Here is a 144,179-nt window from a genome sequence, read left to right on the forward strand (position 1 = left end):
ATCTCTCCACCATGACCCACCCGTCTTGGGTTGCCCAACGGACATGGCTTAGTTTCATTGAGTTAGACAAGGCTGTGGTCCTAGTGTGATTAGATTGACTAGTTTTCTGTGAGCATGATTTCAGTGTGTTTGCCCTCTGATGCCCTCTTGCAACACCTACCGTCTTACTTAGGTTTCTCTTACCTTGCGAGTGGGGTATCTCTTCACGGCTGCTCCAGCAAAGCTCAGCCATTGCTCCTTACCTTGGACGAGGGATATCTCCTCACTGCCGCCCTTCCTGACCTTCAATGTAGGATAGCTCTTCTAGGCCCTCCTGCGAGTGCTTCCCTTATTGGAAAATCTGGTCCACAGAGGTGGACTATCAATAGCCATATTTGTGTTAAATGCCTGTCCCCAGTCATATTTGATTGCCCTAAATCCAGACCAGATTGAACCAATCAGCTTCTTTCCCTATCTACTCCCATGTTTGCAATTAGAAATGAGGTTTATGAACTTGACATCTGTGGAGTGTCATCTTCTGCCATGAAGAGCAACAGAGAACTGAACCATGCTAAAGAGTGAGAGAGATGAAGCAGACCCTCAGGGGAAAAAAAAATCAGAGGCAAGAAATGGAGGGAGACGCCTAGCAGGCTGTTCATGAATTATTATTGTTGAACTCTACTGGGGATATGCCTGTCCCTAACCCTAATCTGTCTATTGTTCCTACTGTGTCCTCAGTGACAGCTTCCTGCTGACTTAGCTGAAACTGGGCAGGTTGCTGTATTGAATTGTATTTAGATATAGTTGATGGTGAATTTGTACATATATACTTTGATCTCTGCATTTTTAAAGGAAATGTACTTTTTCTTTTACACAGACATACTTCAGAGATAGATCACATCTGCTATCACCTCTCTAAAGATTTTACTCCTATCTTCAGAGCTATCAAACTGGTTGAAATGCCAGGTCTGTCATTTGCCAGTTTTGCAGATATAGGAAAAATAATCAACCTCTCTTGCCTCTGTTTCTTCTTCTATAAAATGGGTTTAACAATTGTACCCAATAAGTAAATTGTTGAAGTTCCAATGATTTAACATGTGATAAGTATTGTAGAAGAACTCTTAGATATTAGACTAGCATTGTGGGTGAATTCTTTACCAGCTGAGCCACAAGGGAAGCCCAAGAATATTGGAGTGGGTAGCCTATCCTTTCTTCACTGGATCTTTCTGACCCAGGAATCTCACTGGGGTCTCCTGCACTGCTGGCAGATTCTTTACCAACTGAGCTATCAGGGAAGCCCTGATAGCTTCTCTATTTATGTATTTAGTATTTATGGAGATATTCTATTCTTTTGCACTGTCTGATAAATTAGAATATTCTTACAGGATAAAAGCTCCCCTTAGCTATTCCATAAATTCCTTAAGGACAGGAAGTGTATCTGTGTTATTTGCTTCCCCTAACAGCCATTTTTAACTAACTATGTTTTATATTTAACTCACGTTTTCTCACTCTTCACTTATCTTAATTAAAAATACATATATTATTCTGAAGTATATATTTTAGACATCATCATCATTATGTTACTGTAATTTCTTAAAGTGAAGTGAAGTGAAATGAAGTCGCTTCGGTTGTGTCCGACTCTTTGGGACCCAGTGGAGTGTAGCCCACCATGATGGTCTGTACATGGGATTTTCCAGGCAAGAGTACTGGAGTGGGTTGCCATTTCCTTCTCTGGAGTATCTTCCCTGCCCAGGGGTCGAACCCAGGTCTCTTGCATTGTAAGCAAGATGCTTTACCATCTGAGCCACGTATATCAAATATACTTATATATTTGATATATAAGTATATATATATATACTTATTTGTTTGGATATACTTATTTGTTTGGACCTTTTATTCTTTATTTAGAGTGTACTTATATTTTAAAAATACCACTTCAGAGATTTTAATCAGTTTTTTATCTTCATTGTGGTATTCTTTTAACTGGACTCGGTTTTATTGTATGTAATTAAAACTGTAGCAATAGTTTTATTGTATGTAATTAAAACCTAAAGGTTAGATCAGAGTGACAGGAAAATGTAACCGATGGGGTTCATAGTCTTGTAAGTACATATTTTCTTAAAAAGTGTAATCTATACTTATTTTCTTATTAACAATCTTTATTATTAATTAATTTTGATTTTTTTCAACTCCAAAATCACTGCAGATGGTGATTGCAGCCATGAAATTAAAAGACGCTTGCTCCTTGGAAGAAAAACTATGACCAACCTAGACAACATATTAAAAAGCAGAGACATTACATTGCTGACAAAGGTCCATCTAGTCAAAGCTATGGTTTTTCCAGTGATCATGCATGGATGTGAGAATTGGACTATAAAGAAAGGTGAGCACCAAATAATTGATGCTTTTGAACTGTGCTGTTGGAGAAGACTCTTGAGAGCCCCTTGGACTACAAGGAGATAAAACCAGTGAATCCTAAAGGAAATTAGTCTTGAATGTTCATTGGAAGGCTGAGCAGGGGAGTTTTCTTGTCCCTACATGATCAAGCTAGGGCCACAAATTACTGTTTCTTATGTGTGCAGAGAGCATGTCCTCGGATCACTAACTGCTGAGCTCACTGGACAGGAGGTGGGTCTCACGTCCCATTGTTTCATTGTCTGGGGCGTGCTCTGTGCTTCTGTTGCTGGTTTTGTTGCTAACCAAGCCTGCTCTTCACTTCATGGTTAAGTAAACCTACTTTCTTGAGTAATCACTAACTTAAAAAAAAAAAAAAAAAAAGAACTGATGCTGAAGCTGAAACTCCAGTACTTTGGCCACCTGATGGGAAGAACTGATTCCTTGGGAAAGACCCTGATGCTGGGAAAGATTGAAGGCAAGAGGAGAAGGGGACGACACAGGATGAGATGGATGGATGGCATCACCGACTCGACAGACATGAGTTTGAGCAAGCTCTGAAAGTTGGGGATGGAGAGGGAAGCCTGGCGTGCTGCAGTCCATGGGATCACGAAGAGTCAGACACGACTGAGTGACTGAACTGAACTGACTGATAGTTATACATCTATCCCAACTAAATACTTCTTTTTAAAACACAATTTTTTAAGCTAAAATTTGTTGGCCCAGTGTCAGGCCTCACAGTACTTTCTAGCTTTTTGTTCTAAAAGAATTTATAGTGAATTTAGTTATTAAATCCCTATAGATGTGGCCTAATATTACGTTAATAAAGTGTTTCTTCCCTGATAAAAGTGGCTAGTACTTTAAAGACTATTTGCTCTTTTAAACTTAATAAATTCTTCAAGTGGTAGAAAAGATAATCTTTTACTATCCTTGCTTTCTTGATGAAATTATGACTCTGAAGGGATTTTTGCAAATGGATAATTAATTTATCAAAAATAATTTCCTCATGTATTAGTTCTAAAAATTTGGAGGTACATATAAATTTGTTCTGTTTTGAAGTTTATTCTGATATTATCTTAGGAGTAATTGTCTACATCACTACATTCTATTCTTTGCCTCATATCATTATAAACTTCTTAAGAATTTTAGATAAATTTAAAGTAATTTTTCTTACATGATAGAAAAAGAGAGATCTTTCATATTCAAGCAATAACCTTAATTAGTGTTTAGTCGGAACACTACCTAGTCACCCAGAATTGTACATCATTATTCTTTCCATTTTGCTTTTTAGGCATTTCTTTTTCCTGGGGATGGTCTTGATACTTGTCTCCATAATGTTATGAACCTCTGTCCATGGTTCATCAGGCACTCTGTCTATCAGATCTAGTCCCATAAATCTGTTTCTCACTTGCACGATATAATCATAAGGGATTTGATTTAGGTCATACTTGAATGGGCTAGTGGTTTTCCCCACTTTCTTCTCCGAGAAAAGAAGAGAAGCAAAAAGCAACAAAGAAAAAGAAAGATATACCCATTTGAATGCAGAGTTCCAAAGAATAGCAAGGAGTGATAAGAAGGCTTCCTCAGAGATCAATGCAAAGAAATAGAGGAAAACAACAGAATGGGAAAGACTACAGATCCCTTCAAGAAAATTAGAGATACCAAGGGAACATTTCATTCAAAGATGGGCTCAAAAGGGATAGAAAAGGTATGGACCTAACAGAAGCAGAAGATATTAAGAGGATATGGCAAGAATACACAGAATAACTATTTAAAAAAGATCTTCATGGCCCAGATAATCACAATGGTGTGATAACTCACCTAGAGCCAAACATGGTGGAATGTGAAGTCAAGTGGGCCTTAGGAACTATCACTACGAACAAAGCTAGTGGAGGTGATGGTATTCCAGTTGAGCTATTTCAAATGCTAAAAGATGATTCTGTGACAGTGTTGCACTCAATACGCCAGGAAATTTGGAAAACTCAGCAATGGCCACAGGACTGGAAAAGGTCAGTTTTCATTCCAATCCCAAAGAAAGGCAATGCCAAAGAATGCTTAAGCTACCACACAATTGCACTCATCTCACACACTAATAAAGTAATGCTCAAAATTCTCCAAGCCAGGCTTCAGCAATATGTGAACCGTGAACTTCCAGATGTTCAAGCTGGTTTTAGAAAAGGCAGAGGAACCAGAGATTAAATTGCCAACATTTGCTGGATCATCGAAAAAGCAAGAGAGTTCCAGAAAAACATCTATTTCTGCTATATTGACTATGCCAAAGCCTTTGACTGTGTGGATAACAATAAACTGTGGAAAATTCTTCAAGAGATGGGAATAGCAAACCACCTGACCTGTCTCTTGAGAAACCTGTATGCAGGTCAGCAAGCAACAATTAAAACTGGACATGGAACAACAGACTGGTTCCAAATAGGAAAAGGAGTATGTCAAGGCTGTATATTGTCACCCTGCTTATTTAACTTATATGCAGAGTACATCATGAGAAATGCTGGTCTGGAAGAAGCACAAGCTGGAATCAAGATTGCCAGGTGAAATATCAATAACTTCAGATATGCAGATGACAGCACCCTTATGGCAGAAAGTGAAGAGGAACTAAAGAGCCTCTTGATGAAAGTGAAAGAGGAGAGTGAAAAAGTTGGCTTAAATCTGAACATTCAGAAAACGAAGATCATGGCATCCGGTCCCATCACTTCATGTCAAATAGATGAGGAACCAATGGAAACAGTGGCTGACTGTGTTTCTGGGGACTCCAAAATCACTGCACATGGTGATTGCAGCCATGAAGTTAAAAGACACTTACTCCTTGGAAGAAAAGTTATGACCAACCTTGATAGCATATTAAAAAGCAGAGACATTACTTTGTCAACAAACGTCCATCTAGTTAAGGCTATGGTTTTTCCAGTAGTCATGTATGGATGTGAGAGTTGTACTATAAAGAGGGCTGAGTGCAGAAGTATCGAAGCTTTTGAACTGTGCTGTTGGAGAAGACTCTTGAGAGTCCCTTGGACTGCACAGAGATCAAACCAGTCCATCCTAGGGGAAATTGGCCCTGGTTTTTCATTGGAACACTGATGTTAAAGCTGAAACTCCAGTATTTTGGCCACCTGATGTGAAGAGGTGACTCATTTGCAAAGACCCTGATGTTGCAAAAGATTGAGGGCAAGAGGAGAAAGAGATGACAGAGGATGAGATGGTTGGATGGCATCACCGACTCAGTGGACATGAGTTTGGATAAACTCTGGGAGTTGGTGGTGGAGAGGGAAGCCTGGCATGCTGCAGTTCATGGGGTTGCAAAGAGTTGGACTCGACTGAGCAACTGAACTGAACTGATTCTTTCCATACTAAGTCTAGATGTTCGGGCTATACTTTTATCAACCATCTGTCATTTAAACACCATAAATATACAATAATTTTACCTAATATATTATCCTAAATAAATATCATTGCAATACTTTTCTAATACATCTTAAAACTCTACTCTCATTTTCTATTTTTCCCATGGATTTTAATTTAATGATTTAACCTATAAACTCCAAGCATAACAATAATGTGATTCAAAAGAGTTCCTTGAATGTACAGAGTATCTGTATAGTGTGTACCTAAGTGTTAAGTATTCTGAAATGTTCATTTTCATCTTGTGTGGCCATATTTCTGAAAGACTAGACATACTTTCTAATGTAAATGTTTCATGTAATATCGTGGAGATAGAGAAACTTTTATTTAATAGATGGGGGATATAGATTGAAGTCTTTCTTGGAAACAACAATGTGCATCAGGACTCTTGGAAATTTATCTAGGAATTTATTTTTAGGAAATAATTATGAATGTGTAACAAACTTTATACAAGGATATCAGTTGCAATATTGTCTACAAAATAAAAACCTGGAAATAGGTCAAATGTTGGAAAGCTATACAACATGCCAATAATGATTATCTCTGGTAGCTGAGATTTGGAGTACATTTTATTTTCTTCCTTTTGCTTTTTTATCTTATTAATATTGTCCAATGTATGTTTATCATTTTGTAATCAGAAATAGAAATAGTCAGTCAAATTCATGCTGTGGTAGCTTTTCTGCTCTTGAGTCCTGGTTGAAATGCCCTTGGCATAAGATGATTTAATAGGTATAAGTCCTGATTTCTAATTCTTAACTCACAATAATGTAAGGAATGTGGGGGAGGGAGAGAGACCTTGAAAAAATCCCTGAGCCTCATTGCCTTATCAATAAAGTTGGCTTAGTAATAACTTATATGCCTATATGTAAACACCTAAACCATATCTTGATGTCTCTTCTAGTTGTAAAATCTTCAATCAGTTCAGTCACTCTGTTGTATCCAACTCTTTATGACCCCATGGACTGCAGCATGCCAGGCTTCCCTGCTCATCACCAACTCCTGGAGCTTACTTAAACTCATGTCCATCGAGTTGGCGATGCCATCCAACCATCTCACCCTCTGTCATCCCCTTCTACTGCCTTCAATCTTTCCTAGCATCAGGGTCTTTTGTAAAATCTTAGATCTTATGAAATCATAAAAAAATCATAATTCAAGGAATGTGAGGAAAATATTTTTAGCATTAACATAACACATCTGACTGTTTAAGAGTAAATCCGTATTCATCATTTAAAGTAACTTTTTTGTTGTCAGACTCAGAGGCTGATTTACCTCATGCGAAGAGTTGACTCATTGGAAAAGACTCTGATGCTGGGAGGAATTGGGGGTCAGAGGAGAAGGGGACGACAGAGGATGAGATGGCTGGATGACATCACTGATTCAATGGACATGAGTCTGAGTGAACTCCGGGAGTTGGTGATGGACAGGGCGGCCTGGCCTGCTGTGATTCATGGGGTCACAAAGAGTCGGACACGACTGAGCGACTGATCTGATATGATCTGATAATTTACACTAAGATAGGCCCTAATGCATTCACATGGATTTAGGTATATGAAAATTTGAACACAATGAACCACAATTTATTATGATGACTTTTTCCACTCCAACTGTCCTTCACATGTCCCCTTCTATCAGGTGGTACTAGAGCAGCTGTGCATTTGTGGGATATAACTGAGGGGAAGTTGAATTTGAAATATGAAATTTTAACTGCTGTGTCTAAAGATAATTTGAAATATTTCAATAAAACTCATGAGAAATTACAGACTCTTGACCTAGACACATAAAAGATACCATTTTATTATCTTAAAATGCATGTACTAAAGAAAATTCAAATAAAAAATAAGATAATAGAATTACAACCTAATAGAAAATTTCTTGCTGATTTTATGTGAATTTCTGACATTGATAAAAGTAACTAAAACCTCAAAATCCATTAGTAAAACAAGGTAATTGGTGACAAATTGGATAATGAGTGCTGTCGATTCTAAGATTACTTCAAAGTTGTCATTGCACAAGAAAACTTAAAATGCCCTTGAAATCTTAAATCTTACATATGAAAAATATTTGATAAGTGTTTCTAAAATTTGACAACAGTCCTAAAATTTATATGACATTACCAATGGTGAATTATAAAACTTAAAGGAATTTTTTGAGATCATCAAAAATTTTAAAACAGGAACTAACCAAACTATGATAATGGTTAATCTCCTTACTCTATGTATATAAAGTATTGCAAAATAATTTTCATATGTGCAGATCACTGACTATGCAGCCAAAAAGCATAAGTCAAAAATATTACATAAGTATATAGGATAGGTAATTAATAAAAAATATTCTGACTTTTTTCTGAATTTTGTTATATTTCTAATTAATGTATTTTCTGAAGTGTGTAATTTATTGCCAAGTTATTTTATCATTCTGAGTAGTTATTAGCTTTTGTGCTTGTGTGTGTGTGTATGCAAGTGCCCAGTCATGTCTGAGTCTTTTCGACCCCATGGACTGTAGCCCACTAGGCTCCTCTGTCCATGGGACTCTCCAGGCAAGAATACTGAAATGGGTTGCCGTTTCCTCCTCCAGAGAATCTTCCCAATCCGGGGATCAAACCTGTGTCTCTTGTGTCTTCTGCATTAAAGGCAGATTCTATAACTATTTAATTGTAATTGATTCTTTTTTCTTAAAGAATGTCCCTCAAATTATTTAAGCTTTGTTCTCATTCTTCAGTAGCTCAGTCCTGTCTGACTCTTTGCGACCCCATGGACTGCAGCACACCAGGCTTACCTGTCCTTCACTATCTCCTGAGTTTGATCCAACTCATGTCCATTGAATCAATGATGCCACCCAACCTTCTCATCCTCTGTCATCCCCTTTTCCTCCTGCCCTCAATCTTTCCCAGCATCAGGATCTTTTCCAATGATCCAGTTCTTTTCATTAGGTGGCCAAAGTATTGGAGCTTCAGCTTCAGCATCAGTCCTTCCAATGAATATTCAAGACTGATTTCCTTTAGGATTGGCTGGTTTGATCTCCATGCTGCCCAAGGGATTCTCAAGAGTCTTCTCCAGCACCACAGTTAGAAAGTATCAGTTCTTTGGAGCTCAGTGTTTTTTATTGTCCACATCTCACAACCGTATATGACTACTGGAAAAATCATAACTTTGACAATTCGGAACTTTGTCTGCAAAGTGATATCTTTGCTTTTTAATATCCTGTCTTTTCAAGCTTCAGGTCTCAAAAATCTGGATCTACTCATCATCATACAACCTTATTATCTGTCATTAATTCTTTAGTTTGAAACAGAAAAATGTGGAGAGTATATGATCACATTGTTGACTAAATCAAGGTAAAAGTACCAAAAAAAGGGAAGAATCATGTACTACATTAGTGACTTCCCCATTTAGTCTTGCTAATTCTCTTTTTCCAAAAAAAAAAAAAAAAAAACAGTAAAGACAAATTGTTGAAACTGTTGATGCATCTTTGCACTTAAAATCCTGTAAACAAAAAATTACTGAGTCAAAACTATTATTATTTATGTTTTCCATTTAAAGATGACCAAAGCTGCTTAGAGTGCAAAGCTACTTAGCATCAGGGATTTATTTTGCAATAAATTATATATAAAATGAGAAGTGTGAATGCTAAAAATTTTCATGGTAACTGAGGTATATGAAATAGTGCTATTAATACATGTTAATAAAAACAAATTCTGTTTGTTCATTAAAATTGATTAAACATTGTAACTTTGGAACATGCATTGGTGTTTAGTCCAAGCAGTTGCATTCTTTATGACATATGATTTCTTTCAGCAGAACACTTTGGTTTCTTTTATAAGTGTGATTTTCAACCACTGCTTCAAATATACATTCTATTTCTCCAGAAGTGATTACTGCATTAAAAAAAAAAAAAAGAACAGAAAATTGATTCTCTATGTATTCCAACACTTATAGGAGAGTAGCTCAAGGTTTGACAGTTATAAAGTCTTAGATTCCTTTAGAAAGTCCTAGAGGAATATAAACAGGAAAGGAAAAATGCCTTGAAAAATACTTTGGATTTGTGTTTTGGTTTTCAGGTAATTTATTTTATGAAGCCTTTAAATTTCTATATGCATATGTGCAGACATTTTCTTCTGCTACATTAGAAAAGATTATTCTGTAATAGAGCAATGACTTTGCTACAAATCTTTGGAATTCAAGTGGATGAACATTTTAGTTCTTTGACAAGTACACATATCTTCACTTAAAGCGTGACTTCATTTGAATATTTAATAACCTTACTAGGTAACTATTATATGTGGACCCACCTCTAACACTTGTGGGGTCTGGATTAAGACTATAAATAAAGGCTCATATACCTTATGTGTAAATATATTTACAATTTATAAATCAATCTAGCAAATACATCATCATAATGACAAAATTTTAAAATGCATAGAGTGAAATGTATGACTGAAAGTGGGCAAAATATCAAAGCTGACGATATTTATCATTATCATGAGTTGGGTCAGGTATGTTCAGATTAACAAAATACATGCATAATACATAGATTATATGTTATTTCATAAAATGTGTTTTTCTTATTTCAGTATAGTCACTACATTGTAATTAAGTTTTCACATAATTTGTTGACTGTTGAAACTCATGATCTGAAGAATTAAAAATAAAATGTTATTGTTTTTATAGAGTGCAAATTTTGGTTGTATTGTATCAAAATATAAATAAGTAAATGTATAAAATAAAGAGTTAAATGTTTTCATATATAATTGCAACAAACTATTCTTCATGTAAAAATTCAAAATATTTACTGTATTTGAATGACAATACAATTTATATTTAATAAGTAGTAAAAATTTGAATCAAACATATATGAATAAAGCTGAAATTTTATAGCTTTGTGAATTGAATGTTTTATTACCTATCTCTGTAAGTAAAACTATTCACAATTCCACTAGACAGTGGAAATTGACTAATACATTTAATGTATGTTATATATATATTGGAAGGAGTTATGCTGAAGTTGAAGCTCCAGTACTTTGGCCACCTGAAGTGAAGAGCTGACTCATTGGAAAAGACGCTGATGCTGGAAAAGCTTGAGGGCAGGAGTAGGAGGGAGCAACAGAGGATGTGATGATTGGATAGCATCATCAACTCAATGGACATGAGTTTGAGCAAGCTTCAGGAGACAGTGAAGGACAGGGAGGCCTGGTGTGCTGCAGTCCATGGGGTCTCAGGGAATTGGACATGACTTAGTGACTGAACAACAGCGATATATATTTACATAACTACAAACTTAATAATTATGCCAATTTTATTTAATATTACAAAATAGTCCTCAACTGTCATATGCGAATGTCATGTTAATATGTGAATATCCCCAAAACTATAAATTTGAACATGCACTAAAGCAATAAAATGGATGTTCAGAAATACTGGAAATTCATGCTCAGTTTGTAAAAATATATTATGTTTATGACATTTGAGAAGAAGGATTTTATTGAATTTATTCAAATAAAAACACCACCAAGATCCTAATAGATATGTTAGACATAGGCTAAGGATATGAAAAGACATTTTACCCAAAAATATATATGCAAGGCAAATAACAGTATGGACATTTTTTCATTTGACTAGTAATAAAAGTAGTAATCCTTACAATAAAAGCAAACTGTTATTCTACTATTAAACTTTTTAGATAATATTTTGTAAAAGCCTGTTAATGGGAGACTATGTAAAAAAATTGGCATATTCACACTTTTCTGGTGGTGGGGTAAATTAGGACAATTATTCTGGATGGCGATTTGAAATTTTCAGCATTTCAAGAGAACACAAAATTGCTCATATCCTATCTTCTGATAATCTTATCTTAAGGAATTATCTAAGAAATCTATTCAAAAGAGAAGACAAAAATCCTCATATATAAAGATTTATATATCTTTGTATTAGAATGTTGGAGACAATAATAATGGTCCCACATAGGGGAAATAATAAGCAATTTCCTACGTCAAATGTATAAAACATCTAATAAAATGGTAAATAAAAACTGTAACAAATGAAAGAAGTATTTTTAAGTGAAGATATAGCACAAAAGTGAAGGCACAGTATGCTCAAATATTGTAAAATATTCATACATATGGCTAAACACTTGCCAGGCAACATAGGCTTAAAAATAGCTCTAAGAACATGTGCATTTTCTTTTCTAACTTTCTTGACAATATAAATAATTTCATTTTAACTTGCTTTTATGTAAACCAAAGAATTGATGCTTTTGAACTGTTGTGTTGCAGAAGACTCTTGAGAGTCCCCTGGACTGCAAGGAGATCAAACTAGTCAATCCTAAAGGAAATCAATCCTGAATATTTTGGCTACATGATGAGAAGAGCCGATTCATTAGAAAAAATCTGTGATACTGGGAAAGATTGAAGGCAGGAGGAGAAGGGGATAACAGAGGACGAGATGGTTGGATGGCATCACCAACTCAATGCATGAGTTTGAGCAAGCTCTTGGAGATGGTGAAGGACAGGAAAGCCTGGTGTGCTGCAGTCCATGGGGTTGCAAAGAGTGGGACATAACTGAACAACAACAAATGCAAACCTAGTTTACATAGCATTACTTATCATTTCAATATGCCTAGTGACAACTCAGAAAACATCCTGTTCCCCTATCTTCTTTTCATAACTCTCCATCAAAAATCTCAAAACTGGATCAAACCAAATATCCATTATCTTTGCATCTACACACAGCTGATAGTATCAGAAGAAACAATACGACAAGGATTTTAGTAGGACTCTAAATTAATCACCACCAAACCTGGAATTGTCCTCCAAGCACTCTGGTCATTTTAATAATGCATCCTTCTTCCCCTCAGATGGCCCTCCCATACCCTACTGTGGTTATTTCTAAATTAGCTCCATTGACTTCAAATGATGACCTCTTCTCCTTTTCACTCATTTTTAGCGGATTTTTTTCCAGGAAAAATACAAGCCATCTAATAGAAATTGTCTCAATTTCTGTACACCACAGTTAAAAGCCTACCCGAGTTTAAGATATAGCATGAAATGATGGTTATGAACATAAGCTTAGAAACCAAACCTAATGTGTCTTAAGCTTAGTATTATCACTTATTAGCTGTGTAATTTTGGGAAAGCTGGACTTCCCTGGTGGCTCACATGGTGAAGAATCTGCCAACAATGTGAGAGACACAGGTTTAATTCCAGGGTCAGGAAGATCCCCTGAAGAAAGGAATGGCAAACCACTCCAGTATTCTTGCCTGGAGAATTCCATGGAGCCTGATGGGCTACAGTCCAAGGGGTCGCAAATAGTTGGACACAACTGAGTGACTAACACTTTGGGAAAAAGCTATGAAACCTCTCTCCAGTTCTGTCTCCTCACCAGTAAGTAAGAATAATAGTAATCCTATATAAGACTATTACAAAACTATTTCAAGAATGTTTCCTTATGAATATGTTAGAATGGTATCTAGCACATAATACTGATTGAATAAACATTAGCTATTATTATTTGAACTCCTCCTTTCAAGCTTTCATTTTTATTACAATGCATAAACACCCCTCTACTTTGAAATGTGATTGAATTCCATCATCTCATAGCTGTTCAAAAACAGCACAGCTAGGAATTTCTTTTTCATTACTATATTTTCAACCATTTCTTCCATACAGACTTTTTTCCCATTGGTATTTAAATATACTTAGACATCTTCCCTTCACAACTAAATTTCTCAAAATAATTTTTACCAGTAGTTCTCAAACTTTACTATATATTGTAATCAACTAGAGGGCTTGTTAAAACAGATTTATGGGTCCACTCCCATTCTGTGTGGTTTGTCTGCCGCTGGTACAGAGTCCACACTATGGGAATGCAGTCTATATACTCACCACCCACAAACTCTTACATCTCACAGATTTCACTTCACCATATCATTAGAACTGTTCATGTGAGATCAGCAATGACTAGAATTGGTCTACATATGGTCAAAGATTGCCTGAAATAATTTTTTAAAGTCCCAGTATCCATTGGTCATACTTTGAAAATCACAAGGGTTGTCCTAAATAAAAGTGTATCCATATGTATATTCAATTCATCAAACACAATTTACTAAAATGATCCTTCCTTTCTTCATTGTACTACCCTATCATCTTTGTCATAGATAAGTTGACAGTGTATGTGTGAGTCTGTTTCTTAGTTCTTTTCTCTGATCAATTAGTCAGTTTGTGTCATATAACACTGTCTCAATTTCTATTTCTTTATAATATGGCTTGATATCTAATAGTTCATCTCCTCAAGCTTTATTTAATATTCCAAGATACCCTTAGCTATTCTTGGTCCTGTGCATTTCTGTTTGAGCTTTGGAATCAGTTCAATCCTTTTCTGTGAAAGTGATACACTCAATATGCCAGCAAATTTGGAAAACTGAGCAGTGGCCACAGGACTGGAAAAGGTCAGTTTTCATTCCAATCCCAAAGAAAGGCAATGCCAAAGAATACTCAAACTACTGCACAATTGCACTCATCTCACACGCTAGTAAAGTAATGCTCAGAATTCTCTAAGCCAGGCTTCAGCAATATGTGAACCATGAACTTCCAGATGTTCAAGCTGGTTTTAGAAAAGGCAGAGGAACCAGAGATCAAATTGCCAACATCTGCTGGATCATGGAAAAACCAAGTAGTTCCAGAAAAGCATCTATTTCTGCTATATTGACTATGCCAAAGCCTTTGACTGTGTGGATCACAATAAACTGTGGAAAATTCTGAAAGAGATGGGAATACCAGACTACCTGACCTGCCTCTTAAGAAATTTGTATGCAAGTCAGGAAGCAACAGTTAGAACTGGACATGGAACAACAGACTGGTTCCAAATAGGAAAAGGAGTATGTCAAGGCTGTATATTGTCACCCTGTTTATTTAACTTATATGCAGAGTACATCATGAGAAACGCTGGACTGGAAGAAACACAAGCTGGAATCAAGATTGCCGGGAGAAATATCAATAACCTCAGATATGCAGATGACACCACCCTTATGGCAGAAAGGGAAGAGAAACTAAAAAGCCTCTTGATGAAGGTGAAAGTGGAGAGTCAAACAGCTGGCTTAAAGCTCAACATTCAGAAAATGAAGATCATGGCATCCAGCCCCATCACTTCATGGCAAATAGATGGGGAAACAGTGGAGACAGTGTCAGATTTTATTTTTCTGGGCTCCGAAATCACTGCAAATGGTGACTGCAGCCATGAAATTAAAAGATGCTTACTCCTTGGAAGGAAAGTTATGACCAACCTAGATAGCATATTCAAAAGCAGAGACATTACTTTGCCAACAAAGGTTCGTCTAGTCAAGGCTATGGTTTTTCCTGTGGTCATGTATGGATGTAAGAGTTGGACTGTGAAGAAGGCTAAGTGCTGAAGAATTGATGCTTTTGAACTGTGGTGTTGGAGCAGGCTCTTGAGAGTCCCTTGGACTGCAAGAAGATCCAACCAGTCCATTCTGAAGGAGATCAGCCCTGGATTTCTTTGGAAGGAATGATGCTAAAGCTGAAACTCCAGTACTTTGGCCACCTCATGCGAAGAATTGATTCATTGGAAAAGACTCTGATGCTGGGAGGGATTGGGGGCAGGAGGAGAAGGGGATGACAGAGGATGAGATGGCTGGATGGCACTACTGACTCAATGGACATGAGTCAGAGTGAACTCCGGGAGTTGGTGATGGACAGGGAGGCCTGGCGTGCTGCGATTCATGGGGTCACAAAGAGTTGGACACGACTTAGTGACTGAACTGAACTGAACTGAATCATTTCCTCAAAAGAAAAAAAGAAGAACGGTTAACATTTTATTGTGATTTCATTGAATTTTCAGAATAATTTGGAAGAACGGATACATTTACAGTACATAATTTTCCAATCTAATGTGATATAGTTGTGTAAATATTTTAAAATTATTTTCCATAATATGTTCTCAGATTTCAGTGTAGAAGTCTTGTACATCTTTCATTTGCTGATATCCTAGATATATGATTTTTTATGTTTTGGAGTACAATCATTTTATTTTTTAAAGTTTTTTAAATTGTGCTAAAATGCACATAATATAAAACTCAACAACTTAACTGTTTTTAAGTGTACAGTTCTGTGGTATTAAGAATATTCTCAATACTTGTTGTGTAATTAGTGCTCTGAACTGTTTCATTTTGCAGAACTCTGCACACACTAAGCAATTAGTCCCCATGAGCCCGTCTCACAAGCTCCTGGTAACCTCTATTCTACTTTGTGTTTCGGAATTTGATTGTTCTACATAACTCATATTAGTGGATTTATGCAATATCTGTCCTTTCATGTCATTTAGTATAATGCCTTCAAGGTTCTTTCATGCTGTAGCTTATATCAGAATTCCATTCCTTTTTATGACTGAATAATATCCCATTGTATGAATCAACCATCCTTTTTTTATACACTTATCTACTGATGGACACTTGCATTATTTCTACACTTTAGCTATTGTGAATAATACTGCTCTAACATTGGTATGAAAGTATCTGGTTTCCTGCCTTTAACTCTTTGGGGGTACATACCTAAGAATGGAATTTCTGAATCACAAAGTAATTATAATGTTTAATTTTTTGAGGTTCACAGTGGCTTCATCATTTGACATTCACACAAGCAAAGTTGTATGGTAGAAGGCGGTCCTAAGATGGCAGAGGAATAGGATGGGGAGACCAGTTTCTCCCCCACAAATTCATCAAAAGAACTTCTAAACGCTGAATAAATTCCATAAAAAACAACTTCTGAATGCCGGCAGAGGACATCAGGCACCCAGAAAAGCAGCCCATTGTCTTCAAAAGGGGTAGGAAAAATATAAAAGACAAAAAAAAAGAGACAAAAGAGGTAGGGGATGGAGCTCCGTCCTGGGAAGGGAGTCTTAAAAAGAGAAAAGTTTCCAAACACCAGGAAACATTCTCACTGCCGAGTCTGTGGCAAGCCTTGGAAGCACAGAGGGCGACATAATAGGGAGGAAAAAATAAGTAAATAATTAAAACCCACGGATTATGAGCCCAATGGTAACTCCCCCAGCGGAGAAGCAGCGCAGATGCCTGCACCCGCCACTATCAAGTGGGGCCTGGGAAGGGAGGTGTGGGCTGCATTGCTTAGAGTAAGGATCAGGCCTGAATGTCCCCAAGGGTAATCAGAGAGAACTAATTTGCGCTAGCAAACCAGACTGTGGGATAGCTACCACGCAAAAAGCCCTAAGACACCGCCAGGCCCGCGCACAGAACAAAGGGCTGAACAGAACTAGCCTGCTGCAGACCATCCCCCTCTGGTGACAGGCAGCCAGAGCCAGAAGTGGTCAATCGCAGTCCCAGAGAGACATTATCTACCTAACTGCAAGCAGGCTTCTTTGCTAACTAACACTTCTTGGGGTTCTGGACAGTCATCCGCCTGAGAAGGTGTGCCAGTTGTACACCTAGGAAACCGAGTAGCAGGGATGGGGGAGGCGTTAAGTCGCAGTGACCACACTCACCAAACACCTCATCATCAGAGCTGCTCCGAGCTGGGAAGGGCACAAAACGCAGGCCCAATGGAATCTGCGCCTCTGAGGACAACCTGAGTGCCTGAACCTGAGCAGCTTAGACCTGGGAGGTGCATGCAGCCCAGGGCTGGCCTCAGTCGGTCCCGCTGGAACAACCTAGAGCCTGAGCTGTGTGGGCATGGAGGGTGCATATGCCGTGAGCAGGGGCAGGCCCAGTGTGCTGAGACACTACGAGCACACGCCAGTGTTATTTGTCTGCAGTGTCCCTCCCTCCCCACAGTGCAACTGAACAAATGACCCCCTCCCCCCCCCGCCAAAAAAAAAAGTGTTCACCACCGCCCCCCTTGTGTCAGGGCTGAAATCAGACACTGAAGAGACCAGCAAACAGAAGAAGCTAAAACAGAAGGAACCGCCTTGGAAGTGACAGGTGCAAAAGATTAAAACCCTGTAGTTAGTAACGACTACATAGGAAGGGGCCTATAGATCTTGAGAAATATAAGCTGGACCAAGGAACTATCCGAAAATGAAATGACCCCACACTACCCACAACAACAGCAGAAAAAGTCCTAGATATATTTTTACTATTTTTACAATCATTCTTTTCTTTTCTTTTTAGCTTTTCTTAAAATTTTTAAGTTTCTATTACTCCTTTAATTTTCATTTTTATAATCTACTATTACTTTTCAAAAAAAAGACTATTTTTAAAGCAAACTTCATATATATATATATATATATATTTTAATAACTTCTGTGACTTTGTTTTTTTTTTCTTTTTTTTCTTTTCTTTAATATTGTATTTTTGAAAATTCAACCTCTACTCTAGAATTTTAATCTTTGCTGTTTGGTATTTGTTACCAATTTTGTACCTTTAAGAACACAATCTTCCATACCAATTTTACTTGAGAGTGAGATTACTGGCTTGACTGCTCTCTCTCCCTTTGGACTCTCCTTCTCCACCAGGTCGGCTCTGTCTCCTCCCTCCCCCTTCTCTTCTCTACCCAACTCTGTGAATTCCTGTGTGTTCCAGACAGTGGAGAACACTTAGGGAACTGATTACTGGCTGGATCTGTCTCTCTCCTTTTCATTTCCCCCTTTTATCCTCCTGGCCACCTCTGTCTCCTTCCTCCCTCTTCTCTTCTCTGTATAACTCCATGAACATCTCTGAGTGGCCCAGACTGTGGAGCACACATAAGGAAGTGATTACTGGCTAGCTTGCTCTCTCCTCTTTTGATCTCCTCATCTCATTCGGGTCACCTCTAACTCCCTCCCCTCTCTTCTCTTCTCCAAGTAACTCTGTGAACCTCTCTGGGTGTCCCTCACTGTGGAGAAACTTTTCATCTTTAACCTAGACGTTTTATCATCAGTGCTGTATAGATGGAGAAGTCTTGAGATTACTGTAAAAATAAGACTGAAAACCAGAAGCAGGAGGCTTAAGTCCAAATCCTGAGAACATCAAAGAACACCTGACTCCAGGGAACATTAAGTGATAGGAGCTCATCAAACACCTCCATACCTACCCTGAAACCAAGCACCACCCAAGGGCTAACAAGTTCCAGAGCATGACATACCACACAAATTCTCCAGCAACACAGGAACACAGCCCTGAGCTTCAATATACAGGCTGCCCAAAGTTACTCCAAATCCACTGACATCTCAGAACTCGTTACTAGACACTTCATTGCACTCCAGAGAGAAGAAATCCAGCTCCATCCACCAGAACACAGACATAAGCTTCCCTAACCAGGAAACCTTGACAAGCGACTGATACAACCCCACCCACAGCAAGAAAACTTCATAATAAAGAGAACTCCACAAATTGCCAGAATACAGAAAGGCCACCCCAAACTCAGCAATATAAACAAGATGAAGAGACAGAGGAATACCCAGCAGGTAAAGGAACAGGATAAATGCCCACCAAACCAAACAAAAGAGGAAGAGATAGGGAATCTACCTGATAAAGAATCCAAATAATGATAGTGAAAATGATCCAAAATCTTGAAATCAAAATGGAATCACAGATAAATAGCCTGGAGACAAGGATTGAGAAAATGCAAGAAAAGTTTAACAAGGACCTAGAAGAAATAAAAAAGAATCAATATATAATGAATAATGCAATAAATGAGATCAAAAACACTCTGGAGGCAACAAATAGTAGAATAACGAAGGCAGAAGATAGGATTAGTGAAATAGAAGATAGAATGGTAGAAATAAATGAGTCAGAGAGGACAAAAGAAAAACTAATTAAAAGAAATGAGGATAATCTCAGAGACCTCCAGGACAATATTAAATGCTCGAACATTCGAATCATAGGACTCCCAGAAGAAGAAGGCAAAAAGAAAATACTTGAGGAGATAATAGTTGAAAAGTTCGCTAAAATGGGGAAGGAAATAATCACCCAAGTCCAAGAAACCCAGAGAGTCCGAAACAGGATAAACCCAAGGCGAAACACCCCAAGACACATATTAATTAAATTAACAAAGATCAAACACAAAGAACAAGTATTAAAGGCAGCAAAGGAAAAACAACAAATAACTCACAAGGGAATTCCCATAAGGATAACAGCTGATCTTTCAATAGAAATCCTTCAGGCCAGGAGGGAATGGCAAGACATACTTAAAGTGATGAAAGAAAATAACTTACAGCCCAGATTACTGTACCCAGCAAGGATCTCATTGAAATATGAAGGAGAAATAAAAAGCTTTACAGACAAGCAAAAGCTGAGAGAATTTGGCACCACCAAACCAGCTCTCCAACAAATGCTAAAGGATATTCTCTAGACAGGAGACACAAAAATGGTGTATAAACTCAAACCCAAAACAATGAAGTAAATGGCAACAGGATCATACTTATCAATAATTACCTTAAACATAAATTGGTTGAATTCCCCAACCAAAAGACAAACTGGCTGAATGGATACAAAAACAAGACCCCTACATATGTTGTCTACAAGAGACCCACCTCAAAACAAGGGACACATACAGACTGAAAGTGAAGGGCTAGAAAAAGATATTCCACGCAAATAGAGACAAAAGAAAGCAGGAGTAGCAATACTCATATCAGATAAAATAGACTTTAAAACAAAGGCTGTGAAAAGAGAAAAAGAAGAACACTACATAATGATCAAAGGATCAATCCAAGAAGAAGATAGAACAATTATAAACATATATGCACCCAACATAGGAGCACTACAATATGTAAGACATATTAACAAGTATGAAAGGGGAAATTAACAATAGCACAGTAATAGTGGGGGACTTTAATACCCCATTCACACCTATGGATAGATCAACTAAACAGAAAATTAACACAGAAACACAAACTTTAAATGATACAATAGACCAGTTAGTAGACCAGTTAGAGCTAATTGATATCTATAGGACATTTCACCTCAAAACAATGACTTTCACCTTTTTCTCAAGTGCACATGGAACCTTTTCCAAGATAGATTACATTCTGGGCCATAAATCTAGCCTTGGTAAATTTTTAAAAAAATTGAAATCATTCCAAGCATCTTTTCTGACAACAATGAGATAAGATTAGATCTCAGTTAGAGGAGGAAAACTGTTAAAAATTCCAACATATGGAGGCTGAACAACACACTGCTGAATAACCAACAAATCACAGAAGACATCAAAAAATAAATAAAAATATGCATAGAAATGAATGAAAATGAAAACACAACAACCCAAAACCTATGGGACACTGTAAAGGCAATGCTAAGTTCATAGCAATACTGGCATAGCTAAAGAAACAAGAAAAAAGTAAAATAAATAGCCTAATTCTACACCTAAAGCAACTAGAAAAGGAAGAAATGAATAACTCCAGGGCTAGTAGAAGGAAAGAAATCTTAAAAATTAGGGCAGAAATAAATGCAAAAGAAACAAAAGAGACCATAGCAAAAATCTTTAAAGCCAAAAGCTGATTCTTTGAAAGGATAAATAAAATTGACAAACCATTAACCAGACTCATCAAGAAACAAAGGGAGAAAAAAATCAAATCAATAAAATTAGAAGTGAAAATGGAGAGATCAAAAAAGACAACACAGAAATACAAAGGATCATAAGAGACTACTAACAACAATTATATGCCAATAAAATGGACAATGTGGAATAAATGGGCAAATTCTTAGAAAAGAACAACTTTCCAAAACTGAACCAGGAAGAAATAGAAAATCTTAACAGACCCATCACAAGCATGGAAATTAAAACTGTAATCAGAAATCTTCCAGCAAACAAAAGCCCAGGTCCAGATGGCTTGACAGCTGAATTCCACCAAAAATTTGGAGAAGAGCTAACACCTATTATACTCAAACTCTTCCAGAAAATTGCAGAGGAAGGTAAACTTCCAAACTCATTCTATGAGGCCACCATCACCCTAATACCAAAACCTGACTAAGATGCCACAAAAAAAGAGAAAACTACAGGCCAATATCACTGATGAACATAGATGCAAAAATCCTTAACAAAATTTTAGTAATCAGAATCCAATAATACATTAAAAAGATCATACACCATGACCAAGTGGGCTTTATCCCAGGGATGCAAGCATTCTTCAATATTCTCAAATCAATCAGTGCAATACACCATATTAACAAATTGAAAAATAAAAGCCATATGATTATCTCAATAGATGCAGAGAAAACCTTTGACAAAATTCAACATCCATTTATGATAAAAACTCTCCAGAAAGCAGGAATAGAAGGAACATATCTCAACATAATAAAAGTTATATATGACAAACCCACAGCAAACATTATCCTCAATGGTGAAAAATTGAAAGCATTTCCCTTAAAGTCAGGAACAAGACAAGGGTGCCCACTCTCACCACTACTATTCAACATAGTTTTGGTGTTTTGGCCACAGCAATCAGAGCAGAGAAAGAAATAAAAGGAATCCAAATTGGAAAAGAAGAAATAAAACTCTCACTGTTTATAGATGACATGATCCTCTACATAGAAAACCCTAAAGACTCCACCAGAAAATTACTAGAGCTAATCAATGAATATAGTAAAGTTGCAGGATATAAAACCAACACACATAAATCCCTTGCATTCCTATACACTAATAGTGAGAAAATAGAAAGAGAAATTAAGGAAACAATCTCATTCACCATTTCAATGAAAGAATAAAATACTTAGGAATATATCTACTTAAAGAAACTAAAGACCTATATATAGAAAACTATAAAACACTGATGAAAGAAATCAAAGAGGACACTAATAGATGGAGAAATATACCATGTTCATGGATTGGAAGAATCAATATAGTAAAATGAGTATACTACCCAAAGCAACCTATAGATTCAATGTAATCCCTATCAAGCTACCAATGGTTTTTTTCACAGAGCTAGAACAAATAATTTCACAATTTGTATTGAAATACAAAAAATTTGAATAGCCAAAGCAATCTTGAGAAAGAAGAATAGAACTGGAGGAATCAACCTGCCTGACTTCAAGCTCTACTACAAAGCCACAGTCATCAAAACAGCATGGTACTGGCACAAAGAAAGAATTATAGATCAATGGAATAAAATAGAAAGCTCAGAGATAAACCCATGCACCTATGGACACCTTATCTTTGACAAAGGAGGCAAGAATATACAATGGAGAAAAGACAAACTCTTTAACAAGTGGTGCTGGGAAAACTGGTCAACCACTTGTAAAAGAATGAAACTAGAACACTTTCTAACACCATACATAAAAATAAACTCAAAATGGATTAAATATCTAAACCTAAGACCAGAAACTATAAAACTCCTAGAGGAGAACATAGACAAAACACTCTCTGACTTAAATCACAGCAGGATCCTCTATGACCCACCTCCCAGAATATTGGGAATAAAACCAAAAATAAACAAATGGGGCCTAATTAAAATTAAAAGCTTCTGCACAACAACAACAACAACAAAAAAAACTATAAGCAAGGTGAAAAGACAGCCTTGAGAATGGGAGAAAATAATAGCAAATGAAGCAACTGACAAAGAATTAATCTCAAAAATATACAAGCAACTCCTGCAGCTCAATTCAGAAAAATAAACGACCCAATCAAAAAATGGGTCAAAGAACTAAATAGACATTTCTCTAAAGAAGACATATAGATGGCTAACAAACACATGAAAAGATGCTCAACATCACTCAATATCAGAGAAATGCAAATCAAAACCACAATGAGGTACCATTTCACACCAGTCAGAATGGCTGCTATCCAAAAGTCTACAAGCAATAAATGCTGGAGAGGGTGTGGAGAAAAGGGAACCAACCCTTTTACACTGTTGGTGGGAATGCAAACTAGTACAGCCACTATGGAGAACAGTGTGGAGATTCCTTAAAAAACTGGAAATAGAACTGCCTCATGACCCAGCAATCCCACTGCTGGGCATACACACCTAGGAAACCAGAAGGGAAAGAGACATGTGTACCCCAATGTTCATTGCAGCACTGTTTAGAATAGCCAGGACATGGAAGCAACCTAGATGTCCATCAGCAGATGAATGGATAAGAAAGCAGTGGTACATATACACAATGGAGTATTACTCAGCCATTAAAAAGAATACATTTGAATGAGTTCTAACGAGGAGGATGAAACTGGAGCTGATTATACAAAGTGAAGTAAGCCAGAAAGAAAAACACCAATACAGTATACTAACGCATATATATGGAATTGAGAAAGATGGTAACGATAACCCTGTATGCCAGACAGCAAAAGAGACACTGATGTATAGAACAGTCTTTCGGACTCTCTGGAAAAGGGAGGAGGGGATGATTTGGGAGAATGGCATTGAAACATGTATAATATCATATAAGAAACGAATTGCCAGTCCAGCTTTGAAGCAGGATACAGGAAGCTTGGGGCTGGGGCACTGGGATGACCCAGAGGGATGGTATGGGGAGGGAGGTGGGAGGGGGTTCAGGATTTGGAACACGTGTACACCCATAGTGGATACATGCTGATGCATGCCAAAACCAATACAGTATTGTAAAGTAATTAGGCTCTAAGTAAAATAAATAAATTTAAATTAAAAAAAAAAAAGTTGTATGGTACTTTTTCAAGAAATATATTTCAACTTGTATGATAATGATACATAGTCTGTTTTGGATTTTCTAGGTACATAATTATGTTGCCTACAAGTAATTAGTGTTTTATTATTTGCTTTCCAAACCTTACACCTTTTATTTTTCTTCCCTCTTTAGATTGGCTCTTATAGCAGAGTACTGAATAAAAATTGGTAATAGTGGCCAGTTTTGTCTCATTCCTGAGTTCAGTGGAAAAGTTTCCAATATTTTCTGATTGAGTATCACATGCACTATAAAGTTTCTGTAAGTACCTTATGGTGAACAGTATGTTCCCCCCATAATGTCTGTGCCTTATCTCTTAGATTTGTGAATACTGTATATTGGATTATATGGCAAAAGGACTTAGCAGATGTAATTAAGACCACAGGTCTTAAATAGTGAGATATACATGGACATCACCAGATGCTCAACACCGAAATCAGATTGATTATATTCTTTGCAGCCAAAGATGGAGAAGCTCTATACAGTCAGCAAAAACAAGACCAGGAGCTGACTGTGGCTCAGACCATGAACTCCTTATTGCCAAATTCAGATTTAAATTGAAGAAAGTAGGGAAAACCACAAGACCATTCAGGTATGACCTAAATCAAATCCCTTATGATTATACAGTGGAAGTGAGAAATAGATTTAAGGGCCTAGATCTGATAGATAGAGTGCCTGATGAACTATGGAGGGAGGTTCGTGACATTGTACAGGAGACAGGGATCAAGACCATCCCCATAGAAAAGAAATGCAAAAAAGCAAAATGGCCGTCTGGGGAGGCCTTACAAATAGCTGTGAAAAGAAGAGAAGTGAAAAGCAAAGGAGAAAAGGAAAGATATAAACATCTGTATACAGAGTTCCAAAGAATAGCAAGAAGAGGTAAGAAAGCGTTCTTCAGCAACCAATGCAAAGAAATAGAGGAAAACAACAGAATGGGAAAGACTAGGGATCTCTTAAAGAAAATCTGAGATACCAAAGGAACATTTCAGGCAAAGATGGGCTTGATAAAGGACAGAAATGTTATGGACCTAATAGAAGCAGAACATATTAAGAAGACGTGGCAAGAATACACAGAAGAACTGTACAAAAAAGATCTTCATGACCCAGATAATCACGATGGTGTGATCACTGACCTAGAGCCAGACATCCTGGAATGTGAAGTCAAGTGGGCCTTAGAAAGCATCAGCACGAACAAAGCTAGTGGAGGTGATGGAAATCCAGTTGAGCTGTTCCAAATCCTGAAAGATGATGCTGGACTACAAGGAGATCCAACCATTCCATCCTAAAGGAAATCAGTCCTAAATATTCATTGGAAGGAGTAATGTTGAAGCTGAAACTCCAATACTTTGGCCACCTGATGGGAAGAACTGGTTCATTGGAAAAGACCCTGATGGTAGGTAAGATTGAAGGCGGGAGGAGAAGGGGACAATAGAGGATGAGATTGTTGGATGTCATCACCGACTCAATGGATGTGAGTTTGAGCAAGCTCTGGGAGTTGGTGAAGGACAAGGAAGCCTGGCATGCTGCAGTCCATGGGGTCACAAAGAGTCAGACATAACTGAGCCACTGAACTGAACTTAACTGATGTAAGTAAATATGAGGAATTTTATCTCTTATAATCAGTGTGTTTCTTCACCCTTACTTTTGTCTCCCTTATAATTTATTTGCATAAGAACATGAACTATTAAAATTTTAGACTATCCCACAGTCTAGATTCTGTTGATTGAAAACACATGATGTTGTCCAAAATTTTCTGATACTTGACAACTATATCACACTCAGGTTCAAACTCTTCAGCAAGAATAGAGGTAATGCTGTAGTTTTATCAGGAGTCACACAACACCTGGTTTTTAATTATGTCTAGACCATTTCAGGCAATAAAGCAAAAGTATATAAAGTGATGAATGGATGGAGAGATAGATTTTTTTAAAAAAAGAACATTTCTAGAATTCAGTAATCTCCCTCATGTCACCTTTCAATCTATATTGTCTAAGAGCTATCCACTGTTCTCTTGTCTATCAACATATATATTCTTTTATGTCTTATTTCTGTCAGTTGTCATTATGTCTATAAGAATTATCCCTGTTGTGTGTTATATTAGTTTATTCATTGAACTAATATTCCAGTGTATAAATGTACTGCAATATATTCAACTGTTATTGGACATTCAGTTCAATTCTGTCTCTCAGTTGTGTCTGACTCTTTGTGACCCCATGGACTGCAGCATGGACATTATATTTATTATTGGACATTACAGTTATTTAAATTTCTTGGCGGGGGGAGCTGTCCTAAGATGGCAGAGGGATAGTATGGGGAGACCACTTTCTTCCCCACAAATTCATCGAAAGAGCATTCAGTAGCTGAGCAAATACCTCAGAACAACTTCTGAACGCTGGCGGAGGACAACAGGCATCCAGAAAGTCAGCCCATTGTCTTTGAAAGGAGGTAGGAAAAAATATAAAAGATAAAAAGAGAGACAAAAGATTTAGGGACAGATAAAGAGAAGCTTCCAAACACCAGGAAACCCTCTCATCAGCAGGTCTGTGGGGAGTTTTGGAATTTCAGAGGAAAATATAAAAGGAAGGAAAAAATAAATAAATAAAACCCACAGATTACGTGCCTAAAAGCAACTCACAGTGGGAAAGTAGCCCAGACGCTCTCATCTGCCACCAGCCAGCAGGGGCTGAACAGGGAGGCACTGACTGCATTGCTTAGGGTAAGGACCAGGCCTGAATGCCCTGAGGGCAATCTGAAGGAGCTAACGGGAGATAGCAACCCAAGCCATGGGATAGCCAGAGAGGGGGAAAAAAAGAAAGAGAGAGAGAGAGAACTTTCCCTCAAAAAGCTCTAACCTAAGGCACAGCCAGGCCCACTCACAGAACAAAGGACTGAACTAATACCAGCGGAGAGTTACCGGCCACAGACCAGCCCATCCCCCACAGGATGCAGGAAGGCAGGCAGGCAGCAGCCAGAACTGGAAAGGGGCAAACTTGGCCTCAGAGACGGCATCCCCTACCAAACTCGCTTCCAGTTGCTAACCAAGTCTTCCTGGGATTCTGGACAGTTGACATCTACTGCGAGAGTCGCAGCCAAAGATCAGCTCTCCAGAGGAAACACAGGGCACACCTGAGACGGAGCTCCTGCTACACACCCAGAAAACCAAGCAGCTAGGATCAGGGAGGTGATAAGGCACACTGTATCTGGGGAGAGTGCGCTCTCCAAGTACCTGGGCACCTGAGCTGCTCGGATCTGGGAAGGGCACAAAACTCAGGCCCAACTGAGTCTATGCTTTTGTGGAGTACCCGGGAATCTGAACCTGAGTGGCATAGATCTGAGAAATGCACACAACCCAAGGTCCACCTTAGGCAGTTTCCCAGCAGAGCAACCAGGACCCTGAACAGTGTAAACCAAGAAAGCACACACACAGTCAGCAGGAGCAAACCCAGTGTGGGCAAGACACTGCAAGCACTCCCCACACACGCCAGTGATATTTGCTTGCAGTGTTCAACCCTCCCGACACCACAATTGAACAAGTGACCCTAAATACATGACTGAACTGAACTGAAATAAGTGTTAAAATGAGTATTATTCCTGAGTGGCTGTACACATATACAAAAGGCTATACCCTCTGAGATGAAACATAAAAAGGTTTTATAGTGCAAGGGTAATCAGATCAGATCAGCTCACTCGCTCAGTCCTGTCCCACTCTTTGCAACCCCGTGAATTGCAGCATGCCAGGCCTCCCTGTCCATCACCAACTCCCGGAGTTCACTGAGACTCACGTCCATCGAGTCAGTGATGCCATCCAGCCACCTCATCCTCTGTTGTCCGCTTCTCCTCTTGCCCCCAATCGCTCCCAGCATCAGAGACTTTTCCAGTGAGTCAACTCTTCACATGAGGTGGCCAAAGTACTGGAGTTTCAGCTTTAGCATCATTCCTTTCAAAGAAGTTCAAGGGCTGATCCCCTTCAGAATGGACTGGTTGGATCTCCTTGCAGTCCAAGGGACTCTCAAGAATCTTCTCCAACACCACAGTTCAAAAGCATCAATTCTTCAGCGCTCAGCATTCCTCACAGTCCAACTCTCACATCTATACATGACCACAGGAAAAAGCATAGCCTTGACTAGACGAACCTTTGTTGGCAAAGTAATGTCTCTGCTTTTGAATATGCTATCTAGGTTGGTCATAACTTTCCTTCCAAGGAGTAAGTGTCTTTTAATTTCATGGCTGAAGTCACCATCTGTAGTGATTTTGGAGCCCAGAAAAATAAAGTCTGACACTGTTTCCACTGTTTCCCCTTCTATTTCCCATGAAATGATTGGGCCAGATGCCATTTTCTTCGTTTTCTGAATGTTGATCTTTAAGCCAACTTTTTCACTCTCCACTTTCCCTTTCATCAAGAGGCTTTTTAGTCCCTCTTCACTTTCTGCCATAAGGGTGGTGTCATCTGTATATCTGTGGTGATTGATATTTCTCCCGGCAATCTTGATTCCAGCTTGTGCTTCTTCCAGTCCAGAATTTCTCATGATGTAATCTGCATAGAAGTTAAATAAACAGGGTGACAATATATAGCCTTGGCATACTCCTTTTCCTATTTGGAACCACTCTGTTGTTCCATGTCCAGTTCTAACTGTTGCTTCCTGACCTGCATACAGATTTCTCAAGAGGCAGATCAGGTGGTCTGGTATTCCCATCTCTTTCAGAATTTTCCACAGTTTATTGTGATCCACACAGTCAAAGGCTTTGGCATAGTCAATAAAGCAGAAATAGATGCTTTTCTGGAACTCTCTTGATTTTTCCATGATCCAGAGGATATTGGCAATTTGATCTCTGGTTCCTCTGCCTTTTCTAAAGCCAGCTTGAACATCAGGAAATTCATGGTTCACATATTGCTGAAGCCTGGCTTGGAAAATTTTGAAAATTACTTTACTAGCATGTGAGATGCGTGCAATTGTGCAGTAATTTGAGCATTCTTTGGTATTGCCTTTCTTTGGGATTGGAATGGAAACTGACCTTTTCCAGTCCTGTGGCCACTGCTGAGTTTTCCAAATTAGCTGGCATATTGAGTGCAGCACTTTCACAGCATCATCTTTCAGGATTTGGAACAGCTCCACTGGAATTCCATCACCTCCACTAGCTTTGTTCGTAGTGATGCTTTCTAAGGCACACTTGACTTCACATTCCAGGATGTCTGGCTCTAGGTCAGTGATCACAGCATCGTGATTATCTGGGTCGTGAAGATCTTTTTTTACATTTCTTCTGTGTATTCTTGCCATCTCTTCTTCATATCTTCTGCTTCTGTTAGGTCCATATCATTTCTGTCCTTTATTGAGCCCATCTTTGCATGAAGTGTTCCTTTGGTATCTCAGATTTTCTTGAAGAGATCTCTAGTCCTTCCCATTCTGTTGTTTTCCTCTATTTCTTTGCATTGATCACTGAAGAAGGCTTTCTTATCTCTTCTTGCTATTCTTTGGAATTTTGCATTCAGATGTTTATATCTTTCCTTTTCTCCTTTGTTTTTTTGCTTCTCTTCTTTTCACAGCTATTTGTAAGGCCTCCCCAGACAGCCATTTTGCTTTTTTGCATTTCTTTTCTATGGGGATGGTCTTGATCCCTGTCTCCTGTACAATGTCACGAACCTCCCTCTATAGTTCATCAGGTACTCTATCTATCAGATCTAGGCCCTTAAATCTATTTCTCACTTCCACTGTATAATCATAAGGGATTTGATTTAGGTCATACCTGAATGGTCTCGTAGTTTTCCCTACTTTCTTCAATTTAAGTCTGAATTTGGCAATAAGGAGTTCATGATCTGAGCCACAGTCAGCTCCTGGTCTTGTTTTTTGCTGACTGTATAGAGCTTCTCCATCTTTGGCTGCAAAGAATATAATCAATCTGATTTCGGTGTTGACCGTCTGGTGATGTCTATGTATAGAGTCTTCTCTTGTGTTGTTGGAAGAGGGTGTTTGTTATGACCAGTGCATTTTCTTGGCAAAACTCTATTAGTCTTTGCCCTGCTTCATTCCGTATTCCAAGGCCAAATTTGCCTGTTACTCCAGGTGTTTCTTGACTTCCTACTTTTGCATTCCAGTCCCTTACAATGAAAAGCACATCTTTTTTGGGTGTTAGTCATTAAAAGCTCCAGTCAAGCAAACAACAACAAAATGCTGGAAAATGGTGTGGGAATGAGGCGAGGGCGTTACCAGTATTCAGAATTGCTACAGTGTATAAAACTCTTAAAAAATACATATAAATCTTCATGACTTTGGATTAAGCAATGGTGTCTTAAATATGACACATAAAGCATAAGCAGCAAAAGAAAAATTCGATACATTTAACTTATCAAATTTAAAAACATCTATTCTTCAAAAGATACCATCAAAAAAAAAAAAAAAAGATTCCACACTACTGGAGAAATTATTTAAAATTATATATAAGAAATTTATATCCATAAATTGTAAATAACTCAAATAATTCAACAATGTAAAGACAAATAATTACAAAATGGGCAATAAAAAGTGAAGAGTCATTTTTCCAAAGGATTTATGAAAGTGGCCAACAAGCACTTGATGAGATGTTTAATGTCACTAATAAGGAAATGCAAATCAAAAGCCCTTCACACCCAGTAGGATGTCTAGAATTATTTAAATGAAAACAAAAATAAAATAAATTTTGACACAGATGTCGAAAAATTTGGACCATAATACACTGCTTGTGGGACTCTAAATTGAGCAGATACTACAGAAAACAGTCTGGAGGTTCCTCAAAAGTTAAACAGGGTTTCCACATGACCCAGCAATTCCACTCTTAGTGATAAACAAGATAATTGAATTTGTATATCCACATGCTGAAGCTCCAATACTATGGCCACTGGATGCAAAGAGCTGATTCATTGGAAAAGACCCTGATGCTGGGAAAGATTGAAGACAAAAGCAGAAGAGGGAGGCAGAGGATTAAATGGTTAGATGGCATAACAAATTCAATGGACATGAACTTGGGAGGACACCAGGAGATGGTGATGGACAGGAGGGCCTAGCATGCTGCAGTCCATGGGGTCACAAAGACTCAGACACGACTGAATGACTGGACAACAACAACAAATATGTGTATATGGATATTCATAACAACATTATTCATGACAGTCAAAAAATGGAAATAACCCAAATGTCCATCAATTGATGCATGAATAAATAAAATATGGTATATCTTTACCATGGAATATTATTTGGTTAAGAAAACACTGATACCCTGATACATACTACAACATGGGTGAATTTTGGAAACATTATGCTATATGAAAGAAGTCAGTGACAAAAGACTACACTGCGTATGATTTCATTTGTATCAAATACCCATAAAGACCTACCTATAGAGACAAAATATAGATTAGTGGTTTCTTAGGGCAAAAGCAGAGGATAATTAAGTGTTAATAGCTAAATTTGTACTGGGGACTGGGGAGGAGATGAAGAAAATGCTGTATAATTGACTGTGGCTATGGTTTTACATAATCTAATAGATAGAGTGCCTGATGAACTATGGACGGAGGTTCATGACATTGTACAGGAGACAGGGATCAAGACCATCCTCATGGAAAAGAAACGCAAAAAAGCAAAATGGCTGTCTGGGGAGGCCTTACAAATAGCTGTGAAAAGAAGAGAAGCAAAAAGCAAAGGAGAAAAGGAAAGATATAAGCATCTGAATGAAGAGTTCCAAAGAATAGCAAGGAGAGATAAGAAAGCTTTCCTTAATGATCAATGCAAAGAAATAGAGGAAAACAACAGAATGGGAAAGACTACAGATCTCTTCAAGAAAATTAGAGATACCAAGGAATACTTCATGCAAAGATGGGCTTGATAAAGGACAGAAATGATATGGACCTAACAGAAGCAGAAGATATTAAGAAGAGGTGGCAAGAATACACAGAAAATTTTACAAAAATGATCTTCATGACCCAGATAATCACGATGGTGTGATCACTCAACTAGAGCTCATCTCTCATGAGTTCATCCAGGAATGTGAAGTCAAGTGGGCCTTAGAAAGCATCACTATGAACCAAGCTAGTGGAGGTGATGGAATTACAGTTGAGTTATTCCAAATCCTGAAAGATGCTTCTGTCAAAGTCCTGCGCTCAATATGCCAGCCGTTTGGAAAGCTCAGTAGTGGCCACAGGACTGGAAAAGGTCAGGTTTCATTCCAATCCCAAAGAAAGGCAATGTCAAAGAATGCTCAAACCACCATACAATTGCACTCAACGCATGCGCTAGTAAAGTAATGCTCAAAATTCTCCAAGCCAAGCTTCAGCAATACGTGAACTGTGAACTTCCTGTTGTTCAAGCTGGCTTTAGAAAGGACAGAGGAACCAGAGATCAAATTGCCAACATCCATTGGATCATCGAAAAAGCAAGAGAGTTTCAGAAAAACATCTATTTCTGCTTTATTGACTATGCCAAAGCCTTTGACTGTGGATCACAATAAACTGTGGAAAATTCTGAAAATGATGGGAATACCAGATCACCTGACCTGCCTCTTGAGAAACCTATTTGCAGGTCAGGAAGCAACAGTTAGAACTGGACATGGAACAGCAGACTGGTTCCAAATAGGAAAAGGAGCATGTCAAGGCTGTATATTGTCACCCTGCTTATTTTAACTTATATGCAGAGTACATCGTGAGAAACGCTGGGCTTGAAGAAGCACAAGCTGGAATCAAGATTGCCGGGAGAAATACCAATAACCTCAGATATGCAGATGACACCACCCTTATAGCAGAAAGTGAAGAGGAAGTAAAAAGCCTCTTGATGAAAGTGAAAGTGGAGAGTGAAAAAGTTGGCTCAGAGCTCAACATTCAGAAGATGAAGATCATAGAATCTGGTCCCATCACTTCATGGGAAATAGATGGGGAAACAGTGGAAACAGTGTCAGACTTTATTTTTTTGGGCTCCAAAATCACTGCAGATGGTGACAGCAGCCATGAAATTAAAAGACACTTACTCCTTGGAAGGAAAGTTATGACCAACCTAGATAGCATATTCAAAAGCAGAGACATTACTTTGCCAACAAATGTCCGTCTAGTCAAGGCTATGGTTTTTCTTGTGGTCATGTATGAATGTGAGATTTGGACTGTAAAGAAAGCTGAGCGCCAAAGAATTGATGCTTTTGAACTGTGATGTTGGAGAAGACTCTTGAGAGTCCCTTGGACCTCAAGGAGATCCAACCAGTCCATCCTAAAGGAAATCAGTCCTGGTTGTTCATTGGAAGGACTGATGCTAAAGCTGAAACTCCAATACTTTGGCCAGCTCATGCGAAGAGTTGACTCATCGGAAAAGACTCTGATGCTAGGAAGGATTGGGGTCAGGAGGAGAAGGGGGTGACAGAGGATGAGGTGGCTGGATGGCATCACTGACTCGATGGATATGAGTTTGAGTGAACTCCAGGAGTTGGTGATGGACAGGGAGGCCTGGCGTGCTGCGATTCATTGGGTCGCAAAGAGTCGGACACGACTGAGCAACTGAACTGAACTGATGGCTTTACAACTCAAAATATTCTAAAAACTATTGAATTATATACTTTTCTCTTTTTCTCTTTTCCTTTATGCACTCCCCTTTAAATGGATAAATAATGTGGTATTTGAATTATATGTCAATAAATTTGTTAACAAAAAATATAGAGTAAGCATCAATTATGAATACAGTGTAAGTTCTTTTGTAAGATTGGCTCTATATACAATTTTATAATGGAATTTTAAATAATCTGAATGCAAGTTTAGTCTTTATAGTCTTATCAAGAAATATATTTTATATGTATATATATAATTAATGTGATTTATCCCATGTTTCAAAAAATAATCAAATCATTTTTTCAAAACTATAACCTGTGGGCTTCCCTTGTAGTTCAACTGGTAAAGAATCTGCCTGCAGTGCAGGCAATCTGGGTTTGATCCCTGGGTTGGGAAAATCCCCTGGAGAAGGGAAAAGCTACCCACTCCAGTATTCTGGCCTGGAGAATTCCATGGAACATACAGTTCAAGGAGTCACAAAGAGTCGGACAAAACTGAGCAACTTCCACTTTGAATTTCTTTGAGATTGCCTGTGAGACAGGCTATAATGTAACAATTTTAATATATTCAGTATGCCAGAGGATTCTGGGCTGAATTCTAACCAGGATTCATCAATACAATAATATATAATTACCTTAGCAAGTAGAAGTTGAATTATAAAAGGTGCTTTACTATATATAAATTATAATCTACATTGAAAAGTATAATGTGTCCAGACTCCCTCCTTTCCAAAAGAAACATTTTGTGGTGTTTAGATTGCTATGAGAAAAGAATTACAAATTTACTAATAATAGATTTAATTAATAGAATTAAAATATTTACTTTCAAGATATAACTATTCAATTTTACACTTTATTATTTTTCACATTAATAAGATGCATGTTTAAATGTTCAAATGAAGGGATCTGATTGCTTGGATCAAAGCAAAAACAACAGTTCTGAAAAATAATGGCATGTTTATTTGAAGAATTTACAACCTTTAAGTTATGCCAATTTTTTTCCCCAAAGTTAGCACAGCCACACTGGAGAAACTCAGAAGTATTTGCTTGAAGCAATCAGCTTTTAATCAATATTTCAGGTCAGTCAATATTTTTGGCATTTTTCAAATAACAGGACACAACTTGTTTTGGCATTGAAAAGAAACTTACTTTTGGCAACTCCCTGCCTTCAATTAATCACTTGTCACTTTAAATCTATGTTAGATAAGTCTATTTGTGTAACCTATATATGACTAGGTCAGGTTGTACAGATTCTGACTCTTAATGTCCATGTTTTCTATCTCTCTGTGTATTTTCAAAATGGTTATAAATTCAACAAAAGAGAAAGAAGGTAATAGAAGCAGTATTTAATATCTATGAAGATGGTTATTTTCATGATATTTCACATTTTCCAAAATTTCAAATACTTAATCATCTTCTTGAGTATCTAATAAATTTATTTCAACATTTGACATAGCATATTTTATGAATTTCCTATCAATATGAAAAAGTGAGACAAATCTTTTGAAAATACCTGAATCTATGGAGAAGGAAATGGCAACCCACTCCAGTGTTCTTGCCTGGAGAATCCCAGGGACGGGGAAGCCTGGTGGGCTGCTGTCTATGGGGTCACACAGAGTCGGACACAACTGAAGTGACTTAGCAGCAGCAGCAGCACCCAACACTTAATATGCAACTTGTTCCAAATCTTCTACATACCATCATATAATGGAACACAAACCTGAGATATTTAATTTATAAAAGAAAAACTTTGGCTGTCTAGAGCTGCCATAAATAAACTGATGACAAGCAAATTGATTTGTTTTATAATGTATCAAAAGTGGGTATAACTGATTTTTTTCTCATTGAGTTGAAATATCTAATTGTTTTGGCATTTAAAAGACTTGAAATATATATATATATATATATATATATATACACACACACATATATCTGCTACTGCTGCTAAGTCGCTTCAGTCGTGTCCGACTCTGTGCGACCCCATAGACAGCAGCCCAACAGGATCCCCCGTCTCTGGGATTCTCCAGGCAAGAACACTGGAGTGGGTTTCCATTTCCTTCTCCAATGCTTGAAAGTGAAAACTGAAAGTGAAGTTGCTCAGTCGTGTCCAACTCTTCACGACTCCATGGACTGCAGCCTACCAGGCTCCTCCATCCATGGGATTTTCCAGGCAAGAGTACTAGAGTGGGGTGCCATCGCCTTCTCCGAGATATCTCGGAGAATATCTTGGAGAATCCCAGGGATGGGGGAGCCTGGTGGGCTGCCGTCTATGGGGTCTCACAGAGTCGGACATGAATGAAGTGACTTAGCAGCAGCAGCACCACTCCTACGTCTTACAGATAGACAAATCTGAAGTTTAGAAACCTTGGCCAATTTACACCAAGACACCCAGTAAGTTAATGGTGGGCTCAAGTTTAGAAACGGGTCTTCTGATTCCATATCAATGTTTATTTCCTATACCAGTGATTATGAAAGTATTTCCTTTGCATCAGATTCACCCATCCAATTGTTTGTCAAGAATGCAGATGCCTTAGACCCATTCCAGGTCTTTCCCATACCACATATTTGAACAGATAAATATGTCATGAGCTCTTAAGTTTTACATCTCTTAGGGATAAACACTAGGGAAAAATTCTGATTGACCCAACTTAAATTAGATATTTACCTTGGTATCAATTAACAGGCAGATAGAAAACAGATGTTTTCACATATAAGGTTAAACCTCTGCCAAGGCCTAGAGGTTACAAAGGTATAAGGCATTTATGAGGAAGAGGCAGTTCAACCTGAAAAGAATGAAAGATTCATATAGTCAGAAAATAATGAAAAAGTACCCCAGAATAGATCATAGCAGGCTTTGTATGCCAGACTGAATAGTTTGAACTTTATTCAGTAGATAAGAGGAAATCATTAAAAACTTTCTAGCAGAAAGCAACATATCAATTAGATTAAGATTAATCTTCTACCAGAAAGTAAAGTGAATTTGAGTGGAAATGGCCCAAAAAGTGGTTCACAAATGTATGTATATCTAAGAAGGTTTTATGATGCTAGTTTTTTTTTTTAATTCAGAGAAGGCAATGGCACCCCCCTCCAGTACTCTTGCCTGGAAAATCCCATGGACGGAGGAGCCTGGTAGGCTGCAGTCCATGGGGTCGCTAAGAGTCGGACACGACTGAGCGACTTCACTTTCACTTTTCACTTTTGTGCATTTGAGAAGGAAATGGCAACCCACTCCAGTGTTCTTGCCTGGAGAATCCCGGGGACAAGGGAGCCTGTTGGGCTGCTGTCTATGGGGTCGCACAGAGTCAGACATGACTGAAATGACTCAGATGCAGCAGCAGTTTTTTTAAAAAATGTGTATTCCAGTCATCTGGCCTCAGAGACAGTAGTTCTGGGATATATTGAAGGAAATGGTATTTGTAATCAACACCTCAAGTGTTTCTTATACAAAATACACTGAGGCCAAATGTTTCATACATGCATGCATGTATGTATGTAAATACTGTATTCATACAACATACAAATGTTCCTTACATACCCAGTATTTGAGGGCTTCTGCTCTGATTTGCCTTTACAGCAATCTTCTTAACCAATACACTAGAGATGTAATTTGGAGTGGAGGGGAATGTAGTGAACAGAAGAAGTCTTCCAAGCAGGCAGCTTTGACTTAGGTCAAGCTGACTATTTCCATGCAGGAAAGTAGGCCCGGTTTTATTTGCTTATCTGCTTTTTCAGAAGAAACCAGCTATCTAAATTCTTATGATAACTTTCCCAATATTTTAAAACACATAATACAATGTGTTTGTGTGTGTGTGTGTGTGTGTGTGTGTGTGTAAAAACCAAACTGAAGAGAACTTTTGGTTGGATTTGATTCAAGGGCAACTAATGTATTAATAATTAGTGACTTCTGACTGACCTTTCTTGAGTAACCCTACTCCATCCAGGTTATTCCATTTTTGCTGCTTTTTATTATTATGTGTATTCTTGGTGTCATATTTATGTTTATTTCTATGGTGTTGTATATGTCAATATGTCCTTTCTAGACATTGACTCTGTCTTTCTAAATCAGCTTAGAGTTTCTCAAAATCAGGGACTACATATTCCATTTCAACTCTGCTCTACTTACAATGAGCACATCATAAGTGGAGGAGGGTGACTTGTACTAGGGCAATACATTCCATTTTTGGTCACTATGTTCTAGTGATCATGACCCTTACAAACTAATATTAAAATATATTTGCTAATGAATGTTGAAGACAAAAATAGTTAATATATTTTTTACTTTCATATAGATCTTCCCTGTATTCTCTCTCCATTTTCTGCAGCACTGTATATGCTGTGCAAATGTTGTGCAGATGTTTCCCCACACTTACTTTTCAATTGGTTTCTCAAAGCAGATATTCCCCCAAGTGTAATTTCTTCCTATTTCACTTGTATTTCTTTCAATACAAACAACAGATTGCTTTTCAGTGGTCCTTTAGATTTAAGGAGAAAAAAAAAAAATTTACCACTACAGAAGTTTTCTTCTATTTACCCACCCCAAGGTTCTTAGCAAAGATTTATAAAGAAATACACATCCTTGTCCCTCTCTTCACTGACTTCTTAATGTCATATTATAGGGCCTGGATTTCAAATCTTTTCCATAAACTTATCTTCTTTGGATTTTCTGAACAAAATTGCCTTCTTAGAGTATTGACATAAGATTAAAATATGGTGTTCAGAGACTTGTGAACAAAACTCACTTGTCTAAGTATGAACCAAATAGAATAATTTTATATTATCTAAAATTAAAAGAGGATTAAAAAAAGTGTTCTTCATCTGAAGTTAATTCTTCTGATTGTTATCAAGGGGCCTTGTGAAACTAAGAATAAAAATGCAGGTTTCAAAGACTGGACTTTACATACGAACCATATATTACAATAATTATTTTACACAATATATTATCTTACTGGGGGCTTCTGTGGTGGTTCAGTGGCAAAGATTCCACTTGCCAATGCAGGAGATGCAAGTTTGATCTCTGGGTCAGGAAGATCCCCTGGAGAAGAAAGTGACAATGCACTCCAGTATTCTTACCTGGGAAATCCCATGGATAGAAGAGCCTGGTAGGCTACAGTCCATGGGGTCACAAAGAGTTGGATGTGGCTGAGTGACTTTGCATACACACATTATCTTATTAGATCTTATGTTTGAATAACATTTTGCTGATTGCAAAGCATTTTTATTTACACTATCCCATTTAATCCTTACACAGCTAGTACAGATTGTATTATTCCCAGTTTCGCAGTTATAGGCTGAAAATTGGTTTACCCAAGGTTATGCAGGCATCAAGCTGAGATGCCAACACTCTAATCCAAGTTCAATTCTTTATTTGCACTGGACTATTCTACCTCTCTGCCACTTCTATGATGACTTTCAAAGCATTCTCAATTGCATTTTTAACAGATTTGTTGAACTGTAACTCAAGTATTATACAGTTTATCCCACTTAAGGTGTACAATTTAATGCTTTTTAGTACTCAGAGTTGTGTAAGTATCACTAAAATCTAATTTTAGGGTGTTCCCATCTCACCAAAAAGAAACAGCATACAATTAGCAGTCACTCTCTACTCTCCTTCCCTCTAGGCCTGGACAACTGCTAATCTACTTTCTGTCTATATAAATTTGTTTATTCTGGACTTTTCATATAAATGCAATCACACAATATGTGGCCTTTTGTGTCTGGTTCTCATCAAGTAGCATGTTTTCAAGATTCATCTATGTTGTGTCATGTATCAGTATTTCGTTTATTTTTATCACTGAATATTATTCCATTGCATGGATACACAGTTGACTATTGAACATCATGGGTTTGAACTATGTGGGTTCACTTACAGATGAATTTTAAGTATAGCTGGCCATTTGTATCAGTGGGTGTGGCATCCATGGAGTCAACCAACTGCAGAAACTGCACTGTGTTTATGATCCACAGTCAGTTGACTCAACTGGTTTGGTACCCACAGATACAGAGGACTTACGGGACTTCAGCATCCATGGATTTTAGTATCAGAGGCAAGTCCACTAACCAATTCCTCAGGGATAATGAAGGAAAACTGAACTACCTTTTGTTTATCCATCCATTAGTTGATTGATATTTGTGTTGTTTTTACTTTTTTATTGTTTAGAACAACACATGAACTACTATGAACATTCAGTAGCTCTTTCATACATAAAATATCCTCAGCAATTTTATTGGGTGAGTTTATTCAAAGACCAATCAAGGAGTATACTAGTGACTCATTTGGGTATCTGAAAAAAGTTGAGTATGGCTGGAAGCCTAGAATAAAGATTTTGAAGTAGAGAGTGGTGAAAGTTGAAGTTAGAGTTTTTGGAAGGTGGCAGATTCAGGAAGGCCTTAGAGACCATTTTGAGGAATTAATCTTTTTCCAAAGAGCACTTGAAAGCTATTGAAGACTTTTAATCAGGTAGAATGATTTGTCTATAATTGTAGAGAGACTACTTTGGTTATATTGTGGGGAAAATATTGGAGCAGAGGCAAGAAGACTTGCTAGAAGTCTTTTTCAGCACTGCCTTTAGAGAAATCAAATCAATATATAGCCCTCTTCCAAAAAGGTGCTGCTTCATTTTTGTCTGGTACTGAGGTTTCTCTTCAGCTATGGCAGATGCAGTGTATGGTATGAAATCATAATTCAAAATGGTCTTAAAATATTTTTCCAGCTTACTTTGATTGCAGTAAGTAAACCCTTTCCTTTCTAAGTAACAGTTCTTTGAACATTTTGGTGGACATTTAATGTCCCAGGGAGAGAGAATATCAGAGATCTAATCAGATCTCTTCATATTACGTAAAGTAAAATGAAGTACAGAAGATTATTTCATCAAGATCACACCTGTGTGACTCATGTTTATTGATTTTCAGTAGAATATTATTATTTTCACTACTGAATGCTTCTTTTCCCAACTTAGCATCCACCTTTCAAGATGTATTTGTGGAGAACATATATGAGGCCTAGAACTGTGCAAAATACTATGAAAATTGTTAAAGAGTGCAATTCTTTTTTTTTTTTTTTTGCCCTTTAGAAGCTGTTGATAATATGACACTCTTTTGTCTGAGTTTCTGAAAAGAGTAACAGCACTTAGGATCCCCAGAAGCATGACAAAAAGTAAAGTTCAGCATGATGTGAATTTTCATCCTTAGGCAAGTTATCTACTCAAATTCCTGCCTCACGGCAACTTTAGAAATAAATGCTGCTGAGGACTTGGAATTCAATGGTATTTTATCCCAGTGGTTACTGTATGTATCCTGGTATTGTTATTTCAGCATGAATCATGAAGGTTAGCAGTGTGCTTATTGTTTATATAAAATGATTCATAACTTAGAAAATAGCTAGTTAGTTTTCAGCAAATATTTCATGAACTTTGAATCCTTCTTTCAAATTGTCTCCTTTGTGGCCTTTTAAGATATAGTATCTTAGAGAATTGAAACAATAACCTAACAACTTTAAAAGCTATTGCTTCATCCTTGCTCTTTACTCTGTAAAGTAGTGATAGGAATTTTCCCTCTTAGCCTAGTTTATTTTCTTCTAATGGAAAATTTTGCTCTCATAAAAAATATCACTACAAGTGTGATTTGCCATACCATTTACTGGTAGCTTTGATCTTAGGTCCAATTGCTTGAACTATTACCATTACCAGCCTTTTCTATCAGGCTCTTTAGTTCTGTTTTTCTTATGTATTGCACAGAGCAGTAAAAACACATGGTAATTCTAGGATTTCCCAATTGGCAGTGCAAAACTTAGTGCAGAAAAGCTTGCCTAATTATCCATCAGCATTTGGGGTGGAATTTAAAACAGAATGTCAAGTGATGCTTAAAAAATTGAGTATTTTTAGCTAAGTATGAAATAAATATCACTTGTTTATTAATTTTGTGATCTGTGCCAAAATACTTATACTCTTTGGTTCTAAGCTGCTTTTTTTGAAAACTGAAAATAAGAAAACTACAGAGCACAGAAATCACAAAGTAAAATAGTGTATAAGAAAGGAGCTTGTCATCAGTCAGTAGAAATGTTTCCCTCTAATGAGCTCTTACTTTGCAAAGTACTGTGCATTCATGAGTTTCCTAGGGCTGCCATAACAAAGTACTATGAAGTTGGTGGCTTAAAACAATCAAAATCTGTTTGATCTGAGTTCTGGAGGCCAGAAGTCTGAAATCCCTTCAAAGCTTGTAGGGAAGAATCCTTCCTTCTTCTACATTCTAGTTGTTACTGACAACCCTTGGTGTTCCTTGGTTTGCAAATGTATTACTCCAATATCTGCTTCTGTCTTCACATGACCTCCTTCTCTGTCTGTCTGGACTGTGTCCAAATTTCCCTCTTCAGATAGGGCACCTGTCATATTGATATAGAGTCCACCCTAATCCAGTATGACCTCATTTTAACTTGATTACATCTGTAAAGACAATATTTCCAAATAAGGTCATATTCATTCACAGGTTTCAAGGGGACATGAATTTTGAATATTGGGAGGACACTATTCAACCCAGCATAGAATGCTAGAGTTATTTCCTCACCAAATTTGGTTAATTTGTGTCAAAGTAGATATTAAAGCTAAAGTAATTAAAGTTCAAAGGGATTTAACAAGGTCACTGAACTCATAACCAGCAGGGCCAGTATTGTAGTTTATGACTGACTGGATTCCAAAACTTTCTTTTCACTTTGTGCTTATGATTTTTCTCCACCATTACATAAGGTAATAAATTTTAAAACCTCTTATCTCCTTACTACTATGGTAGTGCTTATTTGTATGAAAGACTCATTACAAAATAGGATGATAACTTACAGAATTATGTATATTTTACTTTAATACATATTGAAAAATTGTCCTACAAAAGGGTAGCTTCAATTTACATTTCACCAAAAATGTATTATTTTAATACATTATTTTTTGCCTTTACCAAATGTTTGGTCAAAACTAATGTCATGTGTTTCCATTATTATGTGTTTGAGTGTTGCTGTTGTTTATTAGTAAAGCTAAATATTTTTATTTTTAAAATTTTTTAAAATTAATTAATCTATTTATTTATTTTTAATATAAAATTATTTATTTTAATTGGAGGCTAATTATTTACAATATTGTATTGGTTTTCCCATACATCAACATGAATCCACCACAGGTATACATGTGTTCCCCATGCTGAACTCCCCTCCCTCCTGCCTCCCCGTACCATCCCTCTGGGTCATCCCAGTGCACCAGCCCCAAGCAACCAGTATCATGCATTGAACTTGGACTGGCAATTCGTTTCATATCTTATATTATACATGTTTCAATGCCATTCTCCCAAATCATCCCAAGACAGAAATATAGATCAATGGAACAAAATAGAAAGCCCAGAGATAAATATTTTAAAATGTTTCCCAAATACTTGTATTTCTGATTTTGTGAATTACCTGTATATATAATTAATACGTTATTCTATTGAGGTGCTCTATTTTATGTAAGCATTTATAAAAGTTGTTTATATATTCATGCCACCAATCCTTTATCCTAGATTTTGCAGCTGAATTTTCCAAATTGTGACTTTATTTTATATTTTATAATTTTTTTAACTACAGATTTAAATTATAATGCATTCAAATAATTGTGTTCATCAATTCCATATATTGTCTCTTGCTTAGAAGAATCTTCCTTGCTTCAAAATTTTAGCATGCTTTCTTAAATTTTCTGCTTGTATTTGTATAGTTTGATGTTTACATTTAGTTTTTAATTTATATTTTTTTTAATTTAAGAGATAAAGTATATACTGAGTTTCAAGTTTTTAAATGGCTTGTCATTTTCTCAATAATTAATTAACTCCTTTGTTCATTGGGCTACTCTGGTGGTTCAGCAGTAAAGAATCTGCCTGCCAAGCAGGATGAAATGCTACCATTACCATATACTAAATTCAGTCATGCATAAATTTGCTTTTGAAATTCCTGATGCTCACTGGACTAACACCACATTACCTAAGTTATTGTACTTATATAATAGTTCCAATATCTTATATAGCAAGTTTTCATTGATTATTTTCCCCCTCAGAATTATCTATTTTTATTCTTTTTTATCTAGTTGAAATATTGAATAATGTTAGAAACTCAAGGGACATAGAATAGCCAAAACAATTTTGAAGAAGAAAATAAAGTTGGAGAATTCATCTTCCTAATTTCAAAACTTATTACAAAGCTGCAACAATCAAGACAGTGTGGTACTAGCATAAGGTGAGACATATAGAATTCAGAGTCCAGAAACAAACTCATACATTGGGGATCAATTAATTTTTAACAAAGATGTCAAGATCATTCAATGGTGAAAGAATAGTGTTTTCAACAAATGATGTCAAATGATGTTAGACCAACTGGATATCCATATGCAAAACAGTGAAGGTGTAGAGCCTGTGGGTCACAACTGCTGAAGCCCTTGTGCCCTAGAGCCCATGTTCTGCAACAAGAAAAGCCACCACAAGGACAAGCCTGTGTGCTGCAATGAAAGAACAGGCTCCCACTTGCCTCAACTAGAGAAGGCCTGTGTATACCAATGAAAACCCAGTGAATGCAACCAAAAACAACAAAATAAATTAAAAGTAAATAAAGCCAAACTTACCAAAAAAAAAAAAAAGACAGTGAAGATAGACCTGTGCCTCATATCATGCACAAAAACTTAAGTCAAAACGGATCAAAGATCTAATCTAAGACCTAAAGTTAATAAATTTTTGAAGAAAATTTAGGAGAAAAATTGTTTCCTTGAATTAGGCAGTGATTCCTTTAGGTAGCAACAAAAGGAAAACAAAAGGTAAGCAGTGTTTCATTAAAATTAAAAACTTTCATGCATCAAAGGGTACTATCAAGCAAATGAAAAGAAACCTAAAGAGTGGAGGAAAATATTTGCAAGTCACATAGATAATGGTCTAGTGTCTAGAATATATAACTAATACACCTCAACAATATAAAGACCAATAATCCAATTTCAAAATAGGCAAATGATTTAACAGATATTTCTCCAAAAAGACTTACAGATGACCAACAAACAGATTAAAAGATGATTAGTCAGTCACTGTTGTTGTTGTTCAGTCATTAAGTCATGTCCAACTCTTTGTGACCCCATAGACTGCAGCATGCCAGGCTTTTTTGTCCTTCACCATCTCCTGGAGTTTCCTCAAATTCATGTCAACTGAGTTGGTGATGCCATCCAAATATCTTATCCAAATAACTTATTCTCAATCTTTCCCAGCATCAGTCTTTTTCAATGAGTCAGCTCTTTGCATCAGGTGGCCAAAGTATTGGAGCTTCAGCTTCGGCATCAGTCTCTCCAATGAATATTCATAGTTGATTTCCTTTAGGATTGATTGGTTTGCTATCTTTGCTGTCCAAGGAACTCTCAAGAGTGCTTCTCCAGCACCAAAATTCGAAAACATCAATTTTTCAGCAATCACCCTTCTTTATGGTCCAACTCTCACATTCGTACATGACTTCTGGGAAAACCATAGATTTGACTATGACAATCTTTGTCTGCAAAGTGATATCTCCACTTTTTAATACACCGTCTAGCTTTGTCATAGCTTTCCTTTCAAAGAGCAAATGTCTTTTAATTTCATGGCTGCAGTCACCATCCAAAGTGAATTTGGAGCCCAAGAAAATAAAATCTGCCACTGTTTCCACTTTTCCCCCATCTTTTTGCCTTTAAGTGATGGGGCTGGATACCATGGTCTTAGTTTTTTTGAATATTGAGTTTTAAGCCCACTTTTACACTCTCCTCTTTTACTCTCATCAAAAAGCTCTTTAGTTCCTCTTCCTTTTCTTGCTTTAGAGTTGTATCTACCTATCTGAGGTTGTTGTTATTTCTCCTCGCAATGTTGATTCCAGCTTGTGATTCATCCAGCCCAGCATTTTTGCATAATGTATTCTGAATGTAAGTTAAATAAGCAAGGTGACAATACACAGCATTGTGGTACTCCTTTCCCAATTTTGAACCAGTCAGTTGTTCCATGTCTGTTTCTAACTGTTGCTTCTTTACCTGCTTACAGGTTTCTCAGGAGGCAGGTAAGGTGGTCTGGTATTCCCATCTCTTGGAGAATTTTCCAAAGTTGTGATCCACTGAGTCAATGGCTTTAGCATAATCAATGAAGCAGAAGCAGATGTTTTTCTGGAATTCTCTTGTTTTATCTATGACCCAACAGATGTTGGCAATTTGACCTTTGGTTCCTCTGCCTTTCCAAAATCCAAAATTCCAGGACATCTGGAAGTTCTCAGTTCAAGCACCATTGAAGCCTCAGTTCAGTTCACTAGTTCAGTCATGTCTGACCACTTGCAACCTCATGGACTGCAGCACGCCAGGCCTCCCTGTCCATCACCAACTCCCAGAGCTTGCTCAAATTCATGTCTGTTGAATCCATTAAGGATTTTGGCCATTACCTTGCTAGCATGTGAAATGAGTATAATTGTGCAGTAGTCTGAACAGTCTTTGGCATTGCCCTTCTTTGGGACTAGAATGAAATCCGACCATTTCCAGTCCTGTGGCCAATGCCGAGTTTTCCAAATTGGCTGGCATATTGAGTATAGCACTTTAGTAATGTCATCTTTTAGGATTTTAAATAGCTCAGCTGAAATTAGTCATTAGGAAAAGACAAATCAAAACCACGGGATATCACTTATCACCCAGCAGGATAGCTATAATGATGAGAAAAGAAGGAAAATAACAAATACCGGTAAGTATGTAAAGATAGTGGAACCATAATATGGTTGGTGGGTATCGTGAAATAGTGCAGCCACTCTAGAAAAATTTTTGGTTCCTCAAAAAGTTAAACATAGTATTACCATATGACCCAGAAATTCTACCCAAGAGAATGGAAAACACAAGCTCACACACAACCTGTCCACAAACGTTCATAGATACATTATTCAAAATTGATAACGTGTGGAGACAACACCATCAGTTAATAAATGGGTAAATAAAATGTGCTATATCCATACAATAGAATATTATTCAGCCATAAAAATGGGTATATTACTGACACGAGCTGCACATACATGGACCTTGAAAATATTATCCTAACTAAAAGAAGTCAGACACAAGAGGCCACATAATATATGATTTCATTTTATATGAAATATCCAGAAGAGGTAAATCTGTTGAGATAGAGAACAATTTACTTGCTGTCCGGGATGGCGGGAGGAAGGAATCGAGAGGATTGTCATCACTTTTTGGGGTAATAAAATGTCCCAGAATTAGATAGTGGTGATGTTTGTACAATAGAGTGAATATACTTAAAAAAAAAAAACACTGAATTGTGTACTTTAAAATAGTTAAATGAATTTTATATGGTATGAATTTTATTTCAATAAAATTGTATTAGACATAAAAACATAAATTTGAAAGAAATGTTTTTTTTTTTTTTTGGCCATGCAACTTTTGGGATCTTAGTTCCCTGACCAGTGCTCAAACCAGTGTCTTCTGCAATGGAAGTCCAGAGTCCAAGCTACTGGATAGCCAGAGAAGTCCGGAATACCATCATTTTGGATTGGAACATTAAATAGTCTTAAAATATTATTTTTCAAAAATTTAATGTATAAAATGAATGTAATTCTGATTAAAGTCCTAGTAGCATTTTCTTTGTTGTTTTTGTTTAGTTGCTGACTTAAGTCCAAATCTTTTGTGACCCCATGGAGTCTGCCAGGCTCCTCTGTCCATGGGATTTCCCAAGAAAGAATACTGAAGTGGTTTGCCATTTCCTTCTCTCTATAAAGTTTTCTATACCAGAAAAATAATCTTAAAATTTAAGTATAAGCATAAAAACTTAAGAATAGCAATTTTAAAAGCACAAACATGAAGAAATGAGAGAAAGAACTTCTTTAGCAATTATCAGAATGCTGTATAAAGCCTCCTTAGTAAAACAAATGTAATACTGGTTTAGAAATAGACAAAAACATCAGTAGAACACAATTAAATCCTACTATCCAGAAAATTTAATATATGACAAAGTGAAATTTAAAATTTATTGAAAAAAGATAGCTCAATTAATAAATGATTCTGACACAACTGTTTAATTTCTTTTGAAAGGAAAAATAATGTTTGTCAACTATCTTATATCATATAAAAACAAATCCCAGAATTATTTAAGCCTTGAATGTAAAACAATAGCTCTTCTAATTCAATCTATTGCCTACTCATATAATCTGTAGGTAGAGGAAACCCAAAAGCTACAAAATAGGATCTAGATATGCTCAGCTACATGTAACTGAAAATATTAGTACAAAATGCAAATATGAAGTTAATAAAGGAATATAAGATTTGAGTGAAAAACCTGAATTGGGAATGCAAACAGATAAAGATCTACACTAACACATATATACGGAATCTAGAAAAATGGTACTAAAGAATTTATTTACAGGGCGACAATGGAGAAACAGACATAGAGAATAGACTTATGGACATGGGGAGAGGGGAGGAAAGGGTGAGATGTATGGAAAAAGTAACATGGAAACTTACATTACCATATGTAAAATAGATAGCCAATGGGAATTTGCTGTATGGCTCAGGAAACTCAAACAGGGGCTCTGTATCAACCTAGAGGGGTGGGATGGGCATGGAGATGGGAGGGAGTTTCAAAAGGGAGGAGATATATGTATGCCTTTGGCTGATTCATGTTGAGGCTTGACAGAAAACAGCAAAATTTTGTAAAGCAATTATCCTTCAGTAAAAAATATATTCATGGAGAAATAGAGCATGTTCATGGATTGGAAGAATCAATATAGTGAAAATGAGTATATCACCCAAAGCAATCTATAGATTCAACGCAATCCCTATCAAGCTACCAATGGTATTTTTCACAGAACTAGAACAAATAATTTCATAATTTGTATGGAAATACATAAAACCTCGAATAGCCAAAGCAATCTTGAGAAAGAAGAATGGAACTGGAGGAATCAACCTGTCTGACTTCAGGCTCTACTACAAAGCCAGTCATCAAGACAATATGGTACTGGCACAAAGACAGAATTATAGATCAATGGAAAAAAATAGAAAGCCCAGAGATAAACCCACACACCTATGGACACCTTATCTTTGACAACGGAGGCAAGAATATACATACAATGGAGAAAAGACAATCTCTTTAACAAGTGATGCTGGGAAAACTGGTCAACCACTTGTAAAAGAATGAAACTAGAACACTTTCTAACACCATACACAAAAATAAACTCAAAATGGATTAAAGATCTAAACGTAAGACCAGAAACTATAAAACTCTTAGAAGAGAACATAGGCAAAACACTCTCCAACTTAAATTACAGCAGGATCCTCTATGACCCACCTCCCAGATCAGATCAGATCAGTCGCTCAGTCGTGTCCGACTCCCTGTGACCCCATGAATCGCAGCACACCAGGACTCCCTGTCCACCACCAACTCCCGGAGTTCACTGAGACTCACGTCCATCGAGTCAGTGATGCCATCCAGCCATCTCATCTTCTGTTGTCCCCTTCTCCTCCTGCCCCCAATCCCTCCCAGCATCAGAGTCTTTTCCAATGAGCCAACTCTTTGCATGAGGTGGCCAAAGTACTGGAGTTTCAGCTTTAGCATCATTCCTTCCAAAGAAATCCCAGGGCTGATCTCCTTCAGAATGGACTGGTTGGATCTCCTTGCAGTCCAAGGGACTCTCAAGAGTCTTCTCCAACACCACAGTTCAAAAGCATCAATTCTTTGGCGCTCAGCCTTCTGCACAGTCCAACTCTTACATCCATACATGACCACAGGAAAAACCATAGCCTTGACTAGACAAACCTTTGTCGGCAAAGTAATGTCTCTGCTTTTGAATATGCTATCTAGGTTGGTCACAACTTTCCTTCCAAGGAGTAAGCGTCTTTTAATTTCATGGCTGCAGTCACCTCCCAGAATATTGGAAATAAAAGCAAAAAAAAAAAAAGTAAATGGGATGTAATTAAAATTAAAAGGTTCTGCACAACAAAAGAAACTATAAGCAAGGTGAAAAGACAGCCTTGAGAATGAGAGAAAATAATAGCAAATGAAGCAACTGACAAACAACTAATCTCAAAAATATACAAGCAACTCCTACAGCTCAACTCCAGAAAAATAAATGACCCAATCAAAAAATGGGCCAAAAAACTAAATAGACATTTCTCCAAAGAAGACATACAGATGGCTAGCAAACACATGAAAAGATGCTCAACATCACTCATTATCAGAGAAATGCAAATGAAAACCACAATGAGGTACCATTTCACGCCAGTCAGAATGGCTGCTATCCAAAAGTCTACAAGCAATAAATGCCGGAGAGGGTGTGGAGAAAAGGGAACCCTCTTACACTGTTGGTGGGAATGCAAACTAGTACAGCCACTATGGAGAACAGTGTGGAGATTCCTTAAAAAACTGGAAATAGAACTGCCTTATGACCCAGCAATCTCACTGCTGGTCATATACACCGAGGAAACCAGAATTGAAAGAGACACGTGTACCCCAATGTTCATCGCAGCACTGTTTATAATAGCTAGGACATGGAAGCAACCTAGATGTCCATCAGCAGATGAATGGATAAGAAAGCTGTGGTACATCCTTTTTTTAATAGAACATTTTGCGATGCATTAGTCTGTTTCTCAGCTAGGCAAAGTATTTATTTCAACAGGCTTTAACATTAAATTTTTAAAATAATTTTAAACATATCTAGTCCTTCCTATGATTTCTAGTCTAATCCAGTCCAATCTGTGATTTTCATATTTGCACACCTCTTAACATTATTATTTCAATTTCACTGGTTAAGAAATGGAAGATCAGAGAGTTTTGGTGACTTGTCTATGATGTCACATCTAGTAAGAGCAGGAGTTGGGCATAGAATTCATGGTTCCTCCTATTCACCTGGAGGTCTTAGTAAAATCTTCAGCCTGAAAGGTCTCAGTATTCAACATTTCTTCTAGCTTGAGTTTTCTGGTAGCTATTGTGTCAGAGAGCTATGAAATATCAAAATCTCCTTTTTATTATCAGGCATTCTGTGTTCAGGGGATTTCAAGGACATTAGTTATAAATTACGCTCTCACTCCAGAGAAAGACATGGCAAACATCAGAAATAGAAGAAGCGGTAGAATAAAAGGTAGTAAAGTGCTTTGATGGCAAAGGTTATGCAAGTGTAAAGGCAGACTCTTCTCACACATTCTGTCAATAGGAATGAGGAGACTTTGAAGTGCAATTTAATGGCCAAACAGAAGTCATAAGCTGACCAAACTATCTGGATCTTAGTGTCCTTTAACCAAAGTATTATTACTCTGGAGTAATGAGGAGCTACTTTTTTCCAAGATATGATGAACAATTCTGTATATATTTCCCTAAATTATTATGTACTGGTGTTCACATAAAAAATGTCATTCAATATACTTTTAGTATCCTCAATCAAAACTTACGGCAGAGGAGTGAAAGGTTTTAACTGAATCTGTAGCAAAGGAAAAAAAAACTTATTAAATAAATAAATATCCATTGACTTCATTTGAGGACAGCCCACTGGCTTGCTCAGTGATCCCTTCTTCAGTTAAGGAGGTTTGAATATCCCAGTTTGCTGGTGTGCACTCATCAAATAGGTAATGACTCAGTGTGAGTACAGAGCAGCTAAAAGCATTCTCAATTTTAAAACACTGATACTTTGCTTTCCAAAAACCAAGTTTAATAGACTGTGATTTCTGTACTTGTTAATAAAGACATTCCAGAAAACAAAAGACACAACTTTAGTCACTGATGCTCTCAATGTATATCTCATTATGGTTTTAATATGCATGCCAATGAATATTAATAAGTGCAAAGTACTTCCAAATGTTTATTAGTCATTTGTATTTCTTCGTTCTAAAATTTTCTTTCAAATATTTTGCTGATTTTACAATCTTTTTATCTCACTCTTACTGCTTTGTAAGAGCTCTTTGTATTTCCAGGCTACTGTGTGTCCGTTTTATGTATTGAATATATCTTCTACTATCTTGTGCCGTGCCAACTTCACTCTTTTAGTGGTGCACTTTGATAAACAGAAGTTGTTAAATTTGTATCCCAAGTCAACTATGTTAAACACATTATATTTATTTAGTATGATGCTTTATTATGATTTATTATTTAAGTTATACATGTAAAACTTTACTACCTCTCACAAGGCTATAGAAGTATACTGAGTAAAGAACAGTGATTCTCTTTCAGTATTATTACTCCACTGCCCATCCGAATTTAAGAACTGTTAGATATTTTCTAGACCTATGTATGCATATGTGTGTGTGCAGAGAGGCAGTACAAAAAATAGTTAAAAACACTGCTAGGGAATCAGTTACTGGGTTCAAATATGACCTCCCAGGTTTACCAACTATGTGACCTTAGACAAGTTGATTCACCTTTCTTTTTCAATGTCCTCCTCTGCAAAATGAGGATAATACTAATATTTACTTTACAGAGTAGTTATGTTATGAAGATAAATGCATAGATGTCACTTTACAGGTATACTCCATAAAATAAAAATAACTAAGGTAGCTCAGAAGGTAAAGAATCTGCCTGGAATGCTAGAGACCCGGTTTGCTCTCTGGATCAGGAAGATCCCCTGGAAAAGGGAATGGGAACCCACTCCAGTATTTGTGCCTAGAAAATTTCAAGGACAGACCATGGAGTCACAAAGAGTTGGACACAACTGAGTGACTAACACTTTAACTTTCCCAACATTTATTTAGCACTTAATATGAGCCAAGCAATTTTCATGTGTTAATCTATTTAACCACCACAGTTATTCTATAACTTTCGTTTTTCTTTTTTCTTCTTTATTGAAAGATAATTGCTTTACAGAATGTTGTTTTTTTTCTGTCAAACCTCAACATGAATCAGCCACAGGTATACATATATTACCTCCCTTTTGAACCTCCCTCCTCATCTCACATCTTTAGATTGATACAGAGGCCCCGTTTGAGTTTCCTGAGCCATACAGCAAATTCCCATTGGCTGTTTTACATATGGTAATGTAAGTTTCCATGTTACTCTTTCCATACATCTCACCCTCTCCTCCCCTCTCCCCATGTCCATAAGTCTGTTCTCTATGTCTGTTTCTCCACTGTTGCCCTGTAAATAAATTTTTCAGTACCATTTCTCTAGATTCTGTATATGTGTGTTAGAATATGATATTTCTCTTTCTCTTTCTGACTCACTTCTCTGTGTATAATAGGTTCTACGTTCATCCACCTCATCAGAACTCACTCAAATGTGTTCTTTTTTATGGCTGAGTAGTATTCCATTGTGTGTGTGTGTGTGTGTGTGTGTGTGTGTGTGTGTGTATGTATATATATATCACAACTTCTTTATCTATTCATCTGTTGGTTAACACCTAGGTTGCATTCATGTTCTAGATATTGTAAATAGTACTGCAGTGAACAATGGGACACATGTGTCTTTCTCAAGTTTGGTTTCCTAGGGGTATATGCCTAGGATTGGGATTGTGGGGTCATATGGTGGTTTTATTCCTAGTTTTTTAATGAATATCCATACCATCTTCCATAGTGTCTGTATCAATTTACATTCCCACCAACAGTGCAAGAGGGTACCCTTTTCTCCACACCCTCTCCAGCAGTTATTGTTTGTAGACTTTTTGATGATGGCCACTCTGACCAGTTTGAGATGATATCTCATTGTAGATTTGATTGGAATTTCTCTCATAATAAGTGATGTTGAGTGTCTTTTCATGTGTTTGTTAGGCATCTGTATGTCTTTGGAGAAATGTATGTTTAAGTCTTTCCCCACTCTTTGATTGGGTTGTTTGTTTCTCTGGCATTAAGTTATATGAGTTCCTTGTATATTTTGGAAACTAATCCTTTATTGGTTGTTTCATTTTCTATTATTTTCTCCCATTCTGAGAGCTGTCTTTTCACCTTGTTTATAGTTTCCTTTGCTATGCAAAAGTTTTTAAGTTTAATCAGGTCCCACTTGTTTACTTTTGTTTTTATTTCCATTACTCTAGGAGGTGAGTCATAGAGGATCTTGCTTTGATTTATGTCATTGAGTGTTCTGTCTATGTTTCCCTTTAAGATTTTTATAGCTTTCAGTCTTACATTTAAGTCTTTAATCCATTTTGAGTTTATCTTTGTGCACAGTGTTGGGAAGTGTTCAAATTTCATTCTTTTACATGTAGCTGTCCAGTTTTCCCAGTACCATTTATTGAAGAGGCTGTCTTTGCTCCTTTGTATATTCTTTCCTCCTTTGTCAAAAATAAGGTACCCATACGTGCATGGGTTTATTTCTGGGCTTCCTATCTTGTTACATTGGCCTATATGTCTGTTTTTGTGCCAGTACCATACTGCCTTGATGACTAGCTTTGTTGTATAATCTGAAGTCAGGAAGGTTGATTCCTCCAGCTCCATTCTTCTTTCTCAAGACTGCTTTGGCTATTCAAGGTTTTTTGTGTTTCCATATGACTTGTGAAATTTTTTGTACTAGTTCTGTGAAAAATGCCATTGGTGATTTGATAAGGATAGCATTGAATCTGTAGATTGCATTTGGTAAGATAGTCATTTTCACAATATTGATTCTTCCTACCCAGGAACATGGACTATCTCTCCATCTGTTTATGTCATCTTTGATTTCTTTCATGAGTGTCTTATAATTTTCTGTGTACAGTTCTTTTGTCTCCTTAGGTGAGTTTATTCCTAGATACTAATTTTTTTTTAGTTGCAACAGTGAATGGGATTGATTCCTTAATATCTTTTTCTGATTTTTCAGTCTTATTATATAGAAATGCAAGTGATTTCTGTGTGTTGATTTTGTATCCTGAAACACTTCTAAATTCACTGATTAACTCTAGTAACTTTGTGATACTATCTTTAGGGTTTTCTATGTACAGTATTATGTCATCTGCAAACAGTGAGAGCTTTACTTCTTCTTTTCCAATCTGGATTCTTTTTATTTCTTTTTCTTCTCTGATTGCTGTAGCTGGGACTTCCAGAACTATGTTGGACACCCTTGTGTGGACACCCTTGTCTTGTTCCTGATCTTGGGGGGAATGCTTTCAGTTTTCCACTGAGAATAATGTTTGCTGTAGGCTTATCATATATGGCCTTTGCTATGTTGAGGTAGATTCCTTCTATGCCCATTTTTTGAAGAGTTTTAATCATAGAAGGGTACTGAATTTTGTCAAAGGCCTTTTCTGCATCTGTTGAGATGATCATATGATTATCATCTTTCAATTTCTTAATACAGTGTATCAAATTGATTGATTTGCATATATAGAAGAATCCTTGCATTCCTGGAATAAACCCAACTTGATCATGATGTATGAGCTTTTGGATGTGTTGCTGAATTTTGCATGCTAAAATTTTGTTGAGAGTTTTTGCATCTATGTTCATCAGTGATATTGGCCTGTAGTTTTATTTTTATGTGTTGTCTTTGTCTGGTTTTGGTATCAGGATGATCATGACCTTGTAGAACGAGTTCGGAAGTGTTCCTTGCTCTGAAATTTTTGGAAAGAGTTTTAGATGCATAGGCATTAGTTCTTCTCTAAATGAATTCTCTAAAATTAGTTCTTCTCTAAAATAGAATTCTCCTGTGAAGACATCTGGTCCTGGGCTTTTGTTTTTTTGGGAGATTTTTGATCACAGCTTCAATTTCAATGCTTGTCATTGGGTTGTTCACAATTTCTATTTCTTCCTGGTTCAGTTTGGGAAGATTGAACTTTTCTAAGAATCTGTCCATTTATACCAGGTTATCCGTTTTATTGCCCTATAGTTGTTCATAATAGTCTCTTATCATCCTTTGTATTTCTGCATTGTCTGTGTAACGTCTCCTTTCTCATTTCTAATTTTGTTGATTTGATTCTTTTCTCTTTTTTTCTTGATGAATCTGGCTAAAGGCTTGTCAATTTTGCTTATCTTCTCAAAGAACCAGCTTTTTGTTTTATTAATCTTTACTATTGTTTCTTTCATTTCTTTTTCTGTTATTTCTGCTCTTAACTATGATTTCTTTCCTTCTACTAATTTTGGTGTCTTTTTGTTATTCATTTTCCAGTTCTTTTAGGTGTAAAGTTAGGTTGTTTATTCGATGTTTTTCTTGTTTCTTGAGGTAGGATTGTATTGCTATAAACTTTCCTCTTAGAACTACTTTTGCTGCATCCTATACTTTTGGAGTTTTCATTGTCATTTGTCTCTATAAATTTTTTGATTGCCCTTTTGGTTTCTTCAGTAACCTGTTGGTTATTTACAAATGTGTTGTTTAATCTCCGTGTTTTTATGTTTCTTACAGTTTTTTTTTCTTGTAATTGATATCTAGTCTCAGCATTGTGGTTGGAGAAGATGCTTGATGCAATTTCAATTTTCTTAAATTTATTGAGGTTTGGTTTGTGACACAAAATGTGGTCTATCCTGGAGAACGTTCCATGTGCACTTGAGAAGGTGTATTCTTCTGCATCTGGATGTAATGTCATGAAGATATTAATGAGATTCATTTCATCTGATGTATCATTTAAGACGTGTTTCCTTATTAATTTTCAGTTTTGATGATCTGTCTATTGGTGTGAGTGGGGTGTTAAAGAATCTTATTATTATTGTGTTACTTTAAATTTCTCCTTTTATGTCTGTTAGTGTTTGTTTTATGTTTTGAGGGCTCCTATGTTGGGTGCATAAATATTTACAATTGTTATGTCTTCTTCTTGAATTGATCCCTTGATCATTATGTATTGTCCTTCCTTATCTCTTGTAATCTTCTTTATTTAAAGGTCTATTTTGTCTGATATGAGGATTGCTACTTCAGCTTTCTTTTCCTTCCCATTTGCATGGAATATATTTTCCCATCCTTTATACGTTCAGTCTATATGTGTCTTTAGTCTATATGTGTCTGAAGTGGGTACAATAGATTGACCCAGTGGACAAAGGAAACCAAATTTATATCTACCAGAAGAAAACTAACTAAAGTACAAACTGGAAAACAAAACTAGAGCAAGGTGGAAACTGGGGAATAAAGCAATGAAAATTAAACTAAAATATATGATGAGAGGAAAGGAAAGAAAGAAAGAATAGATATGCAAAGTTAAATACAGGTAGATAAAAAAGGTTTATATACATTATAGATTAATTGCAAGGGGGAAAGAATAATAGGAAAATCAAAGGAATAAATGTAGAAAAAATAATAATAGGTTTAAAAATTTTAAAGGAAAAAAAAAGGAAAACTCCGCAGAACTGCAAAAGCCCAATGTAGAGACAGAGGTTTATAATAGCAGTAAAAAACGTGACTGAGGGAAAAAAAAAAAAAAAAAGCTCAAAGGCTTAATTAGATTTCATAGTTCCAATAAATTTGACAAGTACAGCAGAGAGGGGAAAAAGTAGAAAAAAGAAAAAGAAAAAAAAAATACCCCAAAGAATCTACAGAACAATTCAAAACATAAAGATAGTAAATGTTTTTCTTGAGTCACTGCTGTCAGAGTCCTTTCCCTCGCTATGAATCACAGTCCACCTCACCTCCCTAGGATGCCCTCCAACACTCTGCTGATCTCAGGACCTGCTGTGGGGGCAGCTCAGATTCTCTTCTGGTCCTACTTCTATGTGTTTTTTTCTCCAGTGTCCACAGCTATCAGAAATAGTGTGTTTTCTTTTGTGGAAACTCTCAGTGACCTTTTGGATATTCCATAGACACAGAATCTGCCTAGTTGATGGTGTAGATATAATCTGCAGCTTTTCCAGATGGTGGGAAGGTTTTTGGTCTTCTTCCTTAGCCACAATGCCCCTGGGTTTCAATTGTGGTTTTATTCCCACCTCTGCATGTGGGTCATCCACTGCAGTTTGCTCCTGAGGCTTCTCTGGAGGGCTTGGGTTTGCCCCTGTGAGGGCCATGTGTGGAGGTGATGCAGCTGCTTAGGTCACAGAGGTTCTGGCAGCACCAGGTATGCAGGGGAATTGGCAGCTATGGAAGCAGGAAATATAGTGCTCTAGAAGGATATGGCAACAAGTATTGGCCAATACACTCCAGTATTCTTGCCTGGAGAACCCCCCTCCCTGACAGAGAATCCTGGTAGGCCATAGTCTACAGGGTCACAAAGAGATGGATACTACCAAAGCAACCCTGCATGCATAGACACAAGACTTTTTTGCCTGTGGCAGCTCTGCCCCAGTGTGATTTGAGTGTGAATGTGGTCCAGCTGTTTGGCTTGCGGGGACCCTGGAGGGACCAAGTGTGCAGGGACACGGACAGCCTCCACCACAGGAGTTATGGCCCTATCAGAATCTTTTTTCAAGCCTCTTGTAGCTGGCGATCAGAAGATCTCTTTGGCCAGTCTTTCTCTGTAGCTCTGCCCATTCAGGCACTTAGAGGGCTCCCTTGCCTGGGGTCCCTCTCTGTTGTTCAGCACAACAGACACAAAGAGGGTCCCCCCAAGCTGGGGTCCAACTCTGTAGATTGGCACATCAGGCATTTAAAGGGGCACCCTGGGAGAGGTCCTACTCTGTAGTTCAGCTCATCAGTCACTTCAAGGAGTATCCTGGTTGGGGTCCTACTCTGTAGTTCAATGTGTCAGGCATTTGATGAGCCAGCCTCTCTATTGTTCAGCTGCCATTGATGGCGTGTGGGGAGAGAGAGGCTATGGTGATGGCTCCCCTCCTACACGTGACTCAGCAGTATTGCCTTGCTTCCATGGCTGCCCAACTTTCCTCCACAGGCATTTCCCATCACAGTCTCCTCCTTCACCTCCCCTTGATCCATCTCTCTGCAGTCAAGAGCACCCCTTGCCCTGGGATCACTCCGCACTCCCCAAACTCCAGCTGCTGCACCTTCCAGCAGACCCTCATCCCGGTCCATGGTATGTATGGCTGTGGCAAGGACTATTTGATTCTTTTTCCATTTAGGCTGCCACAGATCAGCTGTTTCACTCTTACCCTTAAATGTTTCTCTTCTGACTCAGACAATTGGCCCAATGTGGAGATCAGACCCCTGCTTCAGTTCCCCCACCTGCCAAGGGCAGGTCCAGTCCTACTAACACTCCTGTTTTCCCTCCTAATTCCTTTGTTCTACCAAGTTCTGAGTTGTTCTATATATTATTTTCTTCTGGTCAGGTGCTCCCGTCCACTCTCAGCTGGTGTTCTGCATGCACTTCTGTGTCTTAAGGTGTATTCCTGATCTTTCCGTGGAAAGAGATGTACTCCACATCCACCTACTCCTCTGCCATCTTGTTCTCCTATACTCTCTCTTTTTAAGGCGAATAAACTAAGGCACAAAAGAGTTAAATAACTTGGTCAACATAAATGGAAGCCCAGTTAGTTTATGAAGCCCAGGAAGTCTGAATCCAGAGTTCACATTCTTACCAAATTTATAGTATTCAGTATAGTATTATTAAGCACAGTCATCATGCAGTGTATTGGCTCTCTAGACTTATTCATCCTCCATAACTGCAAATTCACACTCTGACCAAAATCTCCCAGTTTCTGCCATCTACCCATCCCTGGTGTCTTGCTGTTCACACTGTTCGCTGAACCCAGGGTACGCAAGGCACAAGCTAAGAGGCTAGAAGAAGACTCAAGGAGCCATAGGAACAGCAGACATTTTTATTCTATCCTGGCTGGCATGACAGCCATAAAACAGCTTCTCTCTTGGCTGACATAACAACCATAGCAGCAGCCATAACATAACATAACCATAACATAACCTTATATAACATAACCATGATGCCACTCCAATGTAGCCCCAATGCAGCAGCAGCAAGAGCGTTCATGGTAAAGGTCATACAGGCATACTGCACTCAGCCCTCAGGGCTTTCCTAGGTAAAGCTTATATAACAAAAGTAGCCCGTGTCCAAGCGAGTACCTCATAACCCATATGCACAATTCTATAAATAATCTCAGTCATTACATAACCTTGCAAAGTCATTGTTCACAAAACATGGGTCCAGAGGGCATGAGCCTGTGGGGCAAGACAGCCTGACTGGCACCATCTTGTTAATTTCCCCACACCTGGTAACCACTAGTCTATAAAGTTCACATTCTTAATTATTATACTATATCCCAATCTTCCCCTCAAAAGTGCTCCACAGATGTTACCTGATAGTACATGCATATACAAATATACAACTTAATTTTTTGCATAACGGAGAAGGCAATGGCACCCCACTCGAGTACTTTTGCCTGGAAAATCCCATAGATGGAGGAGCCTGGTAGCCTGTAGTCCATGGGGTCGCTAAGAGTCGGACACGACTGAGCGACTTCACTTTCACTTTTCACTTTCATGCATTGGAGAAGGAAATGGCAGCCCACTCCAGTGTTCTTGCCTGGAGAATCCCAGGGACGGGGGAGCCTGGTGGGCTGCCGTCTCTGGGGTCACACAGAGTCAGACATGACTGAAGCGACTTTGCAGAAATGGCACAATACTAAATATATTGTACTATTATTTGATTTCATCATTACATAAAACAGTAGCAATATTTCCATGTTGGTACTTTATTTTTTAAACAGTTATGATGTATGTAATGGTATATTTGCATATTGTCTTCTTCCTTTGGGGCTGCTATAACAAAATACCATAAATTGAGTAGCTTATAAACAACAAAAAGTTATTTCTCACAGTTTTGGAGGCTGTGTAGTCCAAGATCACAATGCACAGCAGATACATTTTTCTTGTAAGGACCTACTTCTGGCTAACAGATCGCTGTCTTTTCACTGTATACTCACATGGGGGAAAAGAGGCAAGCTAGCTCTCTGAGGTCTATTTATAAGGGCAGTAATCCCAATGATGAGGACTCTGCCCTCATGATCTTATCATCTCCTCACAGCCCCTAATATCACGTTGGGGATTAGGATTTCAACATAAGACTTCTGAAGGGACACACGCATTCAGACCTTTACATCTATATTTAAACATTTCTTTGTTAACAAACATTTGGGTGGTTTCTATATTTTTGCTGTTACAGTCATTGTGACAATGATCATCTTTACATATGTATCATTTGAGTGAATGTGTAAATATTTCTGTAGAATGGACACCAAATAATAGAATTTCCTGGTCAAAGGGTTTGATGTTTGTTTAAGTATTTGCTCAGGTAGGGCATCTCTGAGTAAACACTGGTTTTATAAGTTATATAAAATTTACATTACAGATCTTGATGCATGTGATTTCCATAACCCAAATCTGTTGAATGTTCTTTGCTTGCTTGTCTCTTCTATAACCCAAATGCCTAGTTTTATAATTTTTTTTTATTTCTTTCACTTAGAAAGTGCTTTTCTAACAAATCCTATAATATACTTAGATAAGAATTTTATGAACATCTCATTTCCATTCTCCCTTCTTGAAACCAGCCTTAAAATGTCTATCAATTCATTTGTTTTATTGGTAAATTGCTCACTCTCAGTTGTTTATTTGGTTTTTCTGCCTACATCTATAATACAAACATCTACAGTATTGAATTACCTCTATGTCTGCTCACTCTCACCTTATCCTGTAAGCTGGTTATCAGTCATTTGGGTAAGAGCAAAAAAATTTATCTATTTACTCAAGAAATAGGGTTGATTATGGAAGCCCATAGACAATATTCTGCCAGGGCTTTTCCCATAGAGTAGAGATGGATATATAGTTTTTTCCCCCAGTCCCTTTCATCTTTTCATCTTCCTGGAAGTCCATCCCAGCAATGCAGGATAATATAGGTAGATAGCTTATTTCTCATTCGCACAACCCTCTGGAACATTCTTTGTTCCAGACTGTTCTCTTCATATTTCAGCTCTGCTTAAAGTAGCTTTCACTTCCTTACCTTTATCTTTAAAATTTAGTCAAACTCTTCTAATTGCTCTTTGAAGACTTGAATTTAGCATGTTTGGGAGGTATTATTTAGTTGTGAGAAATTTATACATTTTCTAGAGAGCTAGAGGGAGGCTCTTACCTGAAAACACTTTGGCAATATGGGAGTTTTCTTAACCTCTTTTGTGGAGAACACCTCTATACTGAATAAATGAATTTCTTCCTTTTAACAAAAAAGAAAAATATATATATATATATATTTATTATTATTTGAGTCTTTTGTACAAGCCTAATAGGAGAATGTTTTGCTTTCATTGTAATACTGGTATAGTTGAAGGAGAGCAACCAAACCTATTCATAGAGGGTGATGATAAGAATGACTTACTGTGGAGACTTGAGTATGTAGAAATCTAGTAACTCTTCTATTGTCTTATTTTATTTTTATTCAAAAATTTTCAGAGTCAGCTGAGATTCTTAGTGTAACTGATGGCTAAGTCTAGAAGATCTAAGCTGCTGATGAACACATTGAGCTCTCAGGGCATTCTAGGTTTTCTAATATCTGTCACAACCAGCATGAGGGCGAGCAGATTAAACACTCAGGACATATTGATTTTATTAGGATGCAGATATAAAAATAAGTGTAACCCAGTCTTTTTTAGTCTTTGTTTATAAGTACAGCCCTTCTTTTACCTTAAGCACATTGGTCCAGGGAAAAGAATACTTTTTGCAACCTGTTTCTCATCATCAACAACAAACAAAGATGTATTAAACGCTAATTTTGTCCCTGAGGGAAAAAGAGATGGATACAAAGTTGAATTATTTAACTACCTACCCTGAATTTCCCATCTAACATTACATCCTTGCCCTTAAGGAATGTACTGGAAAAATGTATGCTAGTTTAGCTGAAACTTTGATCCCAAATTCTTATGATTGCCTACTTTTATAAAGTGAAATGTATTATATATATATATATATATATATATATATATATATATATATATACATATATATATATATATATATACATATATATATAAAGTTTTTAAAGATCTATTTTTTAAACAAACTTTTTATTTTGGAATAATTTTAGATTTACAGACAACTTGTGAAGATAGTACAGAGTCTCCCTATATCCCACACTCAGTTTCTCCAACTGTAGCATTTTGCAGCACCTTAGTGCATTGGTCAAAACTCCTAACATTGATCCACTACCAAGAACTAGATGAAAGAATCAATTTTTCTTTCTAGCTTTAGTTTAAACAAAGATTAGGGCCTAACACTGGCATCCCAAATCTTAGTATTCTAATGACTGAATATGCTTTAGAAAGGTAACAGTGATCAAAGAGTTTTAGGACCAAAAACCTCAAGCCCAGTAAATCTAAGCATCCCACTTCCTGCTTCTTTTCTTTAAGATTTCATTCCTAGTCTTGTTAAGCTAAAAATAGGTGAAAGACTGGAATTTTTAAGCCTAAAACAATCCCAGGCCTCGGCTACTGCACTAAATGTTGTCAAACCCAAGTTAAACGTGTCCAAGGCACCATGAATCCAAACATGAGTTTGGAGCAGAGAATGATTTATTGCAGAGCCATGCAAGGATAATAAGTGTTTTGTGCTCAAAAGACCCAAACTCCTCAATGGGTTTCAGGGAAAAAAAGTTTTTATAGGCAAAATTTGGGGAGAGGGATGCAGGGTGTGTAACCCTCCTCTGATTGTTTAGGGGTAAGGTAACAGAGCAGTGTTTCAAGAATCTCAATCATCAGCCTTCTGTATCCAACCTGTCCTGGTTTTTTTTAGCCTGAAGTTACCATCTTCAACCTGGGTGGGGGCCTTATACTTCCTGTGGAACTCAGAGATATGTATCAATTGTTATGCACATTCCCTGAGTAGGAACCAGGACCAAGCCTCATGCTACACTGTATATTGTTTCTTTCTGCATTTTCTCACTCTCCAAATTAGTAACTGAATCTGCCCCTTGGAACTGAGAAAGGGTCTAGGAGGCTGAAATCTTTTCCTTACAAACAAGAAACAGGGACACAGAAAAGCTTTAATGCTCTGGAAGGCTACGCAGGGTCCTGCTCGTTTTCAGCCCCCCCTTCTCTTTGATTCTCCTGGATTGTGAGGAGAACAGGTGTTAGAAAAGGAAGTGAAAAAGTTTTTGGATAGAGAGGTTAATCAGAAACTTGGCAGAGGAACTGTTTTAGGGGGATGCAGTTTCACAAATACAAGGCACAGAAAAAAAAAAAAAAAACAAAAGAAATGAGGAAAATGTGAGAAAATATCATAGAGAAATAAGTATTTAAATATTGTCACTCCTTCCATTAAAAGCTACATTGCTTATTAAATGTGTTCTCTGATATGTACTAGATGGACCACTTCACAGACTAATGCATACAAGAAACAATACTCTTTATTAACTTATTTAAAATCATGATACAAATTGTTTCCCGAATTTTAATGGTCTACTTTTGTTACAATAATATACTTTCAATTAAAAAACATGATACATTATTGTATCAGTATCTTAGAAATGTATCTAAGAAATATATCTAAGAAACATTGTATCAGTATCTAAGAAACATTATTGTATCTAAGAAACCAATTGCATGAAGCTCAAGAGTCTGTTAGTAAAGTTGTAGATCATGAAATTCAAAGGCTAGAGGGACTTTTAGATTTTCCTTCAGTTGGAAGAGAAAGCGATATAAATTACTCCTAATATCTCTAAGAAGAACAAGCTGGAATCAAGATTGCCAGGAGAAGTATCAACAACCTCAGATATGCAGATGACACCACCCTTAAGGCAGAAAGTGAAGAGGAACTCAAAAGCCTCTTGATGAAAGTAGAAGAGGAGAGTGAAAAATTTGGCTTAAAGCTCAACATTCAGAAAACTAAGATCATGGCATCTGGTCCCATCACTTCATTGGAAATAGATGGGGAAATAGTGGAAACAGTGTCAGACTTTATTTGGGGGGGTGCTCCAAAATCACTGCAGATGGTGACTGCAGCCATGAAATTAAAAGACATTTGCTCCTTGGAAGGAAAGTTATGACCAACCTAGACAGCATATTAAAAAGCAGAGATATTACTTTGACAACAAAGGTCCATCTAGTCAAGGCTATGGTTTTTCCAGTGGTCATGTATGGATGTGAGAGTTGGACTGTGAAGAAAGCTGAGCACCGAAGAATTGATGGTTTTGAACTGTGGTGTTGGAGAAGACTCTTGAGAGTCCCTTGGACTGCAAGGAGATTCACCCAGTCCATCCTAAAGGAGATCAGTCCTGGGTGTTCATTGGAAGGACTGATGCTGAAGCTGAAACTCCAATACTTTGGCCACCTCATGTGAAGAGTTGACTCATTGGAAAAGACCCTGATGTTGGGAGGGATTGAGGGCAGGAGGAGAAGGGGACGACAGAGGATGAGATGGCTGGATGGTATCACCAACACGATGGACATGAGTTTGGGTAAACTTCGGGAGTTGGTGATGGACAGGGAGGCCTGGCATGCTGGGATTCATGAGGTCGCAAGGAGTCAGACACAACTGAGCGACTGAACTGAACTGAACATCTCTAAAATAGTCTTTTTGTGTCTCCTTCAACACTGACATCTTTGCACAACTATGTTTGTTAGAACGTGTACTTTTTTGCTTTGTTTTCCTACATTCAGCCAGTATCTGCCTCACTAGAACTTCCATCCTTTGGTTCTAGTATGTCTGAAGCACCCTACTAAAGCAGACACCTAAAATAATTCTTCCTTCTCCTTGTAGCAGACTGATGCATACATACATACAAGGAAACCTATCAGCTCTTGCACACAAGACTTTTCTTCTTGGGGCCAAAATAAACCTAGTTTATGTGTATGAATCAATTTTAAAGCCTTTTACTTCTTGATCAGAGTTTTTAATTTTAGCAAAATTACAACCGGGTATTTCTTGCTGAATAAATAATTTTCTTTTTATTGAGAAGAATTATGTATGGCAATTATGAGTGTATGTTGTGGAATCAAAGAGAACTGAGTTCGAATTCCCAGCTTTGTGACTCTGGGCAAATTACATAATCTCTGAGCCTCAATTTTCACCTCTTTACAAAAGATAAAAGTAATAGTGCTTACCTCAATACATTTGTATGAGATAAAATAGAGTTATCCATATAAAGTAATTAGCACTAATCTAAAATCCATCTATTAAAAAGAAATAGAGAGTAAAACTTTAAGAGTGCTCATCACAAGGAAATTTTTTCTTTTTACCTTGTGTCTATATGGAATAATGGATAGTCACTAAATTTATTGTGATCATTTCATGATGCATGTCTCAAATTGTTACTTCATACACCCTAAACTTACACAGTGTTATATATCAATTATATCTCAGTAAAACTGGAGGAAACACACAAATAAAAACCTATTGCTTTCTTTTTTAAGGTTGTCACATTTTCTTGAATTTTATGCTAAACCTATACATGCTGCTGCTAAGTCGCTTCAGTCGTGTCCGACTCTGTGTGACCCCAGAGACGGCAGCCCACCAGGCCCCGCTGTCCCTGGGATTCTCCAGGCAAGAACACTGGAGTGGGTTGCCATTTCCTCCTCCAATGCATGAAAGTGAAAACTGAAAGTGAAGTCGCTCAGTCGTGTCCGACTCTTAGCGACCCCATGGACTGCAGCCTACCAGGCTCCTCCATCCATGGGATTTTCCAGGCAAGAGTACTGGAGTGGGGTGCCATTGCCTTCTCCCACCTATACATGACATTACAACAAATAATACATTTTTTAAATGCACCACACTAGTTTTCTCTTTTTCTCTACCCACTCTTCCAATGCAGTTGTATCCAAGAAGTATGAGGGACTTTTTTTTTATAGAAAGCTATAAGACAAAATTAAGAGAGAAGCAAAGTAACCTTTATTAACTTGGTTCCCAGCAAAATGTTATTTCATTTAATCTTCGCAATATTTCCTTTGGTTTCATGTTATTGTGTCAATTGTATTGTTCTATTCTACATTATTCTATGATAGTGTTAGGGGAAGCACATTGACCAAAACCATCCACCCTGGCCAGGCACCATAGTAATCATTTGCATGAGTTGTTTTATGACAGGAGGTCCTGTTAAGGAACATGGAACTAATAAGCCACCACCAACTGGAAGAGTCCTGTAAAGGTTAAAGACTGCCATCACATGTCTAACCATCTCCCAGAATCCTCTCTGCCATCTATCTTGGCTGAGCAATGTGTGTACAACCAGGAAGGACCCTGAGTCAGAATGATTGGCTAAAGACAATCCAGAAGCTAATCCCATCACGATAAATCCTGAGACTGCAAGCCATATGGCAGAGCAGTTCTTTTGGGTTCCCTGACCCTACTGCTCTCTGCCCAGGCGCCCCTTCCCAATAAAATACCTTGCCTTTTCAGCACATATGTCTCCTCAGACAATTCATTTCTGAGTGTTGGACAAGAGCCCACAATTTGGACCCTGGAAAGCCTGCAACAATAGTGCTGGCGTTCAATTGATGTAACTTAGTTTCTGGGTAGCTTATCCCAATCCAGGGACTTTGTTTCAATTATATTTTAAAAGGTTAATTGAATTATCAACCTTACCAGATAGACTCTGGTTTCTAAGAAAATTTTCACGCTGTTACTATAATATTATCTCAGCATGGATGTCTTGTAATATTGTTACTATTGTAGAAGTGATAAAACAGCCTTAAGATATGTTCTAAAATTGTCATAAGTTTTGAGGGAAAAGCTTAAAATAAACAATTAAGTGCATAAATGAATTGTAATAGTTTTAAACTTGCTTCTGTTGAATCACAAATCTCCAGAAAATGTTTAAGATTTAGACATTCATGGAATACTGGAAATAATTTAATAGTGATATTTTAAATGATCGCTAATAAAGATGATCACAATTCTGTAACACCATGTGAAGAAAAAAGGAAATTTGTATGCTTTGTAAACATCAATGCATAGACTGCATTGACTAAATATTTTGATGGAATAGCAATTTCAAGTTGAAATTGCTTTAGTAATTGGAAGTGCATCTCAGACTAATTTGCATCTTTAAATGTGTCTTCTTTGGTGAATATTGTACTTTATAAAATTAAGACAGCATATTTGCAACAAAGATCAACATTCAGTTGTGGGAATTTTAGAAAATACAGATAAGAATGCATCTTTAAATCAATTTAAAACTTTGAAATTCTTTTTCCTCCGTCCACTTTGGGTCTCATCAATATAGTCAGAATGTTGACTGTTGCGTCAAAAAAGTGCATAGGAGAAACAGAACAGTAGGCATTGCAGAGTCAATTTTGGCTGTCAACCTAAGAAAACCAGTTACAACACTAATTGATACCATTAACGGCAATCTGTCCTGGGAAGTGTACAGGCTGCTAAATATTCAAGAAAAGCTATTGGACAGATGACAAAAAATAAATCTTTGTAGTATGTAGTCTCCTGGTTGCAATCCCGTTGAGGCAGCGCATCCCATCCCAAATCCCCAGGTTCTACTTAGTGTCTGCTAAGTATTTTGAACATGTGAATACCATTGAGGTGCTAATTGTAACTGTTTATCATCCTTGGCTATAAAACTGTAAAATCTGAGTAAGAGATATTTAAATGATAATTAGCATTTATCTTTTCAAAAGAAAAAGCCCTGAAGCGATTTACCTATTCCTACTAAGCAGAATTTGACAAGACAGTTTTACCATGAATTTATTGAAAGACTATGATCTTGGCAATGTTTTCTAATTATTGTGCCATGACAATTTGAGCCATTGTCAAAACACTGTGTGCTGAAATATCCTGAGTTTCTTTACCCCCAGGCAGTTGCTTGTTTGCCAAAATCCTTGTTTCTAAAGTCACTGCTTTCAGTTTCTGTCTGCAGCCAACTAGTTCCTTTGAGAAACACAAACAACTGAATAGGGCAATCAAGATTAAGGAGGAGGCCTCCAGTACAAATGCAGTAGATGTTCTGGACTGCATTTTGGCAAATCTAAAAGTTTTTGTAAGCATTCAGTTAGAGACTGCATGGGAAATGCAAATTTTGAAATAAACTGCATACTCTCAGGCCTAAAGCTGATGTGCATGCACAGACAAGGCACTTTCATGCTATACTGCTGAAGATTGTGGTACATGTAATCAAGTCATTTTTCCACTGCCTTCCTGAAGCAAGATAGCAAGTTCTGCCCCAACACTCTCTAACTGACTAGCTAAAGCCAGCAGTCATATAGGGGACAACCTTTGATTGCCTAGTGGACAAGGGTGCTGGTGTTCCTGAGTTCCAAGGGACTATAACAATCAGAAAGACAGTTCTTGGCAGGCCACCATTCTCAGGGCACTTCACAGACAGCAGACTGAAACACACCCCCAATCTTCTTCTGAAAAAGCCCTATTTACTTAGCCTTGAGCTTAGCCCCAAGGGACAAGGTTTAGGCTTCCTATGTAAATAGAGGTTAAGGACGCACTCCCAGGAAAATTAAGCAGGGAGACATCTTCCTTGGGCACCCTTTTGGCCTCAAGACAGCTCAACAAGACTCTGCAGAAAGGACCTTATACACTCATCAGGCGTCCCAATTTTGGAAACTGTTGTCCAAAGGACACTACTAGATGTCCTAGTCTGGAGGCAGGCAGGAATTATGATTGTGGCTCCATGGGGCTGTATACAGCCACATACTGGGTTGGCCAAAAAGTTCATTCAGTGTTTTTTGCAAGATGCCTCTAGTAGTGCTCAGTTATCTTTCATTTCATTTAAAACAATTTTGTTAGATTGTATTGTGACAACTGTCATATCAGCATGCATTTTTAAAAAGTCAAAATTTGTGAATTTTTGTATAGCCATTTTAATACTGAAGATGGAGGGGAAAAGAAATATTTTCAATATATTATGCTTTATTATTTCAGTAAAGGTAAAAATGCAACAAAAGATTTGTGCACTATATGGAAAAAGAGCTGTGACTGAACAAATATGTCAAAAGTGATTTGTGAAGTTTTGTGCTGGAGATTTCTTGCTGTACAGTGCTCCACAGTCAGGTAGACCAGGTGAAGTTGATAACAATCAAATTGAGACATTAATTAAGAACAATGAACATTAAACATCATGGGAGATAGCTGACATACTCAAAATATCCAAATCAAGTGTTGAAAATTATTTGCATTAGCATGGTTGTGTTCATCACTTTGATGTTTGGTTTCCACATAAGTTAAACGATAAACACATTCTTGACCCTATTTCTGCGTGTGATCCTCTACTTAAATGTAATGAAAACCTTCCATTTTAAAAACAAACTGTGATGGACAATGAAAAGTGGATACTTTACAACAATGCTGAACAGAAGAGATCACGGGGCAGGCCCTAATGGACCAACACCAAGCACACAAAAGGCCAGACTTCATCCAAAGATGGCAATATTGTGTATATGGTGGGATTGGAAGGGAGTCCTCTACTATGCTGCTGCTGCTGTTGCTAAGTCACTTCAGTCATGTCCGACTCTGTGCGACCCCTTAGACGGCAGCCCACCAGGCTTACACGTCCCTGGGATTCTCCAGGCAAGAACACTGGAGTGGGTTGCCATTTCCTGCTCCACTCTACTATGAACTCCTTCCAAAAAACAAAAGAGTTCATTCCAACAACTACTGATCCCAATTAGACCGACTGAGAGCAATACTTGACAAAAAAGTATCTTGAACTAGTCAACAGAAAATGCATAATCTTTCACCAGGATAACACAAGACCGCATGTACTTTGATGACCAGGCAAAAACTGTTACAGCTAGGCTGGAAGTTCTGATTCATCCACCGTGTTCACCAGACATTTAACCTTCAGATTTCCATTTATTTTGGTCTTTAGAGAATTTTTTTAATGGAAAAAAATACAGTTTACTGAAGACTATAAAAGGCACTTAGAACAGTTATTTGTTCAAAAAGATGATAAGTTTGGGAAAATGGAATTATGAAGCTGCTTGTAAAATGCTAGAGTATAGTGGAACAAAATGGTGCCTACATTTGTTCAATAAAATTCTTGGTGAAAGTGATAAATGTGTCTTTTATTTTTACTTAAAAATCAAAGGAACATTTTGGCAAACCCATTATTTTAAAGGCTGCTGCCTGAAGGTCTGGCATCAAATCAACCTGATTGTGTGCTAAATGAGATTCCTTTCCTTGGATCACTGAGAGGCCTTGGCACAACCTCAGCAATAAGAATATATCAAGAATAAATTATGCGGCATCCCATGCAGATCTGGAGATGCAAGTGTGCTGAGCCAAATCTTCCATGCACAGCGGCCAAGTTGCAACTGGACCAGGCAATGACCCAAAGCCCTGCCATTCCTTTGCAATAACTGACTCACAACCAATCTGGAACAACATGAGCTCCACTCACGCTGCACAAAGACCACTCTGAAACCAGATGAATACTCCAAGCCCCACCCATCCCTCACAGAGGCCAAACTGCAACCAGGATGTGCAAGCAACTCTAAAACTGCCCTCCTCACATAGTGGTTAGGCAGCAACCAAGTCAGGTGGTGCCCCTTGAGCATTACCTTCCCTGAACAGCAACCATGGGCTCTAGCACAGCCAGCAGATGCATGCAGCCCACATGAAGACTGTCCATAGAATGTTTATCTCTTGTAACCAGAAAAGATTGGGCTTCTGGGCTACATGGAATGGCTCTTATACAAAACCACTCACTCTTTAAAACTGAGGGAAGTAGCCATTTTGCTTCCTACATATAGACAAACACAGAAAGATAAGCAAAATAAGGAGACAGAGGAATATATTCCAAATCAAAAAGCAAAGCAAATCCTCAGAAAGATGTCTGAATGAAAAAGAGATAAGCAACCTATATGAAAAAGAGATAAGCAACCTATGTGATAAAGAGTTCAAAGTAATAATCATGAAAATGCTCACTGATCTCTAGAGTATTAAAGAATGGATTAACACTGTGATAACTTAACAACATCATAAATAGGAAATACAAGAAATCACCAAACAGAAATTAAAACTGAATGGAAACTATGTGAGAAGGGTTCAAGAGCAGAATGTGTGAGTTAGAAGTATGAACCAATGAGCTGGAAGATAAAGCAGTAAAAAATAGAGCAGAAAAATGAAAAAAAAAATAGAAGAAATGAAGATACCTTGAAGAACCCCTGGGACATCATCAGGAGGAATATTGTTAACTTTATGGAGTACTCCTAAGGAGAAAAGAGAAAAAGGGCCAGAAATATCATTTGAAGAAATAATGGTTAAAAGCTTTCCTAATCTGTGGAAAAACATCTATTTCTGCTTTATTGACTATGCCAAAACCTTTGACTGTGTGGATCAAAACAAAATGTGGAAAATTCTGAAAGAGATGGGAATACCAGACCACCTGACCTGCCTCTTGAGAAACCTGCATGCAGGTCAGGAAGCAACAGTTAGAACTGGACATGGAACAACAGACTGGCCCCAAATATTAAACAGAGTACATCAAGGCTGTATATTGTCACCCTGCTTATTTAACTTATATGCAGAGTACATCATGAGAAACGCTGGGCTGGAGGAAGCATAAGCTGGAATCAAGATCGCTGGTAGAAATATCAATAATCTCAGATATGCAGATGAGGCCACCATTATGGCAGAAAGTGAAGAAGAACTAAGGAGCCTCTTGATGAAAGTGAAAGAGGAGAGTGAAAAACTTGGTTTAAAGCTCAACATTCAGAAAACTGAAATTATAGCATCTGGTCCCATCACTTCACACCAAAGAGATGGGGAAACAGTAGAAACAATGGCTGACTTTATTTTTGGGGGCTCCAAAATCACTGCAGATGGTGATTGAAGCCATGAAATTAAAAGACACTTACTCCTTGAAAGGAAAGTTATGACCAACCTAGACAGCATATTAAAAAGCTGAGACATTACTCTGTCAACAAAGGTCAATCTAGTCAAGGCTATGGTTTTTCCAGTAGTCATGTATGGATGTGAGAGTTGGACTATGAAGAAAACTGAGCACTGAAGAATTGATCCTTTTGAACTGTGGTGTTGGAGAAGACTCTTGAGATTCCCTTGGACTGTAAGGAGATCCAACCAGTCTTTGGGATGAGATCCATCCCAAAGGAGATCAGTCCTGGGTGTTCATTGGAAGTACTGATGTTGAAGCTGAAACTCCAATACTTTGGCCACCTGATGCGAAGAGTTGACTCATTGGAAAAGACCCTGATGCTGGGAAAGATTGAGGGCAGGAGGAGAAGGGGATGACAGAGGATGAGATGGTTGGATGGCATCACCCACTCATGAGTTTGGGTAAACTCTGCGAGTTGGTAATGGACAGGGAGGCCTGGTGTGTTGCAGTTCATGGGGTTACAAAGAGTTGGACACGAATGAGCAACTGCACTGAACTGAACTGAATCTGTGCAAAGATATAGGCAATCAGGTCAGGAGGTCCAATAAGATGGACCCAAAGAAAAACACACTGAGACACATTATAATTAAAAAAAAAAAAAAAAAACTTAAAAATAAAGGGAAAATCTTAAAGGCAGTACAAAAAAAGAAACTTATTACATACAGGGGGAATCTCATAAGACTATTAGCAAATATTTAGCCAAAAAAATTACACATGAAAAGGGTGCTGTGTAACATTTTCAAAGTGCTGAAAGAAAAAAAAAAAAAAGAGAGAGAGAGAATGCCAAGCAAGAATTCTTACACAACATGGTTTTCACTTAGAATTCAAGAAGAGATTGAGTTTTCTATATAAGCAAGAGCTAAAGGATATCATTACCCCTATCCAGCCTTGCTGTTTAAAGGATTTATCTAAGCAAAAAATAAAAAAATATACTAAATAATAAGAATAAAACATACAAAAGTAAAAGTTTTACTGGAAAAGGTAAATTGATAATCAAGGGAGTGGATCAATCTCTTATAAAAAAAGTACCAATTAAAAAAAAGACAAAAGTAGCAAATTTAACTACAATACAATAAATAATCAAAGGATGCATAAAATAAAAAGGCTTAAATGTGTCAACAAAATATAAAACATTAGAAGAGAGTAAAAATATAAAGTTTTGAGAAGTGTTCAATATTGTTACTTAAAAGAGATTATATGCATAAGATGTTCTATGTGAATCTCATGGCAATCACAAAGAAAAACTTACAGAAAATGTTCAAAGAAAAATGAGAAATGAGACTGAATGTAGCAATAAAGAAAATAAAAAACAATGGAAGAAAGAAAGAGGAAAAGAAAGAACAAAGAGGAAAACAAAACAGTCAGAAAACAATGAACAAAATGGCAAAAAGTAAATACCTGTCAATAATTGATTTAAATGACATAAATCAAGGCAAGATCCTATATGACCCACCTCCTAGAGAAATGGAAATCAAAACAAAAGTAAACAAGTGGGACCTGGTTACATTTAAAAGCTTTTGCATAGCAAAGGAAACTATAAGCAAGGTGAAAAGACAACCCTCAGAATGGGAGAAAATAATAGCAAGTGAAACAACTGACAAAGGATTAATTTCCAAAATATACAAGGAGCTCATACAACTCAATGCCAGAGAAACAAACAACTGAATCAAAAAGTGGAGAAAAGACTCAAACAGGCATTTCTCCAAAGACATACAGATGGCTAACAAACACATGAAAATATGCTCAACATCACTCATTATGAGAGAAATGCCAATCAAATATACAATGAGATATCATCTCAAACTGGTCAGAATGGCCATCATCAAAAAGTCTTCAAACAATAATTGCTGGAGAGGGTGTGGAGAAAAGGGTACCCTCTTGCACTGTTGGTGGGAATATTAATTGATACAGCCACTATGGAAGATGGTATGGATATTCATTTAAAAAATAGGAATAAAACCACCATATGACCCCACAATCCCACTCCTAGGCACATACTCTGAGGAAACCAAAATTGAAAAAGACACATGTGTCCTATTGTTCACTGCAGTACTATTTACAATAGCTACAACATGGAAGCAAGCTAGATATCCATCGACAGATGAATGGATAAAGAAGTTGTGATACATATACACTATGGAATATTACTCAGCCATAGAAAGGAATGCATTTGAGTCAGTTGTGATGAGTTGGTGTGATGACACCACACATAATTGTGATGACATCACACTTATGGCAGAAAGTGAGAAAGAACTAAAGAGCCTCTTGATAAAAGTGAAAGAGGAGAGTGAAAAAGTTGGCTTAAAACTTAGCAATCAGAAAACTAAGATCATGGCATCTAATCCCATGACTTCATGGCAAATAGATGGGGAAACAACGGAAACAGTGACAGACTTTATTTTGGGCGGGGCCCCAAAATCACTGCAGATGGTGAATGCAGCTATGAAGTAAAAGACGTTTGCTCCTTGGAAGGAAAGTTATGACCAACCTGGACAGCATATTAAAAAGCAGAGACGTTACTTTGCCAACAAAGGTCCGTCTAGTTAAAGCTATGTTTTTTCCAGTGGTCATGTATGGATGTGAGAGTTGGACTATCAAGAAAGCTGAGCACCGAAGAACTGATGTTTTTGAAGTGTGGTGTTGGAGAAGACACTTGAGAGTCCCTTGGATTGCAAGGAGATCCAGCCAGTCCATCTTAAAGGGAATCAGTCCTGAATATTCATTGGAAGGACTGATGCTGAAGCTGAAACTCCAATATTGGCCACGTGAAGCAAAGAACTGACTCATTTGAAAAGACCCTGATGCTTGGAAAGATTGAAGGTTGGAGGAGAAGGGGACGACAGAGGATGAGATGGTTGAATGGCATCACTGACTGAATGGACATGAGTTTGAGTAAACTCCGGGAGTTGGTGATGGACAGGGAAGCCTGGTGTACTGCAGTCCATGGGGTCACAAAGAGTCAGACATGACTGAGTGACCGAAATGGACTGAACTGAACTGATAAGGTGGATGCACCTAGAGCTTATTACAGAGTGAAGTGGGTCAGAAAAAGAACAATAAATATTGTATTCTAAAGCATATATATGGAATCTAGAAAAATGGTACTGAAGAATTTATTTACAGTGCAACAATGGAGAAACAGACATAGAGAATAAACTTATGGACATGGGGAGAGGGGAGCAGAGGGTGAGATGTATGGAAAGAGTAACATGGAAACTTACATTACCATATGTAAAATAGATAGCCAATGGGAATTTGCTGTATGGCTCAGGAAACCCAAAGAGGGGCTCTGTATCAACCTGGAAGGGTAGGATGGGGAGAGAGATGGGAAGGAGTTTCAAGACGGAGGGGACATATGTATACTTATGGTTGATTCATGTTGAGGTATGACAAAACAACAAAATTCTGCAAAGTATTATCTTTTGATTAAAAACAAATTTAAAAAATAATTGATTTAAGAGTAAATAGATTAAATGTTCCAATCAAAAGTCCTAGCTAGAGTGGCTAAATGGATAAAAGACAAGACCTTTCTGTAAGTTTCCTACAAGAGACTTTATATTTGTCTAAATCTAAAAACATTCTAAGATTGAAAGTGGAAAATGGAAAATAATTTACCATGCAGATGGAAACAAAAAGAAAGCCTCATAGCAATACTAATATCAGACAAGATAGAAGGAATTACATAATGGTAAAGGATTATTATTATCCAAGAAAAGGATATTACATTTGTTAACATTTCTGAAAAAAACAAAGAAGCATCTAATGTAGAAAAGTAAATATTAACAGAAATGCAGGGATAAATAGACAGCACGCAATACAATAATAGTAGAAAATTTTATAGCCCACTTACATCAGTTGATAAAACATCCAGTAAATGATGAAAAACCAATACGGAAGTACCGGTCTTAATTTACATTTCATATCATTAAGTTTATAGTATATACTGATCATTCAATCCAAAAGCAGCATCTAAGAGCACATGGAACATACTCCAGGATAGATTACATGTTATCCCACAAAACACATCTTAGGAAACTTAAGAAGATTGAAATCATAACAAACATCATTGCCAACCAAAATGGTATGAAACTAGAAGTCAGTTCAAGAAGAAACTAGAAAAACTCAACTGCACAGAGACTAAACAACATTCTATTAAACAATCAATGGATCAACAAAGAATAAAATATAAAAACTTTAAAAATATCTGAAAACAAATGAAAATAAAAACACAGCTTTCCAAAATCTATGGGATGTGGCAAAAGTAGTTCTAAGAGTGAAGTTTATAGTGATACAGGCTTATCTCAATAAAAAAATATATAAAATAAACAATGTAACTTTGCATTTAAAGGAATTGGTGGGTGGAAACAAAAGTTAGTAGAAGAAAAGAAGTAATAAATATCTGAGTGGAAAGAAGTGAAATAAAGACCACATCTCAATAGAAAGATCAATAAAACTAAGAGCTTGTTCTTTGAGAAAATAAACAAAATTGATAAATCTTTAGCTGATTCATTTAGGAACAAAGAGAGAAGGCACAAATAAATAAAAACAGAAATGAAAGAGAAGTTACAACTGATACTACAGAAATGCAAAAATCACAAGAGATTACTATGTAAAATTATGTGCAAAAAAATTGGACTTAGAAAACATTGATAAATTCCTAGAAATATACAATCTTCCAACTCTAAATCAGAAAGAAATAGAAAATATAAGTAGATCATTACTAGTAACGACATTGAATCAGGACTCTAAAACTCCTAACCAACAAAAGTCCAGGATCAGATAGGTGAATTATATCAAACATTCAAAGGCTTAATACCTAACCTTTTCAAACCATCTAAATAATTGAAGAAGAAGGAACACTTGCAAACTCATTCTATGAGACCAGCATTACTCTGATACCAAAACCAGACAAAGATACTACAAAAAAAAGAAAATTATAGGCCTGTGTTTTTCATGAACTTGATGAAAGAATCCTCTACAAAATATCAGCAAAACAAATTTAATACATTAATTGGATCACACAGCACAATTCAGTAGGATCTATTTTAGGGATGCAGGAGTGTTTTGATATCCACAAATCAATCAGTGTGATATACCACATTAAGAAAGCAATGGATAAAATCATATGATAATGTCAACAAATGCAGAAAAAAAATTTGACAAAATTCAATACCTTTTAAAAATAAAAACTCTCAACAATGTGGGTATAATAGAAACATATCTCAACATAATAAAAGGCATGCATGAGAAACCCACAGCTTACTTTATACTCAATGATGAGAAATTAAAAGCTATCTCTATAAGATCAGAAACAAGACAAGAATGCTCATTCTCATCACTTTTATTCTGCATAGTACTGGAAGTCTTAGCAACAGCAATTAGACAAGAAAAAGAAATAAAAAGCATTCAAATTGGAAGGGAAGAAGTAAAATTGTCACTATTTTCAGATGACAAGATGTGTAAATAAAACTCCAATGATTCCACCAAAAGCTGTTAGAATAGAAAATAGATTAGTCAATTTAGTAAAGTTGCACTATACAAAATTTATATACAAGAATCTGTTGCATTTTTTCAGAAAAAGAAATTAAACAAATCATTTCATTCACATTTGCATAAAAACTATAAAGTACCAAGGAATAAATTTAACTAAGGAGGTGGAAGACTTGTTCACTGAAAACTATGAGGTATTCATAAAAGAAATTCAAGAGGACACAAATAAAACAATATACTATATGCAAGGATTAGAAGAATCAACATTGTTAAAATGTCCATAGTTCCCAATGAAATCTACAGATTCAGTGCAACCTCTATCATAATATCAATGGAAATTTTCACAGAAGTAAAACAAATAATCCTAAAATTTACATGGAACCCAAAATAACTCAAACTTGCAAAGCAATCTTGTGAAGGAGCAAAACTGGAAGTTTGTTCCCTAGCTTCAAACTATATATATTATAAAGCTGCAGTAGGCAAACAGTATGATACTAGTATACAGTCCGATAGATCAATGGGAAAGAATAGAGAGTCTACAAATAAACCCAAGCTTATATGGCCAATTAATCTACAATCAAGGAGGCAAAAATATACAATGGGGAAAAGACAGTCTCTTCAATAGATGCTACTTGGAAAACTGGACAGTTACATGCAAAGATAAATAAATAAACTGGACCACTCTCATATCCCATGTACAAAAATTATCTCAAAATGGATTAAAGACTTTAATGTATGACTTGAGACGATAAAACTTCTATAATAAAACACAGCAGTAAGCCCTTTAACATTGTTCTTAGCAATATATATATATATATATTCCCCCCCCCTGGAGTATATCTCTTCAGACAAGGGCAAAAAAGAAAAAATAAATAAAAATACATGAAATTAAAATGCTTTTGCAGAACGAAGGAAACCGTGAATAAAACTAAAAGGCAACTTACTGAATAGAAGAATTTTGCAAACAGTATATCTGATAAGGGTTTGATATCCAAAATATATAAAGAACACATAAAACCCAAAAGCAAAAATCAAACAATCCAATTAACAAATTGGAAGAGGACACGAATAAGCATTTTTACAAAAAACATATACAAGTGGCCAAGAAGCACATGAAAAGATGCTCAAAATCACTAATCATTGAGGATTAGCAAATTTTGATTTGATTAGCAAATAAAACTACAATGAGATATCACCTCACACATATCAGAATGGCTATCATCAGAAAAACAAGAAAGAACAAGTGCTGATGAGGATGTGGTGAAAAGGGAATCCTCATGTGACCACTATGGAAAACTGTGGTAGTTCCTCAAAAACCTAAAAATAGAACTAACCTAACATCCAGCAATCACTTCTGGGTATGGATGGGAAGAAAACAAAAACACTAATTTGAATACATATACATATACATATCTGTATGTTCATGGCAATGTCATTTACAATAGACAAGATATAGAAGCAATTTAAGAGTTCATCAATAGACTAATGAATGTAAAAGATATGGGGTGTGTGTGTGTGTGTGTGTGTATGCATGTGTGTGGGCTAAGTTGCGTCTGACTCTTTGTAACTTTATGGACTGTAGCCCGCCAGGTTCCTTTGTCCATGAGGATTCTCCAAGCAAGAATACTGGAGTGGGTTGCCATGCAATCCCCCAGGGGATCTTCCTGACCCAGGGATTGAATCTGAGTCTCTTATGTCTCCTGCACTGGCAAATGGGTTCTCTACCACTAGCACCAACCGGGAAGCATATATATATATATATACACACACACACACATACATACATATATACCACAAAAAAAGAATGGAATCTTGCCATTTGAGACAACATATACAGACCTAGAAGGTATTATATTATCTGAAACAAGCCAGACAGAAAAGAATAATACCATGTGGTTCCACTACATGGAATCTAAAAGTCAGAGCAAACGAATAAGTAAAATAAAACAGCAAACAGTTCATAGATACAGATAACAGACTACTGGTTACCAGAGGAGCAAAGAGTGGGGGAATAGATGAAATAAATAAGGGAGGTTAAAGGTGAAATAGTTTAAGAAGTTTGGCTAAACTTCTAGCTAAATATAAATGAAGATACAATGTTCAGGACAGTGAATATTGTCATAATATTGCAATAATTCTGTATAGTATAAGATGGTAACTAGACCTCTAGTGGGTTTCATCTTCTATGCAAAAAAATATTGAATTACTACATTGTACACCTGAAATTAATTTATTAGAGCCAATTATAATTCAATAAATTATTTTAAAATATTAAGATTTTTAAGAGAATAAAATAATAATAATAGTAATAATAAATATTATGCCAGCAAATTTGGAAAACTCAGCAGTGGCCACAGTACTGGAAAAGGTCAGTTTTCATTCCAATCCCAAAGAAAGGCAATGCCAAAGTATGCTCAAACTACCGCACAATTGCACTCACCTCACACGCTAGTAAAGTAATGCTTAAAATTCTCCAAGCCAGGCTTCAGCAATATGTGAACCGTGAACTTCCTGATGTTCAAGCTGGCTTTAGAAAAGACAGAGGAACCAGAGATCAAATTGCCAACATCCGCTGGATCATGGAAAAAGCAAGAGAGTTCCAGAAAAACATCTATTTCTGCTTTATTGACTATGCCAAAGCCTTTGACTGTGTGGATCACAATAAACTGTTGAAAATTCTTGAAGAGATGGAAATACCAGACCACCTGATCTGCCTCTTGAGAAATTTGTATGCAGGTCAGGAAGCAACAGTTAGAACTGGACATGGAACAACAGACTGGTTCCAAATAGGAAAAGGAGTTCATCAAGGCTGTATATTGTCACCCTGTTTATTTAACTTATATGCAGAGTACATCATGAGAAACGCCGGACTAGAAGAAGCACAAGCTGGAATCAAGATTTCCAGGAGAAATATCAATAACTTCAGATATGCAGATGACACCACCCATATGGCAGAAAGTGAAGAGGACCTAAAAAGCCTCTTGATGAAGGTGAAAGTGGAGAGTGAAAAAGTTGGCTTAAAGCTCAACATTCAGAAAATGAAGATCATGGCATCTGGTCCCATCACTTCATGGGAAATAGATGGGGAAACAGTGGAAACAGTGTCAGACTTTATTTATCTGGGCTCCAAAACCACTGCAGATGGTGACTGCAGCCATGAAATTAAAAGACGCTTACTCCTTGGAAGGAAAGTTATGACCAACCTAGATAGCATATTCAAAAGCAGAGACATTACTTTGCCAACAAAGGTCCGTCTAGTCAAGGCTATGGTTTTTCCTGAGGTCATGTATGGATGTGAGAGTTGGACTGTGAAGAAGGCTGAGCACCGAAGAACTGATGCTTTTGAACTGTGGTGTTGGAGAAGACTCTTTAGAGTCCCTTGGACTGCAAGGAGATCCAACCAGTCCATTCTGAAGGGGATCAGCCCTGGGATTTCTTTGGAAGGAATGATGCTAAAGCTAAAACTCCAGTACTTTGGCCACCTCATGTGAAGAGTTGACTCACTGGAAAAGACTCTGATGCAGGGAGGGATTGGGGGCAGGAGGAGAAGGGGATGACAGAGGATGAGATGGCTGGATGGCATCACTGACTCGATGGCCATGAGTCTGAGTGAACTCCGGGAGTTGGTGATGGACAGGGAGGCCTGGCGTCCTGCAATTCATGGGGTCACAAAGAGTTGGACACGACTGAGCAACTGATCTGATCTGAATAATAAATAGACTGGACTCTAAAAGATTTTAAACAATCTAGCACCAGTCAATAGTAAATCATTAGAAAGTTGAATGTCTATGATATATTATTCATATGCCAAACACATATCCAGCATCACTTTTCATTAGTCATGCTTGAACAATTTTCAATGATGACTAAATCATAATCAAGAAGTTTTAAACAAGACACATGCATTTATATATAATAGGCTTCCAAATAATTGAGAAGTCCTCTCAAGATGAACCATATTCTTTGAGCACTGTACTGAATAAAACAATATCCTATTATAAGAAAAGAAGCCATAGTGTTTGATAACAGTTTTGAGTAAGGACATGAGATGTTGTACTTTATTGATATGATGTATCAATAATTCATGCAAATAATATTTATATTTATAAAGTACTTAATATTTTCCAAAGAATAATCATACTTTTTAATCTCATTTGATTCACATACAAACAATTGGAAAGGAGATAAAGCAAACAGTGCTTTTTATTGTTTTCATTATAAATAGTGCAACACAGTTCAAAGACTGAAATTGCCTTATCATGTGTGTATATGGCAGATCTAACACTAAATATTTGCCTGCAGACTTTAAGTCTTCTTTCATTTAGTGCACAGGTTATTTACAGTATACTAACGCATATATATGGAATTTAGAAAGATGGTAACAATAACCCTGTATACGAGACAGCAAAAGAGACACTGATGTATAGAACAGTATTTTGGACTCTGTGGGAGAGGGAGAAGGTGGGATGATTTGGGAGAATGGCATTGAAACACGTATAGTATCATATATGAAATGAGTCGCCAGTCCAGGTTCGATGCATGATACTAGATGCTTGGGGCTGGTCCACTGGGACGACCCAGAGGGATGGTATGGGGAAGGAGGAGGGAAGAGGGTTCAGGAGGGGGAACACGTGTATACCTGTGGTGGATTCATGTTGATATATGGCAAAACCAATACAATATTGTAAAGTTAAAAAAACAAAATAAAATGAAAATGTAACATTTACTGAAAGTAGTTTGTGCTAGAAACTACATTTAGATCTTTATCTGTATTGTCTCATCCATAATTAACAGATGAGAAAATCAAGACTTAAGTGAAATTAAATCTCTTTAATCAAGGTCACACAATTAATTGAGTTGCAGAACCAAAATTTGCACGATGGTACTCTGATACCAGAGTTTGCATTTTTAACTACTTATTATTCTATAATTTCTTCCACCATCACAAGAAGGACTTTAATTAGACACAATTAAATCTATTTCCTCTTTTCATTACACTACCTTTGAGAAAGAATATGTATCTCTCTATTAAATATCATACAACAGCTATTGCAGTTACTTTTCAGTTTTCCATTCTAAATATCCTCCTCTAAATAGTCAAGTTACATTGTCTATCTTCTTAATCATTTTCAGTGCGTTCAGCTAAAGTCTATGTTTTCCTTGTTTATGCTTGTTTTTAAAATAATAACTTCTTTTTGATGTCTTACCTAATCACATAATCATATATTCTCAATGAGAAAAACACAGAGCAGAAAGGAAAAGAACAAAATTTAGCCCCAATGCCACCAATATAAGTTAAAAATGGCAATGGTTAAAAGTTTGATATGTGTAAGTAAAAATAAAAATTATGTTAAGTGCTTCAAGTATGTCATGACCACAACTTTTAGAGGTAGATATTATTTCATTATTAACAGTCACTGTCATATCTGACTCTTTGCGACCCCATGGGCTGTTGCCCAGGAGGCTACTCTGTCCATGGAATTTTCCAGGCAAGAATACTGGAATAGGTTGCCACTTCCTCCTCTAGGGGATCTTCCTGACCCAGCAGTTGAACCCACGTCTCTTGCATCTCCTGCTTTGGCAGGTGGATTCCCTACCATTCATCCTCCTGGGAAACCTTTAATATCTTTATACCAGGTAAAAACAAGATGCAAAAATATATAAACTTAAACATAGTTCAATAAAGTATGTTTCAATAGTTTATATGGTAAAAGGCAAATCAAGGATACAAACCCAGGACTGTGTATCTGTCCAGGTGTTTCTGACTGGAATCATACTGTTGCATAACCTGTTTTTGGCTTTCAATTGTTTCACAAACATCTTGACTACTCGAGATCTTCAACATGATTTGCAATAACTGATTAGTATTCTGTCTTAAGAGTGCAATATAACTTATTTAAAAATCCCCATTATTTAGAAATATTGTGATTGTTTCCAATTATTTTTTTCTGCCTGAAATATTTGTGTGCTGCTTCACCAAAAGCCAATATTTCACATTTAGTTTTCTTTTAGGTATGCTGCCCATGTCAGGTCCAGTTATGACTATGTTTGGTACCATTTTTACTCCTTTCCTGAGAGAACCTTGTATCTCTAGGCTTTATTTATGTAGTTATCCTTACCATTAGGATTCTTACAGAAGTTGATTTCAAGTGTTTACTTTCAATGACATTGATTCACAGCAGAGTAGCACCCAATTTTTTCTGACCTTCATGTTTGCCTTGTCCTTCACTGCTAAAAATTTATTCATTGAAATAGGTTCTTAGTTTTACAAACAGGAACAAGGACTAGCTAACTTATGGATAAAAGATATGAAAGGATAATAGGTAGCTTACAGAACTGATGGAAAGATGGGAGAAAGAAGCTCAAAAATAATCAGGAATCAAGGGAAGTTAAGCAGTCAAATAATGCCAGAGGAGTAACTTGGCTAGGTTACCACACCACCACTACCACCAAATGGTGTTGCTTTTGCAAACACTTGGTGCCAGTACTTCTTCCTGGAATAATTTATAAACCACTTCTGCTTCTTTGTGATACTCTCTTAATCTTCAGTCTCAGGTGGGTACATCTAAATGCATCAAGGTCATATTCCCAGATGCTATGTGGCTGCCAAAGACTAAGGGAAGGAAGGATCTCTCTGCTGTAGTTTCTATAGCAGGTTAAAGCCATCTAATCAGCAGGATGTATAATGAATTTTCCCCAAATAGGTAGAGCATTTGAATGCTAGGACTGATCATTTAACTAGTATCCATTCCAGAGATATTTAAGGGATTTCACTATCTCAGGTGGGTCAGTTATGAAATGGTTGTCATAGGCATTGGAAAATGCTTTAAAATGTTTACATTAAACAAATTAATACATTTGAAACACAATGCATTCTATGCATAGCAATATTTGGAGACAATATGAGACAACCAAATTTGAGGAGGGCTTGTGTGAATATGAGGCCTTGACCAAAATTGCCCTTGGACATAAACCCTCTTCTTAACCCCCTCTTCCTCCATGCATTCCCACCAATGGGCTCTTTTCATTTGGTAATTTAAGTCAGTGGTGTGGAGAAAGGATCAAAGAAAAAAGGACTGAAAGCCTCTACTTAAGCAACCATCTTTCACAGAATGCTCTGGACACATATTAATTTATAGGATCCTGGTATATCTCTTAACATTGGGATAAAGTGAGGCTAATGTTGAGTTTAATGGTAAGCCAATGCATAGATTTCTATATAATATGTATTTTTCTATTTGCCCTTGTGTCACAGTAACCCTTTAAAAAATGTGTAGCACTTCACGTTATTAAAACAAAATGCACTTTTAAGTGTATCAATTAAACTTTTTTTTTTTTTGGTGGCTGTTAATGACTTGAAGAATTGGTACAGCTTTATTTTCTGAACCTTCACATTACTAAGTAAGATGGTTTCATTTTATATTACTAATAAGTTGGCAAAAATATTGGTTAATTAACACTGGCTAATCAAATCATTATAGAAACAAACACTCGCATGCACCTCAAGAAGAATTAATTGAGCAAACCAGACTGGCATATGCACTGTAAATTCTTCCTAATAACTAGTGATGGGTGCAGTAATGCCCTCTCTGTGTCTACCTGATTCATCTTGAATCTTTCAAACCAAGATTGATTTTTTTCTAACATTGTTTGTTATATTAATATTAAACTTTCCATTAACACAACACAATAATTGAAGGCAAGATTAAATACATTTTAACACTGCAAGTTCCTTTTCAAAACCATCTTTCATTTTCATGAAAATGTAGACATTTGGCCCCTGGTGGTCATATGTTTTTATCAGTACATCACATCACTTGATCCACTCATAGAAATAAAATGTAATGAACTTCTAGTAATTTGATTATTATAATTCTTTGTGTATATTTTATGTGATATATGTCATTGAAAAATGCAAAGCCAAGATAGCATATTTATTTGGTGGAACTATTGGAGAACATCAGTTTCACTGCTAAATATACTACCTTTTCATATCAACATAAAAACGTTATAGTGAGTATCCCAATGAGGTTTTTTTTTTATTTTAAATTTATGTTTTAATTAAAGGATAATTGCTTTACATAATTATGTTGGTTTCTGCCAAACATCAACATGAATCAGCCATAGGTATTTGACCATCACAGATTAGTAACTCTTGGCACTATATACATTCACTCCCTTCAACCAATGCTGCACTTCTCATTCACAACCAAACAAGTATTCTTAGTTTTCCACTTGGACTCCTTCTTCTCAGTCACCATGATGTACCTAAGCCTGGTGAAAAGTGAAAGTGTTAGTTGCTCAGTCCTGTCAGACTCTTTGAGACCTCATGAACCCTCCAGGCTCCTCCGTCCACGGAATTTTCTAGGCAAGAATAATGGAGTGGATAGCCATTCCATTCTCCAGGGGATGTTTCCAACCCAGGGATTGAACCTGGGTCTCCTGCATTGCAGACAAATTTTTTACTATCTTAGCCACCAGGGAAACCCACTTAAGCCTGGTATTCATCTAACATTAGATCAAATTTTATCCTCTTTTGCCTTAGAAGATAATATCTTGACCATGTACTCAATAAGATCTTCTTATCCATCTACCAAAGCATACACATTCACAATATTTTTACCTATTGCACATTTACTGGTGGATGTATTACTGGAAAGCAGAAGTCCAAAAAGGAAATAAATTACCTTTTGAAATTAGCAGAAAGTCCAAATCCCATGCAATTAATAGCTAAATCATGGGAAGTAGTGTACTTTTTGCAGATTAGGCAAACTGGTCTACCTGTGCCTAGTGCCTGAAAAATGAGAATATTTTAGATATAACTATGCAATGGCAACCCACTCCAGTACTCTTGCCTGGGAAATCCCATGGATGGAGGAGCCTGGTAGGCTACAGTTCATGGGGTCGCTAAGAGTCGGACACAACTGAGCGACTTCACTTTCACTCACTGGAGAAGGAAATGGCAACCCACTCCAGTATTCTTGCCTGGAGAATCCCAAGGACAGGAGCCTGGTGGGCTGCCATCTGTGGGGTCGCACAGAGTTGGACATGACTGACGTGACTTAGCAGCACAGGAAAGAAGATTCTCTATTAATAAAGTGACTGATCAAGTTTAAGAGGGGAACACTGAAAGGAATAGAACTGATAATATTTTGCTATATAAGTGGAATGAAGGAAGAAATGGGAATAGCATTTGGGGGTGGGGAGGTTTCCCTGGTAACTCAGCTGGTAAAGAATCCGCCTGCAATGTAGGACACTCCAGTTCAATTCTTGGGTTGGAAAGAACCCCTGGAGAAGGGCATGGAATGGCAACCCACTCCAGTATTCTTGCCTACAGAGTCCCCATGGACAGAGGAGCCTGGCAGGCTGCAGTCGCAAAGAGTCAGACATGGATGAGTGACTAAGCAACATCCATGGCAAGAAAGAGTAATAATGAGGGTTCTGGAGCTATGTTTCCGGCATCATTGATGAGAGTGAATTTAGCACTGTGATACTGTAATTTGGAATTGGTGGGTAATAAGTAATTAAATGTGGGTGTCCCAGGTGGCTCTAGTGGTAAAGAATCCACCTGCCAATGCAAGAGACATAAGAGACATGGATTCAATCCCTGGGTTGGAAAAATTCCTTGGAGAAGGGAATGGCTGCCCACTTCAGTATTCTTGCCTGGAGAATTCCATGGACAAGGGAGCCTGGCTGGCTACAGCCCATAGGGTCATAAAGAGTTGGACAAAACTTAAATGACTTAGCACACACACAAACAAATAAATGGGCCAAACCAGAATATAGAAAAATATGAAGTGATCAGTTAGTTCATTTCAGCTCAGTCACTTTTCCTGCTGATTGTGTTTTGCTCAGTTGTTCATTATGTCTTGATTCATTTTCTTCTGTTTCATTATTTCCAGTACCTCGTGTACGTTGCTTTTCAATAGACACAGTTACTAGTTCTTACCTTAATATAACAACTGTCCTTGTGAGAAATCACAAGGACAGTTGTGATTACCCTACCATTTGCATTGGTAGGGTAAGATTTGCTATCCTAGTAGCATTTCTCCAATTCATATAATATACAATTTTCATTCACTGGGTATCCAAGATATTTTAAAAGTTGAGTAAATTCACTTTTAGAATTTTGGTAATATTCCTTCATTATATTCTTTAGTCAAATATTCTGTTTCTTTGGAAAATCTGTTTCTGACCTGGATACATAGTGGTATATTATGTCTACTGTGTTGGATACCAGCAGTATTCTTTTCTGTCAACTTCAAAATTATGCAAAGCCAGATAATCTGTCTTGCCACAAAAGTACTTCTTGCAATTGCTTATAATCATATATGGTGATCATCCAGCTATGATCTACTATGTCTTTTGCTTTTACTCACACTTACACAAACATATCATAGTTTCAAGTTCTGCTGATTCTAGTGCAGATACCACATTTGCACATTTATCTCTTTCCATTTGTACTTGTTGAAGTTCTCATTTTATGTTCCTGCTTGCATTGTTCTCTGCTTCCAATCAGTTATTCACACAACTGTCAGAGAGACATTCCCAAACAGTGAGCTGACCAAATAACTCCCTAAAAGCCTTCTAGATGCTAGTATTTTTTACAGCTTCTAACATGGCCTCCAAGCACCTTCATATCATTGGCTCCTGCCTGTTGCCACCACACCAATGTGTAGAGTCCATTTTGCCAGGTTTAATTCCCTGTTGGCCACTTAACAACCTTCTAGAGTCTAAACCAGACTCTATCTTTGAGGTAATATCTGTATCATCATGTAAAACACAATCATATGTACCATTCTCTCTATTACTTGCCTCAGCCAAAAATTCAAGAAAGGACTAGCAGTTGTTCTCTTTATGGCTAGGCCAATGGTATGAATCACACTCTAATTGTACCCTTATTGGGTCTTGAGTCTACCCTTTTCACAGTTAAGAGTATAAACCCTACCAATACTCTACTGGAAGATTTCCAAAATATCTAAGGCCTTCTTTGAATTTCTCATGCCATTCCATTCCAAAAGGACATCATACCACTTCTCTCTGTGTCTTCTGTGTATATGGCAAAAGTAAGTGAAATTTGGAAAGCTTTAATTCATAACCAAACATAGAGATTTTCTTTATACTTTTAGAAATGGTTTTTCCTACCACAGCGCCTGTTTGAAAGGAAGCTATTCTACTTAACACAAAGCATCAGTGTTTACAACAAAATATTATGAATAGCTATGTGGGAAGGAGAATTAAAAACAACAGAAAACAAATAAAAAGTGAGTAAAACAGAGAGGTCATTCAATGACAGCAAGGAAAGAAAAGTGAGTTAGGTAGGAGAAAGAACTAACCAAACATACAGAAAGTGTTTAGCAAAATAGATTTGAAATTTTCCTAGGACTTTGCAGGAGTTTAGATAACTATGCATTTTTTCCAAAGGTCTTCTCAGAAGACAATTAGAATTTTAGGTTTTTTTTTTTTCTTTTACATTAAGGTATTTTTATGGCTCTTCTGTTATAAAGTAACACATAGTCATACAAGGTAATTTTTTAAATTAAAAAAAAATTGAAAGAAAAAAACACACACATAGTTGGTCATCAAACATAATCACTATTAACATTTGAAGATATTTTTTCCAAGCTTATTTGTGTGCATCATTTTTATTTTAAAGACCATTTAGCTTTTAAAATTAAAATAATTTTTCATCTTAAAATCATACCCAAGGTGGAAAGTTAAAAACCTTTCCTCTAAGGTCAGAAACAAGAAAAAGATGCTCACTTTAACTACTTTTATTCAAAGTAGTATTGCAAGTTCTAGCCACATTAATTAGGCAAGAAAAAAAAAAAAGCATCTAAATTGGAAGGGAGGGTAAAATTATCATTATTTGCAGATGACCTGATATTATATATAGAAAATGCTGAAAACTGTCAAAAAATGTTAGAACTAATAAACAAAATCAGTACAGTTGCAGGATAAAAAATAAATATATAAAACTTTGTTGTGCTTCTATATACTAACAATAAACTAACAGAAAGGAAAAAATGAAAACAATCCCAATTACAATTCTGTAAAAAAGAATAAAATACCTATGAACAAACTTAACAGAGGAGGTGAAAGATCTACACATGGAAAACTATATAAGACACTGAAAGGAATTGAAGAAGACCCAAATAAATGGAAAAATATCTCATGTCCATTGAATATAATTTGTATTGTTTAAAATATTCACACTATTCAAAACAATCTACAGATTCAATAAAATCCCTATCAAAACTCCAAAGTAATTTTTCTCAGAAATAGAATAATTCTAAAATTTGTATAGAACCACCCCAAATAGCCAAAGCAATCTTGAGAAGAAAGAACAAAGCTGGAGGGATCACATGCCTTGATTTCAATGTTTATTACAAAATTGTAAGAATCAAAACAGATTGTATTGGTATGAATAACAGACACACATATCAGTGGAAAAGAATAGAGAGCCAAAAGTAAATCTGCACATATATGATCAATTAAGTTATGATATGGGAATCAGGAATATATGGTGAAGAGACATTCTCTTCAATAAATGATGCTGGGAAAACTGAACAGCTACAAGCATAAGAATGAAACTGGACCACTGCCTTATACCATACACAAAACTAAATTCAAAATGAATTAAATACTTTAACATAAGACCTAAAACCATAAACCTCCTTGAAGAAAACATAAACCCCTTAACATCGATCTTGGTGATGATTTTTTGTATTTGACACCAAAAGCAAAGACAACAAAAGAAAAAAAAAAAAAAATGGGACTACATCAAATGAAAGTGCCTCTGCACAGAAAATGAAGCCAGTAACAAATTAAAAGCTAACTTACTGAATGGAAGAAAATGTGTACAAATCATAGGTCAGATAAGGTGTTAATATCATAAATAAGTAAAGATCTCATACAACTCAATAGCAAAAAACAAAAATATCTGATTAGAAAATGGTCAGAGAATCTAAACAGTTTTTTCTTTTTTCCACAAAAATAGACATACAAATGGTCAACAGGCACATGAAAAGATGTACAACATCATTAATTATCAAGGAACTGAAAATCAAAATCCCAGTGAGATATCACTTCACACCTGTTAGAATTATGATCATCAAAATGTCTATAAGTAATAAATGTTGGCAAAGATGCAGAGCAAAGGGAACCCTTGTACTCTGTTGATGAGGATGTAAATTGGTGTAGCCAGTATGGAAAATAGTATCTGTTCAGTTCAGTCGCTCAGTCGTGTCTGACTCTTTGCAACCCCATGAATTGCAGCACACCAGGCCTCCCTGTCCATCACCAACTCCCAGAGTTCACCCAAACCCACGTCCATTGAGTCAGTGATGCCATCCAGCCATCTCATCCTCTGTCGTCCCTGTCTCCTCCTGCCCCCAGTCCCTCCCAGCATCAGAGTCTTTTCCAATGAGTCAACTCTTCACGTGAGGTGGCCAAGGTACTGGAGTTTCAGCTTCAGCATCAATCCTTCCAAAGAAATCCCAGGGCTGATCTCCTTCAGAATGGACTGGTTGGGTCTCCTTGCAGTCCAAGGGACTCTCAAGAGTATTCTCCAACACCACAGTTCAAAAGCATCAATTCTTTGGTGCTCAGCTTTCTTCACACTCCAACTCTCTCATCCATACATGACTATTGGAAAAACCATAGCCTTGACTAGATGGACTTTTGTTGGCAAAGTAATGTCTCTGCTTTTGAATATGCTATCTAGGTTGGTCATAACTTTCCTTCCAAGGAGTAAGCGTCTTTTAATTTCATGGCTGCAGTCACCATCTGCAGTGATTTTGGAGCCCAAAAAAATAAAGTCTGACACTGTTTCCACTGTTTCCCCATCTATTTCCCATGAAGTGATGGGACCAGATGCCATGATCTTAATTTTCTGAATGTTGAGCTTTAAGCCAACTTTTTCACCATGGAGGTACCTTAAAAAATAAAAATAGAACTATAATATGTCCAGCAATTCCATTTCTGGGTATTTATCCAAAGAAAGTTAAACAGTAACTTGAAAAGTTATGTGCACCCCTCCATGTTCAGGACAGAATTTTTCACAATATCCAAGATACAGAAGCAATATAGGTGTACATCAATAGGTTAATGGATTTATGTGTGAAATCTAAAACAAACAAGCCATACTCACAGATACAGAGAACAGGTTTGTGATTGCAGAAATGGAGGATTAGGGGTGCAAGAAATAGGTGAAAGGAGTCAAAAGTATAAACCTCCCACCATAGTATAAATGAATCATGAGGATTTAATGTACAACATGCTGACTGTTGAAGAAGGCAATGGCAACCAACTCCAGTACTCTTGCCTGGGAAATCCCATGAACGGAGGAGCCTGGTAGGCTGCAGTCCATCGGGTCGCGAAGAGTCAGACACAACTGAGCAAAACTCACTTTCACTTTTCACTTTCATGTACTGGAGAAGGAAATGGCAACCCACTCCAATATGCTCGCCTGGAGAATCCCAGGGAGGGGAGCCTGGTGGGCCGCTGTCTATGGGGTCGCACAGAGTCGGACACGACTGATGTGGCTTACTAGCAGTAGCAGCAGCATGCTGACTGTTACTAGTAAAACTGTATTGCATATTTGCCAAGAGTAAATCTTATAAGAAAAAAAAGGTCTGTAGCTATATAGTTATGCATGTTAACTAGACTTTCAACAGTAATAATTTATAATATATACAAATATTGAATCATTATGTTGTACACCTGAAACTAATATATAGTTGTATGTCATTTATACATAAATAAAAGAAAATTTTAAAAATCATTTTTATATGTTGTTTGACAATGTAAATTAGAATTTGCTCATTTAGAATAAAATGAAATTATAGATAAGTAAAAAGATGAAACAAGTATGTGAGGGCACTTTTAAGAGAATGCTCCTGCTACCCCTTATTCAAGAAAATGGTAAGTCTGTGTTTTAAAAGAAGTCTATGAAGTTGCAATTTAATACATTTAAGAAAATATTGGAAACATAAAAATCAGGGAGTGATCCTCTACAATTGACATATTGACCTCTTAATATTGCCTTATGAGAATTTTAAAAAGTTAGACAAGTTAAATTGTTTCACAAAGACCTTTATCCAGATTATTCTCTTATGAAAAATATTTCAGGGAAGCTGCCTATAATGCAACATTCAAACATTAAATTAAAGGTCAAGAATATATTAATGAGAGGCATGTAAAGTTCAGATCCCTTCATCTCTGCTGACCAACTGTGTCTTCTAACTTTGCTTATTGTTCCTACCCTTGATTCTATAAATACCCTTTGCATCTCATTAATTCACATTCCTCTATTGCTTCCCAACCCTATTCAGCAGCTAAACAGTTCTGGAAATCATATCCAGCATAACTCTCAGGATGACTTATCAAATGATAACACAAAAGTATTATTTCCAAGTCTCATTCCCATTGTCCCTATAAACTCTAACTGGAAGATGCCACACACAAAATATATCTGCCACTGCTCCTCACTTCTACACCCAGGTATGGCTTCAGGATTATTCTTAACATTGAACTCAAGCAATCTCTACTACTCAGTGGATTTTGTAATATGAAATGAAACTTTCATATCATCCCTGGAAACCAATTAATGAAAGTGCTGAGAAAGTGTCTGTTAAGAAAATAGATACATTTCTTGTTACTGGTTATACCGTGAGATCACATATGGCTCCAGGCAGACTTTGAGACAGAGATTGCTCTTGTCTAGCTATAGCTTTCTGTCACTAGTGACTCCATTTTCCATTAGATCAGCTACCACTTCTATATCCCCCTCTTTCATTACTAACTTGCCTTTATATTATTCTACTAATTTACTCTCCATTCTGGGCTTCCCCAATGGTTCAGCAGCAAAGAATCCATCTGCAATGCAGGAGACACAGAAGACACTAGTTGGATCCCTGGGTGGGAAAGACTCCTAGGGAAGGAAATGGCAACTCACTCCAGTATTCTTGCATGGAAAAAACCCCATGGATAGAGGAGCTTGGTGGGCTACAATCCATGGGGTCGCAAAGAGTTGGACATAACTGAACAACTAAGCATGAAGCACTCTTCATTCCAATGTGAAATATACTCTTTTTTATTCCCTTGATCTTAGAAAAAGGTAAATTGCTTTCCCTTTGTGACTGAATTTCCCTTAATTTCAGCTCAAAATTTCTAGATTAAGATATAGATTTTTTCCCATAATAAAACCAAAATAACAGTGGCTCAAAAATATAAGGCTTATTTCTCACACAATAAATCAGGGTGAGTAGTCCAGAGCCAGTCTTGACTACATGGTATTCAGAGACCAGGTTCCTTCTGTCTTCCGAATCTGTCATTGACATGATTGAAGTGGCAGCTCGTATCTTACATGGCTGCTCCAGATACTGCTCTCTTTATCCACATATTAACTAGTTGGATGGGTAGAGGAGAGTGGAGGGCATGCTCTTTTCTTAATGGCATAACCCAGAAGTCTCAACTATCACTTTTGTTCAACTCTTATCATCACAACTTAGATTATGATGTACCTTATTATGATAGATACTGAGAAATGTACTTTTCAGATGGTTTGCTTTATGCTCAGCTAAATATCAGACACTTTGTTATTAAACAAACAAGGGGAGAATGTTTACTGGAAACAAACAGCCCATTCTCACAAACTACTCTTTCCTAGTTTAGTCATATCTCTGAACCCTGGTCACAGAATTTCCCTGAAAGGTTGTCTGCTCAGTTTGGGATATACAATACCGGCCCATGCATACAGTTTCCTCATTCCATAGCTCTGCTCTCTATTCAACTTGGCTCCATTCACTTTGAAGAATTAAACACAGAACTTTATGCTTATTCTTCAGAAGTGATGTGATAGTAGTGGAAAGGGCATGAAGTCAGAGATCTTGGATGTATAACCTTAAGAAAATTATTATATCTGTCTAGCTTTTGTGTCAGTCTTGTCCCCAGTGGCTCAGATGGTAAGGAATCTGCCTGCAATTCAGAAGACCCAGATTTGATCCCTCGGTTGGAAAGATCCCCCGGAGGAGGCCATGGCAACCCACTCCAGTATTCTTGCCTGGAGAATCCCATGGGCAGAGGAGCCTGGTGGGCTATAGTTCAAGGGGTTGCAAAAAGTCAAACATGACTGAGTAACACACTGGTATATAGAATTCTAGGAAGCAGAAAATGAGATTATGTGAAAGGCTTTGTAGGAAGGCAAAACATTATTAAAATGCTTTTGACTATTCCATTTCTTACTGTTATTTTACAACTGTCTTTCCACTGTATTGCCACCCTAAAGCTTCCTAACTTGGGAGTCCCAGGACTTGATCTTCCCCTCAGTGGTTTTCTTCTATAGGGTCCCAACTCAGATCTTATCTCTCCTTATCACTGGCACAGTCACAGATAAGTTATCTTTTGAGTTATTTGATCCTAAGAGATTAAGGAGACCTATCTATGTAAGATTTTATTGGGGTTGAGTTTTCGATTGCCCTCAGATTATATAATGTCCTGATATTATTCATTTAGAGTACTCTGTATCCTATATGAAATCCAATATGTACCTACCTAATTAAAGTTCGGGTTTGTGGTCTTTTCTTTTTCTTTTTTTTTAAATTTTTTAAAATTTAAATGTATTTATTTTAACTGGAGGCTAATTACTTTACAATATTGTATTGGTTTTGCCATACATCAACATAAATCCGCCATGGGTATAAACATGTTCCACATCATGAACCCTGCTCCCACCTCCTTCCCCGTAGCATCCCTCTGGGTCATCCCAGTGCACCAGCCCCAAGCATCCTGTATCCTGCATCGAACCTGGACTGGTGATTCATTTCTCATATGATATTATACATGTTTCAATGCCATTCTCCCAAATCATCCCACCCTCTCCCTCTCCCACAGAGTCCAAAAGACGGTTCTATACATCTGTGTCTCTTTTGCTGTCTCGCATACAGGGTTATCGTTACCATCTTTCTAAATTCCATATATATGTGTTAATATACTGTATTGGTGTTTTCCTTTCTGGCTTACTTCACTCTGTATAATAGGCTCCAATTTCATCCACCTCATTAGAACTCATTCAAGTGTATTATTTTTAATGGCTGAGTAATACTCCATTGTGTATATGTACCACTGCTTTCTTATCCATTCATCTGCTGATGGACATCTAGGTTGCTTCCATATTCTGGCTGTTATAAATAGTGCTGCGATGAACATTGGGGTACACGTGTCTCTTTCAATTCTGGTTTCCTAGGTGTGTATGCCCAGCAGTGGGATTGCTGGGTCGTATGGCAGTTCTATTTCCAGTTTTAAAGGAATTTCCACACTGTTCTCCATAGTGGCTGTACGAGTTTGCATTCCCACCAACAGTGTAAGAGGGTTCCCTTTTCTCCACACCCTCTCCAGCACTTATTGCTTGTAGACTTTTGGATTGCAGCCATTCTGACTGGCGTGAAATGGTACCTCATAGTGGTTTTGATTTTCATTTCTCTGATAATGAGTGATGTTGAGCATCTTTTCATGTGTTTCTTAGCCATCTGTATGTCTTCTTTGGAGAAATGTCTATTTAGTTCTTTGGCCCATGTTTTGATTGGGTCGTTTATTTTTCTGAAATTGAGCTGCAGGAGTTGCTTGTATATTTTTGAGATTAGTTGCTGGTCAGTTGCTTCATTTGCTATTATTTTCTCCCATTCCGAAGGCTGTCTTTTCATCAGGCTTATAGTTTCCTTTGTTGTGCAGAAGCTTTTAATTTTAATTAGGTCCAATTTATTTATTTTTTCTTTTATATCCAATAATCTGGGAGGTGGGTCATAGAGAATCCTGCTGTGATTTATGTTGGAGAGTGTTTTGCCTATGTTCTCCTCTAGGAATTTTATAGTTTCTGCTCTTACGTTTAGATCTTTAATCCATTTTGAGTTTATTTTTGTGTATGGTGTTAGAAAGTGTTCTAGTTTCATTCTTTTACACGTGGTTGACCAGTTTTCCCAGCACCACTTGTTAAAGAGGTTGTCTTTTCTCCATTGTATATTCTTGCCTCCTTTGTGAAAGATAAGGTGTCCATAAGTGTGTGGGTTTAACTCTGGACTTTCTATTTTGTTCCATTGACCTACATTTCTGTCTTTGTGCAAGTACCATACTGTTTTGATGGCTGTGGTTTTTGGTAGTAGAGTTTGAAGTCAGGCAGGTTGATTCTTTCAGTTCCATTCTTCTTTCTCAAGATTGCTTTGGCTATTCGAGGTTTTTTGTACTTCCATACAAATTGTGAAATTATTTGTTCTAGCTCTGTGAAAAATACCACTGGTGGCATGATAGGGATTGCATTGAATCTATATATTGCTTTGGGTAGTATGCTCATTTTCACTATATTGATTCTCCTGATTCATGAACATGGTATATTTCTCCATCTATTAGTGTCCTCTTTGATTTCTTTCTTCAGTGTTTTATAGTTTTCTATATATAGTTATTTAGTATTCCTAAGTGTTTTATTCTATTTGTTGCAATGGTGAATGGAATTGTTTCTTTAATTTATCTATTTTCTCATTATTAGTGTATAGGAATGCAAGGGATTTCTGTGTGTTGAGTTTATATCCTGCAAGTTTATTATATTCATTGATTAGCTCTAGTAATTTTCTGGTGGAGTCTTTAGGGTTTTCTATGTAGAGGATCATGTCATCTGCAAACAGTGAGAGTTTTACTTCTTCTTTTCCAATTTGGATTCCTTTTATTTCTTTTTCTGCTCTGATTGCTGTGGACAAAACTTCCAAAACTGTGTTGAATAGTATTGTTGAAGGTGGGTACCCTTGTCTTGTTCCTGACTTTAGGGGAAATGCTTTCAATTTTTCACCATTAAGGTTAATGTTTGCTGTGGGTTTGTCATATATAGCTTTTATTATGTTGAAGTATGTTCTTTCACTTCCTGCTTTCTGGAGACTTTTTATCATAAATGAATGTTGAATTTTACCAAAGGCTTTCTCTGCATCTACTGAAATAATCATATGGCTTTTATTTCTCAATTTGTTAATGTGGTGTATTACATTGATTGATTTGCAGATATTGAAGAATCCTTGCATCCCTGGGATAAAGCCCACTTGGCCATGGTGTATGATCTTTTTAATGTGTTGTTGTATTCTGATTGCTAGAATTTTATTAAGGATTTTTGCATCTATGTTCATCAGTAATATTGGCCTGTAGTTTTCTTTTTTTGTGGCATCTTTGTCAGGTTTTGGTATTAGGGTGATGGTAGCCTCATAGAATGAGTTTGGAAGTTTACCTTCCTCTGCAATTTTCTGAAAGAGTTTGAGTAGGATACGTGTTAGCTCTTCTCTAAAGTTTTGGTAGAATTCAGCTGTGAAGCTGTTTGGACGTGGGTTTTTTTTTTGCTGGAAGATTTCTGATTACAGTTTCAATTTCCATGCTTGTGATTGGTCTGTTGAGATTTTCTATTTCTTCCTGGTTCAGTTTTGGAAAGTTGTACTTTTCTAAGAATTTGTCCATTTCTTCCACGTTGTCCATTTTATTGGTATATAATTGTTGATAGTAGTCTCTTATGATCCTTTGTATTTCTGTGTTGTCTGTTGTGATCTCTCCATTTTCATTTCTCATTTTATTGATTTGATTTTTCTCCCTTTGTTTTTTGATGAGTCTGGCTAATGGTTTGTCAATTTTATTTATCCTTTCAAAGAACCAGCTTTTGGCTTTGTTGATTTTTGCTATGGTCTCTTTTGTTTCTTTTGCATTTATTTCTGCCCTAATTTTTAAGATTTCTGTCCTTCTACTAACCCTGGGGTTCTTCATTTCTTCCTTTCCTAGTAACTTTAGGTGTAGAGTTAGGTTATTTATTTGACTTTTTTCTTGTTTCTTGAGGTATGCCAGTATTGCTATGAACTTTCCCTCTAGCACTGATTTTACAGTGTCCGATAGGTTTTGGTTGTTGTCTTTTCCTTTTCATTCATTTCTATGCATATTTTGATTTTTTTTTTTTTTTTGATTTCTTCTGTGAATTCTTGGTCATTCAGCAGCGTGTTGTTCAGCCTCCATATACGGGATTGTTTAATATTTTTTCTCCTGTAATTGAGATCTAATCTTACTGCATTGTGGTCAGAAAAGATGCTTTGAATGATTTCAATTCTTTGGAATTTACCAAGGCTAGATTTATGGCACAGGATGTGATCTATCCAGGAGAAGGTTCTGTGTGCGCTTGAGAAAAAGGTGAAATACATTGTTTTGGGGTGAAATGTCCTATAGATATCAACTATTCTTTGTAACATTTAAAGTTTGTGTTTCCTTGTTAATTGTCTGTTTAGTTTATCTATCCATAGGTGTGAGTGGAGTGGAGTATTAAAGTCTTCCACTATTATTGTGTTATTGTTAATTTCCCCTTTCACACTTGTTAGCATTTGTCTTACATATTACTGTATTCCTATGTTGGGTGCATATATATTTATAAATGTTATATCTTCTTCTTGGATTGATCTTTTGATCATTTTGTAGTGTCGTTCTTTGTCTCTTTTCACAGTCTTTGTTTTAAAGTCTATTTTATCTGATACGAGTATTGTTACTCCTGCTTTCTTTTGGTCTCTATTTGCATGGAATATCTTTTTCCAGCCCTTCACTTTCAGTCTGTATGTGTCCCTTGTTTAGAGGTGAATCTCTTGTAGACAACATATATAGGGGTCTTGTTTTTGTACCCATTCAGCCAGTCTTTGTCTTTTGGTGGGGGCATTCAATGCATTTACGTTTAAGGTAATTATTGATAAGTATGAGTTACAAAGAATAGCAAGAAGAGATAAGAAAGCCTTCCTCAGTGATCAATGCAAACAAATAGAGGAAAACAACAGAATGGGAAAGACTAGAGATCTCTTCAAGAAAATCAGAGATGCCAAAGGAACATTTCATGCCAAGATGGGCTCAATAAAGGACAGAAATGGTATGGACCTAACAGAAGCAGAAGATATGGATAAGAGGTGACAAGAATACACAGAAGAACTGTACAAAAAAGATGTTCACGACCCAAATAATCACGATGGTGTGATCACTCACCTAGAGCCAGATATCCTGGAATGTGAAGTCAAGTGGGCCTTAGAAAGCATCACTACGAAGAAAGCTAGTGGAGGTGATGGAATTCCAGTTGAGCTCTTTCAAATCCTGAAAGATGATGCTGTGAAAGTGCTGCACTCAATATGCCAGCACATTTGGAACACTCAGCACTGGCCACAGGACTGCCAGACAAAACATCTATTTCTGCTTTATTGACTATGCCAAAACCTTTGACTGCATGGATCATAATAAACTGTGGAAAATTCTGAAAGAAATGGGAATACCTGATCTGCCTCTTGAGAAATTTGTATGCATGTCAGGAAGCAACAGTTAGAACTGGACATGGAAGAACAGATTGGTTCCAAATAGGAAAAGGAGTACATCAAGGCTGTATATTGTCATCCTGTTTATTTAACTTATATGCAGAGTTCATCATGAGAAACGCTGGGCTGAAAGAAGCACAAGCTGGAATCAAGATTGCTGGGAGAAACATCAATAATCTCAGATATGCAGATGACACCACCCTTATGGCAGAAAGTGAAGAGGAACTAAAAATCCTCTTGATGAAGGTAAAAGTGAAGAGTGAAAAAGTTGGCTTAAAGCTCAACATTCAGAAAACAAAGATCATGGCATCCGGTCCCATCACTTCATGGGATATAGATGGGGAAACAGTGGAAACAGTGTCAGACTTTATTTTTCTGCGCTCCAAAATCACTGCAGATGGTGACTGCAGCCATGAAATTAAAAGACGCTTACTCCTTGGAAAAAAAGTTATGACCAACCTAGATAGCATATTCAAAAGCAGAGACATTACTTTGCCGACAAAGGTTCGTCTAGTCAAGGCTATGGTTTTTCCAGTGGTCATGTATGGATGTGAGAGTTGGACTGTGAAGAAGGCTGAGCACTGAAGAATTGATGCTTTTGAACTGTGGTGTTGGAGAAGACTCTTGAGAGTCCCTTGGACTGCAAGGAGATCCAACCAGTCCATTCTGAAGGGGATCAGCCCTGGGATTTCTTTGGAAGGAATGATGCTAATGCTGAAACTCCAGTACTTTGGCCACCTTATGCGAAGTGCTGACTCATTGGAAAGGACTCTGATGCTGGGAGGGATTGGGGGCAAGAGGAGAAGGGGACGACAGAGGACGAGATGGCTGGATGGCATCACTGACTTGATGGATGTGAGTCTGAGTGAACTCTGGGAGTTGGTGATGGACAGGGAGGCCTCGCGTGCTGTGATTCATGGGGTCGCAAAGAGTTGGACACGACTGATAGACTGATCTGATCTGATCTGATCTGATGATCTCATTGCCATTTACTTTATTGTTTTGGGTTCGAGTTTATACACCTTTTCTGTGTTTCCTGTCTAGAGAAGATCCTTTAGCATTTGTTGGAGGGCTGGTTTGGTGGTGCTGAATTCTCACAGCTTTTGCTTGTCTGTAAAGCTTTTGATTTCTCCTTCATATTTGAATGAGATCCTTGCTGGGTACAGTAATCTGGGCTATAGGTTATTTTCATTCATCACTTTAAGTATGTCTTGCCATTCCATCCTGAACTGAAGAATTTCTATTGAAAGATCACCTGTTATCCTTAAGGGAACACCCTTGTGGGTTATTTGTTATTTTTCCCTTGTTGCTTTTAATATTTGTTCTTTGTGTTTGATCTTTGTTAATTTGATTAATATGTGTCTTTGGGTGTTTTGCCTTGGGTTTGTCCTGTTTGGGACTCTCTGGATTTCTTGGACTTGGGTGATTATTTCCTTCCCCATTTTAGGGAACTTTTCAACTATTATCTCCTCAAGTATTTTCTCATGGTCTTTCTTTTTGTCTTCTTCTTCTCGGACTCCTATCATTTGAATATTGGTGCATTTAATATTGTCCTGGAGGTCTCTGAGATTGTCTTTATTTCTTTTAATCGGTTTTTTTTTTATTCCACTCTGATTCATTGATTTCTACCATTCTATCTTCTACTTCAATAACCCTGTCTTCTGCCTCCATTATTCTATTTGTTGCCTCCAGAGTGTTTTTAATCTCATTTATTGCATTATTCATTATATATTGACTGTTTCTTATTTCTTCTAGGTCTTTGTTAAACCTTTCTTGCATGTTCTCAATCCTTGTCTCCAGACTATTTATCTGTGATTCCATTTTAATTTCAAGATTTTGGATGATTTTCACTATCATTATTTGGAATTCTTTATCAGGTAGATTCGCTATCTCTTCCTCTTTTGTTTGGTTTGGCGGGCATTTATCCTGTTCCTTTACCTGCTGGGTATTCCTCTGTCTCTTCATCTTGTTTATATCGCTGAGTTTGGGGTGGCTTTTCTGTATTCTGGCAGTTTGTGGAATTCTCTTTATTGTGGATTTTCTTGACCGTCAGTGGGGTTGTACAGGTGGCTTGTCAAGGTTTCTTGGTTAGGGAAGCTTGTGTCGGCGTTTTGGTGGTTGGAGCTGGATTTCTTCTCTCTGGAGTGCAATAAAGTGTCCAGTAATGAGTTATGAGATGTCAGTGGTTTTGGACTAACTTTGGGCAGACTGTATATTGAAGCTCAGGGCTGTGTTCCTGTGTTGCTGGAGAATTAGCATGGTATGTCTTGCTCTGGAGCTTGTTGGCCCTTGGGTGGTGCTTGGTTTCAGTGTAGGTATGGAGGAGTTTGATGAGCTCCTATCGATTGATGTTTCTTGGAGTCAGGAGTTCTCTGGTGTTCTCAAGATTTGGACTTAAGCCTCCTGCTTCTGGTTTTCAATCTTATTTGTACAGTCATCTCCAAACTTCTCCTTCTATACAGCACCATTGATAAAACATCTAGGTTAAAGATGAAAAGTTTCTCCACAGTGAGGGACACCCAGAGAGGTTCACAGAGTTACATGGAGAAGAGAAGAGAGAGGAGGGAGTTAGAGGTGACCCGAATGAGATGAGGTGGAATCAAAAGAGGAGAGAGCAAGCTAGCCAGTAATCACTTCCTTATGTGTGCTCCACAGTCTGGGCCACTCAGAGATGTTCATGGAATTATACAGAGAAGAGAAGAGGGAGGAAGGAGACAGAGGTGGCCAGGAGGATAAAAGGGGGGAATCAAATGGAGAGAGACAGATCCAGCCAGTAATCAGTTCCCTAAGTGTTCTCCACTGTCTGGAACACACAGAGATTCACAGAGTTGGATAGAGAAGAGAAGGGTTTGTGAGGAGACAGAGGCGACCTGGTGGAGAAGAAGGAGAGTCCAAAGTGGGAGAGAGCAGTCAAGCCAGTAATCTCGCTCCCAAGTAAAAATTGGTATGAAAGACTGGGTTCTTAAAGGTACAAAATTGATAACAAATACTAAAGAACAAAGATTAAAATTCTAGAGTAGAGGTTGAATTTTCAAAAATATAATTTTAAAGAAGAAGAAAAAAATCGCAAAAATTATTTTAATATATATAATATATATGAAGTTTGCTTTAAAAAATAGGGTCTTTTTTTAAAAAGTAATAGTAGGTTATAAAAATGAAAATTAAAGGAGTAATAGAGGACTTAAAATTTTAAAAAATTTAAAAGAAAAGAATGATCATAAAAATAGTAAAAATATATCTAGGACTTTCTCTGGTGTTGTTGTGGGGAGTGTGGGGTCAGTTCATCTTCGGATAGTTCCTTGGTCTGGCTTATATTTCTCAAGATCTATAGGCCCCTTCCTATGTAGTAGATACTAACTACAGGGTTTTAATCTATTGCACCTGTCACTTCCAAGGCGGTTCCCTCTGTTTTAGCTTCTTCTGTTTGCTGGTCTCTTCAGTGTCTGATTTCCACCCTGACACAAGGTGGGCGTTGGTGGACACTTTTGTTAGGCTCACTTGTTCAGTCACGCTGTGGGGAGGGAGGGACGCTGCAAACAAATAACACTGGCATGTGCTTGCATTGTCTCAGCCACACTGGGCCTGCCCCCATTCACAGCGCGTGTGCCCTCCCTGCCCACACAGCTCAGGCTCTAGGTTGTTCCGCCGGAAACAGTCCAAGGCCGGCCCTGGGCTGCACGCACCTCCCAGGACTAAGCCGCTCAGATTCAGGCCTTCGGGTAGTCCTCAGAGGTACAGACTCTGTTGGGCCTGTGTTTTGTACCCTTCCCAGGTCCGAACAGCTCAGGTGATGCAGTGTTTGGCAAGCATGGTCACTGCGACTTATCGCCTCCCCGATTCCTGCTGCTCAGTTTTCTGGGTGTACAACCGGATCACCTTCTCAGGTGGATGTTGACTGTCCAGAACCCCAAGAAGTCTTAATTAGCAAAGAAGCCTGCTTGCAGTTTGGTAGATAATGTCTCTCTGGGGCTGCGATTGCCCCTTCTGGCTCTGGCTGCTTGTCACCGGAGGAGGATGGTCTGCAGCTGGCTAGTTCTGTTCAGTCCTTTGTTCTGTGTGCGGTCCTGGCGGTATCTTAGCTTAGGGCTTTTCGCGTGGTAGCTATCCCACAATCTGGTTTGCTAGCCCAAGTTAGTTTGCTCTGATTGCCCTTGGGGTATTCAGGCTCGGTCCTTACTCTAAGCAATGCAGCCCTTGCCTCCTTGCCCAGGCCCCGCTTGCTAGTGGCGGATGCAGGCTTCTGTGCTGCTTCTGCACTGGGGTTGTTACCATTGGGCTCCTAATCTGTGGGTTTTAATTATTTATTTATTTTTCCTCCCTGTTATGTTGCCCTTTGTTCTTCCAGGGCTCACCACAGACTCAGCAGTGAGAGTGTTTCCTGGTTTTTGGAAACTTCTCTCTTTTTAAGACTCCCTTCCAGGATGGAGCTCCATCCCTACCTCTGTTGTCTCTTTTTCTGCCTTTTATATTTTTTCCTACCTCCTTTCAAAGACAATGGGCTGCTTTTCTGGGTGACTGATGTCCTCTGCCAGCATTCAGAAGTTGTTTTGTGGAATTTACTCAGTGTTCAAATGTTCTTTTGATGAATTTGTGGGGGAGAAAGTGGTCTCCCCGTCCTATTCCTCCGTCATCTTAGGACCACCCCTGTGGTGTTCTTTTCTAATCCTTGGCAGTATTTAATCTTCACATTCCTTTCCTGTGTCATTTTGTATTCTTTTAAGGTACTTGGCATAACTTATTTTGGACATATACAAATTCTGTCAAGTTATAGCAATTCTACTGGTAACTATAACAATACATGTTCCCTGTTCCCGACCAGAAAAGAGAAACTCTGGTTCAAATGAGTTTGCTTTGCTTACTTAGGAAAAGCAAATACTCTTATCCATGTTAGTGCCCATTACAAAATTGAGAACCTTATGTAGGAAGGGTCATAAGATAAAATGTGCTGAGTCTCATATTTTCAGGAAATTAAATGATGCCTGTCACTGATTTCGGAGAAGGCAATGGCACCCTACTCCAGCGCTCTTGCCTGGAAAATCCCATGGACAGAGGAGCCTGGTGGGCCACAGTCCATGGGGTCGCTAAGAGTCAGACAAGACTCAGCGAATTCACTTACACTTTTCACTTTCATGCATTGGAGAAGGAAATGGCAACCCACTCCAGTGTTCTTGCCTGGAGAAGCCCAAGGATGGGGGAACCTCATAGTCTGCTGTCTATGGGGTTGCACAGAGTCGGACATGACTGAAGTGACTTAGCAGCAGCAGCAGCAGTCACTAATTTAACAGACAATTGCCCTTGAATTTAAAGTATGTTATTTTATAATTTTGCAGGCTTTGTTAGAAATATAGGGTAGAGCAATGGTTTCTGGTATGCTCTAAAAGCTTATTAGTATTATATAGGTTAAAGTTGATGATTTAGAATACACTTGGAATGTTTATAATTCCAATAAATTAAAAATATGAGAGATAGAAGTAAGGTCAATTGAAAGCCTACTCTTTCCCATGTTCTATACTGCTTCCTTTACATAAATTTAATTAAAACTTAACACCAATATTGAGAAGCGGGTATTATTAAACCCTCATTTTCCCAATAAGGAAAATGAGATTCAGAGATTTTAAGCATACCACTTAAGTAACAGAGCTAGTAGACTCAGGACAAACCCCAGTCCACCTGCTCCAAAATCATTGTTCATTCTTCTAAAACATACTACTTTCTGGAAACATGTAAATATAGATAGATTCTTTATTTCATAAAGATGAAATAAAGATTATTCTCTTAAGACTGATTAAGACATCAGTTTGCAACTCACAATTTCTAGTTTTTGTAGCAAAAGAATGAAGTTGGGATATTGTCAGTCTAGGTGATACCATCTATTCTCTTCACCATTTACTGATGATTAAAATGGAGGTATAGAAGCTGTCAGGTACAATTAAGGAGCAACAAATATTAAAATAAATATTAGAAAAATAGTTTTTGTTAAGTATATCAATTAGACTCTAGGTTAATCTTCCAAAAAGCCATAGTTGATAACTGTGCAGCTGAATTACTTAAATCTAATACTGGCACTAGCTATAGAGTACATGAAATGTGATATATAGACTATAGAATCTAGTTATTATGTTTCAGTAAGGAATGTAGTTGTGAAAGTTGTTCTTACTTTATTCCAACACATTTCTGAAAGGTTATCTGGAAAATAAAAAAAGTATGTTGACTGATTCTATATTTTGATTGACACCATTAATATTCAGATATGTATTCACACAAGGAAAATATTTTGACCAATCATACAGTAATGCAAAATGCAGGTAATATGGTTTACATCTATTTTGAGTTATGATTTCCAAATCTGACTGATCTAATATTTATTTTATAGATTAAAATAAAAACTAACCATTAAAAATTTCGAAAGAAGAAGTTTAGGTTTGGATGACTGTGTGAACTCAGAACAATTGGAGATCAATTCCAAGGCCAGAAGTTCCCTAGGGTCCCTTCTAACCTTCTCTTTTTAGTCCTAGGATAAATGCCAGTCTTCCTTATTCTGAGTATACACAGCATATAACCTTTACATGTTAATTTTACATATCGTATATTAAGAAGAAGGCAGCAGAGGATGAAATGGTTAGATAGCATCACTGACTCAATGGATGTGAATTCGAACAAACTCTGCTGCTGCTAAGTCACTTCAGTCGTGTCCGACTCTGTGTGACCCCATAGACGGCAGACCACCAGGCTCCCCTGTCCCTGGGATTCTCCAGGCAAGAACACTGGAGTGGGTTGACATTTCCTTCTCCAAAGGAACAAACTCTGGGAGATAGTTAAATGACAGGAAGGCCTGGAGTGCTGCAGTCCTTGGGGTTGCAAAGAGTCAGACATGACTTCGCGATTGAACAGCAACAATAACATCAAGACTCAAAGAAAATGAAAAACCACCCCTTTTCTAACTTGCAAAACCTGAATCAAGAACTCCATGGTGCACATGGTTTTGGTAAGGTTCACTGCTTGCTAAATTGAGAGCTAACTTGGTCACTTCATCACTCTGGAGAAGCTGCAGCCTCCTTTCTTAGTGACCACTGATTGAATTAAAGGACTGACTGATCTCAGACAGAGCACCAAAATCAGTCCCAGTTTTTAGAATTCAAAACAGCAGTTTTCATACTCACCATGTTAATTTAGAGTAACTAGGACATTAGCAAACTTTAATGTGCCTTTCAGTTCAAAAACAAAAAAAAAAATGGTGTATAATCTGGACAAGATATTGACCTGGAGTATGTGAAACAACCATTAATGGGATGTTTCTTCTCACTGATGCTATGAGAATAGGGTTAAAATTTTGCAAAAGCCATTTAATTTCATAGATATCTAGTTGTACCATGACACTAGCCCAAGGAAACAAAATGCAGAATATATAGTACAAAGCTCTTCTCCCATTATAGGCTGGTCTACATTGGGATGGGAGATAATCTGAACTGAAAAGTCTTCAAGGCTGAATTCTAATAGGTAAAATGCACTTACAACATTATTACATTAGAAGCAATAGCATTAAATGGCCTTGTATATGCAAGAAATTCTTTCTGCAGTCTAGAGTTAAGACTCTTTCATATTAAATTGAAGTACTTCCTCTATGTTAATCCTAAGAAAAAGAAGCAGATTGATTTTTAGGGTTATAAATCTTATGAGGGTAAACATCAAACACAAAGCTTAACTTGCTGTAAATAAACAACAGATCCAATGTATGTGAAATCAGAGTCTAAGATGATATTATATGTGGTATTACTTTTATCTTTTCTACAATCTTAACACCTTGAATGAATTCTTCACTCTTCCCTCAGGTCAGGAGTACAGAATGGCATACAGTGGAAACTCACATTAACTATTTCTTTTTTTTTTTGTTTGTTTGTGTCATTAGTCAGTCTATTTTTATTATGCATTCTATTTGAAGATAAATAAATCGGCACAGAACATTTACCTTCTGCTTCATCTAGGTAGTGATGAAGCCAGGCTTTCTTCCCAATAACACCAAAATATTTGGGCTCTGAAAATGACAGAGAATAGATGTATATTATGACATGAGACAAAGACATGTGATAATGTCACCTACAGAGAAGGGATGGAGTGAGCCAAAAAAAGCGATCTTATTCTGAAACATTTAATGAAAAGCATTACTCACCTTCAATGTGAGTGGCAAACTGATTTGGCAAGCTTTGCTCTAGCATTGAGTGTAGTTTTTGACATTAAACCAGAAAGACACAATGCGATTTCTAAGTTCACCAACACTCAATTTCCACAGGTAAAGCGTAAGAATTGCAAAGAAAGGAGGGTATAAAATGAATAACTATGCACATAGTTTCTGATAAATGTCAGCCTACTATTCCTAGTTATATTCTAACCAAAGGGCCTTTAAATGTTGTGAGCAAAGAGTGGGGGAGTGTTTCAAAAAGTCTCATTGAGTTTTTAAGGCAATATCTTTCAACAAGAGTAATAAAACTGTGTTATGAGAAGAAAGTTCAGTTCAGTCACTCATTTGTGTCCGACTGTTTGCGACCGCATGAATCGCAGCACACCAAGACTCCCTGTCAATCAGCAACTCCCGGAGTTTACTCAGACTCACGTCCATCGAGTCAGTGATGCCATCCAGCCATCTCATCCTCAGTTGTCCCCTTCTCCTCTTGCCCCAATCCCTCCCAGCATCAGAGTATTTTCCAATAAGTCAACTCTTCGCATGAGGTGGCCAAAATACTGGAGTTTCAGGTTTAGCATCATTCCTTCCAAAGAAATCCCAGGGTTGATCTCCTTCAGAATGGACTGGATGGATCTCCTTGCAGTCCAAGGGACTCTTAAGAGTCTTCTCGAACACCACAGTTCAAACGCATCAATTCTTCGGTGCTCAGCCTTCTTCACAGTTCAAGTCTCATATCCATGCATGACCACTGGAAAAACCATAACCTTGACTAGACGGACCTTTGTTGGCAAAGTAATGTCTCTGCTTTTTAATATGTATATAGGTTGGTAATAACTTTTCTTCCAAGGAGTAGGCGTCATTTAATCTCATGGCTGCAGTCACCATCAGCAGTGATTTTGGAGGACAAAAAAATAAAGTCTGACAATGTTTGCACTGTTTCCCCATCTATTTCCCATGAAGTGATGGGACCAGATGCCGTGATCTTCGTTTTCTGAATGTTGAGCTTTAAGCCAACTTTTTCACTCTCCTCTTTCACCTTCATCAAGAGGCTTCTCAGTTCCTCTTCACTTTCTGCCATAAGGGTGGTGTCATCTGCATATCTGAGGTTATTGATATTTCTCCCTGCAATCTTGATTCCAGCTTGTGCTTCTTCCAGTCCAGCATTGCTCATGATGTACTCTGCATATAAGTTAAATAAACAGGGTGACAACATACAGCCTTGACATACTCCTTTTCCTATTTGGAACCAGTCTGTTGTTCCATGTCCAGTTCTAACTGTTACTTTCTGACCTGCAAACAAATTTCTCAAGAGGCATGTCAGGTGGTCTGGTATTCCCATCTCTTTCAGAGTTTTCCACAGTTTATTGTGATCCACACAGTCAAAGGCTTTAGCATAGTCAATAGAGCAGAAATAGATGTTTTTTTCTGGAACTGTCTTGCTTTTTCCATGATCCAGCGGATGTTGGCAATTTGATCTCTGGTTCCTCTGCCTTTTCTAAAGCCAGCTTGAACATCAGGAAGTTCACAGTTTACATATTGCTGAAGCCTGGCTTGGAGAATTTTAAGCATTACTTTACTAGCGTGTGAGATGAGTGCAATTGTGTGGTAGTTTAAGCATTCTTTGGCATTGCCTTTCTTTGGGATTGAAATGAAAACTGACCTTTTCCAGTCCTGTGGCCACTGCTGAGTTTTCCAAATTAGCTGGCATATTGAGTGCAGCACTTTCACAGCATCATCTTTCAGGATTTCAAATAACTCTACTGGAATTCCATCACTTCCACTAGCTTTGTTCATAGTGATGCTTTCTAAGGCCCACTTGGCTTCACATTCCAGGATGTCTGGCTCTAGGTCAGTGATCACACCATCGTGATTATCTGGGTCATGAACATCTTTTTTGTACAGTTCTTCTGTGTATTCTTGCCATCTCTTCTTAATATCTTCTTCTTCTGTTAGATCCATACAATTTCTGTCCTTTATCGAGACATCTTTGCATGAAATGTTCCCTTGCAATCTCTAATTTTCTTGAAGAGATCTCTAGTCTTTCCCATTCTGTTGTTTTCCTCTATCTCTTTGCATTGATCACTGAGGAAGGCTTTCTTATCTCTTCTTGCTATTCTTTGGAACTCTGCATTCAGATGCTTATATCTTTCCTTTTCTCGTTTGCTTTTCACTTCTCTTCTTTTCACAGCTATTTGTAAGGTCTCCCCAGACAGCCATTTTGCTTTTTTGCATTTCTTTTCTATAGGGATGGTCTTGATTCCTGTCTCCTGTACAATGTCACGAACTTCCGTCCATAGTTCATCAGGCACCCTATCTATCAGATCTAGTCCCTTAAATCTATTTCTCACTTCCACTGTATAATCATAAGGGATTTGATTTAGGTCATACCTGAATGGTCTCGTGGTTTTCCCTACTTTCTTCAATTTAAGTCTGAATTTGGCAATAAGGAGTTCATGATCTGAGCCACAGTCAGCTCATGGTCTTGTTTTGGTTGACTGTATAGTGCTACTCCATCTTTGGCTGCAAAGAATATAATCAATCTGTTTTCAGTATTGACCATCTGGAGATGTCCATGTGTAGTCTTCTCTTGTGTTGTTGGAAGAGGGTATTTGTTATGACCAGTGCATTTTCTTGGCAAAACTCTATTAGTCTTTGCCCTGATTCATTCCATATTCCAAGGCCAAATTTGCCTGTTCCTCCAGGTGTTTCTTGACTTCCTACTTTTGCATTCCAGTCTCCTATAATGAAAAGGACATCTTTTTTGGGCGTTAGTTCTAAAAGGTCTTTTAGGTCTTCATAGAACCGTTCAACGTCAGGTTCTTCAGCACTACTGGTTGGGGCATAGACTTGGATTACTGTGATACTGAATGGTTTGCCTTGGAAACGAACAGAGATCATTCTGTCTTTTTTGAGATTGCATCCAAGTACTGCATTTCAGACTCGTTTGTTGACCATGATGGCTACTCTATTTCTTCTGAGGGATTCATGCCCGCAGTAGTAGATATAATGGTCATCTGAGTAAAATTCACCCATTCCAGTCCATTTCAGTTCGCTGATTCCTAGAATGTCAACATTCACTCTTGCCATCTCTTGTTTGACCACTTCCAATTTGCCTTGATTCATGGACCTGACATTCCAAGTTCCTATGCAATATTGCTCTTTACAGCACCGGATCTTGCTTCTATCACCAGTCACATCCACAACTGGATATTCTTTTTGCTTTGGCTCCATCCATCATTCTTTCTGGAGTTATTTCTCCACTGATCTCCAGTGAAGGAAATGGCAAACCACTTCAGTATTCTTGCCTTGAGAACCCCATGAACAATATGAAAAGGCAAAATGATAGGATACTGAAAGAGGAACTCCCCAGGTCAGTAGGTGTCTAATATGCTACTGGAGATCAGTGGAGAAATGATAAGAAAACCTTAATTCAAATGAAATATACTCAAAAATATGATAAAAAGAACTCAAGGAAAATATCACTGATATGCCTGTCAATATTATCTACATGAAGTTAGCAGATCTGTCAAGTTACACTTCTATTTATTTTTATCAGTTCTTCATTTTCAGAAGATAGGGTTATGAAGGTAATTGTAGACAGACATAGAAATGAACTCTGTAGATCCAATACTTGCATTTTATTGACTTAGGTTAGTTATTTACATTCTGGAAAAATTTTTAATAGCATTAATATTTCAATAGTTGGTCTCATATCTCATTAGAGTGAACTTCACATCACCCTTGTGCTTAGTTGTTCAGTCGTGTCCGACTCTTTGCAGCCCCATGGACTGTAGTACACCAGGCTCCTCTGTCTGTGAGAATTCTCCAGGCAAGAATACTGGAGTGGGTAGCCATTTCCTTCTCCATCACACGACTCTTTGCAATCACTTTTTTTGAAAGGGTAAATTGTCCAATTCTTTTTTTGCCTGGGAAAATACTACTAGCAATTGTATATTGCCATATAGTTGGCTATGTGCTTCATCTTTATTTTTTAATTTTTTTCATGGAATATATGTGCATACTAAGTTTACTGTAAAATTTTGCTCAAAGGATGTGTAGCACACAGTTTGCAAATAGTAAAATATACATACTCTTCATTATTAATTCTATAATTGATTTTCCTAAGGAAGTATTTTTTGTTGTTGAAGTAACACTGGTTTGTAACATTATATAAGTTTAAGGTGTACAATATTACATTGCTACTTCTATATAAGTTCCAGGTGTACAATATTACATTGCTACTTCTATATACCTTTGGCACACTCACCACCGAAAATTTAATTTCCATCAATCTAGGTGCCTCATCTTTAGCTGTAAGGGTAAAATGTTGCTGCTATTCTGTGTTATGCTTGGAATACTTGCTATGCTAGGAATTATTTTGACTTCCTCAAGTTTCACATCTTTTTCATGTACATTGTAAAGTAAATGGGACCTTTGCATTCACACGAGGAAGAGATAGGTTAAAATTCACAGCAATATGATATATACAAACTAAAGAATATTTTTGTTGTGGTTCAGTCAGTCATGTCTGACTCATTGCAACCCCATGAACTGCAGCTCACCAGGCTTCCCTGTCCTTCACTATATCCTGGGGTTTGCTCAAATTCATCTCCATCGATTCAGTGATGCCATCCAACCATCTTATCCTCTGTCGTCCCCTTCTCTTCTTGCCTTCAATCTTTCCCAGCATCATGGTATTTTCCAATGAGTCAGCTTTTGCATCAGGTGACCAAAATACAGTAGCTTCAGCTTCAGCTTCAGCCCTTCCAATGAATATTCAGGACTGATTTCCTTTAGTATTGACTAGTTTGATCTCTTTTATGTCCAAGGGACTCTCGAGTCTTCTCCAGCACCACAGTTCAAAAGCACCAATTCTTCAGCACTCAGCTTTCTTTATGGTCCAACTCTCACATTCGTACATGACTACTGGAAAAAACATAACTTTGACTGTATGGACTTTTGTTGACAAAGTGATCTCTCTATTGTTTAATATGCTATCTAGGTTGGTCATAGCTTTGCTTCCAAGGAGCAAACGTTTCTCACTGTTTCCACTTTTCCCCCATCTATTTGCCATGAAGCAATACTTGATGCCATGATCTTTATCTTTTGAATGTTGAGTTTTAAGCCAGCTTTTTCATTCTCCTCTTTCACCCTGGTCAAGAGGTTCTTAGCTCCTCTTTGCTTTCCACCATTAAAGTGGTCATCTCAAAATATGAGGTTGTTGATATTTCTCCTTACAATCTTGCTTCTGTCTTGTGATTCATCCAGCCTAGCACTTCACATGATGTACTCTCCATATAAGTTAAATAAGCAGGGTTCCAAAATATGGCCTTGATGTACTCCTTTCCTAATTTTGAGCCAGTCCATTGTTTCATGTCCTGTTCTAACTGTTGCTTCTTGACTTTCATATAGGCTTCACAGGAAGCAGGTAAAGTGGTCTGATACTTCTATCTCTTTAAGAATTTTCCACAGTTTGTTGTGATCCACATAGTCAAAGGCTTTAGTGTAGTCATTGAAGCAGAAGTAGATGTTTTTTTCTGGAATTCTCTTGCTTTTTCTATGATCCACAGATGTTGACAATTTTATCTTTGGCTCCTCTGACTTTTCTTAATCCAGCTGTTACATCTGGAAGTTTTTGGTTTATGTACTGCTGAAGTCTACCTAGCTTAAAGGACTTTGAGCATAATCTTGCTAGCACGTGAATTGAGTGCAATTGTATAGTAGTTTGAACATTCTTTGGCATTGCCTTTCTTTGAAATTGGAAAGAAAACTGACCTTTTCTAGTCTTGTAGCCACTGCTGCGTTTTCCAAATTTGATGGCAGATTGAGTGCAACACTTTAACAGCAAATCACCTTTAAACAAATCATCTTTTAAGATTTGAAATAGCTCAACTGGAATTCCATCACCTACACTTGCTTTGTTGGCAGTAATGCTTCTTAAGGCCCTCTACAGCATCCACAGCAACACTGTCAACTGATCTTTGATAAAGGGCAAAAGGTAACACAATGGAAAAATATAGTCTTCAGCAAATGGTTGCAAAACAATTGGACATCCAAGTGCAAAAAAAAAAAAAAAGAATCTAGGCACCAGTATTAAACCTCTCACAAAAATTAACTTAAAATGGATCACAGCCCTAAAGTTTAAAACTCAAAACAGTGAAACCCCTAGAAGATGCCACAGGTGAAAATCTAGGTGACCACAGGTTTGGTTCTTGCTTTTTAGACATGATGCAAAGCACAATCCATGAAATAACTGATTTATAATTTGGACTTCATTAAAATTAAAAGCTTCTACTCTGTGAAAGTCACTGTTAAGAGAATGAAAAGATAATCCATAGACTGGGAGAAAATCTTTGTAAAATACTTATCTGACAAGGGACAGGAATAGAAAAACACAAGAACATTTTAAACACAACAGTAAGAAAACAAATAGTACAACTAAAATATAGGCAAAAAATTGAAAAGACACCTCACCAAAGAAGATGTATGAATGTAGATTCACATGTGAAAAGATGCTCAATATCACCTGTCATCGGGAAATTGCAAATTCAAACAAGACCACTACACACCTTTAGAATATCTAAAGTCCAAAAGAGTGACAGCATTAAATGCTCTTGAGTGTGTGGAGCAACAGGAGCTCTCATTCTTTGTTGGTGATAATGCAAAATGACACAGCCACTTTGGAAGACAATTTTACAGATTCTTTTAAAACTAAACATATTCTTACCACATAATTCTAACAACTGTGCTCTTTGGTATTTACCCAAATGAGTTGAAAACTTATGTTCACACAAAAACCTGCATGTAATATTGGTAGCAGTTTTATTCACAATAAGCAAAACTGGGAAGCAGCTACGATCTCTCTCAACAGCAGAATGAATAAATAAACTGTGGTGCATCCATATGATAGAATATTTTTCTACAATTAAAAAAAAAAAATGAGCTAATTTCGGAGTCCAGCTCCAGCAGCCAGGGAATCAGCCTGAAGGGGTTAGCGGTGTAGGTGAACAATGATGCAGCCTCTGACTCGAGGACAGTACTACATGTATATTTCAAGCTTCAGGTTTTCTTCTATACTTTGACAAAAGAATTAGGCCAGAGGTTTGACATTTTTAGTTTCCCCCACGCAGATTTATTGTCTCTAGAAATCATTGTTGCCCTACAAACACAGTTCCTGCTTCAGCGATTCTGTCAGAATCGGCTTTACTACCTATTATCTACTTCCTCTTATGTGTACTATGCTTAACTTATGATTACATTGTAACTCATGCTACATTCCTCAGTTTATTTCTTATCCTACTAAATCCTGTTTGCCCCTAGCATCTTAAGATCACTATCTCCTAAAAAGGCTTCTTCAGTTTAGTTCAGTCTCTCAGTCATGTCCGACTCTTTGGGACCCCATGAATTGCAGCACACCAGGACTCCCTGTCCATCACCAACTCTCGGAGTTCACTCAGACTCACATCCATCGAGTCCGTGATGCCATCCAGCCATATCATCCTCTGTCGTCCCCTTCTCCTCCTGCCCCCAATCCCTCCCAGTATCAGAGTCCTTTCCAATGAGTCAACTCTCTGCATGAGGTGGCCAAAGTACTGGAGTTTCAGCTTTAGCATCATTCCTTCCAAAGAAATCCCAGGGCTGATCTCCTTCAGAATGGACTGGTTGGATCTCCTTGCAGTCCAAGGGACTCTCAAGAGTCTTCTCCAACACCACAGTTCAAAAGCATCAATTCCTCGGCGCTCAGCCTTCTTCACAGTCCAAATCTCACATCCATACATGACCACAGGAAAAACCATAGCCTTGACTAGACAGATATTTGTTGGCAAAGTAATGTCTCTGTTTTTCAATATGCTATCTAGATTGGTCATAACTTTTCTTCCAAGGAGTAAGCGTCTTTTAATTTCATGGCTGCAGTCACCATCTGCAGTGATTTTGGAGCCCAAAAAAATAAAGTCTGACACTGTTTCCACTGTTTCCCCATCTATTTCCCATGAAGTGATGGGATCGGATGCCATGATCTTCGTTTTCTGAATGTTGAGCTTTAAGCCAATTTTTTCACTCTCCTCTTTCACTTTCATCAAGAAGCTTCTTAGTTCCTCTTCACTTTCTGCCATAAGAGTGGTGTCATCTGCATATCTGAGGTTATTGATATTTCTCCCGGCAATCTTGATTCCAGCTGTACTTCTTCCAGCCCAGCATTTCTCATGATGTACTCTGCATATAAGTTAAATAAACACGGTGACAATATATAGTCTTGAAGAACTCCTTTTCCTATTTGGAACCAGTCTGTTGTTCCATGTCCAGTTCTAACTGTTACTTCCTGAACTGCATACAAATTTCTCAAGAGGCGGGTCAGGTGGTCTGGTATTCCCACCTCTTTCAGAATTTTCCACAGTTTACTGCGATCCACACAGTCAAAGGCTTTGGTATAGTCAATAAAGGAGAAATAGATGTTTTTCTGGAACTCTCTTGCTTTTTCGATGATCCAGCAGATGTTGACAACTTGATTTCTGGTTCCTCTGCCTTTTCTAAAACCAGCTTGAACATCTGCAAGTTCACAGTTCACATATTGCTGGAGCCTGGCTTGGAGAATTTTGAGCATTACTTTACTAGCATGTGAGATGAGTGCAATTGTACGCTAGTATGAGCATTCTTTGGCATTGTCTTACTTTGGGATTGGAATGAAAACTGACCTTTTCCAGTCCTGTGGCCACTGCTGAGTTTTCCAAATTTGCTGGCATATTGAGTGCAGCACTTTCACAGCATCATCTTCCAGGATTTCAAATAGCTCAACTGGAATTCCATCACCTCCACTAGTTTTGTTCATAGTGCTACTTTATAAGGCCCACTTGACTTCACATTCCAGGATGTCTGGCTCTAGGTGAATGATCACACCGTCATGATTATCTGGGTCTTGAAAATCTTTTTTGCACAGTTCTTCTGTGTGTTCTTGCCACCTCTTCTTAATATCTTCTTCTTCTGTTAGATCCACGCCATTTCTGTCCTTTATGGAGCCCATCTTTGCATGAAATGGTCCCTTGGTATCTCGAATTTTCTTGAAGAGATCTCTAGTCTTTCCCATTCTGTTGTTTTCCTCTATCTCTTTGCATTGATCACTGAGGAAGGCTTTCTTATCTCTTCTTGCTTTTCTTTGGAACTCTGCATTCAGATGCTTATATCTTTTCTTTTTCCTTTGCTTTTCACTTCTCTTCTTTTCAGAGCTATTTGTAAGGTCTCCCCAGACAGCCATTTTGCTTTTTTGCATTTCTTTTCCATGTGGATGGTCTTGATCCCTGTCTCCTGTACAATGTCACGAACCTCAGTCCATATTTCATCAGGCATTCTATCTATCAGATCTAGCCCCTTAAATCTATTTCTCACTTCCACTGTATAATCATAAGGGATTTGATTTAGGTCATACCTGAATGGTCTCGTGGTTTTCCCTACTTTCTTCAATTTAAGTCTGAATTTGGCAATAAGGAGTTCATGATCTGAGCCACAGTCAGCTCCTGGTCTTGTTTTGGTTGACTGTATAGAGTTTCTCCATCTTTGGCTGCAAAGAATATAATCAATCTGATTTCGGTGTTGAGCATCTGGTGATGTCCATGTGTAGAGTCTTCTCTTGTGTTGTTGGAAGAGGGTGTTTGTTATGACCAGTGCATTTTCTTGGCAAAACTCTATTAGTCTTTGCCCTGCTTCATTCCCTATTCCAAGGCCAAATTTGCCTGTTCCTCCAGGTGTTTCTTGACTTCCTACTTTTGCATTCCAGTCACCTATATTGAAAAAGACATCTTTTTTGTTGTTAGTTCTAAAAGGTCTTGTAGATCTTCATAAAATTTTAATTATTCCTAAACCCTAATCTCAGCAAATTTCTTTTGCCATAAACATTCACCTCACAAAGAGGTCTCAGATAACAGTCCTTCCCATGACCTCAAGCTGCGGCCTACATGCTCATCCTGGAACATTTTTTGTAAAGATCCTTGAACAAATGTCAATGGTTACTTTATAGATTATTTTCTAGGCACAACTGCAGAAGGCTTTGTGCTTTCTCATGCTTCTCTCAAGAACAATAAGCACCTTAACATTCTTTCCAGCCAACTCAACCGAAGAAAGGAAAGAACAAGTCAGAATCACAAAACCTAACTCCTTCATCCCAGGACCGTGCCTGTAGGGTGAGGAGAGGGGGTTGGGGCTGTGCCTCCATTTTGTCAGTAATGCCTAACACGGCTCCCAACAAGCTAAGATATCATGAAAAGTCATGAAACAATCTAAAGTATGTTGCTAAATGAAAAAAGTTGTTCTGAAAAGGCGAAATTCTGTATGACTCCAACTATATGACATTCTGATGAGATTGGGCACATTCAGAATGCTTTACACAACTATATTATGTTCTGGAAAAGACAAAACTGTGGAAACAATAAAAAATCAGTAATTGCCACTGGTTAGGGGGAAGGAAAAAATGATTTAGCAGAGTTGAGTAGATTTTAAATGGCAGTGAAACTACTCTGCATGATACGGTAATTATAGATATATGTCATTATACCTCTATCAAAACCCAGAGAATGTACACCAAGAGTAAACTCTAGTGTGATCTAAAGACTTTAGCTAGTAAGAATAGTTTGTCAATATTGATTCATTGATTGTGACAAATGTACCTCACTAATATAAGGTGTTTATAATAGGGTGAGCTAGGAGGGGTAGAGGTCATGGTGAAAGAATATATGGAAGTTCACTGCACTTTTCACTCAGTTTTCTGTAAACCTAAACTATATTAATAAAAATAGTGTCTAGTGTTGTTGTGTCTGAACTGAGAATTTCTTGTGTACAAAGTCTACTTTTGCAAAAGAGAGCATAAAAAGTAGACATATGCTGATCATGTCTGCAGAGTAACACATGTTTTAAGTAAGAAAATAGCACTGTAAAAATTGATTAAAAATAGAAAATCTGTTAAGAAGTCTATTTCCAATGAAAACATATCTGTAACATTCATACACAACTGTAAAATCCTGCTCATCTGAAATTACATTTTTTAAAGGTTTTAAATGTGGTGCTGCTAGTTATCATTTTACCAATTACCTCATGCATTTGTTATATGATAAATACCAGGGAGAAATGATATGAACTATTTTTCCATGTCTAAATCATAAAATAAAAGTTTTCCTTTTCTAGACTCATTTTCACTTATTTACCCATCTATTCTATCTTCCCAAAGGTACTTGGCCAAAATCTAAACAACAACTATAGGTTCCCAGCACCATCCTGAATGATTTGAACATATTAGTTTCCTTATTTGAATCAATCAAGGTCAAGTCATATATGTAATTAGTTAGATCCCATTAAATGCCCACTGTCTTTAATTTTGGGCACCATTAATCTCATCACCAGAGAAGGCAATGGCACCCCACTCCAGTACTCTTGCCTGGAAAATCCCATGGATGGAGGAGCCTGGTAGGCTGCAGTCCATGGGGTCATGAAGAGTCGGATACTACTGAGCGACTTCACTTTCACTTTTCACTTTCATGCATTGGAGAAGGAAATGGCAACCCACTCCAGTGTTCTTGCCTGGAGAATCCCAGGGACGGGGAGCCTGCTGGGCTGCCATCTATGGGGTCACACAGAGTCGGACATGACTGAAATGACTTAGCAGTAGCAGCAGCAATCCCATCACAGACTCGATAGACATGAGTCTGAGTGAACTCAGGAAGTTAGTGATGGACAGGGAGGCCTGGCATGCTGTGATTCATGGGGTCGCAAAGAGTCGGACATGACTGAGCGACTGAACTGAACTGAACTGGATCCCATATATTATTTTCTCAGGAATTTTTTCTCACAAACCTAAGTCATTTCTCATTTAAATTATCAGCTTCTTCAAACTTTCCCTATCACTTTTAATAACTATAGATATTTTGATTTACTCAAATCTTCCAATTTATACATGAATGAGTTAACAAATGAATTTAAATGTCCAAACATTTGTTGACTTAAAAAAAAGCAAAATGTGTAGAATGGCTATTTGAAAACTAAATCTGATACAGTAAACAAGGATACACACTCATGTGTGTGTGTGCATGTATGTGTTCATTTATAGGAACTATTCCTGAATTCTGAAATTCAGAAAATTCTGAGTTATTTTTAAAAAGGCAGTTTTCAGAAGTTTGTGAGGCCCAAGTTCAGAGTACAACTAAAAGCTACATGAAAGTGAAGTGAAGTCGCTCAGTCGTGTCCAACTCCCAGCGACCCCATGGGCTGCAGCCTACCATGCTCCTCCATCCGTGGGATTTTCCAGGCAAGAGTACTGGAGTGGGTTGCTATTTCCTTCTCCAGGGGATCTTCCCAACCCAGGGATCGAACCTGGGTCTCCTGCATTGCAGGCAGATGCTTTACCCTCTCAGCCAGCATTTGTCTAAATATTTTAAAAGTATTTATCATCAATCTATTAAATAAGTATATTCTGTACTCCCACCTTGATGTTCATAACAAAATTGATGCTCATAACATTGATGTTCATGACAACAAAATTGGAAAAAAAATATATAAAATCTATGTTTTTTATATAACTGAAAGGTGGCAAGCTATCAAAATCAATGAATGCTATTATTGAGCATATCTACGTGCTCTGATCATGAAACAGCAATATTCAAGGGAGTAATAAAGACATAATTAAAATTTACTACAATTTATTCTATGAATATAAACTTAAATTGCCTTTATCTTGGCAAATCAGCTATTATGTTATTATAATGAATACTTTCACATCGTATATGTTCTAGTGATAGTAATGATCTAAAGTAAGAGTCAAGCAAACTTTTAATGTAAATTACCAAATAGTACATATTTACAGCTCTGTCAATCATCCAGTCTCTGTAGCAATGACTCAACTCTGCTATTATACCATGAAAGCATCCATAGAAGATATGTAAGTGAATGATCATGACTGAAATTTGAGTCTCACATAACTCAGATGTCACTAATACTATTTTTCTTTTGATTTTTTTTCAAAACCCAAAAATGTAGAGCCATGCTTAGCTTTTAGTCACTCAAAAACAAGCTGAATTTGGCCTTCAGTCTATCTAGTTCTTTATCTAAAGAATTTTTAAAAATTAAAAGTATTTTTATTCAGTGAATAGAATTTATAATTTATTAGGATATGCAAATTGTAGTAAATGAAAATTTTTGAAAAATTAGTGATCTAAAAATATAAAAATAATGAATTAAAAAGGCAAAGTACAAACTATAATTTGTGAAAACTAAGAATTTAAGTCAAATTTTAAATTTAAGGTGGTTTGTATATCTTTCTAAAAATGTATTTAAATATTAATTAAAGCTCAGATTTTAAAATTATTTGCAATCTGAGTAATCAATTTCATATAGTTGCCTACATAACATGTCATGTACAGAATTGCTTACATACAAATTTAAAAATAAAATGAATATTACAATAGTCAGCTATTATGTGCAACTTTTGTGAATATCATATTAATTTGTGAGTGTCCCTAAAACTATGATTAAAATAACACTAGAAGTAAAAATTGGACATTTGATACTCCTGGGAAATAATGCTTCATTAAGCAATATCTATTTCATTTATGCTATCTAAGAATAAGGATTGAACTACTTAATTATTTTGTTCAAATCCTCCTCATATTCTGCAGTAGTGCTCTTCTCTGATTTTGGTTCAATTCAAAAAATCTCTACAGCATCCTGAAGCAATTGCCTTTTATTTGGAGTACATAAAGACAGAGTTGTGAAATGATTCTCTAGAGTCTGAACAATAAGTCGTATGAGCTGAAGTTAAGATTTACTGGTCTTATTATGCCAAAACAGAGCACCAGAATCTGAGTGCCAGCATGCATATGTTCTTCCATATATTATTCAAATATATGTGTTTATATATGTCTTTGTGTGAAGGGCCCAGGGAATGAATCTCTATTAATTAGTTATTGCTGCATAACACTATTACTATGAATTTAGCAGCTTTAAACAACACATATGTGTTACCTCACTATTCCTATGAGCCTTGAGTCCAAGTACAGTTTATCAGTGTCTGCTGCCTTGAAATCTCACAAAGCTTCATTTAATATGTCAGGTGGAGTTGTAGGCTCACAGGATTGACCAAGATAAGATCCACTTCTAAGTTCAGTAGTTTGGTAGGATTCAGTTTTTCTTGGTTGTGGACTGAAGGCTTCATTTTCTTGCTGATTGTTGCCTGCATGCCCTTACAGGCTATCAGCTGCAAATCTTTAGCTTCTGGAAGTCACCCATGGCACTTTGCATGTATTTGTTCTCAACATTCTCATTTGCTTCTTCAAAGACAGTGAAGAATAAACTCCAGGAAGACTGGTGTTGCAATCTTATATAATCACATAATCATATGCATTGAATAATATATAACCCATTATCTTTGCCATATTCTATTCATTACAACAAGTCACAAGTCCTTCCCACACTCAAAGGGAAGGTTTAGATAAATGTGGATTCTAGAAGGTAGGTGTCATGGAGCTCATTTTAAGTTTGTCTACCATAGGATTCCTCTTGCTTGGATCTAAGATGGTACTGAAAAAAAGAGAATAGATCATTTCTCACTGTACTGGATTTTTCTGTTAGAGCTTCTTTACATGACTTTTTTCCTTTTTTTTTTTTTCACTTGCTAAATACTTGTTCTACTTAGTTTTTCAAAACAGCTTAGAGTCCACATATTTCATTATAAGGGGCTCTGGGAATTAGGAAGAAGAAAATGCAGAGAAAAAAAAAGAGGAGGAGGTGCAGGAGTAGATGAAAAAATAGAAGAGAAAAAACAGGAGACGGAGGAAGAGAAGGGAGGAGGGGAGGAAGAAGGAGGAAAGAGTGAGAAAATATGGAAGAAAGAATGGAAGGAAAGGAAAGAAGGTAGGAGAGAAGGAGGGAGGGAGGGAGGAAGAAGGGAAAGAAGGGAGGAGTTGAGCTATAATTCTCAAAATTATATTGGAACACTTGGAAACAGAATGTCAGTTCTAGAATGCAAATACTATCTACTACAACAGGTCAATACAGTCTTGGGCTTGGACAGGTGCTGATTTGGGGCTTCTGGATATATAACTCATAAGAAAAGATTCTAAATGTTAATACTTAAATTTTCCTTCTACTTCATGGAATATGCCAACAAAGTCAGGTTACCCTGCTGTGCGATCACCCACTTCAGCTGTCTGACACTGTCCTGCATTCTAGAAATCTTTCCTCAATGAAGGCAGACAGGATTATTGTTTTCTCTCTCAGCTGTCATGGTCTTGCCATAGAGATCCACCCACACATACATCCTTTTGGATAGAAATAGAGGAAATAATTGTGAACAATCTGTCATATAAATCACATAATGGGCATTCTACATTAACTGTCAATTCAAAATGGACTTTACCTGTTTCTATTAGCAATTTTGAAATGTCAAATAATGAAGCTGCCATAAAACTCAGTATCAGATTAAATTGATACATTCAGGCTGTGTATTTCTATATTCATTCCATTGCTCAGACTGTGACATATCAAATATTTATCTCTGTACTTAACATGTTAAATTATCTATCATACCTACACAAAGAATCTTAATGCACTGGAAACAGATTAATGCACAAAAATAAATGGTGAAGCAAAAAGAGCATTTTATATATATATATATATATACACACACACACATATATATGAGATTGCACATGACTAGTTTTATTTTAAGGAGGTTTAAATCTCATATATATATATATATATATATATATATATATATGAGATTTCTATATCTCATATAGAATATGAGGTCTAAATCTCATATATATATATATATATATATATATATATATATATAAAAGATTTCACATGACTAGTTTTATTTTAAGGAGGTCTAAATGACAATCCCTCCCCTACAATCCCTCCTCAAATATGAAAAATCCAGTGCTTATGCTGTGCATAGATTTGATTTGTCTCCATTTTTAACTTTATGGTCTCTAAATCCAGTAGCTCTAAACAGCAAATCAACCATGAAGTGCAATGAGAGGTCATCATGATGGTTAGAGGACTTCAGTTTTTTGATTGTATAAAAAACATATTATTTCTCTCAAGAGCAACCCACAATAAATAGCAATATTCATGCATCTTACAAACTGTAGGATTAGGATTGGATGAAATATTAAGTCCTGTGCAAAGTATAGTAGAACTGTTCTACAATTTACAAAGGTAGAAAATGTTGATAAACTACAAATATATAACTGAAACTATAAAGCTTCCATTTTAGAATGCTTTTCAAAGATGGTCCATGAAAGAGTAATAACACTTATGTGAAAATCCCGCTATTTTTGGAATATTATTATAAGATCCTGTGACATTTGTAGAAAGGTTTTTTGAGTATGATTCAAAGCAAATTTAGTGAAGATGGCTTGGGGATTAACTTATTTCATTTACAAAGGTAAGTAAATGCAATAGAAGGGAGTAAGTCCTCATGAATCATTCCCCCAGAAGCTTTCATCAAGTGTCTCTTAAATAAGACTGCTATTGGGCATATACACCAATATTGTATTTCCTCAACAATCACTGAAGTATCACTCATAGACTGAAAAATGCAGAATAAAAACATTTCTTTATCAAGCAGAATAGAATTCCTATTTTTAAATCATCATTTATGTAAATTTTATCTTGCTGTGTATTCAAGCAAGGGTAACCAAATATATATATTAGTGTGCTGTACTTAGTCTCTCAGTCATGTCTGACTCTTTGCAACCCCATAGACTATGTAGGTTGCCAGGCTCCTCTGTCCATGGGGTTCTGTCCATAGGGCTCAGAATAGTGGAGTGGGTTGCCATGCCCCCCACATTGCAGGCAGATTATCATATGTCATTAATAAATATTATTTAATATATATTAATCACATGGAATATAGCCAATATTTTTATATTAAGCTAAAATGGAGTATAATCTTTAAAAACATTGAATCACTATTTGTATACCTGAAACTAACAAAATACTGTAAATCAACTACACTTCAGTTAAAAAATGTTTAATTGATTATGGAAAGTATGGCAGCAAAGTTAGGCATTTAAAGATGTGAGGAACCATGACCAAGTGGGCTTTATCTCAGGGATGCAAGGATTCTTCAATATTTGCAAATCAATTGATGTGATATACCACATTAAAAAAAAATTGAAACATAAAAACAATATGATTATCTCAATAGATTCAGAGAAAGACTTTGACAAAATTCAACATACATTTATGATAAAAACCCTCCCGAAAGTAGGCATAGAAGGAACATACTTAAACAAAATAAAGGGCATATATGATAAACACACAGCAAACATTTTCCTCAATGGTGAAAAACTGAAGGCATTTCCCCTAAAGACAAGGATGCCCCTCTCACTACTACTATTCAACATAGTTTTTGACGTTTTAGCCACTGCAATAATAGCAGAAAAAGAAATAAAATGAATCCAGATAGAAAAAGAAGAAGTAAAACTCTCACTGTTTGCAGATGACATGATCCTCGACATAGAAAACCATAAAGATTCCACCAGAAAATTACTAGAGCTAAGCAACGAATATAGTAAAGTTGCTGGATATAAAATTAACACACAGAAATCCCTTGCATTCCTATACACTAACAATGAGAAAACAAAGAGATAAAATTAAGGAAACAGTTCCATTCACCATTGCAACGAACAGAATAAAATACTTAGGAATAAATCTACCTAAAGAAACAAAAGACCTATATATACAAAACTATAAAACACTGATGAAAAAAATCAAAGATGACACGAAGAGATGGAGAAGTGTACCATGTTCATGGATCAGAAGAATCAATATACTGAAAAGGAGCATACTACCCAAAGCAATCTATAGATTCAATGCAATCGCTATCAAGCTACCAACGGTATTCTTCACAGAGCTAGAATAAATAATTTCACAATTTGTATGGAAATACAAAAAACCTCTAATAGCCAAAGCTATCTTGAGAAAGAAGAATGGAACTGGAGGAATCAACCTGCCTGACTTCAGGCTATACTACAAAGCAACAGTCATCAAGACAATATGGTACTGGCACAAAGACAGAAACATAGATCAATGGAACAAAATAGAAAGCAGAGAGATAAATCCACGCACCAATGGACACCTTATCTTTAACAAAAGAGGCAAGAATATACAATGGAGAAAAGACAATCTATTTAACAATTGGTGCTGGAAAAACTGGTTGGTTCCAAATAGGAAAAGGAGTACATCGAGGCTATTGTAACCTTGCTCATTTAACTTATATGCGGAGTGCATCATGAGAAACACTGGGCTGGAAGAAGCACAAGCTGGAATCAAGATCGCCAGGAGAAATATCAATAACCTCAGATATGCAGATGACACCACCCTTACGGCAGAAATTGAAGAGGAACTAAAAAGCCTCTTGATGAAAGTGAAAATGGAGAGTGAACAAGTTGGCTTAAAGCTCAAAATTCAGAAAATGAAGATCAAGCCATCTGGTCCCATCACTTCATGGGAAATAGATGGGGAAACAGTGGAAACAGTGTCAGACTATTTTTGGGGGGCTCCAAAATCACGGCAGATGGTGATTGCAGCCATGAAATTAAAAGACGTTTAGTCCTTGGAAGGAAAGCTATGACCAACCTAGATAGCATATTAAAAAGCAGAGACATTACTTTGCCGACAAAGGTTCATCTAGTCAAGGCTATGGTTTTTCCTGTGGTCATGTATGGATGCGAGAGTTGGACTGTGAAGAAGGCTGAGTGCCAAAGAATTGATGCCTTTGAACTGTGGTGTTGGAGAAGACTCTTGAGAGTCCCTTGGACTGCAAGGAGGTCCAACCAGTCCATTCTAAAGGAGATCAGTCCTGGATGTTCTTTGTAAGGAATGATGCTAAAGCTGAAACCCCAATGTTGGCTACCTCATGTGAAGAGTTGACTCATTGGAAAAGACCCTGATGCTGGGAGGAATTGGGGGCAGGAGGAGAAGGGGACGACAGAGGATCAGATGGCTGGATAGCATCACTGGCTCGATGGGCATGAGTTTGAGTGAACTCTAGGATTTGGTGATGGACAGGGAGGCCTGGCGTGCTGCAATTCATGGGGTCGCAAAAAGTCGGACACGACTGAGTGACTGAACTGAACTTAACTGAACTGAACCTGTAAAAGAATGAAACTAAAACACTGTCTAACACCATACACAAAAATAAACTCAAAATGGATTAAAGATCTAAATGTAAGTCCAGAAACTATAAAACTCCTAGAGGAAAACATTGGCAAAACACTCTCTGACGTAAATCATAGCAAGATCCTCTATGACCCACCTCCCATAATGGAAATAAAAGCAAAAATAAACAAATGGGACCTAATTAAACTTAAAAGTTTTTGCACAATGAAAGAATCTATAAGCCAGGTGAAAAGACAGGCTTCAGAAAAATAAATGACCCAATCAAAAATTGGGCCAAAGAACTAAACACACATTTCTCCAATGAAGACATATAGATGGCTAAAAAACACATGAAAAGATGCTCAACATCACTCATTATTAGAGAAATGCAAATCAAAACCACAATGAGGTACCATTTCACACCAGTCAGAATGGCTGCTATAAAAAAGTCTACAAACAGTAAATTTTGGGAGGGTGTGGATATAAGGGAACCCTATTACACTGTTGGTGGGAAGGCAGACTAGTACGGCCACTATGGAGAACAGAGTGGAGATTCCTTAAAACTCTGGAAGTAGAACTGCCATACGACCCAGCAATCCCACTGCTGAGTATACACACTGAGGAAACCAGAACTGAAAGAGACACATGTACCCCAATGTTCATTGCAGCACTGTTTAGAATAGCCAGGACATGGAAGCAACTTCGATGTCTATTGACAGACAAATGGATAAGAAAGCTGTGGTACATATACACAATGGAATATTACTCAGCTACTAAAAAGAATGCATTTGAATCAGTTCTAATGAGGTGGATGAAACCGGATCCTATTATACAGAGTGAAGTAAGTCAGAAAGAAAAACACCAATACAGTAGGAGCCAGGACCGCCTGCCTCTGGAGCCCCTGTGAACCTGTGAGGAGCCGTGGCTGTGTGGGTGCAGGATGGCCTAGAGGAGCTATCCCACGTTGAAAGTCAGGAAGGGCGGCAGTGAGGAGATGCTCCTCGTCCAAGGTAAGGAGCAATCACTGAGCTTTGCTGGAGCAGCCGTGAAGAGATACCCCACACCCAAAGTAAGAGAAACCCAAGTAAGACGGTAGGTGTTACAAGAGGGCATCAGAGGGCAAACACACTGAAACCATACTCACAGAAAACTAGTCAATCTAATCACACTAGGACCACAGCATTGTCTAACTCAATGAAACTAAGCCATGCCCGTGGGGCAACCCAAGATAGGCAGGTCATGGTGGAGAGATCTGACAGAATGTGGTCCACTGGAGAAGGGAATGGCAAACCACGTCAGTATTCTTGCCTTGAGAACCCCATGAACAGTATGAAAAGGCAAAATGATTGGATACTGAAAGAGAAAGTCCCCAGGTCAGCAGGTGCCCAATATGCTACTGGAGATCAGTGGAGAAATAACTCCAGAAAGAAGGAAGGGATGGAGCCAAAGCAAAAACAGTACCCAGCTGTGGATGTGACTGGTGATAGAAGCAAGGTCTGATGCTGTAAAGAGCAATATTGCATAGGAACCTAGAATGTCCGGTCCATGAATCAAGGCAAATTGGAAGCGGTCAAACAAGAGATGGCAAGAGTGAATGTCGACATTCTAGGAATCAGCGAACTGAAATGGACTGGAATGGGCAAATTTAACTCAGATGACCATTATATCTACTACTGCGGGCAGGAATCCCTCAGAAGAAATGGACTAGCCATCATGGTCAACAAGAGAGTCCAAAAGGCAGTACTTGGATGCAATCTCAAAAATGACAGAATGATCTCTGTTCGTTTCCAAGGCAAACCATTCAATATCACAGTAATCCAAGTCTATGCCCCAACCACTAATGCTGAAGAAGCTGAAGTTGAACGGTTCTATGAAGACCTACAAGACCTTTTAGAACTAACACCCAAAAAAGATGTGCTTTTCATTATAGGGGACTGGAATGCAAAAGTAGGAAGTCAAGAAACACCTGGAGGAACAGGCAAATTTGGCCTTGGAATAGGGAATGAATCAGGGCAAAGACTAATAGAGTTTTGCCAAGAAAATGCACTGGTCATAACATACACCCTCTTCCAACAACACAAGAGAAGACTCTATACATGGACATCACCAGATGGTCAACACTGAAATCAGATTGATTATATTCTTTGCAGCCAAAGATGGAGAAACTCTATACAGTCAACCAAAACAAGACCAGGAGCTGACTGTGGCTCAGATCATGAACTCCTTATTGCCAAATTCAGACTTAAATTGAAGAAAGTAGGGAAAACCACGAGACCATTCAGGTATGACCTAAATCAAATCCCTTATATTATACAGTGGAAGTGAAAAATAGATTTAAGGGCCTAGATCTGGTAGATAGAGTGCCTGATGAACTATGGACAGAGGTTCGTGACATTGTACAGGAGACAGGGATCAAGACCATCCCCATGGAAAAGAAATGCAAAAAAGCAAAATGGCTGTCTGGGGAGGCCTTACAAATAGCTGTGAAAAGAAGAGAAGTGAATAGCAAAGGAAAAAAGGAAAGATATAAACATCTGAGTGCAGAGTTCCAAAGAATAGCAAGAAGAGATAAGAAAGCCTTCTTCAGTGATCAATGCAAAGAAATAGAGGAAAACAACAGAATGGGAAGGACTAGGGATCTCTTTAAGAAAATCAGAGATACCAAAGGAACATTTCATGCAAAGATGGACTCGATAAAGGACAGAAATGGTATGGACCTAACAGAAGCAGAAGATATTAAGAAGAGATGGCAAGAATACACAGAAGAACTGTACAAAAAAGATCTTCACGACCCAGATAATCACGATGGTGTGATCACTGACCTAGAGCCAGATATCCTGGAATGTGAAGTTAAGTGGGCTTTAGAAAGCATCACTACAAACAAAGCTAGTGGAGGTGATTGAATTTCAGTTGAGCTATTCCAAATCCTGATAGATGATGCTGTGAAAGTGCTGCACTCAATATGCCAGCACATTTGGAAAACTCAGCAGTGGCCACAGGACTGGAAAAGGTCAGTTTTCATTCCAATCCCAAAGAAAGGCAATGCCAAAGAATGCTCAAACTACCGCACAATTGCACTCATCTCACACGCTAGTAAAGTAATGCTCAAAATTCTCCAAGCCAGGCGTCAGCAATATGTGAACCGTGAACTTACTGATGTTCAAGCTGGCTTTAGAAAAGGCAGAGGAACCAGAGATCAAATTGCCAACATCCGCTGGATCATGGAAAAAGCAAGAGAGTTCCAGAAAAGCATCTATTTCTGCTTTATTGACTATGCCAAAGCCTTTGACTGTGTGGATCACAATAAACTGTGGAAAATTCTGAAAGAGAGGGGAATACCAGACCACCTGACCTGCCTCTTGAGAAATCTGTTTGCAGGTTAGGAAGCAACAGGTAGAACTGGACATGGAACAACAGACTGGTTCCAAATAGGAAAAGGAGTATGTCAGGCTGTATATTGTCACCCTGTTTATTTAACTTATATGCAGAGTACATCATGAGAAACTCTGGAGTGGAAGAAGCACAAGCTGGAATCAAGATTACCAGGAGAAATATCAATAACCTCAGATATGCAGATGACACCACCATTATGGCAGAAAGTGAAGAGGAACTCAAAAGCCTCTTGATGAAAGTGAAAATGGAGAGTGAACAAGTTGGCTTAAAGCTCAACATTCAGAAAATGAAGATCATGGCATCCGGTCCCATCACTTCATGGGATATAGATGGGGAAACAGTGGAAACAGTGTCAGACTTTATTTTTCTGGGCTCCAAAATCACTACAGATGGTCACTGCAGCCATGAAATTAAAAGACGCTTAGTCCTTGGAAGGAAAGCTATGACCAACCTAGATAGCATATTAAAAAGCAGAGACATTACTTTGCCGACAAAGGTTCATCTTGTCAAGGCAATGGTTTTTCCTGAGGTCGTGTATGGATGTGAGAGTTGGACTGTGAAGAAGGCTGAGTGCCGAAGAATTGACGCTTTTGAACTGTGGTGTTGGAGAAGACTCTTGAGAGTCCCTTGGACTGCAAGGAGACCCAATCCGTCCATTCTGAAGGAGCTCAGCCCTGAGATTTCTTTGGAAGGAAAGATCCAAAGCTGAAACTCCGGTACTTTGGCCACCTCATGCGAAGAGTTGACTCATTGGAAAAGACTCTGATGCTGGGAGGGATTGGGGGCAAGAGGAGAAGGGGACGAAAGAGGATGAGATGGCTGGATGGTATCACTTACTCAATGGAGGTGAGTCTGAGTGAACTCTGGGAGTTGGTGATGGACAGGGAGTCTTGGCGTTATGCCATTCATGGGCTCGCAAAGTGTTGGACACGACTGAGTGACTGATCTCATCTGATCGGATCTGAATGCATACATATGGCATTTAGAAAAATGGTAACGATGATCCTATATGCAAGACAGCAAAAGAGACACAGATATAAAGAACAGACTTTGGGACTCTGTGGGAGAAGGCGAGGATAGGATGATTTGAGAGAATAACACTGAAACAGGTATATTATCATACGTGAAATAGATCGCCAGTCCAGGTTTGATGCATGTGACAGGGTACTCAGGGCTGGTGCACTGGGATGACCCTGAGGGATAGGAAAGGGAGAGAGGTGGGAGGGAGTGTCAGGATGGGGAACACATGTACACCCATGGCTGATTCATGTGAATGTATGGAAAAACCACAACAATATTGTAAATTAATCAGCCTCCAATTAAAATAATTTTTTTAAAAAGAAAAATAAAGTTGTGTGTAAGATAGAATATATTCCTTTAAAGAGCCTAACAATACCATACTGCTGTTGAATTTGTAATCCATTTATTCCAAATTAATTATTGAATTGGTTTGGAGATGAAATTAATTGATCTCATAAAATGTATTTTTCAGTTTTTTTTGAGGGTCTCATCTGCTACTGTAGTATAAAAAGTGACACAGTAGGTAAAATTAAAAAGGTTAAGATGCATTTAAACAAGCTTTGCCCAATAAATCCCATGTTCTATTTCTTTCTAGTTATTCATTTCATTATAAACTTAATTAGAAACCTTTTCTTTTTAATGCTGAGAAAAAGCACTTTAATATTACTAACTCTATATGTAGGATCTTAAAATCTTATTAAATGGCTGATTTGCAGTTATACTAAATTGACTTTTTATTTTAAATACACCTAGTAGGATGATGCTATAAAAGCTTTTAAGGAAGGCAATGAATCTTTTGGAGTGGACTCCATGATGCTTCAATCAGTCTATATTAAGACATGATTGTCTGAATTAATAGAATAAGATATCGGGTGCTACATTAAATGAAATAATAGTTGACAGGTACATATTTATGATTAATCTACATAGAGAAATATACATTTTACCTTTTACTGAAAATGATAGAAATTTTATTGTGCAAACTATGATTCTATTGCATTTCAGTAATGATTTGTAGTTGCTGCAAGTTGTTAGCCATTCTAACAACCAAAGTATGAATGGGATTACAATCTACCTAAAATTTACTGCATTCAGTAAAGGGCTAAAGCGCTCAAGCTTTGAAATCATCTACCTCAAAACTGTTTATTCTCTGTATAAAATCTTACTGTATATTGTGTCCTCAAAGATATAAGGGCTGCAATGGAATAGACTGCAAAACATCTCAACTATTAATTTATTGACTTCCAAAGCTGTGCTTGCAGAGCATATAGAGTAGCAGATTAGAGGTTGGTAAGAAAGAATAAGTGAGATTTGACAATTCTATTTGACTGTTCTGTGGTTTGAAATTGGAATATTTTAAGGTTACATGAGCTGAAAAAGATATTTTGAACAAATAGCTTCATAAAGTTAGTTTGGTTTTAAAAGCTGGAGGAATTTCAAAAATTCATTTCATTCTTCAGAAATAATTAGAAGTGGGAAGCAGTTTATTGTAAATATCAGAAAACACAAATAGTGCAAACTCCCCACTGGCAAGTATCTTGCTATTGTCTCACCCAGTGTGAGTCATAGCCTATCTGGTTCAGGTGTCTTTGCCTTCGAAAGGCCTAGCGTTGGCCTTTAATTATTTATTTCTAATAATCTGGGTGGCAATAAAATCAGGTTTTATGCATTTTACAATCACTTCTCAAAATGAGTAATGAGTCGTGCTTTGGAACAATTTACATTTGGGGAAAATATATGTTTCATAGTTAATTGACATCTAAGATTTTCTAGCATGGGATTAAATGAGGGAAATGATCCAAAGAAGAGAGGGAGAAGCTGGGATTAGGTTTCTCACAGTCTTGGTAATAGAAAGAGCCTATCAGAGTAATATAAGGCAACTAGTCTATTTTCAAATATTACAGTAATTTCAAAAGAAAGGAAAGAAAATGATTGGCTGATTTAATGGCTCATCTCAAACCCTGGGGTGAAGAGATTAGCAAAACAAGTGATCAGACAACAAAGGATATCCTCAAAGTCTGAGATTTATTAGTTTGCATTCACAAATGTCTGCTTTTATCTTGCTTTTGGATTTTTAGTATAGTCATCTCACTTTCTTTAGTTTACTGTACAATATCTCTCCCACTATGTAATATATTTTAAAGGAATTTAATTTTTTTCCTATTGTGGATTCCTCAGAAATCTTAAATAACACCTTTCTCAATAGAGATCCCCGAGCCTACCACCACTTGAAAAACACATTGCTCTAGAGTCCCAGAGAGGGCACATCCTCCAAGACACAGCCACTTTTTTACAAACACAAAAGAAGCCAAGATGAGAGTTAAGCAAAGATATTTCATCTCTGTCAACATGTAATTGCCACATAAAAACTCAGTTCCTCCCTCTTCTGTTGATGAAGAATATTTTGTTAGGCTGTTTGCAGGTTTGCTTTTGCAACTGGTATTTTCTCAGATTTTTTCCAGCTAGAAAGGCAATGCCAAAGAATGCTCAAACTACTGCACAATTGCACTCATCTCACATGCTAGTAAAGTAATGCTCAAAATTGTCCAAGCCAGGCTTCAGTAATACATGAACCATGAACTTCCTGATGTTCAAGCTGGTTTTAGAAAAGGCAGAGGAACCAAAGGTCAAATTGTCAACATCCGCTGGATCATGGAAAAAGCAAGACAGTTCCAGAAAAACATATATTTCTGCTTTATTGACTATGCCAAAGCCTTTGACTGTGTGGATCACAATAAACTGTGGAAAATTCTGAAAGAGAGGGGACTACCAGACCACCTCATCTGCCTCTTCAGAAACCTATATACAGGTCAGGAAGCAATAGTTAGAACTGGACATGGAACAATAGACTGGTTCCAAATAGGAAAAGGAGTATGTCAGGCTGTATATTGTCACCCTGTTTATTTAACTTATATGCAGAGTACATCATGAGAAACGCTGGACTGGAAGAAGCACAAGCTGGAATCAAGATTGCCAGGAGAAATATCAATAACCTCAGATATGCAGATGACACCACCCTTATGGCAGAAAGTGAAGAGGAACTAAAAAGCCTCTTGATGAAAGTGAAAGTGGAGAGTGAAAAAGTTGGCTTAAAGCTCAACATTCAGAAAACGAAGATCATGGCATCTGGTCCCATCACTTCATGGCATATAGATGGGGAAACAGTGGAAACAGTATCAGACTTTATTTTTTGGGGGCTCCAAAATCACTGCAGATGGTGACTGCAGCCATGAAATTAAAAGACGCTTACTCCTTGGAAGGAAAGTTATGACCAACCTAGACAGCATATTAAAAAGCAGAGACATTACTTTGCCAACAAAGGTCCGTCTAGTCAAGGCTATGGTTTTTCCTATGGTCATGTATGGATGTGAGAGTTGGACTGTGAAGAAAGCTGAGTGCAGAAGAATTGATGCTTTTGAACTGTGGTGTTGGAGAAGACTCTTGAGAGTTCCTTAGACTGCAAGGAGATCCAACCAGTCCATTCTGAAGGGGATCAGCCCTGGGATTTCTTTGGAAGGAATGATGCTGAAGCTGAAACTCCAGTACTTTGGCCACCTCATGCGAAGAGTTGATTCATTGGAAAAGACTCTGATGCTGCGAGGGATTGGGGGCAGGAAGAGAAGGGGACGACAGAGGATGAGATGGCTGGATGGCATCACTGACTCGATGCACGTGAGTCTGAGTGAATTCCGGGAGCTGGTGATGGACAGGGAGACCTGGCGTGCTGCCATTCATGCGGTTGCAAAGACTCGGACATGACTGAGTGACTGAACTGAACTGATCCTTTATGACTATGATCTTTGGGTTGGTGAATTTTGGATTTGATTTTCCAACTAGCTCAGTTACCTAATGACCAGTCCCCAGAGACACAGCGTCCTTTCACTTTTTTACTTTGTAGTTCCAAAACTTTCATGCCTCACTGAAAACTGCATAACGTTAAACACATACTGCAGATATGCATTCAAATTACAGATGTAACAAACTATCCACTGAGAATCCACTAAATCACTGAAGCAACAAACCTGCAGATCCAGAGTTAGCTCCAGTAAATTGCAATCTACAATATACTTCTCCATATAATGATAAAAGTAAAGCATATTTTATTTTAAAATGCTGACAATAACTCCTAAGAAATCAATACCTTTCCTGGAGAAAGGAAATTGCACAGCACCAACTGTTGCTGCACATACATTGAAAAAGACAGACAAACTATAGATGTGAGCCCTTTGGCAAAGCCCAGGTATGAAAAGTTTTTGGCACTTAGATCAGATGCAGTAATCAGCCCTTGAGCTCTTTGGGTTACATGTGCTGAGCTTCTCATGTTTGACAGTATGTTGTCTTGCAAGTTTCAGGAATGTCTAAAATCAAATGCCAAGACTCTACTGACAAATGTGTGGCTTTTCCCCACCTGTCCTTTGTTGGATGTGGGCTCAGTTTATGTAATAAAAACTGAGCAAAAGCAAAGCAATGTTAAATGGGATACTATATGGAAAATACTATATTCCTGAAGTGGTAAATGCCTTACTGAGGGACAGATGTTAATTCTATCATGAAAAATAAATTTAAAAAAAAATTCAGAAACAGGAAGAAGGGAACCTCTCTTCAGTGGAATCTGATTCTGGAAAAACATACCTGAGTCTTATGCATTTATTATGCACTTCAGGGTTGAATCTTAGAAGATGGCATAAATATAGACAGTAAAGCCTATCAGCCGGTGGGGAGGGATTCACAGGAAAAGAACTGGGCAATAAGCATATAAAAGTGTTCCTTATTTATAGAATGCACAAATTCAAAATGTCAGAGTTTGTGATCATTCCCTAGTTACATTCAGATAAGGAAGAGTTATTAGCAATTTCTCTGGAGGAAACTTCAGCACCATTACTCTAAGTATCAAATGGTGTTCTTTTTGTTTTTTGTTTTGTTTTTTTTTTTTCAAATCTCAGCTTATTTTTGTAGTTGTGCTGTCACTGTATCTGTGAATGTTTGCAAATGCTTTCAGGTTTGAGAAATTTTCTTTCCAATTCAAAGTGCTGTCTGTGATTCAGAACTAGATACTTCCATTTATAACATTTGATGAATTGCTTTCCATATGTATGTCCTTCGAGGAAGTTTGGCAACTTTTAGTTTTATGGTTGATGGCAATCTGTGTTAGGGGCATAGAAAATGACGCAAATCTGTATGGTGCTTCAAATCAGGGAATCCACCCAAGCAACCACCAGAAATAGCTTTAGAATTTTTCAGTGTGAAAAAGAAATGTTAGGAACCTGGAAACTTCAAAAAAGAAAAGTTGTGTCTTCAAATGACTGCTATGAACTAGCCCAAACTCATTCAAATTCTTTTATTGCTTCCATGCATGGTAAGGATATACCTTATACTAAGCACTTAACTAGCAATACATTTTATTTTTCAGAATGAGTAGGACATTATCTTTGATCTCTTTATGGTTTTGTTACCTGTGAAATTATCAAAAAATACTTTATGGAAGAGACTCATATTTTCAGCCTACATGGCCCCAGTTAGCTTGTTTGTTTAATCATTCATTCAAAGTTTATGGAGTTACTCTTTTTATCTCATTATAACTATGTAAGGAAAGATGTTCTCAAGGTGCTCTTGAGCTTAAGAGGAGACAACCATACTAAGAGATAGAATGCTGTTGGGCTTCCCTGGTCGCTCAGATGATAAAGAATCCACCTGCAGTGGGGAAGACCTGGGTTCGGCCCCTGGGTTGGGAAGATCCCCTGGAGGAAGGCATGGCAACTCACTCCAGTATTCTTGCCTGGAGAATCCCATGGACAGAGGAGCTTGTTGGGATACAGTCCATGGGGTCACAAAGAGTCGGACACGACTGAGCAACTAAGCACAGCACAGAATGCTGTTATAGAAGTTTGAGCATGAGAGTTGATGAAGTATGTCAGAAATTACAGATACTCTGCTGTGCCTGGAGCTTAGGGAGTCTAGAGTGGAAAGCAATGGTTAGACATGAGATAAAGTGGTTAGGAACAGACTCTATTGAGGCTTAAATTGCAAAGTAAAGTGTTTGGAAGTTATCACTTGTGTAGTGGGAGGCCTTTGAAAACTACTGTGGAGAATCATGTGACTAAACATGAATTTTAAAAGTAAGTCTCAAAATTGGGTGTAAGGTCACCTGGAAAAAGTAAGAGATTAAAAGTAGAAATAGTTTAGTACAGTTGAGGAAGTTCTTCACATATTCCAGTGTTAAGTCCAGATTAAGTCCAGTTAATAATGTACTGTGATTAGGGGCTGAACCAAGGTCAGCAGTAAGAAGTGAGAAGTAGGTCCAGATTTGGGGCATTTTTCAGATATTAAACTGGCAGGATTTGAAAACAGAGGGCTGTTTGGGAGAGGAAGGCACTGAGAAGGATCATAGGATGCTATTCAGTGAGAAGGGCACAAAAGAGGAGAAAAGCACATTTAGGGGACAAAAGATAAAAGATTTTGTTTCACAAATGTTGGCTTTAATGGGTCTGTGCAAGATTGTAGTAGAGGAGTCAAGAAAGCAGTTAGAAATAAAAGTCTGTTTTATTTATCACTTAATAAAGAGATGAAGTAAAAAAAAAAACAAACTCTAGTAATAAGAGTTTCCATACATCTATTCTTCTTTGTAGGGTGTAGGTCTTCAGTGTATCTATTTTTTTTTTTTTTTTTGCTAACCTTTTCTCAAGTTTCACCTATTTCATTCTAGTATTCAGAAATTCAGTACATTATTTTTTATAAGTAAATTACCTCCTCACCCTTAGTATTACCTCCCATCAGTCCTCATGTTTTGAAATAATCTGCCCTATCCCTTGATCTGCTTCTTTTATTCCTTTGCTTCCTGAATTTATTAATATTTCACTAATCAGAATTGTCTGACACTGCAATAATAATTTGCCATCATCATGAGAATGCTTGCTGTTTCCATCTTATTCCTCTCCTAAAAAAGTACATCAATTATTTATTTTTCTTTTCCTTTTTATTTGTCTTATTTTTTAAACCTCAGCAACACATTAGTCAGATAATTTGGGGAAAGAGTTTCTGTTGACTCTCAGGTCGTTTCTTGTGTTTCCTTTGGTTACAACTGAGATAATATTTACCTGAAGACATGCCCTTGCCTTGTCACTTTACGACTTTGTGGGGTCATAAGGCCTTACTGGTCTTCTTATATCCCTTGATAATTTAACTGCATGAAAGTGCTTGAGGACTTATGCCAGCTTAAAAAGTGACCTGTGTGCTTATCAGGATAATTAATAAAATATTAACTATCCATATACCCAGGGAATGCTAGTGTTTGTAATTTTCTCTTTTAGAAATGCCTATTTGTTTCCTAGTGGAGATGATGGAATTACAACTGAGTTATTTTAAATCCTAAAAGGTGGAGAGCTGTCCTAAGATGGCAGAGGAATACGACGGAAAGACCACTGTCTCCCCAACAAATCCATCAAAAGAACATTTAAACACTGAGTAAAATCCACAAAACAACTTCTGAATGCCGGCAGAGGACATCAAGCGCCCAGAAAAGCAGCCCATTGTCTTCAGAAGAAGGTAAGAAAAATATAAAAGACAAAAAAAGAGACAAAAGAGGTAGGGACGGAGCTCCGTCCTGGGAAGGGAGTCTTAAATAGAGAGAAGTTTCCAAACACTGGGAAACACCCTCATTGCCAAGTCTGTGCCAAGCCTTGGAAGCACAGAGGGCAACATAATAGGGAGGAAAAATAAGTAAAAAATTAAAACCCACAGATTACGAGCCCAGTGGTAACTCCCCCAGTGGAGAAGCAGTGCAGACGCCTGTGCCCACCACTAGCAAGCAGGGACTGGGCAGAGAGGCGTGGGCTGCATTGCTTAGAATAAGGATCCGGCCTGAATGCCCCCGAGGCTAGTCAGAGTGAACTAATTTGGGCTAGCAAACCATACTGTGGGATAGCTACCACGCAAAAAGCCCTAAGACACCATTAGGCCTGTGTACAGAACAAAGGGTGGAACAGAACTAGCTGGCTGCAGACCATCCCCCTCTGGTGACAGGCAGCCAGAGCTGGAAGGGGGCAATCGCAGCCCCAGAGAGACATTATCTACCAAACTGCAAGCAGGCTTCTTTGCTTACTAAGACTTCTTGGGGTTCCGGACAGTCATCCGCCTGAGAAGGTGCGCCAGTTGTACACCAAGAAAACCGAGCCGCAGGGACAGAGAGGCAATAAGTAGCAGTGACCACGCTCGCCAAACACCTCATCACCTAAGCTGCTCGGAGCTGGGAAGGACACAAAACGCAGGCACAACGGAGTCTGCGCCTCTGAGGACTACCTGAGTTCCTGAACCTGAGCAGCTTAGACCTGGGAGGTGTATGCAGCCCAGGGCCAGCCTCGAACGGTTCCCAGAGGAGCAACCTAGAGTCTAAGCTGTATGGGCAAGAAGGGTGCATGTGCTGTGAGCAGGGGCAGGCTCAGTGTGGCTGAGACACTGAGAGCACACGCCAGTGTTATTTGTTTGCAGCGTCCCTCCCTCCCCACAGTGTGACTGAACAAGTGAGCCTAAAAAAGTGTCCACCACCGCCCCCTTGTGTCAGGGTGGAAATCAAACACTGAAGAGACCAGCAAACAGAAGATAAAATCAAAGGAACCGCCTTGGAAATGACAGGTGCAATAGATTAAAACCCTGTAGTTAGTATCGACTACATAGGAAGGGGCCTATAGATCTTGAGAAATATAAGCCAGACCAAGAAACTATCCAAAAATGAACTGACCCCACACTGACCACAACACCACCAGAGAAAGTCCTAGATATATTTTTACTATTTTTATGATCATTCTTTTCTTTTTTTCTCTTCTTCTTTTTTTTCTTTTTCTTTTCTTTTTCCTTTTTTTAACTTTCTTTTAATTTTTAAATCCTCTATTACTCCTTTAATTTTCATTTTTATAACCTACTATTAATTTTCAAAAAAAGACTATTTTTAAAGCAAACTTCATATATATATATATATATATATATTTAATAACTTTTGTGACTTTGTTTTCTTTTTATTTTTCTTCTTCTTTTCTTCAATATTGTATTTTTGAAAATCCAACCTCTACTCTAGAATTTTAGTCTTTGCTTTTTGACATTTCTTATCAATTTTGTACCTTTAAGAACCCAATCTTCAGTACCTATTTTTACTTGGGAGCGAGATTACTGGCTTGACTGCTCTCTCCCACTTTGGACTCTCCTTTCTCTCCACTAGGTGACCTCTGTCTCCTCCCTCCCCCTTCTCTTCTTTACCCAACTCTCTGAATCTCTGTGTTCCAGATGGTGGAGGACACTTAGGGAACTGATTGCTGGCTGGATCCGTCTTTCTCCTTTTCATTTCCCCTTTTATCCTCCTGGCCACCTCTGTCTCCTTCCTCCCTCTTCTCTTCGCTGTATAACTCCATGAACGTCTCTGAGCGGTCCAGACTATGGAGCACCTATAAGGAAGTGATTACTGGCTAGCTTGCTGTCTCCTCTTTTGATTCCACCTCATCTCATTCGGGTCACCTCTAACTCCCTGCTCTCTCTTCTCTTTTCCATGTAACTTCGTGAACCTCTCTGGGTGTTCCTCACTGTGGAGAAACTTTTCATCTTTAACCTAGATGTTTTATCAATGGTGCTGTATAGAAGGAGAAGTCTTGAGACTACTATAAAATTAAGACTGAACACCAGAAGCAGGAGGCTTAAGTCCAAATCCTGAGAACATCATAGAACACCTGACTCCAGGGAACATTAAGCAATAGGAGCTCATCAAATGCCTCCATGCCTACACTGAAACCAGGCACCACCCAAGGGCCGACAAGTTCCAGAGCAAGACATACCACGCAAATTCTCCAGCAACACAGGAACACAGCCCTGAGCTTCAATATACAGCCTGCCCAAAGTTACTCCAAATCCATTAACATCTCAGACCCCGTTACTAGACACTTCATTGCACTCCAGAGAGAAGAAATCCAGCTCCACCCACCAGAACAATGACACAAGCTTCCTTAACCAAGAAACTTTGACAAGCCACAGATACAACCCCACCCACAGCAAGGATACTCCATAATGAAGAGAACTCCACAAACTGCCAGAATACAGAAAGGCCACCCCAAACTCAGCAATATAAACAAGATGAAGAGACAGAGGAATACCCAGCAGGTAAAAGAACAGGATAAATGCCCACCAAAACAAACAAAAGCGGAAGAGATAGGGAATCTACCTGATAAAGAATTCTGAATAATGATAGTGAAATTGATCCAAAATCTTGAAATAAAAATGGAATCACAGATAAATAGCCTGGAGGCAACGATTGAGAAAATGCAAGAAAGGTTTAACAAGGACCTAGAAGAAATAAAAAAGAATCAATATATAATGAATAATGCAATAAATGAGATCAAAAACACTCTGGAGGCAACAAATAGTAGAATAACGAAGGCAGAAGATAGGATTAGTGAAATAGAAGATGGAATGGTAGAAATAAGTGAGTCAGAGAGGAAAAAATAAAAACATATTAAAAGAAATGAGGACAATCTCAGAGACCACCAGGACAACATTAAACGCCACAACATTCTAGTCATAGGAGTCCCAGAAGAAGAAGACAAAAAGAAAGAGCATGAGAAAATACTTGAGGAGATAATAGTTGAAAAGTTCCCTAAAATGGGGAAGGAAACAATCACTCAAGTCCAAGAAATCCAGAGAGTCCCAAACAGGACAAACCCAAGGCAAAACACCCCCAAGACACATATTAATCAAATTAACAAAGATCAAACACAAACAAAATATTGAAATCAGCACGGGAAAAACAACAGATAAGAAAGCTTTCTCAGCTTTCTTATCTCAGCAATGAAAAGAAGTAGAGGAAAACAACAGAATGGGAAAGACTAGATATCTCTTCAAGAAGATGAGAGATACTAAGGGAATATTTCATGCAAAGATGGGCTCGATAAAGGAAAGAAATGGTATGGACCTAAAAGAAGGAGAAGATATTAAGAAGAGGTGGCAAGAATACACAGAAGAACTGTACAAAAAAGATGTTCATGACCCAGATAATCACGATGATGTGATCACTGACCTAGAGCCAGACATCTTGGAATGTGAAGTCAAGTGGGCCTTAGAAAACATCACTATGAACAAAGCTAGTGGAGGTGATGGAGTTGCAGTTGAGCTATTTCGAATCCTGAAAGATGATGCTGTGAAAGTGCTGCACTCAATATAAAACCAAATATGGAAAACTCAACAGTGGCCACAGGACTGGAAAAGGTCAGTTTTATTTCAATCCCAAAGAAAGGCAATGCCAAAGAATGCTCAAACTACTGCACAATTGCACTCATCTCACATGCTAGTAAAGTAATGCTCAAAGTTCTCCAAGCCAGGCTTCAGTAATACATGAACCATGAACTTCCTGATGTTCAAGCTGGTTTTAGAAAAGGCAGAGGAACCAGAAGTCAAATTGCCAACATCCGTTGGATCATGGAAAAAGCAAGACAGTTCCAGAAAAACATCTATTTCTGCTTTATTGACTATGCCAAAGCCTTTGACTGTGTAGATCACAATAAACTGTTGAAAATTCTGAAAGAGATGGGAATACCAGACCACCTGACCTGCCTCTTGAGAAATTGGTATGCAGGTCAGGAAGCAACAGGTAGAACTGGACATGGAACAACAGACTGGTTCCAAATGGGAAAAGGAGTATGTCAAGGCTATATATTGTCACCCGGCTTATTTAACTTATATGCAGAGTACATCATGAGAAACACTGGACTGGAAGAAACACAAGCTGGAATCAAGACTGCCAGGAGAAATATCAATAACCTCAGATACGCAGATGACATCACTCTTACAGCAGAAAGTGAAGAGGAACTAAAAAGCCTCTTGATGAAAGTGAAAGTGGAGAGTGAACAAGTTGGCTTAAAGCTCAATGTTCAGAAAATGAAGATCATGGCATCTGGTCCCAACACTTCATGGGAAATAAATGGGGAAACAGTGGAAACAGTATCAGACTTTATTTTTTTGGGATCCAAAATCACTGCAGATGGTGACTTCAGCCATGAAATTAAATGACGCTTACTCCTTGGAAGGAAAGTTATGACCAACCTAGATAGCATATTCAAAAGCAGAGACATTACTTTGC

This window comes from Bos indicus x Bos taurus, chromosome X (assembly GCF_003369695.1).
Source record: "Bos indicus x Bos taurus breed Angus x Brahman F1 hybrid chromosome X, Bos_hybrid_MaternalHap_v2.0, whole genome shotgun sequence".
Lineage (NCBI taxonomy): Eukaryota > Metazoa > Chordata > Mammalia > Artiodactyla > Bovidae > Bos > Bos indicus x Bos taurus.